The sequence below is a fragment of the Macaca nemestrina genome, chromosome 1 (genome assembly GCF_043159975.1).
Source record: "Macaca nemestrina isolate mMacNem1 chromosome 1, mMacNem.hap1, whole genome shotgun sequence".
NCBI classification, from domain to species: domain Eukaryota; kingdom Metazoa; phylum Chordata; class Mammalia; order Primates; family Cercopithecidae; genus Macaca; species Macaca nemestrina.
The window spans coordinates 23,830,813-23,974,991 of record NC_092125.1 but is presented as its reverse complement, the minus strand read 5'-3'; the positions used below and the strand labels follow the sequence as shown (position 1 = coordinate 23,974,991).

The following is a 144,179-nucleotide window of genomic DNA, read 5'->3' as shown; positions in this document are numbered from 1 at the left end:
CTTCTATTAGCATCCCAATTGAGGCAAGAGAGTTATAATTCAATGCATGACAAGCCCATGATTTCTGCCCCAGGGAAGGCAATAAGTGGTGTCATGACCCCTTCCCACTGTCACCACCACCTCCACCAGTGCTAATTGTGCCCACAAAGCCTGACTGTGAACTGTGAGCAGATCTGCCTGGATTTGCCTTCAAGAGCCCCAGACTGTTCAGACACTTGAGAAAATTCCACCTTTAACGAAAGCCTGGAAGAAGTACAAATAATATCTGACTATTGCTTGATGCTGGGTTGGAAAAGGAATAAAGGAACAGTGTGAACCTTCTAACAATCTCTTGACTTCCTGAAATGCCTATCTTGTTGAAATTCAAAGAATTAAATAAGACTTGGCCCTAGGAAGGAAGTCATCCATATTTTTGACAGATTCTAAAACAGCAACACACAAGAACACAAATATGTTCACACACACACAAGTCCCAGCTCCAGGAAGGTTATGAGCAAGCTAATAGTGAGCAGGCTCGACTAATACATCAGGAATGAAAGAAGACTCTTCACACACATATAGGGTGGAAAGGACTGCATCTCACCCACCACGTTCACTGCATTCGTGTCATTGCCTTTCTCTTCGCTCGAAATGTCCACTCCATCCCCTCCCCTAAAATCTGCTTATCCTTCAAGTCTCACTCCTTCTGTGAAGCCCTCTCCAAATTCTCCAAATCTTCTCTGAACTTCTGCATTACTGAGCCTAGTCATTGAGTACACACAGCCTCTCAGTGCTATTTAAGAGTTCCAGATTTTTTTTTTTTATCTTATCTGCCCAGCAAGAACAGGGTAGCTCTTACATATTGCAATCCCCTAGAGCCACTAGAGTGCTGGGCATGCTGCACATGTTCAGTAAGAATTCAATGTATATTTTTCTACTTGTCATTTGGTCAAATGGGCATATATGTGGACAGTCTCATAATACTAATAACAACAACAATAGCTATTGTATTTAAGCAGTTACTACAGAACAAGTCCTATGTAAGTACTTTCTATGTATTACCTAATTTAAATTTCTCAATAACTCTATGAAATAGGTACTATAGTTATTCCTACTTTATAGATGGGGAAATTTAGCCTTAACTCAAATTTATTGGTTAACTTTTAACCAATAAATGGCTATTTTTAACTCAAATTTATTGGTTAACTTTTAACCAATAAATTGGTTATTTTTTTTTTTGAGATAGAGTCTCACTCTGTCACCCATGCTGGAGTGCAGTGGAGCAATCTCGGCTGTCTGCAGCCTTGACCTCCCAAGTTCAAGCGATCCTCCCACCTCGGCCTCCTGAGTAGCTGGGACTATAGGCGTGCGTCACCATGACTGGCTTGTTTTTGTTTTATATTTTTAGTGGAGACAAAGTTTCACCATGTTGGCCAGGCTGATCTCGAACTCCTGAGCTCAAGTGATCCACCCGCCTTGGCCTCCCAAAGTGATGGGATTACAGGTGTGAGCCACCATGCCTGCCTTTATAAAATTTTAAATAGGGCATTACAGGCCCTACTAATACTTACCAAACAGACTCAGGGAATACCAGTCCCAAAAGGACTTTAGAGCTCATCTAGTCCAACTGTCTGGTCTTACAGATGATGAAAACAAATGTCAGGGATGTGAAATGACTCTCCTGGGACCAGACAGCTAGTAAGAAGCAGAGGTAAGACTAGAGCTGTGAGTCCCTTACTCCTGAGGTATGTGACTTCTACCGCTCACAATTGTACCAAAAAATATATATATTGTCTTTTCTCCTCCCCAGTACAAGTTCTACATCTTTGAGTTTTATATCTAGTAGACCTGATGCAGGAATCTCAGGTACAGAGGTTTTTAACAGCTCCTCTGGAATGAGCTAGGCTCTCTTCAGCCTTACTTTCCCTTACATCCCTTCCCTGCCATCTTCCCCCTCATCCGTCTTCTCCCCTGAGGCTGGACCCCAACCCCAGGTTGCATTGCCCCTGCCCTTGCTCTTAACCAAAGCTTCTCTGTGGCAGGCAGAAATATTATGCTGCTGGTGCTGCCAAAAAAACAGAGAGTAACACAGACTGTGACACAGGCAGCCCAAGCAGGGCCTTTGACTAGACAGAAATCAAATTATCCCCCACACAAGAAGAGGGGATTTATACCCCTGAATGCATCTGGCTCTGCATGGCAGCCTCTGCCCACCATGGAAGGAGGGGAAGCTAGAGAAGCAGCTAATTGCACTGGGGCCCTCTAATCCAGTCACAATCTAATCAAGCTTGGGGCTGTCAGTAACAATTCTGTTTTCAAAAGACACTTTGATCTTATGAGTTGTCACTGCCAAAGCTGACCACATCAATCCTTCTGGAGCCAGAAGCTACCAGACTCATGTACCCATTAGACAAGGGACAGGAAAAAGGCCAGCACTCCAGACACACCAAACTGATTGGAACAATTTCCAAATGTTTCACTCTATGGGGAAATTGGGCACAGGTCCCTTAGAGAAGAGCACGGCAAGAGGCAATTCTCAGGTTTCCAAGAAGTAAGTATTTTGCTTTATTTGTAATTATTAGCACTGATTGCTTTATTTCTAATTATTAACAAAATAAGTATTTTGCTTTATTTCTAATTATTAGCTTTGAGTGACAAAATGTTTCCCAATAAAAAGGCCAAAACAGCTCTGCAGAGAGTATCTTTCTTCAGACTTAACTGGGAGAAATATAATAATTGACTTCTTCAGGCTCCAATCTATCCTCTCTCCAAATCCATCCTTCAAAAAATAAATTCATTTATCTATATCACAAATCTCGCTTAAGCACCCAATCCATGGACCACTGAAGAACAAAGATGAATAAGACCTGATCCCTGGGAGACCAACACGGAGCAAGCCATTTCAGTGCGTTCAGTATGAACGATGATGTACCTATGAAGCAGGAAGCTCGAGGGGTCACATGTCACTGTCAGATACAAAAGCTTAGAAGCCCACCCACACCCTCTCTACTTGTGGCAATCAATGATTTTCCCCGATATCCCAGTCCTCTTTGTTCCAGGCCCATGGTGGGAATGTCTTTCCCATGTGATTTCTGCTCACTGCAACCTCCATCTCCCAGGTTCAAGTAATTCTCACATCTCACCCTCCTGAGTAGCTGACATCATAGGCACATGCCACCATGCCTAGCTAATTTTTGTATTTTTAGTAGCGACGGGGTTTCACCATGTTGGCCAGACTGGTCTCAAACTCTTGACCTCAAGAGGTCCACCCGCCTTAGCCTCCCAAAGTGCTGGGATTACAGACGTGAGCCACCGCACCCGGCTGACACGCTACTTTTAAGTGGAAGCCTTTAAGTACTGATGTGCAAATTTCCATGTCTTCTCCCTCCAACTGTCTCAAAGTACATTTCAGAAGGTGTGAGCTCCATCGGCATGACCCTGGAGTGAAGAGGACAGGAAGCAGGCTTCCTGCTGACCTGGGATGGACTTGTAGCATGAGCAAAAATTGAACTTTGTCGATTTAAGCTTCTGAGGTTTTAGACTTATTTGTTTTTACAGCATAATATAGCCCACCCAAACTCCCTAGGCTGGCACTTGAGACCTTCCTATAAAGCAGAGCACTTATTCCTCTAGGCTTTTCTTTAATAATACTTCCATGAATTCTACACTAAAGCCAAATTGGTCTGTCTACCATGCGCCAGCCATATCCAGATCATCTAACAAGCAGACCTTGTCTCATGCTAGTCCCTTTGCCCAAAATGCCCTCCTCCCGTCTAAATCCTGCTAACCTTATAAAATCTAGCTTAACAAATCCCTCCTCCAAGAGGCCTTCCTGAATGACCTAAGTTAGCAATGAATCCTGTGAATTCTGGTAGCCCTTTAAGCATCCCAGTCATGGGTATTTATCTTATAGAATTTTCTAGAATATTTGGCCATTTATTTGTCTGTGTTTCTGCTAGACATAAACTCCTTGAGAACGGGGCTTTGGGGCTCATTGACCTTTGTAACCCACCCTTCATGTAACCTGCATTTTGAGTGCCTTCCACATGGTAGTCAAAGGTTATCATTTGCACAGGCTGGAACGTTCCTTACAGCGCCTTTGAATCACTTTGTCTCATTTCTATATAGAAAAGGTGGTGAGCTCTCTCAGTTGCATTATGAATCTGAGCCACTGCTAAATCTGACCTTCCAGTTTTTATCTCAAATTTCTATTTTCTGGTCCACCTTCTTGGCCTTCATTATTTTCTTTTCACCTACATCCTCAACACTAGTAACTGGCTTTTTTTCAGAGGCCATTTTCCACCAAAGAACTAAACTATTATTTCAAGAGTCATGAGTTCTGAGGGGTCGAGGTGCAGGCATTGAGCAGTGAGTAAGCCTCCCTCACCAGGCAGGTAATTTCCCTCTGCACCCAGCCTCTCAGCAAATGGAGCAAACTCAACATTGCAGGTTGCTGCACCACACATGGACCTCTGGGGTACTTGAGAATATCTGAAGCTGTAAGTGATAAATACTGTAACTCCCTCCTTGCAGGGTTCCTATGAGGATTAGAGACTAGCCGGAGCAATGCCTGATACACAACAGGTATTCAATGAGTGACAGCCATTGTGTTAGAACAAAGCGTCAGTCAGGCCACACATGGTAACACGTATGTCTGAACATAATGGCCGTAGAAGATCTAAGGGTTGGCTGGCAGGGCTTCACTCTTCTCACCACGCCCCTCCAGCCCTGGCTCGATCTGTCACACATACATAGTCTCCCCCAACGCTCTGTACACTGTTTGAATTTCCAATGTTAGAAAACCTATCTTGTATGTTTGAAAATACTATATCTGTCCGAGAAAGGCCCTTAGGACAATGAAAATAAGTTTATGTGACAACTTCCATCATCTAACACATCATAGAAGATTCAGTAACCAGAGGCCAATCCAGGAAATGGAGCATAGGCTCAGGGACACTGTCCCATTGTTGGCATAATGTAGGAAGAGACCCAGAAATACAGAAAGAGAACATGGACCTTTACAGAAAGAGACCCAGAAATACAGAAAGAGAACTTGGATCTTTACAGAAAAGATCTTGGAACTCATCTAGGTCCAGTCCTTATCACATGTATGAGAATGCAGAGCCCAAGATATGTGAAGTGACTTGCCGCAGCCCCAGATGCATTAACAAAAATGCTGGTTCCCAACTCCAGACCTCTTGATTCCCTGTTTACTGCTGCTCCTTCTACACCATGGATCTCCTGGAGACAAAGGGTATTAGACCCCAAAGATCATTTTGCTGGGTCCCAACCTGCTGCACCCTCACTGTCACCCTCTCCCTCTGCACTTTCCTATATCATCACCATTGACATAAAATTTCAGTAATTAAAGAAAAAAAAAAGTTGGTGAGGAGGGGAGGAAGAAGAAAAGGGGCTTCCTACACACATGTATAAAGCCCTGGCAGGCTCCAGGGAAATGTACAGCTGCTCTAGCTTTCTGATTTGAGCTGTTAGCAGAGATTCCAGAAATTCAGCTGCTAACCACAGCAACGGAAGTCTTGCATGCTCAGCCTCCCACATCTGTTCCTGGGCTCCAGAAGTGGGAGGGGAGGCCCAGCCTGGGAGGCCTTAGAGCAGATGGCAGCTCCACTCCCTGTGGATGACTTCACTTGGGTAATTACGCCCAATGAGGAGGTTGGGAGGCCTCCTTGCTGATGATAATTAACAGGATAAATAAACTGAGCCCTGCTTGGAGGTCTTGGGAGAACATGGAAGATTAATATTAGTGACTATGGGTCACGGGGCACCTACTAAGTGCAGGCACTTTACAAACCATTTTTTGGTTAATCCTCCCTACAAGCCTATAAGATATAGGTTTTATGATCTCCATTTTGCATGAAGAAAAGCCCTAAAGCTTAGAAAATATAAAAGCAACACACCCAAGATCACTCAGGCAGTAGATAACAGCTTCAAGGTTCAAACCTTAGTTCAAATGACTCAGGAGCCTATGATTTCTCCTGGTGTGCCACACACATACCCTTGATGTCACTGGTGATCCAAAACAGGGGTCCTTTAACCAATATGAATCCAGTCCCTGCTCTCTGATAGACAGTGACATTCAAAGACAATAAGCCACCAGCCCTCATCCAGGGGCTCAAAATCAAGAGGAAAAACAAAGCAGAGACATCAGTAAGAATTATGCCACCAAATGGGAAATTCCTTTGCAGAGGTGGGTAGTCACCTAGATCATTTTTATTGTTGTTGTTTACTTCCTTTCTATTGTCCCCAGGACCTCAAAGGCCATGGATACATAGCAAAATGTTTTTGAGAGAAAGAAAGAAAGACTTAATAAATGCAGAAAAGAAAAGGGAAGTTCAGTATATATTTTTAGAACAAGAATTTTTAGAACAAGAATCTCCGAACTAAGCAAAGGGCACACTATAGGGACTTCATTCGGTCTTGGGGAGGTTGGCTACCTCCAGGGCTTCCTTTCACGGCCCAGAGACGTTTATGGTGGACAAGAGATCACTCCAATTAGACATCTCCCTATGGCTCTCTTTATGTCTTCATACCCTTGGTCTCGAAAAGTCATCAGGTCTCCCATTGCAATGATTTTCCCCCAGAAAAGTAAAGAGAAGATCTTAGGGCTAAAACTGGAAGGAGAGCAATTCCATACACATACCAGCTCCTAGAAAAATCTTCAGATGCTGGGTGATCCCAGCACTTTGGGAGGCCGAGACAGGTGGATCACCCGCGGTCAGGAGCTTGAGACCAGCCTGGCCAACATGGTGAAATCCCATCTCTACTAAAAACATACAAAAAATTATGCCAGGCGTGGTGGTGGTAGCCTGTAATCCCAGCTACTCAGGAGGCTGAGGCAGGAGAACTGCTTGAACACAGGAGGTGGAGGTTGCAGTGAGCCAAGATCACACCATTGCACTCCAGCCTGGGCAACAAGAGCAAAACCTCATCTCAAAAAAAACAAGAAAAATCTTCAGAGACTGGAGAGTCATCTGCCAGGATGGGACAGAAGGCTTCCTGCACTGAACAAGTCAGGAAACTAATCCATAAGGTCCCATTTCCACTCTGAGGGTCCTGTGTCATGTAAGCTGATCCCAGGCACAGAAAAGGATAAGAAGGTATCCAATTAAGGCTTTGAAGTTCTTGGAAAACCAGACAAAGGACCAAAAATTAAAAGGGAATATAATAGGTCATTCTTATTGTAAATATATTTATTAAGCACCCATCATTCACTAGGCAGAATTTCTGAGGAGCAATGAGCCCGACAGACCAGAAATCCATGCTCTCAAGGCACATACATCCTAGTGGGAGGAGACAGACAATTAGGGCATAAACAAAGTAATATAAGCTCAGGTATGGGAAAATTCTAAGAAAATAAGATAGGATAATACAATCAAAAGGTATTACAAAGCTGCCTAACTAGAAAGCTCAGGAAGAGCCTCTCTAAGAGGGCAGCGTTTGAGTTGGGTTACAAATAATGAGAAAGCAATAGTCCAGAAAAAGTCTGGGAGAAGAACATTGCTCTGTGACAGAGTAAGGCTGGCATGCTCAAAGCCAGTGCCATTGGATGGAACCAGGGGGAGTGTGGAAAGAGAGTTGGGTGGGAGTCAGAGAATAAAAGATCTTACAGGCTATGATAGGAAGTTCTTTTATTCCCATTACAATGGTAAATCATTGAAGGTGTTTAGGCAAGGGAGTGACTTGATCTGATTTACACTTTAGAAATAAGTCTGGCCGCTGTGTAGAGTTTGGACTAAAAGAGTAGAGACAGAAGAACAAGTTGAAATATTACGAATGGGTTCGGTACATTAAAAAAATAATCTCCTGTGATACAGCAAAGTTTATCCCATAAATATAAGGCTAGTCCAACACTAAGAAATCTGTGAATATACCTTATCACCACTTATCAGTCACATATCACTTAATGACAGGAATACGTTCTGAGAAATATATCGTTAGGGGGCAAGCGTGGTGGCTCATACGTGTAATGCACTTTGGGAGGCTGAGGTGGGCAGATCACTTGAGGTCAGGAGTTCAAGACCAACCTGGCCAACATGGCAAAACCCCGTCTCTACTAAAAATACAAAAATTAGCTAGGTATGGTGATGTGCACCTTTAGTCCCTGCTACTTGGGAGGCTGAGGTGGGAGAATCACTTGAACCCAGGAGGCGGAGATTGCAGTGAGCTCAGATCATGTCTTTAATCTCCAGCCTAGGCAACAGAGTGAGAATCCATCTCAAACAAACAAAAAAGAAATGTATCATTAGGCGATTTTGTCATTATGCAATCATCATAGAATGTGCTTACACAAACTTAGATGGTAAAGCCTACTACACACCTTGGGTATATGGTAGAGCCTGATGTTCCCAGGCTACAAACCTGTACAGCATATTACTATACTGAATACTGTAGGCAACTGTAACACAATGGTAGGTACTTGTATACCTAAACCTATCTAAACACAGAAAAAGGACTGCTAAAATATTATAATCTTATGAGACCACTATAGTATATGTGGTCTGCCCTTGACTGAAACATCATTTTGCAGCATATAACTGTCTATGACAAAAGTATATGACTGGCTGGGCACAGTGGCTCATGCCTGTAATCCCAGCACTTTGGGAGGCTGAGGTGGGCAGATCACTTGAGGTCAGGCATTTGAGACCAGCTTGGCCAACATGGTAAAATCCTGTCTCTAAGAAAAATAGAAAAATTAGCTGGGCATGGTGGTGCATGCCTATAATCCCAGCTACTTGGGAGGCTGAGGCATCAGAATCTCGAACCCAGGGGGCAGAGGTTGCAGTGAGCCAAGATTGCACCACTGCACTCCAGCTGAGTGACAGAACGAGACTCTGTCTAAAAAAAAAAACAAAAACAAAAAAGGCATATGATTATTTCAATAGAGCATTTAATAAGATTCAAATGCATTCTAAATAAACATTTTTAAATGCGAGAATAGATGAGTCATTTCTCAATATGATGAAGAGATTCTCTTTCCAACTGACTTTATTTTTAGCTGTAAAATACAAGAGGCCCCAAACAAAGATCCCCATTATTTCTATCGTGGTTTATTATTTTGTTTATAAAATTCTAGACAATTCAATAAGATGTAAGACATAAATAAGAAGCATCAGTTTGGAGAGAAGAAAATTATCATTACTGATAGAGGGTTTGATTTATTTCTCTGCTGAGAATCTAAACTGGACATGGGGCTACTGTGTCCCTGCTGTTTACAATATGCTACTTCACTGAATCCCATGACACATTAGGGGGTCACACCTTCTTCTTATTTGATAGACAAAGATGAGTAACTTTCCTGCCTATGAAGTAGGGAAGCTGAGATTTGAACATGAAAGCCTGTGTTCTTACACCATGTTGCCAAAACATTAAAAGGTAAAGCCAGAGGTTGCCAGCAATTCTTCTTTCCTGTAGCTCCAGAGCTATGGAAATTTCAGCCTGCCTCTGGGATCAAGGTAGGACCTAGAGCTTGCCAGCATCTCAAAAGTCTTGGTGCCAGAGGAAAGCAGCTGCCTCCTTCCCTGCATCCCCTGTGCCATTCCAACTGGAAGGAGGCCCCAGAGTCTCAGCTTCTCTGCATAAAAAATGCCAAGGAACTCTGCATTTCAGTGTGAGTCTTAGTCCTTCCCAGGAATATTTAAGTATCCAAAAAAATATGTTTTGTAACCCAGCTGAGTCTACTATTAGTTGAACTGTGTTTGTAGTGCTAGAAGATAGTTTCTCTTGCCTCCAAGTTTTTGCCACATCATTGTAGTTCTTCACCTGCACAGCACAGCCACATCATTGTAGTGCTAGAAGATAGCTAGAACATTGGCCTCTGCCTCTAGAAGTGTGCTGACCCTGCCCAGGAGCTACGTGTTGCTGCGTGAGACTTGAAGAAAGAACCCAGGCCCCTGAGTTATGACTGTACAAGCTGACTGTCTCTCTGGACTCAGACAAGACTTAACCCTACACACAGGGATGCCGAGAGGTTTCCTGAACCAAAGAATTCTGCCACCTGAAGCACCGAGTTCCTGCTGAGAACATATAGCTTTCTCTTTTCATCTTGGATGTGAGTATCAGAATAAAACGTATCTCTTCTCATTTTCAAATGAAACCCTCAATTCAAAGAATTGAGGCCTATTGCCTCTCTAATATAAAGTGGACTGACATCTCTCTACATTTTCCTCATTACTCGAAATGCCAATGTCATGGGCAACAGGCAGTTCACCAGCTGCCTGAATTCAAAGTTGGCAAGCCCAAACTGGCCTCTTCCCAACAGCCAGTCACTTTGAAGCTTTTCACTTTCCTGTGGATGCTTTCTTTCCTCCTATCATAAACAACACAATGCCCACCTGCAAGTGGCCTCTGTATCCTGGCCCTTGTCCCATCTCAGCCTTCCACTGTGCAGCGGGTGTGAAGCGAGGGTGTGGTAGAAAGGAAAGGAGAAGGATGGGAAGGACATGAGGAGGGGAGGAAAAGAGAGGAGGAAGGAGAAGGAGGGGCACCTGAAGAAGGGCTAAGAGGGTGTCAACAGAAGACTGAACCCACAGGGTGGTGGCATGTGGCACCATCTCTGCAACACAAAAGCATTGGTACTAGGGGAAATCTTTATCATTGCCTGAAGCATCTTTTACTGCACCATGAGGGCCAGGCTTTCCCCAGTTGTCTCAACTCATATTCTGACCACATACCTGGGCACTGAGGAGTGTGGCATCTCAGTTTGGGAACCTTGGGAAATCTGTCCCCAAGGAGGCTTCCTGTTTCCTGATAACCAATGCTTACCACAAACTCTGGAAGAATGCCCCACAGTGTCCAGAGGCCGCTGTGCCATTCTCTCCCCAGCCACAGAACCCTGGACAGCTCCCTGCAGCCCCTGGGGCCCCTCCCTTTGGAGGTTTCCAACAAAGTTACAGGGTTTGCCTCTCTTGGATTTCAGTCACATCAACAATAAAGATAGATTTTTAAAAATAAATGTGGGGCTCTCTGTCTGATCCACAGGCAGGGTTGGTATTCTGCAGAACACAAGGCTCTTTAAACATGGCTCCCACGTCCCCCTCGAGTTGCCCCGTTTATCATTATGACAAGATGTTTATTAGCAGCAGAGCAGTAAACAGTGAGTGAACATCTGAAAACAGGGCTATAAAATTCTCTAAATCACAACTTCGCACAGGCAGCCACCAGCACTGGGATGAGCCTTCCCTTCATGGCTCTGGAAAGCAAGGCTGGTCTCCATCTGCACCGGGGTCATTTACCCTGCTTAGATACTGTGGAGGGCTTTTTCCTAGGTAGACTCATTTTGTCTCTTGCCCATTTCATTTGCACAGTTTCTAGTGTATGCCAGATGCTGCACTCAGTGCCACGACCTGAAAATGGTGCCAGACTTGTGGGAGCTCACAAAATATATGTAAGTGGCAGAGTACAAACACAATAGCATCCTTTGCTCTCTGAAGGAGCCAGACCCCACTTTGTGTGTGTGTGTGTGTGTGTGTGTGTGTGTGTGTGTGTGTGTGTGTGTCTATTCATTTATTTATTTGCTTTTTTATTCATTCATTCATTCATTTTTAGAGACAGGGTCTGGCTGTGTCACCCAGGCTGGAGAGCAGTGGTGAATCATAGCTCACTGTAGCCTCAAACTCCTGACCTCAACTAATCTTCCCACCTAGGCCTTCCAAAGTGCTGGGATTACAGGCATATGCCACTGTGCACAGGTTCCCCCTTCTTTCTGTCTTCTGCTAACCACCACACTCCCTATGCTCATACTTCTTATAAAGGATCTAGTTTGTATGTGTCCTGAGATGACTTTAGCCACTTATTCCTGGTCGGTGTTACTGGTGATCTTCCAGAAGGCTTGCCTGGCACTACCACATTCTTTTAGGCCACAGAGAGGAGGATTTGGTTGGTTATATAAAGATTCATGGAGCTTCCATATTATCGTCATAGCAGAGGCCATATCATTGTAGTTCTTCACCTGCACAGTCTGCTGGGCTTTCTGCTGGGCTTGCTCCTGCAGCTGCTTCCAGTCTCCCATGTCACTCAAGACACAACGTGGTAGGTCACCTCACACCTCACATGTCAGACTTTGTGCATCCCATTCCCCACACTGCAGGATCCATGGAACACCCCCCGCCCCAATCTCCTAGGCACACACACTGGAGGGCCCCTGAGGCTTCTGCTACAGGCAGGCAGGAAGGGTGTGCCACTAGCTCACCATGGTCTACCTTATGAGTTCTGCCTTCCCCAGCGGCTGCCCAGAGGGTCCACGTAACACAACCTAGAAATACGAAGGGGCTAAGGCCCCATGGGGAAGAACCTTGGCTGATCAGAGTGGGAAGATAGGGAGGAGACAGTGGATCAGTTCTCCCCTCCTCCCAACAGACTGCTCCCAAACACAGTGTTTCTGTTCAGCCTCTCCCGAGACCCACCATTTGATGGAGCAATAGCTGGGCTTCTTGGTTAAACTGTAGCCAGTTTGGTAACACAACTCTTTGTATTTGCTTTTTCTCATTCCCATCTCATTTCCCCTCTTCCCTCACTCTCACTTCCCTGGAATCGTACTCCTGCACCTCTATAGAGCATGAGCTCATGAGCTTTGCTTCAGGTTCTGTTTCCTAAGAAATTCAGGCTAAGACACCTCTCAACCATAAATGACCAAAAATAACTTCCCCGCAACCTTCTATTTACCCTGCTCGGCCAGTCTCCTCAAGCCTACTCAGACATTGCCTGGCAGCCAGCTCCCTGCTACAGGCTGGAAGAGGAAGCCAGGAACTTTTCAAAAGGAATCAGAATGGAAGGTGAACAAAGGTCACTCTTTGATAAATGCAATGAGATCCTTTATCAGCCTGAAGGACCAGGCTCCTCACTGATGAGCAGAAGCATGCCCCAAGCTGGGGCTTACACAGACACATTCCCCAGGGACGATGGTTTATGTGGGGGAGAAGATGGGGAAACCATGAGGTCTCCTTCAGGGTGGAGCACCATGAGCCCAGTTGGCCTTGGATGGGGCAGTGCTGGCCTTGGTGGTGCTTCTGACATGCTTGGCACTTTGCAGAAGGTATAAAAGTGACTAAGCATCAGGCTTCAGAATTAGCTATTTTTAGCATCATGTGGCTTTGCAACTATCTTTGTATTTCTTTTATTTCTTTACCAGATTTAAATAACTAGAGGAATTTTCTCCAATTTTTTTCCCTTCTCTAGCAGGTATCCCCAGCAGTCAATTAATCATGAGCCACTATAACACGACTAAATTAACAAATCTACAGTCTTCCAAGTTTTTTTTTTTTTTTACTGTTTTTAGATAAATGTACGATGAGAAATTCAGCATTAATTAATTTTGGATTTTCTTATCACAAAAAAGAAAGTGAAGGACCTGAAAGCACCAGAACAGTTTCAATTTATTTACCTTCATTGGAATGTCTTCTAGAATATGTAAAAAATTAATAAAATATATCTTTCATGCTACATGTACAATAAGAACTTCTATAATTGTATATATGCCTTTGATGTATTTTCCCCTCAAGATTATCAACTGTGTGCTTGACATTGAAAATTAAATCCGTTATCAGTTGACATTTTTGGTTATAAATGTAATAAGAATCGTTTCACAAAGAGAAAACATGTAAAGCAGTATTAAAATTTGGCCAAACAAGTGTTCTGTATCTATTTTAATAAGTGGTTATTCTTGTAAAAAAAAAAAAATAGCTATTTTTGGCACACACATCCCAAACCTCATCAAAACTAATTCAGACCCATAGTCAGGTCAAGCTCCCCTTGTGGTAAATGACATGCTCTTACAACACAACTCTCCAATAGATAGGGAAAAGTGTTAGTCCACAAAATGGCCGGTGCTCTGAGGTGTAAGGTGAAAGGCCTCATTTGTAACCGAAATCTATTTTCAAAACACATATTCTGTGCTTACTACATATAAGCAGTCTAGAGGCTGAAAATCCACAGATACATAAGCCCCCAGTTCTGACTTCAAAAAGTTTACATCTATTCCAGGGCACCAACACGCTCACAGTTTTAATATGACATGGCATCATAATAGAAATGCAAAGTGGGAACAAAAAGGAGGGTATCTGGTCTAATCAGGAGTCTAGCTGAGATTTCTAAAAGAATGTATAAGAAGCAACCTGATAATATCCGGTGATACAGGACAAGGGACTGGCATGTGCAGAGTCTTGAGGAATCCAACCATTCTGAAAGCTCCTGCCAAACATTCCATGGAGGGTTCCTCGTTCACAAGCCTCTTGCTGCTGCTACTGTTGCCGTTCCCACCACCATCAGCAGCCACACTCTACAATGACATCATCTAGGAACCTCCACATCTGTTAGGGGTACTACTCACCTCTGGCCTTTTCCCCCAAAGCTTTCATGAGTATTTGCTCTACTTGTTACATGGAACAGTGGATTGGCCAGGCAGATGCATAAGAGGCCTCCCATGTTCCCACGAATAACAGTGGCTCCCTAAGGCAGTGATTGACAGTCTCAGGAGGGAGGGCCAATAAGGCAAGCAAGGGATTGGAACATAGGCAGTATGAAAAATAATAAATCCTAGGGGAGTTACTGGAAAGGTCATGAGGAAACTTTCCAAGAAGAAGGAAAAGTTCTATATCCTGGTAGAAATGGGGATTATAGAAGCATACATATTCATTTGTCAAAACTGACTACTTAAAATATATATAAATACATTTTGTATTCATTTATTAAAAGGTATTATTTATCTTCAGTGTATACAAATATTACCTTTAAAGAAACTGTAAAAAGATAACAATAAAATCAAGTGGAGTCACAGGATACATGAAACAAGAATTGGCCAAATGTTGATAATTGTGGGAGCAGGATGATGGATTCATATACCATTGTGTTTATTGTTCAGTGTGTGTGTAAAGACTGTATGCTTTGTCATGCATGGCCACTGAAGTCTCTATTCTGTTAGTTTAGTGGTCAGCTAGTGAGATGACAGAGGTGTCCTTAAACACCTGGAGCCAAAGAAAAAGGAAAAATGAAAAACTATCCTCCCGGTCTTTGTATATTGGTTCTGTGATGGGGCACTTCTTCAAACACAGGCCATTTACGATTGATTATGCCTTAGCCTTCACTTCCTGCTTTCAGGGAACCTACAGGTCAGCCAGAAGTGAAAGCATGGGGTCTCCTCAGGTCTTCCTTGGGCATGTGTCCAGCCCTGAGCACATGGTGGCCTTCTAGATTCCTCAGTATGCACAGGAGCTTTTCAAAGCCCTTACTCCCCCAAGTATCTCCTTCCCTAGCTGCCTCTTCCTTCCCAGGATTTCCCATCTACTGCTCCCCCTGACTTTTATCCCCTGCCACAGGTGGCTGCAGCTTTTAAATGCTTTCAATGAGCCACTTCAGCCCTGAGAAAGATCCAAGTCAAGAGAAACAAAGGGAAGCCCTGAGCCTATCTTTCAGGGAGCCGCCAGGCAGCTTAAAACACATAACCACAATTCTTTGAAAATAAGAAGAGCACTGCTCCTGCTAGTACCAGCAACCTTTTCCAGGAATATAGATCACTGTCTTCACAGCTGCTACAGAACGGAGTAGGGCTTGGTGAGTAAGTTAAAACAACCCAGTGCTCTCTTCCCAAAATTCAGCAGCTTCTTTCTTCATTCATTCAACCAGCATTCGCCTGCTTGTTGTAACTTTTTAAAATTAGATTCCAGAGTTCTGAAAAATTTGATTCTGACAGTTTTTGCCAGTTAAATCACTGCTTTAATGGAAACAGATTTTCTAAGTTCCCTACTTAGTCATTTTCGGTGACATCACTCTTGTTTATTCTGTATGTGTTTCAATTCTTCTGTAGTGAAAAGTTTTATAAATGCCCCACGTAATTCTGGTAACAATCATTTGCCCTTATCAAAGTTTTTAAAATCACCAGTTTAAATGAACTCTGGCTCTCCTTGTGATTTAAGTAGCCTTTTTTAAGAGACTAGTCTTGCTATGTTGCCCAGACTGGTCTTGAATTTCTGGACTTAAGTCTCCTCCTGAGTAGCTAGGACTATAGGCATGTTTCGCTGTGCCTGGCTATTGATTTGAGCAATTTTAACTTACACTCCCTGTCATCTTTAGAGTTACCCAGCTCTAGAATGACATTTCATAAGTGTCTCTGAAGCCTCCAGGCACCTCATATGCCTGTGTCCATCAGGGCAGCTTGTGTCAGCCAGTTCTGGAGCATCCAGAAATGATGAGGCATTTCAGAGAGCCCACCAAGACTCAGTGGATGTGTGCTGGTATTTCTCCTGCCCATTTTTTTTTTTTTTTTTTTTTTCCTGAGACAGAGTCTTGCTCTGTCACCCAGGCTGGAGTGCAGTGGCACCATCTCGGCTCACTGCAAGCTCCGCCTCCCGGGTTCAAGCCATTCTCCTGCCTCAGCCTCCTGAGTAGTTGGGACTGCAGGTGCCTGCCACCACACCCGGATAATATTTTGGTTTTTTTTTTTAGTAGAGATGGGATTTCACCGTGTTAGCCAGGATGGTCTCGATCTCCTGACCTCGTGATCTGCCCGCCTCAGCCTCCCAAAGTGCTGGGATTACAGGTGTGACCGCGCCCAGCTTCTCCTGCCCAATTTTAAGCATACCTCTCTTCAGTCTTTCTGTGTCCTTCCATCATTTTTCTCTTACGACAAGCAATACACAGAGGGAATTGCAGCAAGCACATCCACAATACCAAGGACTACTTATTAGCAAACATGTTTGGTTTTGTGATTGTCTTATTTTTATCTTAATCAATGTGAATGTTACTTACTCCCACTTCCCAGAATCTTCACCAGACCCTCAACAGATAGGGACCTGAAGGATTAGGCTTTTCTCCCCCTGAACACGCTTCCACATGCACAGCTAAGCAGCTCAGTATTTGTGAATGCTTTTTCTGACCTTCTCTCTTTCTTTCATTTAACTACTTTAGGGAATGTTTCTGGCCACCTAGAGGGAACTCTGAGTAACAAACAGATCTCCATGTGGTTGTTTTTCCTAAGCCAGATGCATGTAACACCTGGCAGCTGAGTCGTTTGGGGAAAACAGCTTCTTGTCACACCTCTCTGATTCCACCAGCCCAGGGAATCATTGGAGAATCCAGAACAGTGGCATGGAGCTAGGCGTTGCCAATTCTTACGTTTCACAGAACTACGGGGAGCGTGAAACTCTGCAACCCTTCTTTTTCTTTTGTATAGCTTCTTGGTTTCATCTCAGAAGAACCAGATGGGAATGCATTCCTTTCATTTGTTAATATTTTGTTAATGTGCAACTCTACATACATAATGCACATCATGCTATTCCTGTGCCAAAAAGAAACCCCGAGTGTCTCCTCACTGCCAGTAAATTAAGCCCAACATCTTTTCAAGTTTCAAACAAGCTGAACCTGATATATTTTTCTAATTCTATTTTGTAGTGTGTAGAGTGCTGTGATCTAGGCAAATCGACCGTCATCCGCTTTCTCTTTTGCCCCAGACTGTCCCTCTTTTGTGATTTTGCTCATGCCATCCCATCCAATTCAAGTGTCCTCTCATCCCGTTGTGGTGACCGCACACCCAGCCATCCTTCTGGAGTCAGCACGACCCCAACCAACTCAGAGCTCACCTTCTTCTCAATCCCGTAGCACTTTGGGGGTGCCTCGCTTACTCCGTTTTACATTTCGCTTTGTATTGCAGTTTTGATCGGTCTGTCTCTTCCACTGTGTTGAAACTTTCCTGAGGGGAGGGAAGGTGGCATAGTCACTTTTGCTACTGACAGTATCTCCTATGTCCCGGGGTTCAAAAATGTTCACCCGAATGAATGTTAAATGAGAAGAGAATTAAATGGCATGGCAGTCATTTCTCTTGGGCATCAAGCATCCCCCAAGTGAAACTAAATTTGTCTTCTTGCAAGTGCTTATTTAGTGCCTGTGAAGCTCTTGCATTTAGTTCCCCAAGTCGAAGTCCTAACCAGCTAGTGTAGTGCTCACGGAATTGACTGATCAATGCCTAAGGGACTAGAAGAACTCCATTCAAGACGCACTGACTCTTCTCTTGCTAATTATCTTCAGGGTCTCCTGAACAAATTGCTCTGTAATCAGTAATTTCATCCTCTGCACAGAGCCTGGGCTTAACTTAAGATGTCTGAAAGACAGTTCTGTCCTCTCCCACCTCCAACAGGGATAAGAGGGCGATAAGCAGGCCTGAGAATGAGGCCTTAACACTGAGTTTAACATACAGACAGGAAGGCTCAAGAGCTCAAAGGACCCTTCCTGACTATCCAGCCCAATACTCTCATTTTATTAGGTTGCTGCAAAAGCAATTGCGGTAATACACACAAGAAAAATGCAGACGGAAGAAGGCGGCCACTTCCCCAAGGTTATGTGTTTCCTTAAAGGTAGCACTAGATGGAGGCCTGATTCTCAAGGCTGCTCTACCATTAATTACGCCAGTGTTTTCCCAAATCCGCCTCAGTATGCAAATCACCTGGTGTTTTTGCTAAGAAGAAAGAATCATGAAGACTTTGTTCTGCGGGATTATCAGAGACAAGGAATACAGGCTAAATAAGTGGCAAGTTTCATGCTTAGACGTTCCCGCCCCTCAGCCTGGCCCGGGTTCCCCCTGCGTCCTGGCTGCCACTGCTTGGGTGCCCATCTGCTGCCCTCGCGGAGTTGGGCCATGGGCGCAGATGCGCCCCAGCGCTGCGCGTGGCGTTTCCACCGGTCTGCTCGGTGGCCTGAGCCTCCTGCAGCCACTGACCCGGCTGCCCCTCCCAGTGTTCCTGCTACCTCCCGCTCTACCCCTTCGACTTCGGCCTCGGCGGCGTGGAGAGCTCGTGCTGGCCCTTGCTCGCTCAAATCTCCTCCGAGGACCTCACGGTCCCGAAAATGCTTTCATTGTGCTCCTTGGTCGCATGCGTCTCACCCGCGTTCTCCGGCTGACCGAGAAGCACACGGAGGCAAGTCCCAGGCTGGAACAGTGGCTCTGCATGGTCAACACGTCCCCTTCTGGGCACTGGCCGTCTACTTTGGGCACGTGTATTGCTAGGCTGGGGTGTGCACCGTCTTTGCCAGCCTGGAGTATGCTATCTCCTAACCAACACAGGATCCCACATAGCGGCCTGGTGGGACTTCCGGGGCGAAGAGCAGACCCTCTTGACCTGAGGGAAAGCTATTCTGAACCCTTCAATCCTGCTTGGGAGGAGGCAGCCCACTGCCGGGAAGTCAGAACCAAGATACTACTCTACTTCTTCCCCACCCGGCGTCCTCTCTCGTCCCTACTGAAGACACAGGTGGGGTGAGACAGAAGGGCAGAAGCCAAGGCTGACTCCAGTGCTGCTGGCCTATCCCCGGCCCTCAAGCAACAGCAACCCTACCTGAGAGGCCCCAAGAAGCTGAGCTAGCAGAGACCTCCACCATTTGGTACTGAAAAGAGTCGAGAGGCTCATGACCACCATCCAGTTTTGGGCCTTTACATAGCCGCCTTTTGCTGAGGTCAGGCACCCCTGGGCAGTGGCTGCTCCCTGACAATCACAGCCATTTCTCTTCACAAGATCATTCACATGGCTGATGTATCTCATGATCTACTGTGCATATCCAGGCCTGGGGCCACAGTCCCCTGCCAAAGCTGCTCAGGTGGTCTAGTCCTGACCTCGCCTCTTTGATTTGGGGTGTGCCGTAGGGTGCATACCCTTCCTATCTGAGCCTCAGTGTGTCCATGTGTGTGATGGGGAATGGGTGTGTTATGTGATTTCCAAGGGCTCTGCCAGTCTGTGGTTCTGATGTCACCGATGGAGGTGGTGTTCTGTACCTAAAGGATGACCCATTCCAGAAAAAGCACCAGCACAGCATGTATTTCCCTTCCCTTCTAAAGTTTCTGGCTTATAGACTTCCCCTCTTTTAAAAGGTATGGGGTGGAGGGATCATATCCCCAGGTCCCTCCCCTAAAATGGGCTCCCTTGTATATCCCTATCTTCCCTACTGCTCCAGGCCCTGAGCTTTTTTGGTTGTACATTTTATTTTAAAAGAAAATAATGGGTTTTTTTGCCAACAACAACAACAAAGTTTCATGCTTAGGAGACGGTAAAAGGAGGAGCCTTTAAGCAGAAAAAGAATTTGTAGGTTGATGGTGGAATTGCAAAGGGGAGTGGAGAGGAGTTCAGTTTTTGAAATGGCACTGCAAGTAACATAGTAGTACAACAAAGTGTTTTATGATCTAATTGGGAAAACTAGACTAGGGCACTGCACACCAGTCTTAGAATTAAGCACGATTGGCAATGGAGGAGCAGAAATGACCATGATTACTAAATGACTAGGAAAAACTTCTTGGAGGAGGTAGTGTTTGAGCCAGACCTTGAAGAAGAGCAGGACTTAAATGGGGCCACAGAGGGGTGCGGAGTAAAGACAATTGGGCGGAGGGGCGATTTTCAGGGACATTAGAGACCAGCTATCCTCAATCAAGAGATGAGGGAGTCTGGAGAAAAAATGTTGCAGTCATAACAGCTAAGAAAACAATGCTTTTCAGTGGTCTCTCCCTCTTCCCTCCTCTTGGTGCAACTTACACAACTCTGCACACTTACTTTCCCACCAATATCACCCAGCACCTGTTCAGAGCAACACCCCACTTGTATCTCTCCTGCCCTAGACAACTCCCATATTCTCAACCTGCTCAGTCCCTCTCCCCACTAATTAGTCAACCAGTGCTCAGGGCTTACTGTGTGCCAGAGCCTGTGCCAAACAAATGACATGTAACGTCTATTTTAGTACTCACAGTTTAGCACTTAATAATAGTTATTATTATCTGCATTTAACAGAAGAGCGGGCCGGGCACAGTGGCTCAAGCCTGTAATCCCAGCACTTTGGGAGGCCGAGACGGGCGGATCACGAGGTCAGGAGATCGAGACCATCCTGGCTAACACGGTGAAACCCCATCTCTACTAAAAAATACAAAAAACTAGCCGGGCGAGGCGGCGGGCGCCTGTAGTCCCAGCTACTCGGGAGACTGAGGCAGGAGAATGGCGTGAACCCGGGAGGCGGAGCTTGCAGTGAGCTGAGATCCGGCCACTGCACTCCAGCCTGGGCGACAGAGCGAGACTCCGTCTCAAAAAAAAAAAAAAAAAAAAAAACAGAAGAGCGAATTAGGTATGGTAGGCCAAATAATGCTCCTGCCTCCCCCAAAAAATATCCACATCCTAATGCTTAGAACTTATGAATATGTTATCTTACATGTTGAAATATGTTGCTGGCATGGTGGCTCACACCTGTAATTCCAGCACTTTCAGAGGCCAAGGCAGGCGGATCACGAGGTCAGGAGATGGAGACCATCCTGGCTAACATGGTGAAACCCTGTCTCTACTGAAAAAAATACAAAAAAAAATAGCTGGATGTGGTGGCAGGCACCTGTAGTCCCAGCTACTTGAGAGGCCGAGGCAGAAGAATGGCCTGAACCTGGGAGGCAGAGCTTGCAGTGAGTGGAGATTGCGCCCCTGCACTCCAGTCTGGGCAACAGAGTGAGACTCCGTCTCAAAAAAAAAAAAAAAAAAAAAAAAAAAAAATTACAACGGCATTTTGCAGAGCTGAATAAGTTAAGGATCTTGAGATGGGAGATGATCCCAGATTCACTGTGTGGGTCAATGTAATCACAAGGGTCCTTGTAAGAGAGAAGTAGAAGCGTCAAAGTCAAAGGGAAGTTGTGATGATGGAAGCAGAATCACACAATTAAGAGTCATGCACCTGAAGATGGAGGAAGGTGGAAGCCAAGGAAGGCAGGCAGCCTCCAGAAGCTAGGAAAGGCAAGAAATTCAATTCTTCCCAGAGCTTCCAGAAGGAACACATCCCTGCCAAACATCTTGATTATAGCCTGTAAGACCCATTTCAGACTTTTGACTCTAGACTGTAGGATAATAAATTTGTGTAATTTTAAGTTCCTAAGTTTGTGGTAATTTGTTACAACAGCAGTAGAAAAAGTATACCCTGGGTTTACACAACACTTGCACTTTAGCAGAGACTTTTACTACCTTAACTCAATGCCGTTTCTTCAAACAAAGGAAATTTTGCAAAATCTGGCAGGCCAGTAGGGGAGACATCTGTGTGTGTGTGTGTGTGTGTGTGTGTGTGTGTGTGTGTGTGTGTGTGTCTGTCTTGCAGAGTATGCGTGAGAGGGTGTTGTAAGAAGTAGCTGTTGGAGTGTTTGGAAATTCATAATAATGTCAAACAATCTGTTCTAATGGAGAGAATTCCCCAAGCAGTCAATGCCACACCTGGAATAAGATTCTGACCAAAGTACCTAAAGAAACCTGGTCAAGGCTGGGTGTGGTGGCTCACACCTGTAATTCTAGGCCGAGGCAGGTGGATCATCTGAGGTCAGGAGTTTAAGACCAGCCTGGCCAACATGGGAAAACCCCGTCTCTGCTAAAAATACAAAAATTAGCTGGGCGTTTGGCAGGTGCCTGTAATCCCACTACTCAGCAGATTGAGGCAGGAGAATTGCTTGAACCTGGTAGGCAGAGGTTGCAGTGAGCCGAGATCACGCCATCGCACTCCAGCATGGGTGACAAGAGCAAAACTCCATCTCAAACAAAAAAAGTAACCTGGTCAGAATGCACCACTCAGAGACCTCCCTCCTACTACGGTTTTACATCCCTCTCACTGCCTTTATCCTGGAATCAGTGGCTGCATTTTTGTTCTCCAGGAGCCTGTTGTCAACCTGACTAATTAGGTGGGTGCAATGATCAGGAATGGGAGCCATAAAAGGAAAATTGCTGAGCGGTTGGCTGCCCATTAGAGAAGGGCTATGCCTATCACTCCCCATTAATAAAAGAAAGGTGGGACTTTGCATGAAATCTCAGCTCTAATATTGCCTGGCTGGTTTTTATTGGCCATGAGAGGCTCTAAGCAGGAAATTCTGAGACAGTTCAAAAGCGCTGTATTATATAAGATTTACTTTGCATTCAACAAGGCAAAGTAAAGTTACTGTGCTGGTGGTTGGGTGCTGAGGTACCTGACCATTTTGTTTTCAAGAAAATGTAATCAATTACTTGGGGAAAATACAAAAATTGACCTATGATATGATGAAAACAATACTTTGTCCTCTGGTCTTCCTCCCAAAAACCCATACCCTAGTCTAATCATGAGGAAAAAAATCAGATAAATCCCAATTGAGGGCATCCTACAAAATAACTGACCAGTTCTCCTCAAAACTACTGTAAGGATTGGCAACTACAGCGATTGCTATTTCCATAGTGTGTAAAAGCTCTGGCTCCTGCCTACGCTGGCCCCTACCACAAAGCCCTCTGCAAATCTTAGCCTCAGGATCCATGTGGGTAGCTCTCCTAATTTCACAAATAACCACCGTAAATGAATGCAAAGACTTACATGTGCAGGATTCAGGAGACATGACCTTGAGTAGGTGATCTGCCCTCTGGAAAGCCATCTCCTCACTTGTAAACTGAAGAAGTTGGTTTAGGTCAGCGCTTGTCAATTCTAACTGCATATGAATCACCTGAGGACCTTGTTAAAATGCAGTTTCTGAGTCAGTAGATTTGGAGTGGGCCTCAAGAGTCTTCACTTCTAACAAAGTTCTAGATGAGGCAGACGCTTCCTGGACCACGGACTGTATTTTGAGAAGCACGGGTCTGGATCCTTGGTTCTCAAAACAGGGACGATTTTGACCCACAGGCGGACATTAGGCAATGTCTGTAGACAGTTTTGGTTGTTACAACTGGAAGGCAGATCTACTGGCATCTAGTGGGTAGAGGCCAGGGAAGCTGCTAACATCCTACAATGCACAGGCCAGTCACCACAACAAAGAATTACCTGGTCCAAAATATCAATAGCACTGCTGCTGAGAAACCTTAGTCTAGATCAGTCGTTCTCAAACTTGAGCGTGCATCAGAATCACCTGGAGGATCTGCTAAAGCACTGATTGCAAGGCCCCTCCCCAGAGTTTCTGCATCAGTGAGTCTGGATGGGGCCTGTGCCTTTGCATTGCTAGCATGTTCCCAGGATGCACTTGGAGAACCGCTGGTCTTCATGACTCAGATCCTTGCAGTTCCAGCACACCTTGCCTCTCCCACTGCCCACACACCGGAGGCCATGACTCCTCATTCTAAAACACCCAACACAGCCAGAACTTGTTGGTTCCAAGGTAGGAACTGGCATATTTCCCCTGTGACAGCTTTAGATCTTGAGATGAGGCAAAAATCGATGGGGAAATCAACTCCATCTTAAAGAACATTCCCGGTACACCTGGCCCTGTGTGTAGGTGGATCCACTTTTAAATAAAACTAACAGCCCTTCTTCTCCTGAGGCTAAAAGCAAAGCAATGGAAGGACAGTTTACACCCAGTTTTGTTGCCCCCCCCGGCCCTCCATTTTTGTTCCCCACAAATGACCTATTAAATGTCAGAACCACGTACAAGGAAACAGCTACCAGGCAAAGAAAAACAGCTGCCTTTCTAGGATGACATGTTGGCGGGCCCATGAGATGGCACACAGTGAGACTCCTCACCCAACCCCTCCATTCTTCTCACACGAAACAGCACAGAAAAACTGTCCCTATTAATCCAGGTGACCTAGGGAGTGAATACACGCACCCTCACCTCCCAGCTTGCCCACTTCTCTGAGTGACGCTGGGGAAGTCACTTCACCTCTGGAAGCCTTGGTTTACAATCTGTAAATGAGAATGATACAAGTACTTCACAGGTTGCTGTGAGGCCTGATGCATGAGGCAGCCTATGTTATTGACCCCAACTATGGACCAGCACCATGTTAAGCACCGGGGCTATTGCAGTGAAGAGAACAGACCATAATCCCTGCCCTGCTGGTTCATGGTAGGACCTCAACTTTTTTTTTTTCAAGATGGAGTTTCGCTCTTGTTGTCCAGGCTGGAGGGCAATGGTGCAATCTTGGCTCATTGCAACCTCCACCTCCTGAGTTCAAGTGATTCTCCTGCTTCAGCCTCCCAAGTTGCTGAGATTACAGGCATGCGCCACCACACCTGGCTAATTTTGTATATTTAGTAGAGACAGGGTTTCACCATGTTGGTCAGGCTGGTCTTGAACTCTTGACCTCTGATGATCTATCCGCCTCAGCCTCCCAAAGTGCTGGGATTACAGGTGTGAGCCACCACGCCTGGCCTGACCTCAACATTTCTTGTTGAATTTACCTTAGATAAATTAATAAGTGCTCCCCCTCCCTAAGAGATCAGTCAACTGCAGCCTCCAATCCACTCACAAAGAAAAGCTCCAACAAGCCAGGCAGCCCAAAGCAGAGGAAATGGAGTCAGTGAGGCCTTCTTCAGGATGAATTATTTTTTGCTTAATATGGTGTGGGCCGCAGCTCCCTGAGCTTTAAATATTAAGGGTTTTATTATGACTATTTCATTACTCTGAGCAGTACATTGCAGAAGACAAAGTTACTCAGTGTGACTAAAAAAGGAGGTGAGGCTGGCTGGTGTCAGATGCCCAATCCTGTTGGGTGGGCAGGGAACTGGGAGCTGGTGAACCACAGTCAGCTGAGAACTCCCAGCTGGTAGAGGGGAGGGCAGGATGTATCTCATTCATCAGTGGATATATGGAGCAGGCCCCATTTGTGCCAGGGACTGTGCAGGGCAGAGGGGACACAGCAGCTCTCTGGGCACAGGTGTCGAGTGATTGGCTCTGCAGCAGACTGCCAGACCCAGGCTCAGGACTCCCAAGGGCCAAAGAGGACTTTCTGGTGAAGGCTCCATTTAGACAATGGCTGTGAGCTCTGGCTGGTCAACATGGCAGGTCAGTCTGAGCCTCTACAGGCCCCACATCATGGGTTCTGTCAGGGGGCCAGCAGCCATGAGCCAGCCTGCCCTAGTCTGCCTCCTTTCTTCCAGCACCCCAGTCCCCTGGACTTCCTCTCCCTGTTGCCCCTTCTCCCAAGGGAACCCCCAGCATTCGTGGTCTTTTCAGAGATTACCCTGCCTTTGTCACTTTCTCCCTGGACCCACTCCCGTGTCTGATTAAATGTGACACACTCTTCCCCAGGGCTGGGATCAGACGATACTGATTTGCTGGTGTCATTCCTCTGAAACATTGATTCGGTAAACATATATTCACATTTTTCGTATAGGTCTTCTGGAGGCTATTTTTTAACCCCAGGGAATGATGGATGCAGAAAGTTGCAGCACCAGGGAACAACTGAGGGGACAAAAGGTCAGATACGGGGAGGAAAACATTTGTTTCCTGCCACAATAGGCTGCTAAGGTCACAATAACCATAAGAGGTAGGTATTATTTAGGCAGATTTTTGCAAATGAGGAATCTGTGGACAAGAGAGCTTTAAGGGACTTTCCTAAGTGTCACACAGCTAGCAAAAGACCCAGGATTTTCCTAAAATCACATGCCCCATCATCCATGAGAAGCCAGCTCTTTGCCCCCATGTGATGGCCTCCTGATAAACTTTGGGGTTAGGAAGCCCAGACAAGTGAGGCCTCCTCTAATACCTGTGCTGAACCTACTCCCTCACTTTCCCTCCTTGCCCCTCAAAGCCCCAGCCTGTGAGTATAGCTACAGCAATTGGAGAAAGAGGTCCAGCAGCAAGGCGCAGCCTGTGCCCACACAGGAATGAAAACTGTTCAGGTGTCCCCTGACAGGAATCACAGTCCAGACCCAGGTCAACTCTATCTGCGAGTCCGAAGGCCAGACCCTGATGCAGGACAGCGGGCCCTCATCATCACTTCTCCAAGCCCTGCCTGGGGAAGCGGGGCTCGCTGAAGCTAAGCTGGCCAACTGAAGCCAGTTTCCGGCTAACAGCTGGTATAGCGCCTTCATGTGTCTGCCCTCCCGGGTCACATTTGCATTTTAACAGCCACCTTCATGTTGCCCCACTGGGAAGCAACAGTTGCAGGGCGGGGGTGAGCGGGATGGGGATGATGTGCTTGAGAGAAAAGGGTGGCCTTTCCTAGACCTGGAAACGTTTTTGATTTCCCAAGAGCTATTTTTCTATTTCCTACTCAAGCCTTTTTCCCCCTAGGCTGCTCCTTGCTTCCTTTCTACTGCAGCAGGAAGGGCTCACAGCTTTCAGGGCCCCCTGCCTGTCTTCTCTCTGGCGAGGCAGCTTAGCCTCAGCTGGGGCTCCCAATTAAGCAAGGGCTCGGGCTAATGCGTTCCCTCAGCTCTCCCTCAGGGCAGCTGGGAGGGCTCCCTCCCACCCTTTCTCTGCATCCCTGACACTGTGCCACTCTCCTCCACCCCAACCCCACCACACACCTCCCCAAGCCGGCCTTGGATTCCCGTGTCTCAGATCCAGTGCCTTTGACTACTACACCCCTGCCAGCTCCAGGACTGACTGCTGATCAAGGCCTCCACTGCCCCCTCCCCTGAACTAAGTGATGACCGAATCAAGCCCTCCACACCCTTACACACCCGTAGTAAAATTGGAGAGGCCCTGGGTTTGGTGCTTGGTGATTCAGGTGTGACTCCCAGCTCTGCCACTTGTACGGGTGACCTTATTCAGGACATGTCATCTCTAAGCCTCAGTTGACTCAGCTGAAAAATGGGAAGGCAACCAATACCCACCTACTTCACAGAGTTGTTATGAAGGTCGAATAAGATTATGCATTCAGGAGCCCAGTAAATAATACTCCTGTCTTCTCCTCCCGAGTTCTGAGAGGAGAAACATGATTTTAAAAAATAAAAATAAAAAGACTAAATTGAGACAGAGTACGTTTTTTAAAATCAATCAGTCTTGGCCGGGTGTGGTGGCTCACGCCTGTAATCCCAGCATTTTGGGAGGCTGAGGTGGACAGATCACAAGGTCAGGAGACCGAGAGACCATCCTGGCTAACACAGTGAAATCTACCAAAAATACAAAAAAAAAAAATTAGTCCAGCTACTCGGGAGGCTGAGGCAGGAGAATGGCATGAACCCGGAAGGTGGAGTTTGCAGTGAACAGAGATCACGCCACTGTACTCCAGCCTGGGCGACAGAGCGAGAGTTCGTGAAGAAAGAAAAGAAAGAAAAGGAAAGAAGGAAAGAAGGAAGGAAGGAAGGAAGGAAGGAAGGAAGGAAGGAAGGAAGGAAGGAAGGAAGGAAGGAAGGAAGGAGGGAAGGAGGGAAGGAGGGAAGGAGGGAAGGAGGGAAGGAGGGAAGGAGGGAAGGAGGGAAGGAGGGAAGGAGGGAAGGAGGGAAGGAGGGAAGGAGGGAAGGAGGGAAGGAAGGAAGGAAGGAAGATCAGTCTTATTAATAGAGCCAAACTGAAGAACATGGATTAGATTTGGGGCCAAGGGGGCTTCCTGGTATGTCTCTCCTGAATGCACATGTGAAAGCAGAAGGCATCACAGGCCTTCTGGCCCTGCAAAGCCCTAGCCTGTAGAGTGTAGCTACAGCAATTGGAGAAAGGGTCCAGCAGTAAGGCACCGTCTGTGTCCATGCAGGAATGAAAATAGTTCAGGGGTGCCCTGACAAAAAATCACAGTCCAGATCCAGGTAGCAAGTCTACCTGCAAGTCAGAAGGTCAAACCCTGATGCAGGACAGCTGGGCCTCTGGGCATCACTCCTCCAAGCCCTGCCTGGTATCATGGAGTATACCATTTTTATCTCCAATATACATGTACAAGAGCTGTGGCTATTACTTATTACAGAAGAGGGCACTAAGGCTCAAAGAGATGAAGCAACTTACCTAAGCCCACACACCCAATAAACTGCAGAGCTGGGATCTGAAGCCAATTAGTTGATTCCAGGCTCTCATCACTAGTCTGGGGAATACCAGGGCCTGGCTAAAAGACAAGTGACTTTGCTGCGGTTGGAGGCAGAGGTATGGGACAGCAACTATCTCAACCAAGGGGTCATGCTTATACTCTTCACTTCACTATCTCACTACATTCACTTATCCACTCAGTAAACGTCTATCGAGCACTGCGCTGTGCTAGACCATCTTCTAGATCCTCAGGACGCAGTAGGAAATGACATAAGTCCCTGCTTACATTCTGGCAAAGAGACAGACCCAGAAGAACTATCCATAGAGGAAAGGCAAGTACACAGATAGAGACTAAAACAGATAAATTCAATGAAAAACTAAATCAGGGTTAAGGGATAGACCATTCAAGGATGGCTGCTGTGAGTGTCACATCCAGCAGAGACCCAGTACAGTGAGCAAGTGTGACTATCAGGGGAAGAACATTCCAGGCAGAGGGAACGGCCAATGCAAAGTTCCCAAGAAGGAAGCAATGCAGTCATCAAGTACCAGCCAAGTCCTGTCAAGTAAGGCATTGCGACTAAAAAACAGCAAGAAGGAGAAGGGTAGGAGGTGAGGTCTTAGAGTTAGTAGGGAGTTATGGGGCATGGATAGTGGTGATACATAGTCTAGTTGATCACAAAAAACACTGGGTTTTATTCTTCAGTGTGTCAGAAACTGGGGGATTATCAAACCAGTGAGTAACTTGATCAAATTTACATTTTTTAAATATGGCTATGGCTGTTATGGGTAGAACAGGCTACAAAGGGCAATAATGGAAACAGGGAGCCTAGTCCAGTTATGAAGCTATTACAGAATTTCATCTGGCACATAATGGTGGTTTGCACCAAAGGGTAAGCAGTGGAAATGTTGAGAGGTGGTTGGATTCTGGATGTATTGTGAAGGCAGCAGGATAGTTATTGTCCCCAGAAAAAAAAAAAAAAAAAGGAAGCCCAGAGCCCAGAAGTAGGAAGGGAGGATGAATGCACCAGGTGTAGTGTATCCAGTTAACAAGACCTGAACCCACTCTGGAAGCAGCTCCCTGACCCTCGCCTGGGATCTCTACATTGGATGCACCAAACACCACCAAACGTCCAAGCCAGGACCTAGCCCCAGCCACGGATCCATCCCTGATTCCTCACCCTTCTCCTGTCAAGATGGCAGGCCAGATGCACCATCTAACACTTGCTGTGTATTTTTCAAATGATATTTTCCCAGTAGTGAAAACACAACATGGCACTTTAACGCAAGATGGTGGAACAAAGGAACAACTCTGGGGGGAGGCATCTCAAATCCTCCCATTCAGGGAACCACACCACATATCCCACAGAGAAGCCGGTGATGCTGCATTTCAATCAATATCCCTGAGCAAGAGCTTGCCAGGTGCTTGCTGCAATACCAAGCTATATACTACAGAGGGCTGTGCTCCTAGCCTGGTGGTAGAGAGAGATGGGGATAAATTAAGGGTCCAGTAGATTGTTCACCAGGGGCTGCGGGGACACAGGATAAACAAAGGCTAAAGCAAAGGATAAACCCAGGGTGAGGAAAAGAGTCTTCAGTGTGTGCCCTGAATGCAATTTGGTGATGGGGTTCCAGGGGGAGAAGATCAGGTAGGGCAGTGTGTGAGCAGAGACCTGGAGATGGGAAAGGGCATGGAAGCAGAGTAGACCCATGCAGGGAGCAGTCTAGTGCATCCTGAGCAACAGAAGCTACAGCAGACACAGCTAGTGTTTACTGAGCAATGTGCCAAGCCCTGCACTGAGAGCCTGTAGGCATTCACTCACGTGTTCCTCACCACACTGTGAGGCAGGCATTATCACAGCCCCATCATGTGGGATGAAGAAACTGAGGCTCAGACAGCCTAAGTGACTGGTCCAAGATTATACAATTAGTAAGCAGTGAAACTTGGATTTTTAAAAAATAAATGTCTTTTATTGAAATATTTTACAGAAAAGATCGCAAATCCTAACTGTACAGCTCGAGAGAGTATCACAAAGAGAACACACCCAGTCACTACCACCCAGATCAAGAAACAGAATCTTACCATTCTGAAGCTCCTCTCATGCCCCTCCCCAACCCCTTCCCTTCCCTTCTCCCTGCAGTAAGCACTATCCTGACTTTTAACTCCATAGACTAGTTTTTGGAGTTTAGCTTTGCATCCAGGTCTGTGGCCAGGATCTGTAGTACAGACAGTAATAGGTGGATGGCTGCAGTCTGATACGGTCTGTGCAGGATTGCCAAGCTTGTTTTCCCCAGCTGCATCCCATTCTGTGCTGTTCTCCTTGAATCTCCTTGGGGGGCTTATGGGAGACAGGTGCTAGCTCTAAAGAGGACCTCTGGAAACAAGTGAGGGAGCCACCTGTGTCCAGTGTGGGAGAGGCCCTTCCTGAGCTCAAGGAGCTGGCTATGCACTAGGCTGCAGTCAACGAGGTTTGCTACATCCCATCTTTAGGAAAATATGATTTAATGACAAGAATGTCCTTTTGGAGAGAGCAAATCAATAGCTCTGGGCAGTATCTTTGAGCAGATTTAGCCATATTCTCAAAGTAAAGGGTTTCAATCTGTGAAATGTGAAGAAAACTCTATAGTCATTACAAAAAAAAAAAAAATAGACTTCAGTTTGTCAACTGGATAATAAGACTCAAGACTCACTCCCACCCCTCTATCCCACTCCTGGCTCGTGGTCCGAAACAAAAGCAAAACATAAGCATAAATTGTGCTGAGAAAATGATTAACTTGGGCTCCTTTGAAGCCCTAAGTCACATAAGCCTCAGCCCATCTGCCACTTGCCTTCACCCCATATTTTAGCCAAATCTTCATACAGAATTCCATGGTCCCAGCCTTTGCTGACCACTCTCCTCTCAGGAAGCCTTCTCTTTCCTCTGTCCCATCATTCAGGTCAAGATGGACTTCTAACTTTCTCAAGTGGCCTCCAGCAAGACTCTGCTCTTCTCGCCAGACAGTCCTGACTGGGGTGCTGTAATGCTAATTGGAAATAGCTTAAAGGGTTGTCCCTCTCAGAGGCAGCATCCCTCCTCTCAAAAGTCACTCTGAGTTTAGGGAACAGCCACCTTAAGGGAGACTTAGGACAAGCCACAGAGACAGGTAAAATGAAAAGTGGATGCTTCCATAACATCTAAGTTGGAAAAGTGCCTTTAAAATGCAGATATCAGCTGGGCATGATGGCTCACACCTGTAATCCCAGCACTTTGGGAAGCTGAGGCAGGCAAATCACCTAAGGCCAAGAGTTTGAGACCAACCTGGCCAACAGGGTTTAACCCGTTTCTACTGAAATACAAAAATTAGCTGGGCATGGTGGAGAGTGCCTGTAATCCCAGCTACTCAGGATGCTGAGGCAGGAGAATTGCTTGAACTTGGGAGGTAGAGGTGGCAGTGAGCCAAGATCACACCACTGCACTCTAGCGTGGGCAACACAGTGAAACTCTATCTCAAAAATAATAATGATAAATAAAATGCAGATGTGTTTTTTTTGTTTTGTTTTGTTTTTTGTTTTTTGTTTTTTTTTGAGACGGAGTCTCGCTCTGTCGCCCAGGCTGGAGTGCAGTGGCGCAATCTCGGCTCACTGCAAGCTCCGCCTCCTGGGTTTATGCCATTCTCCTGCCTCAGCCTCCTGAGTAGCTGGGACTACAGGCGCCCGCCACCGCGCCCTGCTAATTTTTTGTATTTTTAGTAGAGACGTGGTTTCACCGTGGTCTCGATCTCCTGACCTTGTGATCCGCCCGCCTCGGCCTCCCAAAGTGCTGGGATTACAGGCGTGAGCCACCGCGCCCGGCCTTGCAGATGTGAATGACAAGGTCTCAAATGGGGATATTATAAGGAAACACAAACCCAGGCTAAGGGCCGAGGTGCTCACCTGCTTGTCAGGTGAACAGGGACTTCCATGGGCTAGCTCAGTGGAGAGCCAAGTACTGTAAAGATATCCAAGAGGGAGAGGGTTGGAGAACAGAACTCAATCTTTGAGATAGCATGACATGGGAGAGGCAGCAGGGTGTAAGGGTATTGGGTTTACATTCTGCAGGCAGAAAAACACGGGTTCAAATTCCGGCTTCTCCATGTATTGCTGACGACGTCATTTACTTAACCTCTCCTAAAGCTCAATTCCCTTTATGGAAAGAGGGGTAATTCAATCTACCTCACAGGATTCAAATGAGGTTTAAAACAAAACAATGCATTTCAGTGACAGGCATACAGTAGAGGCTAACTAGATAAATGGCTGATGAATGAAATGAATGGGAGAAATTACAATTGCGCCCCCTGGTGAAGTTTTGAAGCCTAGCACATTGGAGAATGACAAGCACATGGGAGGTTAGTGTCATTACAGGATGTGTCAATATGTCATGGCCAACACTTACACACACACACACACACACAGAGAGAGAGAGAGAGAGAGTCTACCTCTGCCAGATTCTCCTTGCTGCTACAGCAGCAGAGGTGACCATGTATTAGTCCTTTCTCCTTATTCTCACACACACACGAATGCAACCAAGAGAAAAATCTCCACATCTAAGTGTGTCCAAAAGTCGTATCCAAGTTCTGTATTATCAAATGTCTATTAGCAAACTCAACAAAAATAAATGATGGAGAAAACACTCCCTATTCAATAAATGGTGCTGGGATGATTGGCTATTCATATGTAAAAGAATGGACCCCTACCTATCACAACATACAAAAAATAACTCAAGATGGATCAATGACTTAAATCTAAGACCTCCAGCTATAAGAATCCTAGAAGAAAGCCTAGGTAATACCCTTCTCAATATTGGCCTTGGCAAAGAATTTATGACTAAGTCCTCAAAAGCAACTGCAACAAAAACAAAAATTGACAAGAGGGACCTAATTAAACTAAAGAGCTTCTGCACGGCAAGAGAAACCATCAAGGAAGTAAACAGACAACCTACAGAATGGAACAAAATATTCCCAAACTATGCATCCAACAAAGGTCTAAGACCCAAAATTTATACAAAACTTAAATCAACAAGCAAAAAGCAAATAACCTCATTAAAAGTGGAGAGAGGACATGGACAAACACTTCTAAAAAGAAGACATACAAGCAGCCAACAAACATATGACAAAATGCACACCACCACCAATCATCAGAGCAATGCAAATCAAAACCACAGTGAGATATTATCTCTCGTCTGTCAGAGTGACTTTTGTTAAAAAGTCAAAAAATAACAGATGCTAGTAAGGCTGCGGAGAAAAGGGAACACTTACATGCTGCTGGCATATTAGTCCAGCCACTGTAGAGAGCAGTTTGTAGATTTCTCAAAGAAGTTAGGCTGAGCTACTATTTGACCCAGCAATCCCATTACTGGATATATGCCCAAAGGAAAATAAACCATTCTACCAAAAGGACACATGCACCCATGTGTTCACTGCGGTGCTATTTACAATAGCAAAAACATGGAATCAACCCAGGTGCCCATCAACAGTGGACTGGATAAAGAAAATGTGGTACATATGCACCATGGAATACTACACAGCCATAAAAAAAAAAAAAACAAAATTGGCCAGGTGCAGTGGATCACGCCTTAATCCCAGCACTTTGGGAGGCCAAGGCAGATGGATCATGAGGTCAGGAGATTGAGACCATCCTGGCTAACATGGTGAAACCCTGTCTCTACTAAAAATACAAAAAATTAACCGGGCATGGTGGTGGGTGCCCATAGTCCCAGTTATTCAGGAGGCTGAGGCAGGAGAATGGTGTGAACCTGGGAGAAGGAGCTTGCAGTGAGCCGAGATGGCACCACTGCACTCCAGCCTAGGGGGCAGAGCAAGACTCTGTCTCAGAAAGAAAAAAAAAAAAATCATGTCCTTTGCATCAACATAGATGCAGCTAGAGGCCATTATCCTAAGTGATACAGAAAACCAAATACCACATGTTCTCACTTATAAGTGGGAGCTAAACATTGCACATACATAGACATAAAAATGGCAACAACAGACACTGGGGAATATTAGAGGAGGGATGGAGGGAGGGGCACAGGGGCTGAAAAACTACACATTGGGTACTATGCTCTCTACCTGGGTGATGGATTCAGTCATACCCCAAACCTCAGCATCACACAATATACCTTTGTAACAAACCTGCACATGTACCCCCAATTCCAAAATAAAAGCTGAGAAAGAAAAAAAAAATGTCTATCAGCAAACCAGATGGTACTGTTGGTGCTGTTGTTGACTGCATGATCAAATAAATCTCTAACACAAAATAGCAGAGAACAAGTTAAAACCCTCTCAGAGGGATGCTCTTCTAAAATAGTCTCTCTTTGGTCCCCATTCCCACCCCAGCAGCCCCCTGACACACACACATACACACACACACCAATGTGTGTGCATGGAAAGCTCACCTTAACTGAAGTTTTAAAAACACCAGTTTGATCAAATCAATAAAGACTTTTTAAAAATAGACTCTGAAAGAAAACGGCCGTGAGGATCTCACTGGGGTGCTCTTCGGTGCAGCAGGCGATGAGCACGGTGACTGACATTTCCAGTCTTTCCTCCTCCCCGCTCATCCCACGGATCATGAACAGGCACTTTAAATCTCCCACCAGCTTGAGAAGGGGTCAGTCTCCTTTCCTCAAGCATGAGAGAGGATGGCAAAGTTCTCTCTACCATTCAGTTCCTTTATTGGTCCTGAAAAGTGACCGTGGCTCTTCTTCTTGGGAGCTTATGTCAGGGATTAGGGCAGCATCATGCCCCACCCATTCTTAATCTCCTCTTCCTCAGGGTCCCTGCCTGGGAAAGGAAAGTGCCTCTCTCCACAGGCTGGAGCATAACCCTCCCACAGGGCCACCCTTCTTGGATGCCAGGCTGACACCTCCCCAGAGAGCGTCAGAGCACAGTGTTCAGCTCACACTTTAATGACACTGCTGTTTCCTGGCTCTGACATTTGTCCGAACCTGCCTGGTATATCTCGGCTTACTGTGCGTCTCCTCTTCTGCAAGAGTTTACATTCTGATTAATTCAGTAAATGCCCATGGTGGACCCAAACTTCCTAAGCTCTGAGGGCAGTTTAGGGAAATGTATATTAACAATTATTTTAAAGCTTCATAAATATATGGCACTGATGAATTTTCAAAATTACTTTGATCTTCATTACTTCGCTTAAATCTGACACAATCCTATGAAGTAGAAAGGACTTGGTATTATCATCCCTAAATAAAGAGATTCAAGATTAGAGAGTGGTTAGTCCAGGGTCATGCAAATAGTCTACTGCAAAGCCTGGGTGGTCTCTAGCAGGCAGCAGTAAAGCCATATGCACATGAAACAGGTGTATGAAGAGGTGGGTGAGACTGAGACTGAGAGGGTGGATGGTGCAGGTCCTGTAAGCTTCCTTCTCACAGATTGACCAATCTGAGTTCTACAGGAGAGACACCCACAAGTCCTCCTTCTTGAGACCCCCCTAGATCTAGGAGTTGGGATTGTACCTCTTCGTGCACGTTCCATTCTGCCTTGTACAAGAGTTGTGTCTATATGTGAGGGGCCACTGGCCATTTATGAGGTCCTGGAAGGCAGGGGGGGTTTGGCACAGTACCTGGCACATGATAGGTGCTCTCTAGTGTGTTTGAATTGACTGTCCTCCAGCTGTTCTGAAGGTTAAAACAGGACTTTGCTGTGCTGTGGCTCATTCTCACCCTCTAGTGGCCAGTTTTAAGAATAACAGCCTACAGATGAACCTGAGTTTCCAAAGCCAATCAGGAGGCACTGCCATGCCTAGGCCACAGTCCACGTTCTGGTCAGGAAAAACTCAGTTATCAATGGAACTGTTTAAAAATACATGTGCATCTCGGGCCGGGCGCGGTGGCTCACGCCTGTAATCCCAGGACTTTGGGAGGCCGAGGCGAGTGGATCTCGAGGTCAAGAGATCCAGACCATCCTGGCCTACATGGTGAAACCCCGTTTCTACTAAAAATACAAAAATTAGCTGGGCGTGGTTGCACGTGCCTGTAATCCCAGCTGCTCGGGAGACTGAGGCACGAGAATCGCTTGCACCGGGGAGGCGGAGGTTGCAGTGAGCCGAGATTGCACCACTGCACTCCAGCCTGGCGACAGAGCGAGACTCCATCTCAAAAAACAAAACAAAACAAAAAACATGTGCATCTCAGCTAGCGAGGTGTCTGGCTCTAAAGCAAAAGTTAAATAAGGAAATCAGCCAACTGTTTATCAGGCACTGACTACGTGGCAAGTACCCTGCCAGGACACGTGAGATACAGGAAAAACACATTTCACAGTTCCTGACCTTAAAAGAGCCCACAGTTTAATGTGAAGTAACCACACTCCACCACCCAGGCATCCCAGCATGCTTCACATACACAGAACAATGGAAGTTTTAGAATTCCAAGGAACATTTGATGCTGTGAACAAAGCAGAATTTCTCTGGAGGAGAAAGTTTGAAAAAACCAATGAGACACTTTTTTTTTTCATCATCATGGTTCAGATAACCAGAAAACCTTCCTGCTACAAAATACCTAGAAGTTCTAGATAAAATACAAAAAATAATAATAATGAAGTCCTGCTTAATGCATAGCTGAGCATACAAGAAAATGACATTAGACAAGGGCCAAGAATAGCAATTTAAAACAAAAATCAACAAGCTGATTTGGACTATAATGAAATGGTTTTTCTAAAAGCTAAAAATATGGTCATTGAAATTAAAAAGTTGGTAAGTTTTAAACAGCAAACTAAACATGGCTGAAGAGAGTAACTAAACTGGAAATGATCTAAGGAGCTTAGCTACAATGTAGCTTGAGACATAAAAAGATTAAAAGTAAGGCAGGGCACAGTGGTACATACCAATAATCCCATCACTTTGGGAGGACAAGACAGGTAAATCACTTGAGTCCAGGAGTGCAAGACCAGCCTGGGCAACATAGTGAAACCCTACCTCTACAAAAAAATACAAAAATTAACCGGGCATGGTGGCTCACGCCTGTGGTCCCAGCTACTTAGGAGGCTGAGGTGGGAGGATCACTTGAGCCCAGGAGGTTGAGGCTACAGCAAGCCGTGATCACTCTGCTGCATTTTGGCCTAGGCAATAGAGACAGACCCTGTCTCAAACAAACAAACAAACAAAAAACAGATTAAAAATAAAATAAGAGAGTAAGAGACTTAGAGCAAACAACAAAAGGTCCTATGTACATGGAACCACAGATCAAAAGATAGAAAAAAGAGAGAAAGGTGAGAAGGCAACACTAGAAAAGATAATAGCTATAAAATTTCTAGAATAGATGAAACGCATAGATCTTGCCTTCAGGAAGAACAAGTCCTAAGTAGGATAAATAAAAATAAATCCACATCTCAACACATCATAAGAAATTGCAATACATCAAAGAGAAGTCTTTTTAAAAGACAGAAAACAGAAGACCAATCTATTCAAAATGTTGAGAGAAACAGCTAAGTTATAACTCAAGAATGAGGGTAACATAAAGGTATTTTCCAACAAAGAGTGTCCCACTAATACTTCTGCCAAAGAATTATGGGAAAATGTGTGTTATGAAGAAAACTGAATCCATCACCAAGATTGACAATGCAAAATAACGTAGTGAACAAAGTCATTAGTAATAATCTGGGAAAATCTAAATGAGCACTGACAGGATAAAACCATAATCGTAACTAATGTCAGGAATATAAAAGCAAGGTGGAACTATAATACTTAACACCAATAACATGTAAGATAGACAGAGAGGTCAGAGTTTAAGCTTTCAAAGCTTTCATGTTGTTTAGGAAGAGGAGAGAAATACTGATTAAATTCAGATTTTGTCAACTATACATGTCAATTTTAAAAGATGGCCACTAAAGTAAGAAAAATATATTGTGTAATTTTCACACCTAAAAAGAGGATAAAAGTGAACATAAAAATCTCAACTTTTGGTTAAACATGGTAGGTTGAACCACTGTTTTCTCTCTGCTCTCTTCTAACACCACTCTAAAAACAGTGAATTTAGCAAGATCGCAGAATAAAAGACCAATATATAAAAATCAATTGTATTTTTATATACTTGCAACAAACAATCGTAAGTTGGACTTTTAAAAAAACACTATTTACAACAGCATCATAAAATATAAACTATGTAGGGATACATCTGATAAAAGACATATAAGACTTATACATTGAAAACAATAAAACATTGCTGACACTTTTAAAGACTAAAATAAATGGACAGATATATCTTGTTCATAAATCAAAAGACATAACACTGTTAAAATGTCAGCTGTCCCCAAATTGATCTATGAATTCGACATCATCCCAATTAAAGTCCCAGCATTTTTTGTAGAAATCGACAAGCTGATTCTTTAAAATTTATATAGAATTGCAAAGAACGCAGAACAGCCAAAACGATTTTGACAAAGAATAAAGTTGGAGAGCTGACACTACTAGATTTCAAGATTTATTATAAAGCTACAGTAATTAAGACAGTGTGGTATAGATGTCAAGACAGACAAAACAATGGAACAGAGTCTAGAAACAGACTCACATATATGGACAAATGACTTTTTCACAAAGGTGCAAAGGCAATTCAAAAGAGAAAGGACAGTCTTCAATTATGGTGCTAAAACACATGCATATCACATGTAAAAAATGAACTTCCATCTATTACCTCACACCATCTTAAAAAATTAACTTACCAGTAGCAGTGTTTCAGGCCAGTAATCTCAGCACTTCGGGAAGCTGAGGCAGAAGGATTGCTTTAGCTCAGGAGTTTGAGACCAGCCTAGACAACATAGTAAGACTTTGTATCAAAAAATCAAAAACTTAGCCAGGCATTGTGTTGCACAGCTGCAATCCCAGCTACTCAGGAGGCTGAAGCAGGAGAATCACTTGAACCCAGGAGATCAAGGCTGTAGTGAGCCATAATTGCATCACTGTACTCCAGCCTGGGTGACAGAATGAAAAAAAAAAAAAATTAACTCAAAAAAAAAAAAAAAAAAACACCTAAAACTATAAAACTTTCAGAAGACAACACAAGAGAAAAATTTTTGTGGCTAGGAGTGGTGGCTCACACCTGTAATCCCAGCACTTTGGGAGGCAAAGGCAAACAGATCACTTGACGTCAGGAGTTCAAGACCAGCCTAGCCAACATAGTGAAACCTGTTTCTACTAAAACTACAAAAATTAGTAGTGGTGGTGGGCGCCTGTAATCCCAGCTACTCAGGAGGCTGAGGCAGCAGAATGGCTTGAACCTAGGAGGTGGAGGTTGCAGTAACCTGAGATCATGCTACCGCACTCTAGCCGGGGCAACAGAGCGAGATTCCATCAAAACAAACAAATAAACAAACAAACAAGCAAAAACCACTGGCTGGGCGTGGTGGTTCACGCTTGTAATCCCAGCACTTTGGAAGGCCCAGGTGAGCAGATCACGAGGTCAGAAGTTCGAGACCCACCTGACCAACATGGTGAAACCCTGTCTCTACTAAAAATACAAAATTATTAGCCGGGTGTGGTGGCGTGCACCTGTAGTCCCAGCTACTCAGGAGGCTGAGGCAGAAGAATCGCTTGAACCTGGGAAGTGGAGGCTGCAGTGAGCCAAGATCGCGCCACTGCACTCCAGCCTGGGCAACAGAGCGAGACTCCATCTCAGAAAAAAAAAAGTGACATTAAATTAAGCAAAGATTTATTAGCTATGGCACCAAATCAAAATTGGTAAGTCAGACTTCATCAAAATTTAAAACAAGAGCTTTCTAAAAGACAATGTCATTTAAGAAAAGAAAGACAAGCCACAGAATAAGAGAAAATATTTGCAAAGTATAAATTTGAAAATGACTTGTATCCAGAATACATAAAGAACTCTCAGAACTCAGTAAGGAAGTCCAGGTACGGTGGCTCATATCTGTAATCCCAGCACTTTGGGAGGCTGAGGCAGGAGGATCACTTGAGGCCAGGAGTTCAAAACCAGCCTGGGCAATAGGGCAAAACCACATCTCTCTTAATGGGAAAAAAAAAAAAAAAAAAAAAACTCAATAAGAAAACAAACAACCCTCCTCCAAAACAATGAGAGAAACGTTGATACACACAACATGGATGAATCACAAAATTGTGCTGAGTTAAAAAAAAAGCCAAACAAAAAGAAAATGAGTACACACTATATGATTCCACTTATATAAAATTCTATAGAACACAAAGTAATCTCTAGTGAGAAGAAGGCAGGTCAGTGGTTCCCTGGTGTAGGAGGGAGGATGACGAAGGAGCATGCGGAAACTTTAGGAGGCGATGGATATGTTCATTATCTTGATTATGGTGATGGTTTCACAGGTGGATACATACGTCAAATTTATCAAATTAAACACTTTAAATATGTGTAGTTTATTTTATGCCCTTTATACCTCAATAAAGCTGTTTTTTAAAATAATAAATGTAAAAATAAAATAAAATTATATTAACAGATGTCATTGACTGAGTGCTTGTCATGCTTGACTGTTTCTTTTTGCTTATATTATCTTTGCACATTTCTTCTTTTATTCAGGGTAGGAATGCAGTCAACTAAAAGAATCACATTTCCCAACTTCCCTAGGAGGTAGGTGTAGACCTAGACTAAGTTCCGGCCAAAGAGATGTAAGCAGAAGTGTCATGTGGTGTTTCTGGAAAGTCTTCCTTAACAGGAATAAAGCATGCCCCTCATCTCTTCCTCCTTCTGTATAGAATGAAGAGCTGCTGACTGTGACTCCAGCAGCCTTTTCAGACAAAAAGTGACTTTGAAAACATCAACCAAGCGCTGATGATAGGAACGGGAGCCTGAGTCCCTTACGATATGATGAAACCGCCATATTAGTTCCGGACTTCCAAACCCTAGACTTCTGTGAGTAAAGTCAACTTCTACCTTGCCTAAGCCAGTTGTTTTGGTTCTTTTGTTTTTCTATTATGTGCCATTGAACCTAATCCTCACTGAAAGAGCCTCCCTCAGTGATGCTCAGTATGGTGGGGCTACTTCTCTGACACTGGGGCGCTTAGGTCTTATGACAAGCTGACGCCTTGAGTGAACATTGTCTTCATGCTTCCTGCTAGCTCGCAGACATTGCCCCAAGCCTGGCTGACACAGGCTTTGATTCCCTGAATCCACTTTGCTGTTCTCATCTGCTCTAATCTGCTTTCTGGCTTTGTGTGTGGACATCTTATTTTCCTTACAAATACATTGGTCGAGGCTGAACTCGATCAATTCTTAATACCACTTTGGCCCAGTTGCACTTTGTACTGAAAATAAGTAACACAGTATATGTTTGTGTTATAGTTTTTTTTTGCCTCCAATGCATGTTATACCGACTATTTCACATGGTCTTCAAAACCACTAAATTGAGGAGGGCAGAGGTGAAGCTCTCATTTCTCAGACGAAGAGGACTGACAGAAGCGAGCAATCTACAAATGTCCCCAGGAAACAGTGGGGCATTGAGAGTAGAGCGAGGGCCCGACCCTGTGCCTGTCCCGGCTGCAGAACAGCTCTCCCTCAGTCACTCACTCCTTTGTTCCCATTTGTCTTTCAAATGCTTGCCAAGCACCTCCTCTGCAGCAGGAACCTGCCATCCCACGTGTTGGGGACGCTAAGAGGAGCCAGACATGCTCCGGGCTCTCGAGGAGCCGCCAGTGCAGAGGAGGCCACTCGCCATACACACCCACAGTGACATGGACAAGCGAGCTGTCAGAGTGGAGTCTCGGGGTAGATGATGGAGATGCAAGGAAAAGGACAATTCCCTGGCGTCTTCCCTTATCTGTTTTTAGGTAAGAACTAGAGCATTCTGCCATTTCCTCCTCTTTTCCTTTGATTACCAGTCATTCCCACCTTCCACTCATTCCAATCATCTCCTCTTGGCCTCTGTGGAATAAAGGGACTTTAATGTTAGTGTTCCCATCTATTCAATATCATTGCAAATATTTTGCCAGTTTATCATATTTCTTTTTGACAACTTACTGTTTACTTCTCTCCACCCTGGATTTCTTTGAGAAACATTCACTTTCTCTTCACCCATTCCTTAACCAGCATTTACTCTTCCTGCTATGAGGTGACCCCATCTCCCATTACTATATCCCCTGAAGCCTTTCATGTTCCAGGCTTTCCTCTCCTCAGCTCTGGTTAACTGTCTTTGTGGCATCTTTCATCACTGGGCTTTCAGAGGCGGAACCCCCAAAGCCTGGGCTTCTCCTGAAAGACTCAGGCCTTCCATCAGACTCAGGGCTAGAAAAACATAACCTTTACCAAAAGGCAGCGTGATGGTAGAACATCCACTAGACCAGGGCCTAACCAAAGCCTTGCTCTCTAGCTAACCATGACCTTGGACAAATCACCTTCTTTCTCTGAACCCCAATTTCCCCTTAGGTAAAAAAAACAGGATTCAACTGCAGCCTTGCCCAGCCCTGACATGGTATCATTCTAACTATATTGACCAGTGCTGCCCAATGGCATGGCCACTAGCCATGTGGCCATTGAGCCCCTTGATATGTGGTTAGTCCAGATTGAGATGTGCCGTGAATGCAAAATAGACACGCCAAAGACGCCATACCAAAAAAAGCATGTAAAAATCTCATGAATAATTTTATATTAATTACATATTAAAATAATATTTTGGATAGTTTATATAAATAAAATATAACGCAAAAATAAATTTCACCTGTTTTGGGTTTTTTGTTTTGTTTTTGTGTGTGTGTGACAGGGTCTCACTCTGTCACTCAGGCAGGAGTACAGTGGTGTGATCAAAGCTCCCTCAGTCTCAAACTCTTGGGCTCAAGTGATCGTCCCACATGAGCCACCCGAGTAGGACTATAGGTGCGCACCACGATGCCAGGAGTCTTACTATGTTGCCCAAGCTGGTCTCAAAGTCCTGGCCTCAAACCATCCTCCCACCTTGGCCTCCCAAAGCACCGATTACAGGCATGAGCCACTGCACCCAGTCCTGTTTTTTACTCTTTTAAATGTGATTTCAAGAACATTTTAAATGTGGAATGCTCATTTCATTTCTACAGGCCAGAGCCAGTACAATCATCTCACAAGAAGCCTAGCACCACTGACTGAGGCTTAGCTCATTCCACATGCGGGGTAAAGAGGAAAACCTTCGGTCTGCCTTAGTCTCCAGGTGACCAGGATGATTGGATCTGGACAGGGCTTCATAATCTGAGGATAAAGCACTGAGCAGAATTCAGGTAATCCATGAACTTGAAAAATGACATCTATCTTTTCTCTAGTCTCTAACTGAAATTTATCATGCCCTTCCTTCCATTATGAAGGCAATTTGTAGGCATCATAGAAATATTGACTGTATTTGTTTGTCAACCACAGAAATCACTTACTTTCATAACATATTGTTACAGAATTGCAAAATATCACTCAGGTGCATCACTACCACACAATTTTGGTAGATATTAGAGCTGCTGCTAGATCTTGTTATTTGATATGTTAATAAAGCAACACATATCTTACTACATCCCAGATTTGTCTTTATGTTTTGGTAACCGCATTGCAATTTATTTCCTTTGATATTTGTGGGGTGTTATTTCATGTATGTAAAAACATTTGGAGAAGGGGTCCTTCTGTAGCCTGCTAGAGGGGTTCCTGGCGCTCCCCCACAAAATGTATGTATATAAACCCCAACTGACAAAGATGGGGTATTTTCATCAGCCAGGGTACCAGAACATCCTGAGTAGAAGCGGACACTGGGCCTAAAGGGGTTCCAGGTACGATGCAGACTGTCCTGCTAAAGATGCCAAGTGTCCCTCAGTTTGTCTGACCCCCTAGGTAGCCCCTTTAGCTGAGGAATCAGAGAACACAATATCAGACCCTTTCGTTTTGATGCCAGGACTTTTTGACTTTCACTATTTTGAAGAAATGGTGAAACACACACCATTAAATTGTAGGATCCCTTTAAAATTACTAAATAATATGGGCAACAAATATCCTTCCTTACGCCATCCTCGAACCCAACTTCCATATCACGGCCTCACCCCAAAGTGGGCATCGGGATGGCAAAAGGCCCAGAAATGGGTGCATCTCAGCCTGCGAGGCACAGAGCTCCAGGGGTAGGCTAAGCTCTAAAACCCATTTGATGTCTGATCAAAATATCCTGCTTTGGTTTTACTAAAATGTTCTCTGCAACAGCTGAGTTCAGCCTAGGGGCAGGGCTCTAGCAGTGGCCGCTGAGAAGTCTAGTTTAGGTATTCTTTCCCAAGCCAACTCTGTCCTAATCCAATCCACTGCAGACCTACAGCCCAACGATGGGATCTTGACCCAGTCACTTTGTTTCTGGGTCTATTTCATCATCTGTGAAAAGAGAAGCCTGGGTTTAAATGGTTTCCAAGCTCAAGGGAGAGGCTAAGGGGAGGCTCCAGACCCCTCCTTGCCAGTTTCAACCACACAGCTTTGCTTCCCTCTGATTTCCACATTGAAACTTCAGGTAAGACTTCCTGAAGGGATCCACAGCCAAAACATGTTTGAAGACCACTGGGCTCGCTAACTTCTAAAAGCACCCCAGCTCTAGCAGATGTCCTAAGGAACATTCCCAGGAAAATTCCAGCCCAGAGCCTCCTGGGGTCTGACAACCTTACAGAACGGTGCTGACTTTGAATGGGCTTAGGGGCAGCCTCGAAACCCTCTTTCCAGTCTCCATGCAGGCAGGGGAGGTCCTTAAGCAACACATAGGACATTTCTGGGAGAAATGGGATCCCCAACGCAACGAACACCGCAGATTTTAATGGTCTATATGGTTAAATACACAAGGCCCCTCGTTTCCAACCCTGCCTGTCCATCCGGTTCACCTGTCCAGTTTGTTATAAAAGATTCCCTCCCCAACATGGCGAAACCCCATCTCTACAAAAATCAAAAAATAGTTGGGCATGGTGGTGCACACCTGTAGTCACAGCTACTCAGGAGGTTTAGGTGGGAGGATCACTTGAGACCAGGAATCTGAGGTTGCAATGAGCCATGACCATGCCACTGCACTCCAGCCTGGGCAAGAGTGAGACCCTGTCTAAAAAACACATTCCCTCCCTAGAATTCTCAGGAATGGATCCCACTCAAGTTTTTAAACAAGCTCACCCACTGATTACGATGGCCATCTTGCGGCACCACTGCAACAGATGGTAGCAATAGAGAATTAAGAGGGTCAGCTTCCATCTCCCCTAGAGAAGACTTTAAGATTTTCCAAAAGCCAGGTGCCGTGGTGCATGCCTATAGTCCCAGCTACTTGGGAGGCTGAGGCAGGAGGATCCATCCCTTGAGCCCAGAAGTTCAAGACCCACCTGGGGAACAGCATAGACCTGCAATTTTTTCCAGAAAAAAAAAAAAACACAACAAAGACTTCTAGGGACACTCCAACAACTCTCTTACAAACCATGGTAGCCAAGCATATGCCAAGTTCAGCAACCCAAAACAACCTTCCTGTGGCAATCTGAATCCCACCATTAGATGGCAGGCACACACCAGACAACCTGACTATACAGCGTGTCCTACTTCCCAGCAGTTGCTTTGGGTTTAAATCATTGCCTTCTCAGTAAAACTGGAGCATGACCACATTCCTTATATATTTCACAGGACTGTTTTAAGGATAAAATGAAAGTGTAACGAGAGCTGGATACGTTGAATGTGAACATTACAATGCAAGCTGGAAATTTCAGAAACAGAAGAGAAAGTATATGCCATTATAAAGAGAAATCTTGAGAACATCCACAACTACAATTATCTTGGGTGAAAAACTCCTGGGCTTTTCAGCACAGAATTCCACCATCACATGTGAGCAATTTAGGCAGAGGCCCTGGTGGTTTTCCCTGGACCAGAACAGTCAGAATTCAGTGAACACTGCATTAAACCCTGCACCATTTTCATTCTAGGCACCATGTCATAGGCACCATTGGATCTAGTCCAAACACATCCTCAGTAAGAAAAGGCAATGCTAAGCATGGATATGACTGTATGAAAAGGGAGTATGTATAAGGCACAACTTCATATTCTCCTGCCCCTCACCTCCATTCATTTAATTGAGAATATATATCTTGGGTTTAGTCCTAATTCAAATTTTTTACTTGGTATTTTGTTATTTTAGTTCATAAACAAATTATAAGCATATGTATGTGTGTGTGTATATATATACATGCAAACACACACACCCACACAAAATCCAAAATCTAGCAAGTAGCTTTACTTCATTCTGGGTTTAGAAAGTGATCTGATTATGGTCTGCTTTAAAATAGAAATCTAAACATCCCCCCCAGCACCACATAACAGAACTCCATCTCTGGTTCCATCCTCTCAAAGCACTTTCCCACATCTCAAGTCTCCTTCTCCACCCCTTATTTAAAATCTTTCAGCAGGTCCTAACAGGTTTCTTTTAATCTGCCCCAATTAAGGGTCTGATTAAAGCAGCACTAGTCAAACAGGCATCTCCTCCTAGCTATGGAGCTGAAGGATGGCTCAGAGGATGTTGTGACACAAGGGTAGGGAGACAAAAATAAAAAATCGACTCCGGGGCATTACTGGCCTGCACCACAGTCCCCTCCAACTACAACAAAAGTGCAGAAACACACAGTGAGAACCAAGTGGCATCCCAAGCAAAGCATCAAAGTCCAGAGGTGGTCGGCTTGGGACAGGTGAGATTGCGAGCAGTGCAGAGGGAAACTGAACCACAGCTAAGCACCACCTTGCATGACCACTGCCTGTGTGACATCAGGCAAGCCACTTACTGTGACTCACAACGTCTTCACTTGCCAGAAGCTGACAATGCTTACATTAGCTCTTGCGGGAGCACCTGAGTGTTGCTTAAAATAGCCACCTTCTGAGGACAGATCCTGTTAAAAACCTGCTAAATTCACAGATGGGGTTGTACCTGTCAGAGTGGAACTAGTGGCTAGAAAGAAAATGGCTCTGCCCATCAATGACAGTCATTGGGTGCCTGGCAGGCAGTGGTGGAAGAGATGAATGAGAAGCTACGAAAGGTGGCAAGTTGATAAGGGATAGGGCGCCACAAAGAGCATAAAAGCCATTTTTTTTTTTTTTTTTTTTGACAGTCTTGCTCTGTTGCATTGGTGTGCAGTGGTGTGATCTCGGCTTACTGCAATTTCTGCCTCCTGAGTTCAAGTGATCCTCGTGCTTCAGCCTCCCAAGTAGCTAGGATTACAGGCATGCATCACCACACCTAGCTAATTTTTGTTTAGTAGAGATGGGGTTTCACCCTCTTGCCCAGGCTGGTCTCGAACTCCTGGCCTCAAGCAGTCCTCCTTCCCCAGCCTCTCAAAGTGCTGGGATTACAGGCATGAGCCACCACACCCTGACAAAAGCCAATCATTTTTCTATTTTTGGTGGGCAGCCTAGGTCTTTGAAAAACAGGGATGAACATACATATACATCCATTCACAGCGTGTGGGCAACATGCAACTGTTTTGTGTTGTTATAATGTAAACTTTCCTCATCTTCCACCCACCTCCCTCAAAAAAGTTTACTTTAAATGGGTTTGTTTGAGCAAGGAAGGGGCTGGGTCACCAGCCTAAGGAAGGCAATGGGGCAGAGGCCAGGTAAACTGGATAGCATAGGGGGAACACAGCGCCAGAATGTCCTAAGAACCAAAGGCTTCCAGAAACCCTGGCCCGGGCTTCCCACTTGACAAGAACTGCAAGTCCACTACCTGAACCGGTATCTGAGCCCAGGTGAGGCCTGGGGTCTGCCCCACATACACCCCAGGATCATGAGGGCTTCATGACAGCAGGCCCAGTGACATCTATACCACATATGCACAGCATGGCCCTTCTGGAGCCACTCGGGCTTCACAGCCAGGATTCGGTCGCTGCTCTGGGCCAAGCATCACACAGAAGGCGAGAGCCGGATCCTTTTTGTTTGTCTTTATTTACAGCAAAGTACATAATATGTGGTCACTTTGTAACCACTAACAATAAAGGTTGGATGGTAAAAAGAAAAGGGAGAGGAGCAAGCATCTTAAAGGGGCGGGAGGGGGGGGAAAGCCTAAGTCTGTATTTAGCTACTCACCCTGCTCCTGAGGCAGGACTGGGTAGGCACTCCCTGCCTCTAAGACCACAGCCAAGCTGACCTGGAATGCCAGTCCCCAGTATGAGGAGGGCAGCAGAACGTCCAGAGACAAAAGATGAAAGGGGACTGAGCTCTGGATGCATCCACTTATGCCTTTGCCAGACTGTTCCCTTCCTTGTTTTGTTTGAATGCTTCCCCCACCCCACCCTGAGCAAAGTGTAAAGGGCAACGGTGGTACAGAAGTACAGGCGGTCCCTTCCAGAAGCAGTCCTGAACCCCATAACCCACCTACCTAGCTGCTCCTCAGCCTGCCCAGTTCTTGGCCCTGGAATCTTTAACAGGCACATAGGAGATTCCAGGGCAGAGGAAAGTATTTCCCTGCAAGAGGCTACTTCCCTCCAACAGCCATGGGGGCCAGTGCAGGTCAAGTTTGCTAAATCAAGGGAAGTGCACGAGAGCAGCAAGAGAGATCATATACAAACCAACCAGGCTTCCGGCCCTCCTGCTGCCCGACTGCTCTGAAGTGTACACAAGCCTCCGGCCCGAGCCAGCGGCCTAATGAAATGCTGGCAACCCACCCAGGGTGTGCCCACAAGTATCCAGCTCCAAGTCCAAGTAAGGCGGGGAGTCAACTTCCCCATGATGGCCAAGTGGCCAAGACCAGAAGCAGGGATGATTAGGCTAGTTCTGCGGCAAGGTGAACTGGAGACCCTGTCTCTGCCCTCCTCCCCTGGCCTGTCGCACAGACATCCCGTTGTTTAACCCACTGCCTTTGCAAGGACCTGCTCTGTCCGCTCCAAATCAAAGGACACTTGCATCCTTCTTACATAGACTCCCATCTCTCTGCTCAGTGGTCCCAGGTTGCCCAAGAATAAGAAACTTGGGTCAGTAGACGGCTCATTAGTGTGAAGGAGTGTGAGGCCAGGCCTTCCTGTGACATAATGCTTCTGGGCTTGTTTCCTAAACACTTGGTCCACACACAATACCTGGGCAGGAAGAGAGAACCGAGCACCACTGGATGGCTCTGGAGCCAGGGGACTTGCATGCACATACAACCCACATCACCCCACTCTGCTCATCTGTGCCTCCACCCTGAACAGCAAAGAGTACCTTGATGGCAAATGTCATGGTTTCTGGTCTAATAATTCTACTCCTAACTCTCCATGGAATCAGAGACCCAGAGGCTCTTAAAAAACTAAGACCATTGTTTGTTCCTAGAAAGCTCAAGTTCAGATACAGAGTTGGCTAAATGCTGGGCTGCCACAGAGGGGTAGAGCCTTCTATCCCTTCCTTGTTCCAGACATGGTGTCACAGACCCCAGCAGACACTGTTCTGTGTCCCCAGCCAAGCCACCAAGAATTGGTGATCATTTGACAAGGGGCAGGGCAGCCCTTATAGCTGTTTCCAAGCTGGGAGTGGCCTACTCAGAGATACTGGAGGCTGGGTCCCAACACCACAGGTAAATGAGGAAGCAGCTAGGTAAAGGCTCAGAGATGAGACAAGTCCATCTTCCAAGGCAGTGGGATAAACAGCCAAGGCACTAAATGGTTTGGCACCTGGGAGCTTCAAGTAAAGTTGAGCATGCTGCCCACTGAAAGGCCAAGGCTCTCCCAGACAGGGGTGGGCTTCACCTGAGCACGGCCCAGTGCCGTCAAGGCCAGGGGCCCTGTGTCCTCAGGATGCTAACCCAGGCCTGCATTCCCCGCTTCATCTCAGAACAGATCAAGCCATGACTACAAGGATAATAATGATTGATCCTGAACACACACTCCAGAACTCAGCCATCCTGTTGAGCTCTGGCTTTCAAAGGAGGCATCTTGGGAGCCTTCCTTTGCTCCAAGTAGGCAGCTGCTGTGACTGGGAGCTCCTTTCAGAGCCTGCATGGTCTCCTGAAAGTCTCCGGGTGGCAAGCTCTGTTGGGGACTAGGTTTGACTCTTCTAAAATAGCAAAACAGATTTAGAGTCAAACTGAACCCAGAGAAGGGGAATCAGACTGGATGGTGCTGAATCTGAGGGGGAAATTTGGTGTGACCAGGTAGTAACGGAGACCAATTTACCTGAATGGCTCGCACAGGCTCTGAGAGCAATGTAAAGAGAAGGTTCTCCAAAATGTTTCTGGCAATGGCAGCCACAGTGGGACAGCTAAGGGCACAGTCCACCAAGCACTAGGGTGGTCAACAATGAAATGAAAATCTCTGGCTCTTCTGTGGTCAGAAACTGAGGCTCGGGACTCTATAATCAGACCTCCTTTAGGCTCACTTGGGCTCCCCTCCACCCAGAATGTCAGGAATCTGTACTTCCAGAGAAAACACTGCCACCAAGCAGCGGCTCTCAGGAGAGCTAGAAATCTCCACCCCAAATATTTCAACCTCAGACTCCAACCTAGGTACCTATGATTTAAATACTCTCCTTTTAAATACTTTTTAAAAACTGCTTTTCCGAGCCCCTTTTATGCTCTGCAGCTGCCATATCCACTAGGTGGTATTGCAAGTAAGTAAATCATCCTGGCCGTGATGCTGCTAGCGAGAATCCCTGACCCAAGTTACTCTCCTCACCTCACTGCAAACCTCCAGGAAACAGAAACTACAGAGCTCCCCTGCCAGCTTGTGAGGCGCTGCTGCCGGTGTCAGTTACCGAAGCCCTCACCCACGCCCAGCCTGCAATGGGGCACTCTATATTCCACAATACAGGAAAAAGCCCAAGGAGTCAGATCAGTTACGTCCCTGGGAAGCAGAAAGAACCAGTGATTCTTCAGATATGACAGCAGGCACAGTTCTGCCCTCTCCTTTTCATCTTCTATCAGGAAGCGATCCCATAAAATCTCTTCCAGGGAAGGAAAGAGGCAGCTCTGGCTTCTTGGAGAGACGGAGAAGCAGGAGGGTGAGGAAGGAGTCACCAAGCTATCCAAGCAGCCAGAGGCGAGAGGGTGGGAGCCGGGCAGGAAGCAAGTGCAGAAGACTTGTTCTCCTCAGTGGGCCTCTTCCCTGAGTTTGATTTTTGAGTTGAGGTTTTACCTAATTTCAACTCAAAAAAAAAAAAAAAGAAAAGAAAAAGAAAAGAAAAAAGACAAGAGTATCTCTCATTGACATATCACTAAGTTCCAGCTCCAAGAGTGGTATGTGACAGAGGAGGCAATCAAGGTTTTCCAACCCCACTCCCATCGAGTTCCACGGGGCACTCAAGAGCAATGGGACCTTAGCCACCCTCCCCGTCTCTCACAGATGCCCGAGCCTCCCCGCCCTGGGACACAACAGGCAATTTCCCCTTGGTGAAATTCCAGCTCCAGTCCTAAAAGACCCAAGTACAGACCCTCCTGCAAAATACTTATGGCAAACAGCTTTACAGTATTTGTACATTTACACAAAAATAGATCCTTTTATATATATATGTATTTATAACTGGTTACACGTTGGATTCATAATTAGGCATCACCAGTAGTAGTTGGCACAGTTTTGTTATTTAAGCTCAGGGTCAAGTTCCGTTTCATTTTGTCGTTCCGAAGTACAAAAAGAAAAAAAAAAAAAAAAATCAAAGGCATTTCATCTCCATGGTGTTTTCTTAAATACAGTAATGTCATAGGAAACAGTATGTACAGATGAGCAATGCCTCCTGACCCCTCCTCTGTCTCCTGGAGATAGGGGCTGGGGTCCGATGGAGACGGGTCAATGCGGCCTGCTGCTGGACTCCGATGCCTGCCTCTTGCGTGAAGGGGTGTAGCCGTTGAGACAGCCATTGGTCTGCCGTTTGGAGGGCCCTCCATTCAGGATGTCCTGGATGTGCTGCACGATGAGGTTGATGGCCACTGTGGGGCAGAGACCAGCAGAGCGTTATGGGTGCAGGCACGGATGCAGGGAGTCTGTCTGGGGAAAGGGCACGCAGGAACCACAGCTGAAAGACTTCCAGGGAAGTGGCTCTGCCACTTGCAGGCAAGTCATCCAACTTCCCAGTGGCTCTGCCTGGGCTAATATGATCCCTCTCCTTTGCAGGAGGGCTAAGACAGACAATGCTTAGCACAGAGTAAGCCCTTAAGGAATGGGTATCTTATCAGGAGATGATCAGTCACCACTGGATGAAGCACTTGGGCCAAATTCTGCAGACGTGCTAACCAGCCATGGTTCTGCCACATCAATTAGCTATGAGACCTTTCCACCAGGAAACCTTCCAGTTTTCCATCCTAAGACAGAGCATCCCCATGGAAGGCCCTCTGTCCCTCCAAACCACATAACAGAGAGAGCTATTTTTTCTTAGCATTAGAAATAAATTATATACCTCAACCAAGAGGTCAATCTAACATCACCAAAAATGGAATACACATCAAATGCTCTCTCATGTGATAAACAAAGAGGACCATGCCATCTCTCTCCGGGGATAATTCCTTCAGATTACATAAGCTCATGAATCCAATCATAAGAAAGCAAAAGACACACTCAAATTGAGGACCATTCTACCAAACAATGGGCCTGTATGCTTCGAAAATGTGTTAAAAAAAACAAAAGATAGGGAACATCTCCAGGTTAAAAGAGGTCGTATCAATGGTAAGTGTATTGGATTTAATGACTGCATTGTGGTGATGAAAAAGAATGCCTTTGTTCTTAAAAAATACAGGGTTAAATATTTACTGCTATAACTTACTCCAAACAGCTCAATAAATAATCTTTTCAAAAGAAGGGAAAATTAAATAAATTCTAAAGAGAATGAAGAAACCAGGTCCCATCTTACAGATCAACTCTGCCACACTATGCCTAGTCCAGAGACATTCATACTTCCTAGACAAGCCAAAAAAATAAAACAATGGGGCCAGGTGCTATGGCGCATGCCTATAATCCTAACACTTTGGGAGGCTGAGGTGGGACAGTCGCTTGAGGTAGGAGTTTTAGACCAGCTTAGGCAACATAATAAAACCATCTCTACAAAAATATTTTTTTTAAATTAGCAGAGCATGGTGGTGCACGCCTGTAGTCCCAGCTACCGGGAGGCTGTGGCAGGAGAATCACTTGAGCTCAGGAGCTGGAGGCTGCAAATGAGCTGTGACTGTGCTACTGCACTTCAGTCTGGGTGACAGAGCAAGACCTTGTCTCTAAAGTAAAATACAATAAAATGAAAAATAAGTACAATAACGGTAGCAATGAGCTCCCTTTAGAAAGAGCTACCGTGATGGCAGGTCACTCTAAATTAGATCGAGGGAATCTACTTTTGCTAAAAGGTGGCCTCAGAAGCAAAGTATCCAAGTGTCATCATTGGGAAGTGATAGTAAAAGGTAATCTACAGCCCTCTATTTCTGCCAGAGAAGCACAAGTGCCTGTCTGTCCCCATAACATGAGGGTGCCTACACCCAGGGATCTGTTCCCGAGGCCAGACATGTAGGTGGAAAGGTTCTGCTGGCTCACAATCACAGACAAGCAGGGCAGCCAGGTCTGCAGAGCCCTGTATGGTCACCACGTCCTGCCCCAAATTATGACTGACAAAGGGCAGACGTTATACTCCAGGATGACACTCCGCCGGGACTCACCTAGATTGTCTGCACCTCTAGGGATGATCACATCAGCATACTTCTTTGTCTGTGGAGAAAGACAGTTAAAACGCATTAACACAGTTCAGAGACAACTGGCGCAAGCCCCTCTCCAAGGGAACATGAAGAAAGGGCAGCCTTCATACTAGCGAGCCGAGAGGGGCAGCTTTTAAGGCTTCAAATATAATATTGTTTACAACTTCACAGTGAATGCATCTATTAATAGAAATTTGGGGAAACCTAAGGAAGTGCCTTGTTTAGCTGAATTGTGAATGAAAGAAGATAAGCAGGGAATGAGGAAAATGGGAACAAAGGACTGAAGACTTTTATGTATCAGTGAGGGAAAAATGGTCTAGACTGAGTGGTTAATCCAAAACCAATTCATAATTCAATTTATAATTATCTACAATGGATTTTTATCCACTTTATCTACATTACAAGAATTTAGCTTTTATTCAAGTTCTCTCTCACTCTTTTTCTATTTTTTTAAGACAGTGTCTCACTCTGTCACCCAGGCTGGAGTGCAGTGGCATCATCACAGCTCACTGCAGCCTTGACCTCCTGAGTTGGGTAGATCGTCCCACCTCAGCCTCTGAGTAGCTGGGACTACAGGCACCCGTCACCACACCCAGCTACTTTTTGTTATTTTTTATAGAGAGGGGGTATTACCATGTTGCCCAGGCTGGTCTCAAACTCCTGGGCTCCAGCGATCCACCCACCTGGGCCTCCTAAAGTCTCAGGATTACAGGCGTGAGCCACTGCTCCCAACCAAGTTCTCATTTCTAACGCTTAACACTGTTTCAGCTTACGACCTACGCAGAGAACATGGTCTTTGAAGCCAAACACTTAATTGCCTCTTTTCCACTAGGACAAATATGAACTAGAAAAATCCAAACTTTCCAGGGGACTGGTTCACCTCAGACTTTTACGCATAGTCTAAAACATGACAATGTTCACTCCTAGCACAGGGTAAAACCAGAAAAAGTATTCTTCACTGACGACCAGTTCATAGGTTCTGTTATTACCCAAATTTTTTAAAAAAGAAAGGCCACAAAGAGGCATATTTCTTTTTTGTTGCTCCAAATTTACTGAGATCTTGTAGACCATTCTACAAATAACTGCATCCTGGTATATAAACTCAGTCTAGCATAAGACCACATAAACCACACCTCAAGCGTGTGGGCTTCTTACTCTGCGCAGCTTCCACCCTAGGATTGCTGAAAGGCAACGGTGTCAGCCCCAAACCCAAGTCAAACTGAGCAGACATTGATCAGGTCCAAGTTCCTGGCTTACACGGGAATGAGCTGATCTTCCCTGAGCAAACAGTGGCTGGACAGTGGGAGCAAGCAGAAATAACTCAGAAAATGTCTATGCAGAAATTTTAGCTTTGTTACAACTAAGTTAAACAGCAGAAAACTGACAGTTAACTATAATTGATTTCCAATAATAAATTCATCTTGTATTCTTATTAAGTCAAAAATAACAGGAGGGGTCCTCAGATAGATAAATGGGTGGAAAGAAGTTCATCGCTCCTTAGCCCTCTCTGGTCTCTTCCCAGTAACCTACTCTTGTAACCCAGTAGTCTCCAGGATAATGGATAGGGCATCAACCTTACTCAGTTGGCTCAAAAAGTCCACCTGTCCCGCATCTAAAACCAAAGTCAAGTATGGGTTATTGTAAAAGCTACTAATATCCTTGAAGAAACAAAGAGTTTGAGGATCATATTTTCCCAGAAGAAAAAGAATGAAGTTTATTAGAATAAACAGGGAAATTCCAATACCCAGTCTTACTCTAAATCTATTCTCATTGTCTTCAGAGATTCCAGCCTTCCCAGTGTATCTCAACCAAGACCAGGTTAAGTCCCAACCTCTTCCTACCCTTACTCCTCATCTCAGAGCTCAACTATAAATAATTAAGGAGCCAGACCATGGTTTGGCCAAGCTGGAGAAGACTCAGTGACTCAGTAGGATTCTCCTGAGTTAAATACTTCTCCTTCTGCAGCCCCACCACACCACACCTCTTGTCTCTGGTATCCTTCCCTCAACATGCCCCTTCCTGTCTTTCCTGGGCTGAGGGCCAACTCCCTCCGTTCTTCCTTCTCTGAAAGCCACCTCACTAGAGAATTCCTAGCTGCCACAGGAAGGACTGGTGCGTCTGCAAGGGTGAAGGGAAGGAAGCTTATTCCAGTAAGGCGTGACAGTCCCCAAATGGGAGCTAAAGACAAGCTCAAAGCAGGGCTCACCAGTGATGGCAGGAGAGGCTCAGAGGGGAACACCTCGGGGCATAGGACCCAGTGCATCCATACTTCACCCACTGCAGGCCCTTCAGAGATCCAAATGGCTGAGGACTCTCCTTGGATATGACACACCCTCAGTAAAGAGTCTCATACCATGATCCCACCAAGCAAGAAGTCTAGAACTAGCTGGGAATTAAATGACCTGCCTAAGGACTGGCAGGACCCTACAGGGCTACCCAAAGAAAGAACAGCAGGACAGGGCTCCTGGAGAACACAGAGGACACAAGGGCCAAGGGCTGCCCTCTCTTAGGACTTCGGGACAGAGGATCACTCAGAGAGAGGAGTGAGATTCGGGCAGGGGAGCTCCACCAACTTGCATACCTTCATTTGTATCATCGCATTTTAAATTCTACATGCAACAAAAACAAACCGAGAACACAACTCACTGGCAAGCAGAATTCCTCAAAGGCAGGCTTGACGAATGTAATGTACTGAGATAAAATCTGTTCAAGATCCCTGCCTCTCTCGCTGATGTCCCTTAATACTGTAAGAGAAGGGAAAAGAAGAATCAAAAAACGGTGTAGGAGCCAGCACACACCCGCCCTTCATGGGGTGGACCTAGCTCCCACAGGCTCCACAATTACTCTAGATGATTCTCAAGCTGGAATCCTGAGAGGCCTGACCAAGAGCAGATCAGCAGCGGCTTCGAAAAAGACAAGTTACATTCTGACATCTTACAATGGTCAAACGTGGCAATGATAACAATGCTCTTTGAAACAAAAGGTTGTCCATGGAGGCCAACAGCCTTCTTGTTTTAAGCAACATTTGATCCAAACAAAATTTCAGTGTGAATTTAAAAAAAAAAAAAAAGCAGGGCAGCCCTGGAGAGCTCACTGTTAACAGGAAGCAATCTGGGCCCACGGAGGGCTGGGTTGCACGCTGCCTCCTTGCATGCACTTACCTGTGTTCAGAAGTCCAGCGACCCGCTGCTCAGCTCACTGCTCCCAGCTCCCACCCATGCTCCCTCTGCAGCATGGAGCCCAGGCCAGGCAGAGGACCCAGCCATGGTTAACCATTTCCACCTACCTCAAACACAGAGGTTTGCCACAAAAAAAAAAAAAAAAAAAAAAAAAAAAAAATCACTCAGTGAAAGATAAGAAAACCATGGTCTAGAGAATGGTGGGCTGGCGCTGATGAAGCCCAAACTGACAACAAACTCACCATCTTCTGTCTTCTACCTTCTTCCCCCTGCTCAGTTTTATCCAGGGGCTTTTACCATTCCTTTTTTTTTTCTTTAAAAGTGTTTTTTCTTTTAAGACAAGGTGTCTCGCTCTGTCACACAGGCTGGAGTGCAGTAGCATAGCACAGTCATAGCTCACTACAGCCTCAACCTCCTGGGCTCTAGCAAGTGATCCTCCCACCTCAACCTCCCAAGTAGCTGGCACTACAGGCACACACAACCTCAATGGACTAATGGTTTTTTGTTGTTGTTTGTTTTTGAGACAGAGTCTCATCACTCTGTCGCCCAGGCTGGAGTGCAGTGCCGCAATCTTGGCTCACTGCAACCTCTGCCTCCCAGGTTCAAGCAATTCTTCTGCCTCAGCCTCCTGAGTAGCTGGGACTACAGGCACCTGCCAGCACACCTGGCTGATTTATTTTACATTTTTAGTAGAGACAGGGTTTCACTGTGTTAGCCAGGATGATCTCGATCTCCTGATCTCATGATCTGCCTGCCTCAGCCTCCCAATGTGCTGGGAATTACAGGTGTGAGCCGTTTTTTTTTTTTTTTTCTGTAGACACAGCGTCTTGCTTTGTTGCCCAGGCTAGTCTTGAATTCTTGGGCTCAAGTGATCCTTCTGCCTCGGCCTCCCAAAGTGCTGGAATTACAGGCAGCCCATACACTCTTTATTAAATAGAATCTTCTGTCAATAAATAGAAGACTGATCACCCTGGTTCTGCCGCTGCACATGAGCCTTAGTTTCCCCATGAGTGGGGAGTTTGGAAGGAGATTCTCTTAATTAAAACTGCCTCCCTTTGCAGATGTCATTTGTAAATGTTATCTTAATTTAATCTTATCATCTGAGCTGCTAAATCTTTCACCCCAAAAAGTTACCGCATCCATCTACAATCATTTGTAGTGGCTCTTCAGCTCTTTCCCAACCACTTCTCAGTGAACAGACTCAAGGGTGGGGTGAAACTCACTGTAAACGAACATGGGGTATATATCTGTGACGGAACTTCTGAAAGCCATGTGTCTAAATAGTTCTGTCTTTATACACACATGCACAGATGCACGCACAGAGAGGGCAGGGAACGGGGAGGCTGTCATGGCTATGATCCAGGCTGACAGGAAGTCTAGAAGATGAGAAGGCTAGAAAATTGCCAGGAAATCCACATTTCCAGAAAGCCGGGCACTAATGATGCTGCCATTTGACTTTTGTAACAGCTCCCCGATTTACGAAGTGTTTTCTCCATGGGAGACCTGGTAATAAAACAGTTGGTTGGTCGCTAATGTGTCAGGACTTGCCCACCCAGCCCGGCAGCAGCCTTCTCCAGCCAGGAAATGGTTTTCCCCACCCCTGCAACGCTGGCCCTGGGCTCCTGCTGCCGACCTGCTGCTCTGGCAGATCTGCTGGGAGACTCGCCAAGAAGGAGCCCTGAGGAGCTGCCACGTGGCTCACCCCCCAAAAATCCCCAGAGCTCCGGCACACGTGGCTAACCAGAGTAGCACTGCCAAAACACACAGCCAGCGCGGCCTCCAATTCTTCACACATCTCCAGATAAAGCCCAAAGAAAAAAGGAAATCAGATCAAAAAGGTATCACAGCTAGGAAAAAACAAACACACAAGCACTCTGTGCGTGCTTGGGCAGCTTTTACTTAAAGCTCTGCAAACGCCTGATGCTAGGATTGTTTCGCAACACATGCTTTTCAGACAATTGCCGAAGGCTGTAGCACTGGAGGAAGCTTTGTCCTTCTCCCAGCACACGCGCGCACACACACGTGCACACAAACACACGTGCACACACGCACGCACACACAGTGCACGTCCACACCCTGTCATGTAGTCCTCCTACTGCCCTCAGCCTGGGCCTTCAGCCCCCTTCCTTCTATAGACCTGGTGGCTTCAGTTGTTTTGTCATTGGCGAGAGGAAGCTGGTCATGCAGAAAGTAGGAAGAGGAGGTAAATCACAGTGAAGCTTCTACAGCCCAAAAGCTGCTTTTTGTTCTACCTCTGTGGGCTCGGGGCGGGGGAAACTGCCCTGGACCTGAATCCTGACCCCAATAACTCCTACTTCTGTGACCTTGGACAAGTGACTTTAACCTCTGTGAATCTTAAGTTCCCTAACTATAAAACAGGAACAATAATGGTACCTTCCTCATAAATATTAATTTAATAAACAAATATAAATATTACTATTCAGGAATACAGAGATGTGCATAAAATTCTTCAGCACCCATAGCTGGCGCCTTAGCACATGTTCAATAAGCATGTGTTCTATGATTATTACGACCACAACAGAAACTGAGGGCACGCTGGGAGGGTGGTGCCTCCCTGACAGAGCTGCTCAACGCCATGGGAGGGCGGGAACCTCGAATTCAGGTAAGCAGGTCAGACCCAGCTGAGCAGGGTGAGCAAAGGGAAAAAGGAGTCCTGCAGGGCAGCTGGAAGGGCGGGGTGCCACACAGTAAGGGAGAGCAGGCCACAAGCACATGGGACAACAAATGTGAGGAGGGAGAAGAAGGAAGACAAGGAAGAGTCTCACTACAGCTTCTATGCTAGAAAAGCAAATGGGGAATGGGTCAGAATGTTGCCCAGACACTGGGAACACGCAACATCAAAAGGCCTTGCCCACCTCTGCTCCCCAAGAACCTCCGATAGAACGATCACCTCAGGCAGACTGGGCCTCCCTGAGCCAAGAACAACAGAGGGCCAGCCACCTCCCTGCACTGAAAGGCCCTGCTCCCCAGGCAGAGTCAGGAAACAGGGCTGCGCCAAGGACTGAGTCAAAACAAGGTCTTGGCACAAACTGGAAACCCCAGGGGCTCAAAAACCAGCTCCTCCATCACTGCTCTGACCCCAGCACGTTTGCTGGGCCAGGACAGGCCCTTTCGGAGGACAGGGTACAGGGCAGGAAGCTACAAGTCTGCCCACATTCCCTGCTGGGCTTCCATGTCAGCCCTTCCAAACCCAGATGTGCTCTTTCTGGTTAGCCAAAAACCAAGAACAAAACTTAGAAGGACCCAAAATAAAGACAATTCCTCAATGGTGAAGTCAATCACTTTAAAAATCTGATGAGGAAATGTGCTACTGTATAGTAAATGAACAGGCTGAATCTCCCTAGGCCCAGTACAGCCCTAATTCTATGTGAACCAAAGAATGATGCATGAGGAAGATGAGGGATCAGCCATCCTAAATCTCCCTGCCCCGCTTCTTCCCTGTCCCTGTATTAAGGGCTGAGAGAGAAGATGAAGGCAAACGAGGCTAGAAACCAATCCCTAGAATGTCAAGGGTTTCCATCAGGAAGGAGGTAGTCTCTAGAGCTGCTTTACTCAAATACAGATTTCTCCCACATGAGGGTCAACTCAGAATGTGGAGGTCACATGCCCAGGAGGATGTGACAGACGGGTAAGATCATGGAGCTAACTCAAGTCTCCAGGAATGTTCAAGCTCACTCAACAGCTGCTTCTGACTAACCAGCCTCCCTACCCCAGCACCCCCGCACTCCACAAAGCACATGCCAAGCATATTTTTTGTCCTACGTGGAGAGAGAATGAATTTGTAGAAATAGCATGCAGAAAAGTCCCATGAGTCCATCAGGAAAGTGACTCGGCAGTAGGTGACATGTGAAGTCAGCAGATCTGAAATGAGAAAGCAGAGCCTTGCCCAGGCAGCCTGTTCAGAGAAGGCGGAGAGGCAGAGCTGGCCCTAAGAAACCCCAGGAGAGGGCCAGCACCACCGTAGGAACTGCTCCCATTTCACACAAGAATCCCATGCAAGAAAGGAAGGGAAAATGTTCTGTTGAACCCACACCGTGATGATCTGTTTGAATTAGACACTAGGATGCACTTTATTTCCAGCGTCATTGCTGCTGCTCAAAACTTGGTTCCAATCTCCTGTGCTGGTTCTTGCACTCCCTGCTGTGAGGCCTCCCTCAGCAGCACTGCATCCCTGACACTGAGTACCACTGCTGGACTAGTGATGGCATCAGCCTGGACATCACCAGCTCCTGAGGACATTACCTGAGCAGATCCCCTTGAAGGACCTAACCAGTCTTGTCAGAAAATTCAGAAAATGAACAGTACCAACCCCTTCGGCAGAAGCAGATTTCTGATCTGCCACATAGATATTTATCGACTTATGCATCACCAGGCATTTTTACCTGCATTACCTCTCATCTTCACAACTACGGCAGAAGTACCAACCCTAAGACCACATTCTAATAAGAAAATGAGATACAAAGAAGTTTAAACACAATCTGCCCAAGGTCACACATCTAGTAAGTGGTCAAACCAGGATCTCAGCCCAGCTCACCTGACTCCAAAATTGATCTGTCCCTGTGTATCACGCTACCTCTCTAATTTGACAAGCTGACATGGACACTGAGCAGATCAACCAAAGTAGGGCCTGAGTTTGTGGATTAAGGTGACAAGCCAGGCCCTGGGGTAGAAGCATGAGGGGCCGTCAGGCTCAGGGTTCAATTATCTATGCAAGTCTTACCCAGCCAAAGTCGTGACACTAAAAGCAGGCCTGTCTGCCCTGCATTATCCATAAAGAAACCCAAGCCGGGGTGGCGCAAGAGCCTAGTCACAAAGCTAGCTGGGAGGAGCTCTGCTAGAACTAAAAGGCCCCTCCCATTCCATTCTTTTTTCCATCACACAAAACTAACTGTCCCCACCCCACGTGGGAGCAGGATGTAGCTCCGACTGACTTAACAGCATGCATATCTATTACTACTTAGAAGGGCCAAGCTCAGGACTTGTTTCTATAGGTTATACTGGTCTCATTAATAGTCCTTACAATTACAGTGCTAAATGGGATAAACTACAGATCTGTTTCATGAACCGAAAGGAGAAAAGTACCCAGACTTTGAAGTCAGAGGTCTCTGGGATAGAGCTTATAAAATCTGAAACTGTCAATAATGTGTCCTGTGACTAGGAGCTAACCTCGTCATTTCCTGTGTCTCCCTGCCTCTTTCACACATCGGAGACTCAAACCTTCTCACCGTTCATTCCTCTATTCAGTCACCCCCACCCACTGCCCTTGCTGGGTCCTGGTCATCTAACTCTGCTAATACTCTTCTCATCTCAACTCTGCTCCCCTCTCCCACCCACCTAAGGACCACACCCCTGCCTCCTGTCTAGATCAGCAGAGCCGTCTCCAAAGAGCTGCTCCAGCTACAGGCTTCACTTACACTTCCTCTGTCAGCACCAGTATCCAACACAGAACAGTGGCCACTTCACTTGCCTTGCTCAGAACTTCAGAGTAGCTTTCCCTTGCCCACCGAGACCCAGACTAGAGATCTCAGTCTCTAACACCAGACCCCAACCTGCTTTCTCGTGTCTCTTCGTACAATGCTCTGAACATTCCAGGTTCCTGCCATTCTCAGAACAAGCCACTGTCTGTACATCTGTGCTGTGCACCTTCATGGGTTGCCGATATCGCCACCCTGCTACACCACATCCAAGTCCCAACCCCTCTTCCTCCATGAAGTCTCCCAATCTCTCCTTCCTGGTAGAAGCAGACTCTCTGCTTAATACCCTAGAGAGCTCAGTTCACAGGCTGGGCTCCTCTACCAAGGGGCATCGCTGTACCTTCAGCACGCAGGCATGGCGGACTTAGCACGGGCACAGGCCCACCCTCAGCACGGCCTGCGGAGGGCACAGCTGACTTCCCTCCTGAGCTGACTGGAAAGAGTGGTAATGCCTCCATAAAGCCTGCTGGAAAATAAAGGGCTAGAGAAGCAGGCTAACAGGATGAGCTGCCCAGCGCTTTAGGCACAGGGGATCCTGTCCTCAGGGGTCCTACAGTTAGTTCCCCAAATCAGAGCATCTTCATTTTGAGGTCTTGTGCACAAATTGCAAGGAACTAAGCATTTAATCAAACTTTTCCCAGCAAAACCAGACATCAATGTCTTATTTAGTCTCTGACCTCACAAGTCTTTCGTTATCCCAAACAGTAAGTGACTAATCCCTTCTCAAATGTCACCAAGTGTCTGGGCAGCAGGATATCCTGGGGCTGGATTGACGCAGCCGCTGGACCATGGGACACACAGCTGCTTCAGACTCGGGGGGCGGGGGGTGGGGTCCTGTCATAGGCTCCCAGGTCCTCTGCCCTCGAGGTGGCCAGCAACAGGGCCACCTGGGGCTTTTAGAACGCACCTCTGCGGGAGAGCCGGGTGTCCGCATCTGTATCCACAAAAAGCTTCATCTGGAACAGGTCTCGTACCTCCTGGGAGTAGAAGGCCAGGATCCCTTCAAAGAGCACCACGTCGGCGGGATAGACAGTAACTGTCTCCTCCTTCCTGTAAAGCACAGAGCAGATAATGGGCCAAGCCAGGCAGGGGCTAGCAAGGGTCAGAGAACAAGGGCCAGAACATCTGGCTGGGCTGGGTTCTGAGTTCCTTGCCCCCACAGACTTCAAGCAGGAGCTCAAGACTCGGCTAATACAGCCTTACACCACCACCAAAGAGCCAAGGGTGATCACGGCTGGGACAAAGGTCTCCTGTGACCACTTCTTCTGAGCTTTCACCATGAAACAGAAATACAGGGCAGACATCCTTCTCCTTGGAATCAAAAAAACCTGCTGTTGAATGAAGAATAAAGGCAGACAAAAACAGATGTGATTTCTTTTTTTCTCTGAAGGCGTCTCCAGAATGCTCTCATGCCTGGCATTTATGGAACCTAACACTCTGAACTTTAAAAACAGAAACTTACAGTTTTCTCTCAACAACCCCACCCCCTCCCCGCCAGTCCTGAGGCAGCTGAAAAGGAGGGAGGAAAGGACAGAAGGGGAGGGGAAGGGAAGGAGGGAAAATAAAGAAAAGTTTTGGGAAAGAGGATACAGACGAGAAAGCATTTGTGAGGAAATACAGAATCCCGAGGTCTGTCTGGTCTGGCTCTACCCCAAGCCAATGCAGTGGCCACAGGTCAATCCTGAGCTCCCTAGAGCTGCTCTTCCTTATCAATAAAGCAGAAATATGCATGACTTCATCCACCTAACCCACATGGTTGGGAAGCCTAGGGCAGGCACTAATTGTAAACATGACTTTTCTTTCTCTTTTTTGTTTTTGGAGACAGGGTCTCACTTTGTCATCCAGGAGGCTGGAGTGAGAGTGGCACAATCTTGGACTCACTGCAGCCTCAACTTCCCAGGCTCAGGAGATCCTCCCGCCTCAGCCCCCTAAGTGTCTAGGAGTACAGATGCACACCACCACGTCAGGCTAATTTTTGTATTTTTAGTAGAAACGGGGTTTCACCATGTTGCCCAGGCTGGTCTCTAACTCCCGGACTCATGCAACTCACCCACCTCAGCCTCCCAAAGTGCTAGGATTACAGGCATGAGCTACCAAGCCCAGCCAACACGCCTTTTCAAAAAGCAAGAAGGGTGAAACATTGCTAAACGGTTCGGTGATGGGCTTTCACAGATGGCCCTGCTTGTGCTCAGCTCTGCCTTGCTGCAGCTTTCACTGTATTTTGTCTTTTGACTCTGTCCTATGCCCACCTTACATGTCACCAACTGCCTCTTGCTCAAAATTCACTGAAAATAGAGTAATAATCATCATCTCAAGTTTTTCCATTAGCACACTGGCAAACCAAATAAAGTCTCTTAAAACAGTAGTTCCATCTGGGCGAGCATAAGGAGGTCAGTTATCAACGGCCAGCTCAAGAGGGTGCCATTGGAACTCCTTCCCACAAACACTCCCTGATGCCTTCTTAGCTTGGACACCGGGCTTGTGTATGAGTTTTAAGGCAGGCACTGTTGGGGTACCCAGCTAGCAAGTGGCAGAACAGTGCAGGGAAGACGGGAGAAAAGGACTAGGATTAGGAAATGCCCTAGAATTGTGGTGTATCTGAGATGCATATCAGAACCATCTGGGAAGCTTATAAAAATATCCCTACCTGGATCCTACCCCCCAGGAGCTCTGATTTCACAAGTCTGAAGTGGAGCTAGAACTTCAATGCTATTTAGAAGCTCCCAAGATATTTCTAACATGCGGCCATGGTGAAGAAGCACCAGTCTAGAGGAATGTCAGCCGCCAGAAAATGGTGTGCCCATTGCGGATAAGAAGGCAACCTAGAAGAGTTCAGAAAACAGGACCAATGGGTAGTGAGCCGCTCTCTAGGCAACTGCCCTACACCAAGGAGAGGATGGGAGCACTCTGTCTAAAAATGAAGTGAATGTACATGCAAGATTCCACTTGAACACACTAACAGAGAACACAATGGCTGCACTAAGTTTACATATACAGGTTGAGTATCCCTTATATGAAATGCTTAGGTGTTTAGGATTTTTGAATTTTTTTCAGATTTTGGAATATTTGCATTATATTTACGGCATCCCTAATATGGCAGGGGGAGAAAGGATCTACAATGAGCATCCCTAATATGAAAATCCAAACTCTGAAATGCTCCAACGAGCATTTCCTTTGAACATCACATGGGCACTCAGAAAGTTTCAGATCTTGGAGCATTTCACATTTTGGATTTTTAGATTAGGGATGTTCAATCTGTACTGACACTAGATATTAACAGCATTTTAGGATGCCTAATTGATAAATACTAAAAAGGAAAAGTGGGTTTCCTTCAGAAGGAGAAAATGAACTGCCTCATTTGTTGCTGGTGCCTTAAGAAAGTTAGAATTAATCATTTCCCAAGTCCACATGCAGGTCTAAAAACTGTCATAAGAGCTCAGAGTTTTTAAAAAACAACAACAAATTTATTGAGCAACTACTAGACCAGAATGTGCAAGGAGTCATACCTGGCTTAATATACCACTTAGGAATTTAGGGTCTGCATGGGAAGTCCCAAAAAGAAACTAGCCGATTAGATCATTTGAGATAACCCAGTCTAACCATCTCATTTGGCTTATGGGGAAAAGGATGCTCAGAGAAGTGTAATGGCAACAAGTAAGCATCTTCTTCATTTTAGCCCAGCAAATTTTTATTTGTACCAAACGCCCATGGGTGGGATGGAATCAGTTAACCCTGAATGGCTCGATGTCCAATTAAGTGGCCCTTAAGATTTGCAGGGAGGTGGGAAGGGGGTGGCTATGGGTCTAGCGTGATCAGTGAAAGTTTCTAAGGCATGAGCTTTAAGCCACTAAAGAACAAGGTTTTAAAATATAAGGTATGAGATAAATCAGGAGGAAACGTGAAATATGTCTGCACTGGGAATTCTACCAGCATTTTCTCTCGTTGGCCTATGAATTTGATGGAACTCGTGCTGCACGACGTCTTCAACTTCTCTCCTCCACTCCTAGACTGCACCGGGCAGGCCCTGGCTTCCGTCAACCACGCTCAGTTCCACTGCCTTCTTTCAGGCCCTTATTCGTCTCTCACTGGGGCTGTTCCAAAGGCGTCTTCACAAATGGCATTGCAGATACTCTCTCCTCCTGCCACCACAATGACCTTTCCACTACCACAGTAGAGCCGTCTGTAGCTCCCTACTGACAAAATGTTTGTGCTCCTGGCCCTGCCGCCTATGGCCTTTCATGACCTGAGGCCTGCCTGCCTTCCCACACACCCACTCCCATTCCTCCAAACCTCTCCTCTGCCGGGCCCTGACCAAGCTGATCTGTGCCCAGCTCTGAAATGCCCAGCACCTTGGAAATCCTTCTCCCAAACAACTTCTTATCCTTTCCTATCTAAAGCTTAAATATCACTTCCTCCATACAACCTGCTCTGAATCCCCTGCTCTTCCTCCCTCCTTTACATTCTTCTGCAGGCCCTTGCCTTAGCCATCATGCTGCATTTTAACTCTTCACCTGGGAAGTGGTGGGCTGGAATGTCTCTTGACACCACCAGCACTTCCCCCTAAGGGAGAACTACAATTCTCAGAATCCCTTTCCCCACAGGCTTCCGGGTTACTGCGCCAACAAGAGACTTAGAAGGTGAGAGTGAAGCAAAATCCACGATATTCAGGAGATGGTAATAATGAGACAGGGAAACTTTGCAAACAGTCCACAAGCTCCTAGATTGAGGCTGCAAACCCAGACGTGGGGGTTTCTTGGACTTTTCCATGAACCCCAGCTTCTGCTCCAGTGCCTCAGGCTAGAGTCAGTGGGGACTATTTTGTCTGATTCTCTGGCTACAAACTTCCAGGTCTTCAGTCTCCCAGCCCCAATGTTCATGTAAGCTCCAAATCCTATACTAAATGCCTTCATTCATTCCTCCATGATCTGCAGTGGTTGGGTTAGGAAAACAGACTGACACGGGAAGCATGAGGATGGTATCCTGATCTTTACTCTTCTCTCTCCTACACAGAAGAACCTGGCCCATAGAAGGAAGTGTTTCAGAAGATTCTGGTGAGGCATGGAGGTAAGCACCAAAACAGCCCCCTCTACACCTCAATGCACACACATGCATGCTCATTCTCTCTCTCTTTCTCATCTTCCTCCTGCAACCAAATCTTCACTACGCTCTCTAGTTCAGACTCACGGGAAGATGTGTGTATTCTACATTGAGGTCTGAGACGCTCTGTGCAGCTCTGAAGGAGCTTGGGGTCTGGCCAGCAGGAGTGCAATCCTCTAGAAACCCATTCCCACCACTCAGAGGGAAGGAGGATGAGGTGGAAGTGTGGCCGCTCCTCTATTCCTAATCAGGAGCACTAAAACTGAGGTTTCACTGGAAAGGACTGCTTTGATTCCACTGAGCAGCTTTCTGGAGGGCTTGGTTAATTCTGAGATCACAGTCTGGTGACCTCGTGCCTCTCCACATTGTCCAATCCCAAGTAAACCAGGACAGCAGAAAGAACAGTTTTCTTTGTTCTTCTTCCTGCCCTTCCTCTACCCCTCCCCTTACATCTTGTTCCAGGAACAACAGCACTGGAATGTGGATCAGAACGCACATACAGTCCCTCAAGCTCAAATCACGATCCCATCCTTCGGAGTTAAGGAATCGTGACAACAGGACTGTTCCAGGAAGCGCCCAGATGAACTCCCCAACCTCTGCAATCCCACAGCACACACTGCTGCCACCACTCACTCCATTGACCGGCTGGAATGGCATTAGGCAGGGGTAGGACAGAGGTCTGAAGTGCAGGAGGTAAGGAAGGAGGTCTCAGTGCAGACCAGGGATGCTCTGGGGAGCAGCGGGTGTCATCCCTGGCCCGGAACAGCTTACTTACCGGGAATGGGAGACGAAGTCATACACGGGGATCTGGACTGTTTTCCCTTCAGTGATTTCTCTGAGTGTTTTGAGAATGAGTTCATTGTCAAAGGCATCTGAAAAATATCAAATTGTTAAAATGTTTCTTCATTTTAAAATAGTATCTCCTATAATCATACACAGGACATCCTCATAAACATGTATATGGGCACATCATACTTTAAAGGTAATCATACTGCTCCCTAAAAAGCTGGATTTTTACCCAAAGCAGAATGGAAGCTCCCTGTATCTCAAAATAGGGTGTATACATGAGTTCTGACAAACAGATTTCTTTTTTTTCTCCTTTGACATTCCATCCCTGACTTCAGACAGGTCTTTCCCCTCTCCAAGTTTAGCTGTTATCATCCTAGGATTGGCACATGCTAAACTAACCTGGAAAGCACACCCGTGACTGGGGGAGTGCGCACAATAGGCACCATGCCACGGTTTGCTTCTAACAATTTTAAGAAACCCAAGCCAGCTAAAGGAGCAGTGTGCTGATCTAGGGCTGCAGGGCAAAAACCATTCTGGCAGCCACCCTGCCCCTCCACCTCCCTTTCTGCCACAGAGCGGGTTGAACACACATGTCCACGTGGGGAGGAGGGTCTGACGACGGCTGCCTCAGAACAGAGGCAGCAGAAGGACCAGCTCTGTATGTTCGACCCCACGTCTGGCCCATCTTGAGTCCCAGGCTCATACAAAATCACCTTTGTTCAGATACAGATTCAATCAGTATTTAATGAGCCAAGCACTACATGAAGCATCTGAAAATTCCTTCTTTCACATAAGCCCCACAATAACACTGCAAGGTAGTTTGTCAAGTCCCTACGTTCTAGATAGAAGTAAGATTCTGAGAGGTTAAGCAACTTCCTCATGAGCAAAATAAAAATATTCCCCCCTACACCAATACACATACATACCCCCTTTAACACCCCGACTCACCCGGGTGGTCAAAGTTGAACTGGCCCTTCAGGGCTTTGGCCTTCTGTTCCGAGGTGAGAACACGGTAGAAGCTATCCTGGCTCAGGATGACCACCTGCTTCTGGCGATAGTCCACCTCATTCTGCCCCAGGAGCTGCACGATCTTAGCACACACGGAAGACTGTGAGGAGAGAAGAGAGCACCCAGGAATAAGAGAAAGGGCATGTGTGGTACAGAGGAAGTCCCCGGAGTAACTAAGCTGATGCACACCTTACAAGAAGGGGCTATGGAAGGAAGAATTCAAAGGCAGCTGTCACGCATGATGAGTTAAAGGGCTAAGGGATGCAGCCATAAAAAGAACAAGATCATGTGTTATGCGGGAACGTGGACGGAGCTAGAGAACACTATCCTCAGCAAACTTAACGCAGGAAGAGAAAACCAAATACCACATGTTCTCACTTATAAGTGGGAGCTAAATGATGAGAATACATGGACACAGGGAGGGGAACAATACACACTGGGGCCTGCTGGAGGTGGCGGGTGGGAGGAGGCAGAGGATAAGAAAAAATAACTAATGGGTACTAGGCTTAATACCTGGGTGATGAAATAATCTGTACAACAAACCCCCATGACACAAGTTTACCTATATAACAAACCCCTGAACTTAAAAGTTAAATTTAAAAAAAAAGAAAGAAAAGGCTAATAGAGAAGAGTCCACCTGACATGCCTGTGACAGAGAAGTCTTAGGATCCCCAAAGTCCCTTCCTCCCTTTCCTTAACACAACTTACTACTCTCAGGTACTTGCAGTGATGGTGGGGGAAGGAGGGTAGCACACACTACCTCCTCCTCCTCCAGAAGATCCTTTCCGAAAGCCACTGATAAAGGTAGGGCTAACTGATCCTGCCTGCTTGCACCCTGGTATAGACAGACAAAAAAGGCAGCAGCAGCAGAAAGTAGAATGAGGGCACGGTGAGGATGTGCTGAGGGGCCACAGCGTCTTGGAATCACAAGGTGACCGCACACGCATGGAACGCCACTCAGCCCCTGCACATCTCTTTATATCAATGGAACCAAAAACCACGGCCAGAAAGCTCAGCTAGTTAGCAGGAGGCTATGCTCACAGCGTTAATCCTACTTCTGTTGGTTACTTTTGCTCCAGTCCACAGCCATGGACTTCTCCACACCTACAGTAAACCAGGTGGCCTTTTCACAAATGTGTGCCACCATAGACAGGGTGACAAAGAACACAAACACCACCAACATCTAAAACAATTTAGGGGTATCCCAACCAAGAGTGGAGAAGACAATTCCAAATGAACTCAAACCTACATGCTTTGTGTGTGTTGTTAGTAATACATGTATCCTAAAATTAAAAAAAAAAAAGAAAAAACATAGTAATATATGTATCTGCCCCTTTTTTCCCTTCGATAACATATGCTCTTCATAAAAGGAAAATTATGAAACAAGTGCATTCAACAGAATGAGGCAGTGAAGGATTGTATTTATCAAATAACTGATTTCTTTTTTCATTTCATACAAAGGTTAATTTAAAAATAAACATGTCTATATTACATAAGCTGTAGAAGACATAACCCAAGTCTTCTAATTAAACTAGTTGACCTGCCAGGCACGGTGGCTCATGCCTGTAATCCCAGAACTTTGGGAGACTGAGGGGGGTGGATTGCTTGAGGTTAGGAATTTGAGACCGGCCTGGGCAACACAGTGAGACCCTGTCTCCAAAAAAGGAGGAAAGAAACTGGTTGACCGGATAATAGAGATGAAAAACAGCATATTTAGGCTAGGCACGGTGGCTCATGCCTATAATCCCACAGTTTAAGAGGCCAAGGTGGGTGGATCACCTGAAGTCAGGAGTTTGAGACTAGCCTGGCCAACATGGTCAAACCCTGCCTCTACTAAAAATACAAAAATTAGCCGGGCATGGTGGCACATGGCTGTAGTCCCAGCTACTCGGAAGGCTGAGCCAGGAAAATCGCCTGAACCCAATACACGGAAGTTGCAGTCAGCTGAGATCGTGCCATGTACTCCAGCCTGGGCAACAGAGTGAGACTGTATCCAAAAAAAAAAAAGAACAGAATAGAACAGAAAAAACCCCCAGCATATTTAGAGGTTTAATGACTCAATCTTAGAAGTTTTACTATTGAATTTATTTCACCAACTGATTTTAACAACAACACACACACACACACACAAAAAAAAAACATGAAATCTTTTAAAGTTACAATTCTTATAAAGTTGTGTTTGACTGCCCTGGGCATAAGGAAAACTGGCCATTCCTGTTGCACAAGTCAGTGCAAACTAAACAGGTTTGCAAAATACGTCCTGTTATACAAGTTGTGACACACGACTAAGTAAGGATCTTTGGAGGAACAATAATATTTTGACTCAATTATTTTCAATTTATTTTGCTTTCATGATACTTTTGCATATTGACGCAGAAAAACATTTAAAACTACTCTGGATTTTGGGAACGCAGATCCTCCCATGCCCCGAAATGTAACAGAAAACAGATTCATATGATAAACTAGATTCAAAAGTGAAAATATTACAACAAAACCAAAGGCTCTCTGGGTACCACAGATGGATGGGGACGGGGGGGGGAGGTGGAGAAATCAAAGGCTCTATGCAATTATAAACTGTAAGTTTTTAAACATCTGTAGGCCCTCAATTTCCTTTTCCTCCCAGGCATCTATCTTAGGACGTTTCTTATAGACTAAGGTTGTAGGAGGGTAAAGTCTACAGCCTTTATTAGTAGACAGAATTCCTCCTAGAATTCCAAAGAACAAAAACAACAAAGTGATCCATGAAGCCAAATATATATTCTCTAGTTATTCAAATTGTGGTATTTTTATTTATACTTAAAACCCATAAAATGTTTTTAATGTAAATGGCAATCCCATCACCATCAAAAAAGCATATTAAAAAGTTACACTACCTAATTTTGCAGATAAACAACTGTTTCCCTTAACTCAGCACAATCGAGGATAGAACCTGTACAATGGCCAGTAAAATGGGATAATGAACATACAGTAGGTGCAATTCTAGAAAATCAGCGCTCATCCCAATCCTTGATCAATGATACAGTATAACTGTGTTGACCCCCAGCTGCACATCTCAGTCCCGTGTTTTCAAGGACCTGGCTGGTGACCCTTCCCTTCTACAAACACACCACCATTGCTGACAGTGTAAATGATTACTTACTAGGCAACAGGCCCTGCGCCAAACACTCCATTATGACCACCCTTAGAAGCCACATGTGCTCTCCTGCATGGATGAAGTTAAAGTAACTCGGTTTCATAGAGTCCTGGCTCTTTACCTCAACCTTAGACAGTAAGAAGTCCCAAGGCAGAAGAAGCCCTTTATCAGGAAGGACATAAATAAAATTGCACAAATAAGCAAAGAAACACCTGCCTCTAGGTTAATCTAGATTTTTTAGGCATTTTCTTCCACCTGGGCCATGTTACAAATGGGCCCTAAAAAATCTGGTAACTGTTGAATCTGGCTGACAGGTCCCTAGGGTTTGGTTATATCATCCTCTCTATTATTGTGTAGGTTTGAATTTTTACCTGGTAGGGAAGAAGGCAGAGAGGGAAGAAGGAATCCCACAAAGAGACTCTACTCTGCCCTGAATAAATGCTCTTTTGCTTACTTAATGCTCACCTCTGTATCTCTTTCACTATCATTTCTGTGTTCTCCTTTTGCCTAATCCTGCCCCTCTCTTCAAAAGGATGAAATTGAGCTCTGAAGTGTCATCTTGTTCCTTAAGAATAATTCAGCTGGGCACAGTGGCGTGCACCTATAATCCCAGTGATTTGAGAGGCTAGGGCAGGAGGATCACTTGAGCCCAGGAGTTCAAGCCCAGGGTGGGCAACACTGTGAGACCCCACCTCTACAAAAATTCAAAAATTATCTAGGCATGATGTTTGTGCCTGTGGTCCCAGCTACGTGTGGCAGGCTAAAGCAGGAGGACTGCTTGAGCCCAGGAGATCAAGGCTGCAGTGAGCTATGATCATGCCACTGCACTTCAGCCTGGGCAACAAAGCAAGACTATCTCTAAAAAATAGGAGAGAAAAAAGAAAAGAAAGAGAAATAATCCACCAATAACCAGGGTTTGAGAAGGCAGGCAATCCTGAGCCTACAGAAATCTAAAACATGAAAGGGTACAACTGTTACAGTGGGCTAAGACTTAATCATTATACTAACAGTCACAAAAAGACAAATACCATACGATTCCACTATGTAAAGTAGTCAAATTCACAGAAACAGAAAGTTAAATGGCGGTTGCCAGGGGCTGAGGGGAGGGGAAAATGAAGAGTTGTTGAATGGATATACTTTGTCTTATTCTGTTTTACACAATAAAAGGGTTCTGGAATTTGGCCATCCAATAATGTGAATATACTCAACACCACCGAGATGTACACGTAAAGATGGTTACGATGGTAAATTTTATGTTGTGTGTATTTTACCACAATTAAAAATTAGTATTACTATAATAAAAGCCCCATTTCTTTCTATATGCTGGGTACTAGGCTCAGTACTTCAAAATGATCTCATGTGCATACCACAAGCTTATGTGATGGGAATTATTATCACACTCACACCACAGATGGCAAACATGGAGGCAAAGAGAGGTCGAATGGAGCCAGGATTCCCACTCCAGCAGTCGTCTCCAGTGCCTAGACACTTAGTGGCTGCAGCTGCATGGCGCTGTCTCACAGGCAAACTGACACCGCCCACTGGAGTGTGAGTTCAGCCTCATTTTGTATATATCCCTATATTTAGTGTAATGAATCCAGAATATATTCTGTCCCTGCCACTTCTAACACATTACTGAAATTGGAGTCAGGAGGGTTAAAGGTCTGCTAGGACTGTGGCCTGTTGTCCAAATACAAAGTTAGGCGAAGGTCAATACAAGGTATTTTCAGAAAGGAAAAAAAAAACCTATGGAAGAAATCAGTGCAGGTGATTCACAATTTCTTTACTTATATGGCATTCTGAAGACATTATCTCATTTAATTCTATTACAAAGAAATATTACTTTGTCTTCTTTTTTCCTAATGAGGAAATTGAAGCTTAGAAAACTGATCCCATGAAATGATTTGCTCAGTCCCAAAGCTGAGTCTCAAACCACAGGTCTAACTCCAACTGCACAATTCTTTTCACGATTTTAGAACATAAGCCGCTTTGGCATCCACCCCAATGTTCTCCATAAACGTACTCTAACTCTGGAAAACAATGACAGGGGAAGGGAGACAGGGAGGGAACTGATGAGAAATATAATACTGTTTTGTCCCACTGCATCATTAAAGTCAACATTTATGTTGAACTTCTAGAACTAAAGGCAGGCAAGTGATGTGCCTATTAAAAGGAAGCTAAAAGCCCACCAAGAAAACCTGTTCTAGAAATGTTTATTATGTTCAAAAGAATCCAGCTGTTAGGAGCCAGGGTCCACTAGACATGCTGAACAATGAACTCCTTTAGCAGAGACCTCCCATTTGGGAAGCCACAGTAGCAGTCAACAGCTTATCAACAGGCCCCTTCAGCTGGCAGTTTCCAAAAGGGCAGCTGTTGAGCCAGCACAGGTTCCTGTATTGCTACAGAAAGGATAGTTCTCGAAACTCGTTCTCACTCTGGAGGTGGCTCTGACAGCCTAGACACAATCTTGCTATGCTAGTTCTAGTGTGTGTCTTCCAGGATCTAATCCACAAAATCCTCTTGTCCAGTTCCAAGACCACTGGATGAGTAAAAGAAAACAAGCAGGGCAATCAGCTCTGACGCCTCTTTGTCATATACCCTCCACTACACTTCAGTGCTCAGAACCTGACATAGCCCAAGCCTGGACAGCTCAGAGCAGCGCAGCCCTCGGGAGGGCGTCGGGCTGGGTGTGTCCCTAAAGGAATGGGCTGGCACATCTCACAGTCATCCTTACAGAAGAAGACCAGATAACCATGCTGCCCAACATTTTTGAATCCCATCAAGATGTCTGTTGTAACACTCTGGATGAGCTGCTTCAGAATCACAGGGAGGGCTGCTCAGAGGGAGGAAAACTCAGCAACCACAGCCAATCAGCTCCAGGTGAGGCACACTGATTAATCATTTCCTCCCTGCTTTCCAGGATGGGAAACATCACAGCAGAGAAGAATGCCCGAACGCCAGAAGCTTGGCTTCCTCAGGCAGGAAGACCCCATCTAGCTCCTTGGCTCTGGGACTATGTGTGGGTCACATCAATTACTCTTGGCAGTAGCTTTCCCTGTCACTATCATTAAGTAAGTATCACCACTAGCTTATATGGTATCCATCTCAAAGGAAGAAACCATCGCGGCCCCCAGACATTACATCACTCCTTTGTGGGTAGGGGTTGCTCCCCACAAGGCTCAGAAGCTCTAATTTACAAGCATTAGAAAACCAAAGCACCAGTAATTTGCCCTGGTTTAAAACTAAGAACAAGGTTCAAACCTGCTGGCTCAACTTCCTATTCAACTGGTTAAGTGGCACAATAGAGAGATGTCACTCAAATGCTTCCCCAGAATATCTGCAAGGCCATCTATTCTTCCCCCCTCCCCGCCCCCGCCCCCCACCCTGGCAGAAAGATTTATTGTGAAAAGCAAAAGAACAAAGCTTCCACAGTGTGTAAGGGGACCCAAGTGGGCTGCCCTAGGCCATCGATTCTTGAAGTCACGGATGGCCCTAGACCCCATGCATTGCTGACTAGGAGCTCCTAGCTACAATATAATCACCACCACCCACCCACCCCATCACATACAGGATCTAAATTAGAAACTCACTAAATTACTAATAAGGCTCTCTCTCCAGTACCAAAAAGCAGCCATGGGTCAATCAAATAACCGAAGAGCTTTTGGAGCATAAGGACCAAGAGTGTGATTAAGTTTTTCTTCTCAGGCACCTGGGGTGGGGGGTGGGGGTGTGTCTCCCAAATGTCTGTTAAACAGAAATGTCCAAATTTATCAGAAGTCTTTTTTGAAGTTGTGTGATCTTAGCTCACTGCAACCTCAAACTCCTGGGCTCGAGCCATCGGTCCTTGAATTTTAGCTGGGCACACAAAATGCATTTTCAGCCTCCTTTGCAGTTCCTCATGACTATGCAACTGTTGCCTTTTTTAACATTCTTTCCTGTTGACTCAAATGAAGACTTGATAGCTGAAGCTCAAGCAGCCACCTTGCAGCACTGCTATCATGCTAAGGATTGGAGAGCAGCTAAATAAAAGCCCAAGATTCAAACAATTAGAGCTGAGAGCCATTAAGAGTGAGTGCTTCACACCTCTAATCCCAGCACTTTGAGAGGCCGAGACAGGCGGATCACGAGGTCAAGAGATCGAGACCATCCTGGCCAACATAGTGAAACCCCATCTCTACTAAAAATACAAAAAATTAGCTGGGCGTGGTGGCATGTGCCTGTAGTCCCAACTACTTGGGAGGCCGAGGCAGGAGGATAGCTTGAACCCGGGAGGCAGAGGTTACAGTGAGCTGAGATCGCGCCACTGCACTCCAGCCTGGTGACAGAGCGAGACTCCGTCTCAAAAAGAAAAAAAAAGAGTGAGTGCTAAGGTCTAAATGTGTCCCCCCCAAAATTCACATGCTGAAATGCTGAAACTTAACTGCTGATGTGATTGTACTAGAAGGTGGGCCTTTAGGAGGTGATGAGGCCCCTTATGAAAGGGCTTGAGGGAGTGGATTCATTCTCTTCTGCTCTTCTGCCATGTGAGGACACTGCATTAGTCCCCTCCAGAGGATTCAGCAACCAGGTGCATCCTTGGAAGCAGACAGCAGCCCTCACCAGACACCAACCCTGCCACTACCTTGATGTTGGACTTCCCAGCCTCCGGAATTGTGAGAAATAAATTTCTGTTCTTCATGAATTACACAGTATCAGGTATTTTGTTACAGCAGCACAAACATTCTGAAAGAATGAGGTAGACTATCTTTACACCCTGTTTTAGAAGTTTTCTGTCACTTTCAACAGAAGTGATACTAATACTGATGTCAACACCCACATAACCAGCACTCCTTAGTACATGGCTCTTGGTAGAAATGTTCTCTGGAAAGCTGAGGAAATCCTTTGTCCTGGTCTATCAGGCTGCCTTAATTATCCCAGGAACCACAAGTAACTTATCAGCCAAGCCATTTCCATGTGAGTTTTAAAGGGTAAGGTGATGAACATTCGCCTGAACCAGTGTCCCCAGACCACTGGGCACTCTGTCACCTGCCTACCTCCAGATATTTACCCAGAGGTGTATCTTCCCCCTTTCAGCACCTGTTTGTGCCACAGACCAAGCTCTCCATAGAGAAAAGTAGTACCCAGGAGAGGGAAACCCAAAAGGCTATTAACAGTAGAAGACGAAGATTCCCCACAACAGAAGCTCCCAGTTTTAACTCCTGATCCATCTGCTGGTGCAGCAAAGGTAGTCCAGCCTAGAAAGACGCAGATGTTAGACTGCGTCTGAGAAATCTTCTGGTTGATCAACAGTCACCAACATAAACGGGTTCCTAGGACTTTTCCCTAAAGTGCCAATCTCATTAAGCTCTATTACTAGAAAAGACATTTGAAAAATTCGCTTCTGGGTTTATGTAATTACATGTTTGGCTCTGCTCTTTAGACTCACCAGCACCTGGAAATTAAGTGGTTCAAAATTAACTGAGTGATGATAATAATAGCTAACACACAAAACATGCTATATGCCAGGAACTATTCTAAGGGCTTCATATATACTTGGTTATATTTAATCCTCAAATCAACTCTATGAAGTGGGTATTCTTATTATCCCTATTTTACATAAGAAGAAACTGAGTCAGAGAAGCAGATTAAGTGACTCAGACCAAAGTCAAACGTCTGAAAAACAGTTGAGCCTGTCTTCAAAGTCAGGTGGGCTGGCTTCAGGATGCGTGCTCTTCGCCACCACACAACTGCTTTGGCTTGTCTTGCCACCTCATCAGAAGGGGATGGAAATCTTCTGATGAGAAAAGAGCCACAAGCCAACATGTGTATACTGAATACACTGGAACCACCAGGAGCAAAACATTCTCAGCAAGGCTCTGTAATTTACTCACTGAGGGGCTCTGCAAAGCACATGTTTGTTGGACTTTCTTAGAAGTTGATTTTTCTGATAAATATTTCATCAAGAAAAGAGAAAGGTAGGTCACTTCTGATCCCCTACAGCTCATCCTTTGGTTGAAAATGGTGTCTAAGTCCATGCTTAAGGGGGTTGGGATTAATCCTCTGGGAAACACATGAGCCCACGTGGGTGCTTTCGGGAGCAGAAATGAGGAGACCAACTGTTTAAAACTTTACCACATCAAAACTGGTACACTCATGCCGGCTGTTGTGCTGTGAACTGGTAAACCCATTTTAAAAAGCAGTAGAGTAAGAATCAACATGTCTACCCTCTTGCCCAGTAACAAACTTACGGTGAAATTGATCAAGATAGGGGGAAAATAAAAAAACACCCTGAGTAAATAAATAAATATGAGGACAGGAGATAATGGAGAATATAGTACAAATACTCTGACTATAACCACATAAAAGGTATAGGTAAACATGACGGAGAAAATCTGGAAGGCAAATTGGCCAAAAATGAGAACTATGGTTCTTCTACATCATCTTTTTTTTTTTTTTTTTTTTTTAATTTTATTGAGACGGAGTCTCACTCTGTCACCCAGGCTGGAGTATAGTGGAGTGATCTCAGCTCACTGCAACCTCCGCCTCCCAGGTTCAAACAATTCGTCTGCCTTAACGAGTAGCTGGGACTATAGGTGTGCACCACTACACCCAGCAAATTTTTTACATTTTTAGTAGAGATGGGGTTTCAACATGTTAGCCAGGCTGGTCTCAAACTCCTGACCCAAAGTGATCCACACGCCTCGGCCTCCCATAGTGCTGGGAGCACGCCTAGCCTGCTACATCATCTTAAACAAAAAGGCAAAGAGGTGTCTACACGGCTTATGTGAGACCAAGTTCTACGCTCACCCAGAGCCTGGTTAACAGCTACCACCAAGCAAAGACAAAATAGGGCTATGCTTGAGATTCAAGGGGCAATGTATCCCTCGCAATTGAATTAAAATTATTCCATAAAGAATAGTAATTAATTTCAGTCTTTATGCTAAGGCTGAATATGGAATCTATGGATCCTACTTTGTACTTGTCCCCACAGGACAAACACAAAAGGCATCTCACTCACACACACACACACACACACACACACACACACACACACGCGCGCGCGCGCATGCGCACGCACCAAAAAAACCTGAATAGATCCAGGCTTGTTGCTAACTTTGGTGAACTGCCACTTATGATGCCCTCTCCAAGAGGTAGAAACAAAGAGGAGACCTGCTAGAAGATTAATTATTACTGACTTGTGGGTGCAAGTGAGGCTGGGTCTATTTCTTTCCCCTTTTACTTGAGCGTTAAGAGGCAAATTGGGATAGTGAAAAACAACAAACTGGGCCCCTTATCCTGGGTGACACGCCAAAACCCACCCATTTGCTAGGGACTGGTCTACTGAGCAAAGATAATACGCTTATTACAGAAATTATGGACTGAAAGAACTGAAGTCCTTGGGTATGAGACACAAAACGAAAGCTGACTTTCCTCCGTCTTTAAAAAACTGAATAGATCAAGAGAGCACAATGTGCCAGTTGGATCCTCTGCTGAATCTTTCCAAACTGCAGGCCACACATGAGTAAACATTTAATGTGGATGTAACAGCACAACAGTGCTTTGTTGTACAAAGTATATTTTAGTTAATTCTTCCATGCAGTAATGCTTATCCAAACTGGAAAATCAGAAATCAGACTGTCTAGTTATCAAGATTTTTAAAAATTTCTTCTTAATTTCTCCTCCAGCACCCACATCTAATGCCCAAATACAGAGCAACAGGGGAAGGAAAGAGAAAGCAATGCCAAGCACCCACTTCCCTTCCTTTTTGAGAGTCTCTTTCACATCTTTGAAAACCAATCTTATTATTTATTCCTCATAGCATTTGAAGAAAGGGGTTCAAGTCCTCTATCGGCTGTCTCAATTCCCTCGACTGTTCCTTTCTAAGTTTTGCTGAATTCATCATTCATCACCACCATCTCCGGGGCCCCAAAACTCCAAGAATCAAAAAAGAGAAAAAAAAAAAGAACTCCCAAAGCCACACAGACCATGTTACTGTACAAGGAGGAGTAAGTTCATCACACTGAAAGTCATCATAAATTTTCAGGGCTAATCTACTACTGACAAAATAATAATATTAAATAATAAAAAGCAAACGTCCTATGAATATGATGATTTTCTTTTATTAATTTGTGAAACCGACACAATAATCAGTAGATATGGGCCAATCTCTTATTTCAGACCCACACAAATATAAGTAACTGATATGACAAAGATGCAAATGCAATTCAGTGGAGGAAGGACAGCCTTTTCAAGAAATGGTGCTGAAGCAACTGAATGGATATCCATTGACCAAAAAAATGAACCTCAACCCAGGCATGGTGGTCTGCTCTGCAAAAGACCCTGCCAAGAGAATGACAACAAGCTACAGTCTGAGAGAATAATCTGCAAAAGGAATGCCTGAAAGAGGTTGTTATCCAAAATATACCAAAAAATAAAAACACAAAACTGTTAAAATTCAACAGTAAGAAACAAACCTGACAAAAAATGGTCTAAAGACCTTAAGAGACACTTCACCAAAGACGACATACAGATGACATATAAGCATATGAAGAGATGTTCCACATCTATTGTCATCAGGGAAATGCAAATTAAAACAAGGTATCACTACATACCTATTAAAATGGCCAAAATGTAGAACACTGACAACACCAAGTGCTGACAAGGATGTGGAGCAACAGGAACTCTCACTCATTGCTGGTAGGACTGCAAAATGGTATAGCCACTTTGGAAGACAATTTGGCAGTTTCCCATAAAACTAAACAGTCTTACCATACAATCCAGCATGGCATTTACCCAAAGGAGTTTAAAATGTATGTTCACACAAAAACCTGCACATGGTATTTAAGAAGCTTTATTCATAATTGCCAAAACTTGGAAGCAAGCAACCAAGATGTACTAAAGTAGGTAAATGAGTAAACTGTGGTACAGCTAGACAATGTAATGTGATTCAGTGCCAAAAAGAAATGAGCTGGCAGCGGACGTGGTGGCTCACGCCTGTAATCCTAGTATTTTGGGAGGCCGAGGCATGCGGATCATGAGGTTAGGAAATCGAGACACCCTGGCCAACATGGTGAAACCCTGTCTCAACTAAAAATACAAAAATTAGCTGGGCGTAATGGCACATGCCTGTAGTCCCAGCTACTCGGGAGGCTGAGGCAGGAGAATCAGCTGAACCCAGGAGGTGGAGGCTGCAGTAAGCCGAGATCGCACCATTGCACTCCAGCCCAGGTGACAGAGCGAGACTCTGTCTCAAAAAAAAAAAAAAAAAAGAAAAAAAAAAAGAAATGAGCTGGCAAGCCATGAAAAGGCATTGAGAAACCTTAAATGCATATTGCTAAGTGAAAGAAGCTAATCTGAAAAGGTCACATACTGTATGATTTCAACTACAGTATATGACATTCTAAAAAAGGCAAAACTATAAGGACAACAATGAGATCAGTGGTTGCCAGGGGTTAGGGGAAAGGCAGGGATGAATAGGCAGAGCACAGAGGATATTTTTAGGGCAGTGAAACTATTCTGTATGATGCTATAATGGTGGATAGTATGTTATTATACGTGTGTCAAACCTACTGAATGTACAACACCAAGAGTGAACCCTAATGTCAACTATGAACTTGTTGATAAGGATGTGACAATGTAGGTTCATGACTATGACTAACGTACCTCTCTGATGGGGAGTGTTGATAATGGGGGAGGCTGTGCATGTGTCGGGCCAAGGAGAATCAGAGAAATCTCTATCTTTTACTCAATTTTGCTAGGAACTTAAAACTGCTCTTTAAAAAAGCATATTAAAAAAATAACAAACATGCAACTAAACTACCATATGATCCAGCAATTGTACTCATCCCACAGAGATGAAAACACAGTCACACAAAAATATATACACAAATGTTCACATAAGCTTTGTTAGAGCCGAAAATTAGAAACCACCCAGATGGCCTTCATTAGGCCAATGGTTAAACTATGGTATATCCATACGATGGACTATTACTCAGCAATAAAAAGGAACAACTGCTGATACACAACAACCTGCAGGAATCTCCAGAGAACTGTGCTGAGTAAAAAAAGGCAATTCCAAAAGGTTACACACAGTATGGCTATATTTATATAAAATTGTGGAACAGATTCGTGGTGGACCAGGGTTAGGGACAGGGAGCGGCGGAGGGGCAGGAAATCCAGGGCAGGTAATAAACAGCAAAACAGCAGCAGTGATGGAAATGTTCTGTATCTTCACTGTGTCAATGTCAACATCCTGGTGTCTTTTGTAACATGGGATCTCTCTGTATTATTTCTTACAAGTGTTTGTGAACCTACAACTATCTCAAAACAAAATGTTTATCTAAAAAAAAGATTAGCGACCATCCATCTTCTGCCATTTGTCTTTTTATTTACCCCTGAAATTTAGCCTCTCACTTTTCAAAATTCTTAATTTTTCCTCACAAAGCAGTGTTAATAATTAATTGGGATGAGGTGAACGTATTTGCACACAGTACAAATTTTGGGGGGCCAGTGGACGAGCTATAAGAGGGTTACATTGTTGCCCCCCAAAATATACAATCATGTTCTAACTCCCCCAACCTCAAAATGTGACCTTATTTGGAAAAAAGGTCTTTGCACATGTAATTAAGTTAAAGATCATGCGATGAGATCATCCTGAATCAGAGTGGGCCCTAAACCCAATGACACATGTCCTTCTAAGAAACAGAAAAGGTGAAGACAGAGTGACACGAGGGAAAGCCAAGTAAAGGTGAAAGTAGAGACTGGGGTGATGCAAGGAATAGCAGCAGAAGCTGGGAGACAGGATGGAGGCATGTGTCTCCTTCAGATCTTCCGGAAGAGGTCAATGCTGTCCACACCTAAATTTCAGTCTTACAGCCTCCAGCACTAAAAGAGAATGAATTTCTGTCATTTTAAGTCATCGAGATTGTAGTAACTTATTACTATAGCCATAGAAAACTAATACACCTGTCACTTTTTTAATGGGTATATTCAATTTCTTTTTTTTAAATCACAGAGGATGTGAGTACTTTCTTCAAATTTTATTTATGTACACTCTGTACATACACTGTTTTTATCTCCTTGCAGAGGATGTATGTCATAAAGATGTATCATTCCATTTTACAAACTTGTCCTGCAGAATTTTTCCTGGTGTGTTCTGTTTGCTCTAATGGTAAACCGCTGCTGTCTGGAATATAGGCGTGTCTACCTCATCAAATATCCTGGTTAATAATTTATCATACTTACTAAATACTCAACTTAGAAGTAAAACTATACTGAGCACAGGACTTAATCTACTGTTTCCTTGGTGACTAAGAAGTCACTTCCAGATCCAGTGGTGTGCTTCAGGGTCTTCAAAATGAGTAGCAATTATTAGGCTGCAGATGTGTGAAATTGCCATTTAAGAGAGGTGTTGTGTTTCCACAGAGATGCCCAATAAACTTCTGGGCAAGATGGATTTCAAGAAGCAAGACGGATGAAAACTACCCACCTACTACAATGTTCTAAAAAGCAAAATATAGGTCCTTGTGGTGTTATGATTTATAATGGTTTTCAGCCACGGTTCCTGGTTCATAACTCCCACAGCCCTTGTTACAATCTTTTGTGATACTGTTGGGTGTGTTAGGCCTCAGGAAACAGAATCTCTTTCCTGCCTTCCTTTCACCTGGCACGAGGCAGGAATCTAATCTTTCCGCACCTTTCAGATTGTGGGTCTCAAACCCTCCCCTGAGAGGGCTGAGCATTGTAGGAAGGAACGCTTTCAAAAAATCCAAGAGGGCTGGGTGCACGGAGTTTCCGGAGAGCTGGACACCTGGGGGTTCCTGGAGGGCGGCACACCAGGGAGGGGCTGGAAACTCCACACCTCTTTCCCCAGGCCTTGCCCTATGCGTCTCTTCCTCTGTGTCCTTTGCAAAATATCCTTTATAATAAACCAGTAAACATACGTGTTTCCCTGAGTTCTGTGAGCCACTCCAGCAAATTAATCAAACCCAAAGAGGGGGTAGGTTATGGGAATCCCAACCTGAAGTCAGAAGTTCCAGAAGCTCAGGTTTGCATGTCTACAGGGGGCACGGGCAGTCTTAGAGACTTGAGTGTCCAACCTGTGGGATTTGACACTCTCCAGGTAAATAGTGTAGCAAGTAAATTGGAGGACACTCAACTGGTGTCTGTGCCTAGCTGTGAGAGGAAATCCCCCCTCTCTCACCACAATTGGTCACAGAAGTCTTCTGTGTTAACTGTTGTGGTGTGAGAGTAGAGGAAAAACGTGGTTTCAGAGAGTTTCCCTACATAGTCCTTTACAGTCAGGCTGAGCAGGGCACACAGGACCTGGCTTGATTCTTGACTCTACCACACTAGTGATATCTCGGGCAACTCAACCTCTTAGAACACTGGCATCCTTGTTTTAAACTGTAGGTAACCATATCCACTCCAGAAATGGGCCGTAAGTGTTAATGAGCTACATGCCTAAGATAGTGGCTAGCACAAACTATATGTTCAATAAAAATTATTATCTTCTTTAAGATCCACCAAATTTTCATTTAGACAAGTCTTTCCAGGAAATTCCATTAAGAAGCTTTTTTTTTTTTTTTTTGGTAACTCAGTTGAAAACTTCATCACTGATTCATTCCCATTAGTTTTATTTTCTTCACATCTATAAAACAGCACAAAACTACATTATCATACTATTAAACCACACTACACAATTAAAACAACACACTAGTGATTATACATTATGTTCCAGGAAAGAAAGAAAAAGCACCCATTTCCTTAGAGTTGGTGTTCCTGCCACGGCCACCTAAGAAAACACCAGGGCAAAGGACAGCACCCTCTCCTAGCATGCCCAAGCAACTGCAAGGCCTTTCATGTCCTTGGAAAAAAAAAGGAAAAAAAAAAAATCTTCCATTTTAACAACGTATAGATGGAAGAAAAGGAATTCTTACGTTTAAAAAATATATATATATATATTTCTGTTGTATGGCAGAGGCACCTGATAGCCATAACTGAAGCATATCCTAAGAATGAGAAGAGTGTTGGTTTGGAGTTCCAGGCTGAGAAATCCGAGAGTGGCCAACCTGGAGATTCATTCTTTATCTATTAAAGACATCCAAACCCCTGGCCTATCCCTTTTAATGCAGGGGATGGAGACCCTTTGTTTTGGGAGGCTGCCAGGTGGAGGATGCTAAACGAAAATGCTATATACTCTACATGTTTTTTACAAAAGGTAGCAGCATGCTTCCTGCCAAGCCCATCGTCACTGGACAGCTCTGTATGTGAGTCCCCCAAATAAACCCTATGTCTCTTTCGGTATTTCCAGGTCTTTTCTTCAGTCTCTCAAACATGGTGTCATCCCTACTGGAGTCAACAGGGGTCCAGCATAATATCTATAAACAATCAAAATCACAAAGCATTCCCTCAAGAAGCAGGCTGGGTGGTCCAGGAAATGGCCCAGGTTATTGTGGAGCACAGAGAATCAGTGCTTATAAAGGCAGAATCAAGTTTCCATCTACCGTTGTCTCTTTTGTTTTTAAAATAAAAGTAGTAGAGAAGTAAATTCATAAAATAGAAGGTTGTCCTCAGAGGATGGGATGCATTAAATTAAGGTTATGGAGGACTGCAATTACTGGTAATGATAAGGTCTAAGGTACAGAGAGATAATGGCTAAAGTCGATTACCTATGTTTACACTGAAATTGCCAAGAACTAAAGGAAGGAATGATACTGGAAAGAAGGAGACAGTAAGGTAGGAGATAAAATCACAGAGAAATAGCTCAGGAGTAGTGAGTGGCTCTGGTAATGTGACATCCAAAGCTGGGGTTTTAGGCAGGAGGAAGGGAGGGAGAATGGTCTGAAAGAAATAGGAAGTAAGAAGGAAGCACCACCTCCCACCTCTAGGCACTAAGGCCCAAATATAAGCAGCATGTGGGAAAAGCTTCTCCAAGGCCTGGCAGGGAAAACAGGGAAATCAGGAAAGAGTAAGTTTTTGACAGAAAAGGTAAAGGACACTCAAAAGAAAGGGTTGAGAATACGGAAGTTTTACTGATGATGAACCAAGACAGCCCAATGGGAGAAAGGGTTTTCACACTGCAGGAAGTGAAAAAAGAGAAGGTCAGGAAAATACAAAGAATTACACAGAAATGGAAAGCTTCACTTTTTCTCATTATTAAAAACTGAACGTAATAATTGCTTTCTAAAAAGTACAAGTAAAAGAAAGAAATGATTGGCTAAGTCCTACTGCTAGAAATAAATGTAGCTACCATTCTGGCAAGCAATTTTCCATGTTTATATGCATGCATGGTAGCTTGTCTCCAAGATGGTGGCCATCAGTTTCTTCCCGCCCTGGGTGGGAAAGATATTCCTCTAGTAAGGGGTGAAGTATATTCAGTCAATTGTATACTGACTTCTTTTAAGATAATTACATTTTATTTTTATCTCTCTATTCTCTATCTCAGAATTCTATAATCTGTCCTTTCTTCATTATTAAATCTTGGCAACCTAAAACCAGACATGAAATTCTGGGGTTTTTTTTTTTTTGTTTTCTTTTCTGTGTTTGTTGGTTTGTTTTTTGGTAGTTCCTACCCTGGTCTTTCTACTTACTTTACTTTTTATAATTAACATTGCGCTGAATAAATATCTTACTCTACTTCTCTCGACTGCCCTTTTCAAGGAGGTTGGTTTCTGCATCTCCAACATGATGCAAAATTCACAAGGTACAAAATAGTATAAGGCACAAAGCCTGTCTCCTTCCTACTCTATCTCCCAGCCAGATTGCTGATCACTTCTCTGGCAGCTACTGTTTTCAGTTTCACGTACATCCCTTCAGAGACAGTCCCTACATATAAAACCACGTGTGAATGAATTTTTTCAAACACAGACACTAATACATGCTGTCTGCACCTTCATTCACTTATGTATCTCAAAGATTTTCCTGTCAATACTTTTAAGACTGCTTCCTTTTCAAGGGCTTCAACGTATTCCATTATATGAAGGAACTGTAGCTAGTCCTCCATTGACAGACATAAATTATGTCTCAACTTTTTCTAAAATGAACTTAATGTATGGACATACATACATATTTGTAGAACAGATTTCCAGTAGTGGATTTGCTAGGGCAAAGAATCTGCATTTTTCAAAATTTCCATACATATGCCCAGCTAGCCCCCACCATCGATTTATATATACTGTACTACTTCCCCCTTACTCTTAACAATATCTAACCTTTGGTCTGTTTAATTTGCCTTCCTATTTTAAGTGAGGGTAAACATCTTTTATATGCCTAAAAGATGGCCAGGCACGGTGGCTCACACCTGTAATCCCAGCACTTTGAGAGGCCAAGGCGGGCAGATCACTTGAGGTCAGGAATTCAAGACCAGTCTGGCCAACACGGCAAAACCCCGTCTCTACTAAAACTACAAAAATTAGCTGGGCATAGTGGCACACACCTATGATCCCAGCTATTTTGGAGGCTGAAGCAGGAGAATCGCTTGAACGTAGGAGGTGGAGTTTGCAGTGAGCTGAGATTGCACCACTATACTCCAGCCTTTGTGACAAGAGCAAGACCCTGTCTCAAAGAAATAAAAATAAAAAATAAGTAAACTGGCTAGAGCAGCTGGCAAAAAGAGAGAGAGAGAAAAAAAAAGATTATGTATATGCCTAAAAGGCTTCTGTTCTTCTGGAACTGGTTTGTTGATATCCTATCTGCACTTGTCTGTTGAGTTATTGGTCTTTTATTTCCTATTGATTTATAAAAGCTCTTTATATATTAAGAAAACTGGCCATTTCTCGTTTGTATCACAAATTCTTTCTAGTTAGCTGTCTTTTTATGTAGTGTTTTGCAAAGAAATTTCTTATTGATACAGTTAAACTGATTAACCTAAACTGATTTTATCATGTTATATTCAGAAACAATTTCCTCACCCAAAGACTTTTGTTTTTTAACTTCCCTATGTTATCTCAATGTCATGTCTTCCTTACTCCTCGGTGGCTCACTTATGGTTTCTTTGCCTTCAGCTCCCAAAATCCCAAACACATCAAAGGCAGACCACAAGAGGGCACCAATCCAGCAACTCCTTGAACCCTGAAAAGGCAGGCCAGGCTGACACCCGGAGAGCACAGAGGGCAAATAACCGAAAAGGAAATGAGATCTAACAGAGTGGGTTGTAAGGGACTTCCTGTGCATATACAGAGCGTTACAAAAAGACCTGCAGCTGTGTCCCTGTGGAGTTCACCAGGAAAGAGAAACAGGACCGCTTTCAACCCTCTAGCCCACAGCTGCACACATGCTAAGGGATCAGGCCTGTGGCACAATTGGAAGAGCATGAAGCGGCAGCAAGTCTGGAGTACATCACAGATGAAAGCCATTTGTTAAACTATTTTTCTTTAAAACACAAGGTATATTTTCCCACCTCGTGCAGGGTATCCTGTTAAGAGTATGAAATCCTGTTTTTTTCCATACCATGAGAAATAGCTACAATAAGCAAACGCGCACGCACACACACAAAATTCACTCCCCCTACACAAAAAGAACACCATACTAAAGACTAACGGGCCAGGCGAGGTGGCTCACGCCTGTAATCCCAGCACTTTGGGAGGGCCAAGGCTGGCGGATCACTTGAGGTCAGGAGGTCATGCCCAGCCTGGTCAACATGGTGAAACTCTGACTCTACTAAAAATACAAAAATTAGCCAAGCATGGTGGTGCATGCCTGTAATCTCAGCTACTTGGGAGGCTGAGGCAGGAGAATGGCTTGAACCTGGAAGGCGGAGGTTGCAGTGAGCCAAGATCGCGCCACTGCACCCCAGCTGGGGCAACAGAGTGAAACTCCTTCTAAAAAAAAAAAAAAAAGACTAACAAGGAATTTTTGTCCAATGAAGCCTTCTGTAAAATAATAACACATATATAACTGAAGACTGGATATTAAAAAGCACGATAAATACATGTTTCTAGTCCTACCTTAATAACCTCCTTCCATGTCACTTGAAATGGTTCTTACAGATTTCTAGGAAACAGTACACAGAAAGTTCCCTCAGGGAAGCTCCCTGTAGTGTGCTGTCTGCCGTTGATAGAGCGAGAGGCTTGAATCTCTTCCTCCTACATATTAAAGCAGAACCCTGCAGCCAGATACTTAGGCTCAAAATCTCCTGTGAGCAGAAGCATCTTCATTCACATATTAAAATTATCGTCCAGCAAATGGTACTGGGAAAACTGGACATTCACATGCCAAAAAAAAAAAAAAAAAAAAAAAGAAGTTAGAACTTTCCTTACTTTACACCATACATAAAACAAAAAACAAAAACACCACCTCAAAACAGATCAAATACCTGTTTTAAGGGCTAAAACTATAAGTCTTAAGAGAAAAAATAGAAATAAAGCATCATGACATTGGATTTGGCAATGATTTCTTACATGTAATACTGAAAGCACAGGCAACAAAAGAAAAAAAGAGGTAAGATGGACTTCATCTTTTGCCAGGCACAGTGGCTCAACCTATTAATATAATTCCTGTGCTTTAGGAGGCCAAGGCAGGAGGATTGCTTAAGGCTGAGAGTTCAAGAATAGCCTGGGCAACACTGCAAGACCTCCACAAAAAAGTTTTTAAAAATTAGCTGGTGGTGGCTCACGCCTATAATCCCAGCACTTTGGAAGGCGTGGGCCTGCAGTGAGCTATGATCACGACACCGCACTCCAGCCTGAGTGACAGAGCAAGACCCTATCTCTTAAAAAAAAAAAAAAGGCCCATGATGAGATTCTCTTTCATACCCATTAGGATAGCAATTAATTTTTTTTTTTTTTTAAAGCAAGAAACTGGAAATAACAAGTGTCAGCAAGCATGCAAAGAAAAGGAATTCTTGTGTACTGCTGGCAGGAATGTAAACTGGTACAGCCACTGTAGAAAACAGTATAGGAACTCCTCAAAAAACTATAGAATTACCATATGACCCAGCAATACCAGTTGTGGGGATGTACCCAAAAGAACTGAAAGTAGAAACTCAAGTAGATACAGGCATACTTCATTTCACTGTGCTTCACAGATACTTTTTTTTTTTTTTAAACAAATTGAAGGTTTGTGGCAACCCTGTGTGGAGCACGTCTTGTTAATACTATTTTTCAAACAGCATGTGCTCACTTTGTATCTCCGTGTTACATGTTGGTAATTTTCACAGTATCTCACACATTTTCATTATTATAATATATGTTATGGTGATGTGATCAGTGATCTTTGCTATTACTATTGTAACTGAAGGGGTGGCTTGCCCCTCCACACCTGTGGGCGTTTCTTGCTAGGTGGAACGAGAGACTTGAGAAAAGAAATGAGACACAGAGACAAAGAGAAAGAAAAAGTGGGCCCAGGGGACCGGCGCTCAGCATACAGAGGACGCTGGTCTCTGAGTTCCCTCGGTATTTATTGATTGTTATCTTTACCATCTTGGAAAAGAGGAAGTGGCAGGATAATAGGATCAGAGTAGGGAGAAGGTCAGCAATAAGACATATGAATAAAGATCTCTGTGACATGAATAATTTAAGGAAAAGTGCTGTGCCTTGATATGCATATGCAAACATCTCCATAAACCTTTTTAGTGCATAAACAGCAGCATTGCCGCTAGCATGTCCCACCTTCAGCCCTAACCCTAACGTGGTTTTCTCCTTTCTCAGTAAATAGAACATACAATTGGGTTTTACACCGCGATGTTCCATTGCCCAGGGACGGGCAGGAGACAGATGCTTTTCTCTATCTCAACTACCAAGAGGCCTTCTTTCCTCTTATACTAGTCCTCCTCAGCACAGATCCTTTACAGGTGTCAGGCTGGGGGACGATTAGGTCTTTCCCTTCCCACGAGGCCATATTTCAGACTATCACACGGGGAGAAACCTTGGACAATACCTAGTTTTCCTAGGCAGAGGTCCCTGCGACCTTGCGACCTTCCGACCTTCCGCAGTGTATGTGTCCCTCGGTACTTGAGATAAGAGAATGGTGATGACTTTTAACCAGCAGGCTGCCTTCTGGCACTTGTTTAACAAAGCACACCCTGCACAGCCCAAATCTGTTAAACCTTGAGTCACCACGGCACATGTGTCTTGAAAGGACAAAGTTGGGGGTTGTGTTACAGATTAACAGCATCTCAAATACAGAACAAAATGGAGTCTCTTATGTCTACTTCTTTCTATACAGACACAGTAACAGTCTGATCTTTGTTTTCCCCACAGAAATTGTTTTGGGGTGCCACCAATCACGCCCATGTAAAATGGCAAATTGGATCCATTAATGTATATGTTCTGACTGTTCCACTGACTGAAGCATTCCACTGTCTATCTCCCTCTTCTCGGGCCTCCCTATGATTTCCTGCAACACAACAATATTGAAGTTAGGCCAATTAATACCCTACGATGGCCTCTAAGTGTTCAAGTAAGACTCACATGTCTCTAACTGTAAATCAATGGCTAGAAATAATTAAGCTTAGTGAGAAGTGAGGAAGGCATGATGAAAGCCAAGATAGGTCAAAAGCTAGGCCTCTTATGCCAAGGAGTCAGCCAAGATATGAATGCAAAGAAAAAGTTCATGAAGGCAATTAAAAGTACCACTCCGGTGAACACATGAATGATAAGAAAGCAAAACAGCCTTATTACTGATACGGAGAAAGTTTGGTCTGGATAGAAGATCAAACCAGCCACAACATTCCCTTGAACCAAAGCCTAATCCAGAGCAAGGCCCTAACTCTCTTCAATTCTGTGAAGGCTGAGACAGAGGAGGAAGTCACACAAGAAAAGTTTGAAGCTAACAGAGGCTGGATCATGAGGCTTAAGAAACGGTATCCCTAACATATTGTGCTAGATGAAGCAGCAAGTGCTGATGTAGAAGCTATAGCGAGTTATCCAGAAGATCTAGCTAAAATAACTGATGAAGGCAGCTACGCTAAAGATTTTTTCAATGTAGAAGAAACAGCCTTCTATTAAAATATGATGCCATCTAGGACTTTCACAACTAGAGAAGTCAATGCCTGACTTCAAAGCTTCAAAGAACAGGATGGCTCTCTTGTTAGAGGCTAATACAGCTGGTGACTTTAAATTGAAGGCAATGCTCATTTACCATTCCAAACATCCTAAGGCCCTTGTATGCTCTATCTACTCTGCCTGTGCTCTCTGTAAATGGAACAACAAAGCCAGTATGGCAACACATCTCATTACAGCATGATTTACTGAATATTTGAATCCCACTGTTGAAACCTATCGCTCAGAAAAAAAGACTCCTTTCAAAATATTACTGCTCATCAGCAATGCACCTAGTCACCCAAGAGCTCTGATGGGAATGTACAAGGAGATTAATGTTATTCTCATGCCTGCCTACACAACATCCCTTCTGCAGCCCATGGATCAAAGAGTGATTTTGACTTTCAAGTTGTAAAGAAATACATTTTGTAAGGCTATAGCTGCCAAAGTGATGATTCTGGCGGATCTGGGCAAAGTAAACCGAAAACCTTCTAGAAAGGATACACCATTCTAAATGCCATTAACAACATTTGTGATTCATGGGAGGAGGTGAAAATATCAACATTAACAGGAGTTTGGAAGAAGTAGATTCCAAGCTTCATGGATGATGTTGAGGGGTTCAAGACTTCAATGTAGTAAGTCACTGCAGATGTAGTGGAAATAGCAAAAGAACTAGAATTACAAGTGGAACCTGAAGATGTGACTGAATTGTTGCAATCTCATAATAAAATGCGAACAAATAAGGAGTTTCTTCTTATGATAAACAAGTTTCTTCTTATGAAAGTAGTTTCTTGAGATGGAAGCTAATGCTGAAGATGCTGTAGGCATTGTTGAAATGCTAACAAAAGATTTAGAATATTCCATAAGCTTAGTTGATAAAGTAGTTGCAGGGTTTAAGAGAACTGATGTTTATTTTTTTTATTTTTTATTTTTTGATTGCTTGGTTGAATGGTAAAATTGACTCCCACTTTGAAAGAAGTTTGACCATGGGCAAAATGCCTCAAACAGCATTACACAAAACAGAGAAATATTTCAGGAACGGAAGAGTCAATCAACATGGCAAACTTCTGGCCGGGCGCGGTGGCTCACGCCTGTAATCCCAGCACTTTGGGAGGCCGAGGCGGGCGGATCACAAGGTCAGGAGATCGAGACCACGGTGAAACCCCGTCTCTACTAAAAATACAAAAAATTAGCTGGGCGCGGTTGTGGGCGCCTGTAGTCCCAGCTACTCGGGAGGCTGAGGCAGGAGAATGGCGTGAACCCGGGAGGCGGAGCTTGCAGTGAGCCGAGATCGCGCCACTGCACTCCAGCCTGGGCTGGGCGACAGAGCGAGACTCCGTCTCAAAAAAAAAAAAAAAAAAAAAAAAAAAAAAAACATGGCAAACTTCATTGTTGACTTTAAGAAATTGCAACAGCCACCCTAGCCTTCAGCAACCACCATAATCAGTCAGCAGGCACCAATATCAAGGCAAGACACTCCACCAGCAAAAAGATTACAACTTGCTGAAGGCTCAGATGACCATTAGCAATAAAGCATTTTAAAATTAAGGTCTCTGCAATTTTTTTAGACATAATGCTACTGCATACTCAACTGACTATAGTATAGTGTAAACATAACTTCTATGTGCACTGGAAAAGAAAGAAAACAAAATTGTGTGACACTTTACGATATTCACTATATTGCCGTGGTCTGCAACCGAACCCACAATACCTCCGAGGTATGTATTTGTATACACTCATGTTCGTAAGAGCATTACTCACAATAGTCAAAAGGTGAAAATAATCCAGTGTCCATTGAATAAACTGATATATACATACAATGATATGTAGCCTCAAAAAGACAGTTCTGACATACAATACAGTATGATGAGTCTTGAAGAATTATGTTAAGTAAAATTAGCCAATCACCAAAAGGCAAATGGTGTGTGATTCTGTGTTCCCAACTGTTGGGTTCTTGGTCTCACTGACTTCAAGAATGAAGCCGCCGACCCTCACAGTGAGTGTTACAGTTCTTAAAGATGGTGTGTCCAGAGTTTGTCCCTTCTGATGTTCGGACGTGTTTGGAGTTTCTTCCTTCTGGTGGGTTCGTGGTCTGGCTGGCTTCAGGAGTGAAGCTGCACACCTTCACGGTGAGTATTACAGCTCTGAAGGCAGCACGTCCAGAGTTGTTGCGGAACCGTTCCTCCCTTCCAGAGTTGTTCATTTCTCCCCCTGGGTTGGTAGTCTTGCTGGCCTCAGAAGTGAAGCTGCAGACCTTTGCTGTGAGTGTTACAGCTCACAAAGGCAGGGCAAACCCAAAGAGCAAGCAGCAGCAAGATTCATTGCAAAGACCCAAAGAAACAAAGAGGGCCCTAGAGAGTTGTTGCTAGCTGGCTCTGGCAGGCTGCGTTTATTCCCTTATCTGGCCCCACCCACATCCTGCTGATTGGTCCATTTTACAGAGAGCTGATTGGCCTATTTCACAGAGAGCTGATTGGCCCAATTTGACAGAGTGCTGATTGGTGCATTTACAATCCCTGAGCTAGACACACAGTGCTGATTGGTGTGTTTACAATCCTTCAGCAAGACACGGAGTGCTAGACAGAAAGGTTCTCCAAGTCCCCACTAGGTTAGCTAGATACAGAGTACTGATTGGTATAGTTACAAACCTTGAGCTAGATACAAGGTGCTGATTGGTGTATTTACAATCCCTTAGCTAGACATAAAGGTTCTCCAAGTCCCTACTAGACTCAGGAGCCCAGCTGGCTTCACCTAGTGGATCCCAGTCCAGGGCTGCAGGCGCAACTGCCAGTCAGTCCCCTGCCCTGCGCCTGCACTCCTCAGCCCTTGGGCGGTTGATAGGACCAAGCGCCACAGAGCAGGGGGCAGCACTCTGGGGAGGCTCAGGCAAGGTGGGCTGAGGTCCCAAGCCCTGCCCCACGGGAAGGCAGCTGCGGCCCGGTGAGAATTCGAGTGCAGCGCTGGCGGCAGCACTGCTGGGGGAACCGCTGCACCCTCCGCAGCTGCTGGCCCGGGTGCTAAGCCCCTCAATGCGGCTGCTCCGAGTGCAGGGCCCACCGAGCCCACGCCCACCCGAAACTCACGCTGGCCGGCCCACAAGCACCACGCACAGCCCTGATTCCCACCCACGCCTCTCCCTCCACACCTCCCAGCAAGTAGAGGGAGCTGGCTCTGGCCTCCGCCAGCCCAGAGAGGGGCTCCCACAGTGTCGTGGTGGGTGGAAGGGCTCCTCAAGCTCCGCCAGAGTAGACATCGAGGCTGAGGAGGTGCCGAGAGCAAGTGCTGCTAGCATGTTGTCACCTCTCAATTCCACTTAACTAAAGTATCTAGAATAGTCCAATTCTGAGTCAGAAAGTAGAGTGGTGGTTGTCAGGGCCTGGGGATGAGGAGGAATTATTGTTTAACAGATGCACAGTTTAAGTTAGAGAAGACGAAACAGCTTTGGAAATAAATGGTGGTGACGGTTGCATAACATGAGCTTACCACAGAACTCTAAACTTGAAAATAAATTTTATGTATATTTTGCCAGAACAATAAAATTATCTATTTATATTATTCCTCTCACTGCCACTAAACTGAATATATCAAGGGCGGGGATCTTATGTTAGCAATCTGTGTACACTTATTCCAGCGCCAAGCCCTCAATAAAAGTACAATGAACCTAAGTCACATTTTTCAGGTAGTCTCTAAAACCAAGATGTCCTCCAGGTTCAAAGTGGTGAAAAGTAGCACCTGAAACCACAATTGGGCAGGGGAGACCTTGTCCTACAGCCATTTTCACAGTTATAGAAATCAATTCACTCTTAACAAATACTTTAAAAAAAATCAATAGCTTGCATTACTAATTCACAACTTCAAGCCAGCCTCCTAAGAGGTGTTTACTTCCTGGTATATGCTAAGAGCACAGCCTATACTCCAATCTCCCAGTTAACTTCCTCTTGCAGGAAGACTTAAAATACTGCTCCCTGAAAGTGCCTTTGCTCCCTGCTCTTCCCTTTCTTCCTCTCCCTATTCCCCATACTACCTAGCCCACCACTCAGTTTTAGACGCCCTTCTTCCATTTCCAGCCTCACATCAAATAACTGGTTTGGGAAAGGGGATCAGATCTTTCTGCTTAGCAGGTGGTAAGCATTGGGCTTGATCTCACACTTTTTTAGAATCAAAAGAACTGGCCTGAGTTCTGTCACTGTTGATGAAAGCAAAGTCTCATTGTGCGAGTGTTCTTCCGTAATCTGTCGTTAACGACTGTGGTTATCCCAGTTAGCTTACCCCAGACCCTGGCTTCCAAGCTCTGTCATCAGAGTGCTTGGCTGGTGATCAGGGGCATGCTCATTTCAGACCTCCTTTACTGTATCCTCATGGTACTGGCTTTGTTTGAAGAGCGTCCTACTGAAACGGAATGGACAGTCTGTCGGTAGCTCTCATTTTTGTGCGAGAAAGGCGTTTAAAAAGGCAATATAATATAGGAAGTCTATCTTGGTACATTTTAAAAAAAAAAGAAATAAATATGGCTGAATTGACAAAGAACACCAATTGTCCTCCCAAAAAAATGGGGAAAAAAGCAATGTCAAAAGATGATGGGAATGACTGTCTTCCTGGTGTTTGCCATCGCAGATCTTGCTGTTGCACTTGCCATGCTTTGCAGGGGGTGGGGGGCCTTTCAGTACTGTCACCCCTGCAACACACTGCATCTGGGAAACTACTCACAGTGCTGCCAACAGCAAGCACCAAGAATTCTGCACACCAGTTTGGCAGGAGTATAAAAAACGTCTAGTCTTTTAACCAATGAATTCCACTTCTAGGAATTTATCCTAAGGAGATAATTAAAGAACAAAAAATTAACTTAGGAAGATGCCCGTCATTGCACAAAAGTGGATTAACAAACTACATGGTCACCAATAATGGGGCTGTAAGTTTTAGTACGCTACACATATGATGTGATGTGTACAGCTACCAAAGGACATGTTTGAGAATAATATTTGGTAATACAGGAGATGTTCAGGATACATTATCAAAAGTGTGTCTGTGTGTGTGTGTGTGTGTGTGTATAAAATCTCAATTTTGGCCAGGCACAGTGGCTAACATCTGTAATTCCAATACTCTGGGAGCTAGGATGGGAGGATCAATTGAGGTCAGGAGTTCAAGACCAACCTGGGCAACACAGTGAGACCCTCATCTCTACAAAAAGTAGAAAAAATAAAAATTAGCCAGGCATGGTGGCTCACCTCTGTAGTCCTGGACACTCAGGAGGCTGAGGTGGGAGGATCACTTAAGTCCAGGAGTTCGGGGCTGCAGTGAGCTATGATCATGCCTGAGTGAAAGAGTAAGACTGTGTCTCTAAAAAATAAAAATTAAATAAAACTAAAATCTCAATTTTATCCAAAACCTTTTTACCTAAAACCTTACTTATACATATAGGTTCCATACATATATTTTTTAAAGTTTAGAAAGAATTGTAACAGTGTTAACTGTTAGTTAATGGTTAGGTTTGGGTCATGAAAGTTTTTTCTTCTTTATACTATTCTATTCTAATTACTTTTTATATACCCAATAATCAGGCTGAAGCATAATGAGGTGAAATCCTAAACCCCATACACAATATACTGACACCTATAAAAAATAATGAAACGTTTGTTTCTGAAATGTCATTTTTAAAAAATCTATTCTCACTTGGCACCCTGGGTGTGACCATCACAAAAGCCAAAGAATGCACAAGAGGTGGCAGATCTAGGACCCTGATATGTGGAATCATGTACCTGGATATTGAAAAATAAGGCAGGACCTGGCCGGGCATGTTGGCTCATGCCTGTAATCCTAGCACTTTGGGAGGCCAAGGCAGGTGGAATCACCTGAGGTCAAGAGTTCGAGACCAGCCTGAGCAACATGGCAAAAGCCTGTCTCTACTAAAAATACAAAAATTAGCCAGGTATGGTGGCAGGCGCCTGTAATCCCAGCTACTTGGAAAGCTGAGGCAGGAGAATAGCTTGAACCCAGGAGGTGGACGTTACAGTGAGCCGAGATTGCAGAGCAAAACTCCATCTTAAAAAAAAAAAAAAAAAGGAAAAAAAAAATAAGGCAGGAACTATTAAAAAACTACATGACTTTTTGTAAAACACATAAGGTGATTGCCATATTTAACAAATACATTATATAAGTGATATATAATACATGCTTTCTATATAAATTTCAGAGAATGTAATTTTCATCACAAACCAAATCAGTCCGTAAACTCGCAATCAGGAACCACTAGGTGACCTCCATGAGTCTACTGCTAATATTTTGTATTGCAAGAACACCCTGCTGGAGGTTATTTTGGCTCAACTGTAGTAAGGTAAAATCAAAACTAATTTCAAGCAAGCTTTTTTAGCATCTGGTTCCAATGACAACTCCCTTTATCTCTCAGAAGCCCTTGGTTTGAAAAGAATGTTCTCTTCTTTACAAAATGCCCTACAGGCAGTCCCCAACTTACAAACACACTGCCATCGAAAAGTTCACTCACTGTGCAATACTGGGAACACATTTTCCCAGACAAACGGGTGGTTCCCAGCATAGTTTCTAATGCCAACTTAACCCATACTGCTGATGAAATATTGAAGATCTGCTTAACAAAATCAGGAAACAATACTGCTTCTAATCTAAAACTGAAGTAAAAAAGAACACCAAAAATGCTGGTGCTTGCAGATCCAGCAAAGCCTATATTTCTGAAGCATTTTTCCTCACACCATTCACAACAAATGGCCAACATGGCTTGTTCTCCAACATACAACCTGCTCACTCTGTGCAGACTTCTTTACTCCAAACCTCTGCCTTGCTAATTTTCCGTGTGTCTCCAGAGATGAGCCCTCAAGTGCATAAATCCTTATCAGGGTCAATCTGCAAAGTAGATCTTTAGTACACCTGGTACCTGGCACTGGAGAAGACAGTGTCCTCTGATGGACATCACAATAGCTGTCTCTGGACCCACTGGCTCGCACATAATATGTTTCCGATGTTCCCCATCTGGCTGGGGACAGCTGAGAACCAGACCACCAGAATGATCTCTAAGTAGGCAAATGCCTAACAAAATCCCTAAAAAAATAGTTTTTCTTTTCTACCTAGGGAAGTCCTATTATTTATTCTTTATTTCTATACACAAATCTAACAAGCTTCTTTTCCAAACTCCAAAAACCATAAAAAGGGAAGTGAAAGGGAAGGTATCCAGCATTTGTTGATGGCCTCTCTCTCTGTGTCAGGCACTTTTTAAAATTTTCATTTACAAGAGGAAACTAAGGGTTTAAGTGTCTTGTAAAGGTCCCTCGGCAATGACATAAGACCTGTGGGCTGAAACTAGAACCCACTTGGCTGGCCCTAAAGTCAGTGGGGGCTGGGCTGCAGCCAGCTGCCACCTGATGTGCTACTATACGGAAGTCAAAAACTGACATCAGACTCAGCCTGCAGCGGGCCATTCACTCACTGTTCCTTAAGGACACAAAGCAGTGCTTGAAATACTTCCCAAACATCTCTCTCTGAAGTTTTCCCAAGTGCTGGCACTTCAGACGGGCTGTGAAACACTGCTAACCCTGAGGCTCCAGGCAGATGAGGTTTTTACACCAAAGGACCTCCCGTCATCTCCATTCGTCTCTGCCTTGTGCCTGCATCAAGAGTGGGCCAGACTACACCCTATGGATGTTTTCTGATCTGGAAGCAGCACTGTTCTGACCCTGGCTGCCTTAGCAAGAGCAACTTTGCTCTTCACTTGTTTAGAATGCAGCATGAACAGACACTCCAGGACTGGGGTGAAGAAATTAGCTTTAGAGAAGTTTCTCATCTGAGACTACCGTACTCTCAAGAAAGGGAAAACGGAGATTAAGAGACTGTGCATATGAACAAAGAGATTGATGAGAGCCAAACCAGATGACTAACAGCTTCAATCAAGTATTTAGCAAGGATGATTTAGCACCCTTCTACCAAGGGTGATGAGAGGACTTATGGCTTTCATTTCAGTAAGCAAGGACCTTCAAGTGGAAGTCATGAAAGAATAAAAAATGATGATCAGAACCCCTTCTACCTTCCAAGGACCTTCCAGCTAATTATCAGTGAACTGTAAATGATAACATAATTTGCTGAAATTAAAAGTGGTATCATGAAATCGGCATGTATTTTGCTAGAGGCAGGGTTGGCATGGTGAAGAGAAAAATAAGCCTGAGTCACACAAGCTGGTGTCTAAATCCAGATGTGCTGTCTGAGCTTGGGCAAGGTTGTTACCCTCCTTTAACCTGAGTTCCTTCATCTGTAAAATGGCCAGGTAGGGAATGTCTATCTTAGTAGGCATGTAATAAACACTCAAGAAACCAGAGCTATTGAGTTTTACTGTTTTTAGGATACAAACTATATGACAAGTTGCTGCTAAGGTTGCCATGCCTGTGTCCCCCTAAAATGCCCGTGTTGAAACTTAATCCACAAAACAATAGCGTTAAGAGGTGGGACCTCTGGGGGATGATTAGATCATGAAGGCTGGGCCCTCATGAATGGAATTAGCGCCCTTTTAAAAGAGACTTGGGGGAGCCCTTTTGCCCTTTCCACCATGTGAGGACCATAAAAGGCACTAACTATGAAGCAGAGAATGGGCCCCCACCAGACACTGAATCTACTGGTGCCTTGAACTTGGGCTTCATAGACTCCAGAATTGTGAGCTATAAATTCCTGTTGTTTATAAATTACCCAGTCCAAGCTATTTTATTATAGCAGACTGGACAGATGCTTTCTTTTCTTTTTCTCAACAAAGCAGTTTCAAGTATTATACTTCCTCCCAATAAAGTATCACAAATCATGTAGACTTGGTCCCTACTCTCTTGGAGTTGACCACCACAGCTCTAAAGATTATAACAGAAACAAAGGAGTCAAGAATAGCAAACAGATGTGAGATAAGGTTAAGAATTCACTCTGGGGCGGGGCGCTGTGGCTCACACCTGTAATCCCAGAACTTCAGGAGGCTGAGATGTATGAATCACTTGAGCTCAGGAGTTCCAGACCAGCCTGACCAACATGTTGAAACCCTGTCTCTACTAAAAATACAAAAAATTAGCTAGGTGCAGTGGTGTGCACCTGTAGTCCCAGCTACTTGGGAGGCTGAGGTGGGAGAATCACCTGAGCCTGGGAGGTCAAAGCTGCAGTGAGCTGCGATTGCACCACTGCACTCCTGTCTAAAAAAGTGGGACCCTGTCTCAAAAAAAAAAAAGAATTCACTCCACACAAACATCATGCACAACTGCAGGGAGATGAATTATAACCCTAGGTCATAATCCCCTCTACTTTTGTCAACAGTAGAAAAGCAAATGGAAAAGCAAGGAAGGCTTCAACAGGAAGAGGGCAGCTTCAAAGGTGTGGCATGTGGCCTTCAAGACAAGGCTGTGGAGAGCAGGGACAAAGGTGGATACAAAGAACTAAGAAGGTGATCCTGAAAGGCAGCAGGCAGGTGTGACCAACACAGCCTGAAAACAAGCAGTGGGACACAGGCTGGGCATCCTGAATCAGCCCCGCAGTGCAACTGTGTGCACAGAGTTAAGGCGGGGACTTATCAACGTCCAGCGGTCTGGACTATAGCAAAATAGGATGCTTGCTTGAGCCTCCTTCAAAGCTGTGAGCCCTGACGCAAACAGCAACCCAAAGAAGAGTAAAGACTGGTCCTGCACACGGAGACTAGTGGGGAGGGGTACTGCAGTGGAACGGGAGGCCTGCTGTGATGGGCAAGGCAGGGTGGACAAGGTGAACAGGGGAGGGCCAGAGAAGGCAAGAGCTTCTTACCCAGGGTTGAGTTTGGGAAGAGACTTTCACTTCCAACCCATTGATCTTTTTTGAGACAGGTCTCACTCATGACTTACTTCAGCCTTCAACTCCTGGGCTCAAGTCATTCTCTTCTACCTCAGCTTCTCCCCACTCCTCCCTGCCCAGTAGCTAGGACCACAGGCGTGCACCACCACACCCTGCTAATTTTTTGTGGTTTTTTTGTACAGATAAGAGTTTTACCATGTTGCCTAGGATGTTCTCAAATTCCTGGGCTCAGCTGATCCACCCGCCTTGGCCTCCCAAAGTGCTAGGATTACAGACGTGAGCCACGGTGCCCGGCCCCACTGATCTTTCTGACAGGGTGCTATTTAGGTCTGAAATGCAGGAGAGGGTTCAGGGATCTGGGTCCAGAGGGCAGAATGTCACTTCACTGACAGCTGGAATACATATAACAAGGAAAGTTAAGGGGTTCAGTTAAGGTTAACCAACTCAGACATCAGTGGAGGACCGGCAGCAAGTCTCCAACACAGGAAGGAGACAACAGCTCTGGACTGGGGCGGGGGCAGGGGGTCCTCCTCTAGACATCCAGAAACTTCAGGGGTAACAAACGTTGTTAACCTCCATTCCCAGGTTGCCAGCAGCCTCCTCTGCCGGGAAATATGAGATGATGCACCCACTCAGAACACCTGCCCCAAGAAGTTCAAAGTACACTTGGAAAACATGGCCTTTTTATGTAGATTTAATTACAGTCCTCCATTCCCTGTGTCATAAACGTTGCAACTCAGTGAACTGTCTTATCTTTTTCATTCTTCAAAACACGGTTATTAAACATGTTGTAGCAATCCCAGCAGATTATTTATCCAGCAGATGCCAATCTACAGAATTTGATTCCTGGTTTACGCAGTCCTTTCAACAGTCATGTAGCTAACAAAACAGTCCCTGAAGGCCTCAGAATGATGAATATATAAAACAGAACCCACTCCCACAGTAATTGTCACTGCTTTGAACACAGTTGGAATACCTGGCTTCCCCGTCACCCTTGCCCCATCAGCATTCCATCTTCTTTCTTGCAATGACCCTGGCCAGGTCACTGTGAACATCTTCTCAGAGACTGGGAAGGGGAAGTTCCCAGAGTCCAGGAGTCCAGAAGTCGCTGCAACTCTCCCTCCTCCCACGGGGCCTCTCCTGGGCTAAGGGATAAGTACCAGGCAGGGAGTCAACACAGGGGTCCTACAGAAAGGGCTATGAAGTAGGCACTGCTGGCTCAGCAGACTGTGTGACATGTCCAGACATTTCTGCTTCATGACCCGGCATAACCTTTCTGGACTTGGGCATTCTCTCCAGGGACAAGTTCCCAGGCCTATCAGAGCAGCTGGCTGCTTGTTTGTTCACCTGTCAGCAAATCGTGCTATTGTAGGCGAGGCTCCCAGTGGGGCGGACTGGGAACCACAGCCATTCTGTGGAACACCCAGGGTGGTACTGACAGACCCACCTACACACATAGGAGGCACGGGGTATGGAGGAAGAGGCTGGCCGCCCCACATGCGAATCCTTGGTTCCATACCTTACTGGCTGAGCAACTTCAGGCAGGTTATTTAACCTCTCTGAGCCTCTACTCTCTCCACTATGACAGAGGTCTAGGACCTCGCACCTCGGGATAAAAGTGCATGAACTATCAATCTCTAAGGAGCATCTTGCACAGTGGCTATAAACTCACTACATGCTAAAGGGGTCTTCAAACATCCGCCTTATTCACACATCTGATATATCCTGAACTCATGAGTTTTTGTAATGGTCTGAAAGGAAAAACACCTTTCTCCAATCCTACTACCATGCTTACTCCCTCTTTCCCAGAGTGCTAATTCTAGATGTCATGATCCACAAAACTCCTTCTGTACCAATTCTCTCAATCCCCCCAGCAGACACAGTCTCTCCTAGTAGTCAGATCTGTCCTGCTGGGAGGATCTAACCTTTTATGGGGTGCAGTAAACACTGACAGCCTAAAGCAAACGTTGAGAGAGGTAAAAGGGAGAAAGTAAGGCCAGCAGGAGTAGGGTGGAATGACAGATGTCAGCCAGAGCTGCAGGGGAAGGACATGTGGTATACAGTGGTAATGGGACATCATTCAAATGCTTCGCTTCACACCCAGGGCTGTCAAGCTGGCCTCAAACTGCTGTTCCTGCCTCTCGCTCCTGCTACGTACCGGGTGTGAGCGCACACTGCTGTTCCAAGCCCTCCGATTCTGTCTGCAAATGCCACCCTGCGTGTGCCTGCACACCCCTTTGCAATCTGCCTAACTCCTGCTCATCCCTCCAACTCCAGCTCAGTCATTACCTCCTGTCATCTGCCTCCTCCAACTCCCCACCCTAGGCAATTGTGGCTCCCTCATGGGTATCCCCACAGTACTCTGCACTCCGTATCATGCCACTTACGCAACTGCACTGTCATGGGTTATGTCAGTTATCTGTCTACTGCCTTACTCATCTTTGCAATGCCAAGTACTAGCAATACAACAGACACTCAATGTTGGCTGAATAAATTAATGTATCAGATGGAACTTAGTACCGTAAGTCACCTACTGCTACAGTGGACCCTGATCAGCTTAGTACAAAGCATGATTCAGAGAGAAAAGGGTTCAAGTACTGGATGTGCCACTGACTACCTGCATGTGCTGGGGGAAGGCACTTCCTCTCTGAGTCTTAGTTTTGTCATGTTAATAGGTAACAAAGGAGGGGTGAATAATACCATCTACCCCACAAGACTGTGGTTGACTCAAGATCACTTGAGAAAGCAGATGTGAAGATTCTAGTAACTATGAGTCCTCTCTTGGAGTTGAAATACTTTCCCAAGCCCCTAAAAACATTCTCTCTGCAGAGAATGAAGGCAAGACACATGTATGCCTGTCTTCTGGGCCTCATCTATGTCAACATGTTTGCAAAAAAAAAAAAACCTGTGGCCGCCTATGAGGGCCATATTTAACATATATCCTTAATTCTCAGGCTCTGAATACTTGTCCCAGTTGACATCTGCAGCTGCCAAGAGTGACATTTGACTCTGGAAGTGTGTTCCAATAAACTTACCTATTAAAGCTTTCCAGCTCCCACTGGATAAGCCGAAGACTGAAGACTTAGGAAGGTTAACAATTAAATCACCTTCTGAAAAACTAACCATAAGCAATTTAATATAATCATGTATCACAACTCCTGGTTCACTTACTGAAATCATACGAAATCTCTGTTCCTAATAAATAACCCTCCGACCAACTGCAAGATAAAAACACACAGGAATGTCAACTAAATTTTTAGACTAAGAACCAAGGGTAGTGTAAGAACCAAGGGCAGTGTGGTTAAAAGGAGGGATGAAGATTTTTTTTTTAAAAGCTAAATGCCTCTGAAGCTCATTACAAGTTACTTGTGAGGTGGGGGTGGGGGGAGGAAATTTTAATGACAAACAAAATTCACCTAACACCCAAAATACCAGGAACTGGGGATACATACAACAGGCACTTAATGTTTGCTGAATAAATTAATGTATCAGATAGTACTTAGTACCATAATTTGGCTACTGCTTCAATGGGCCCCAATGAACTTACTAGATATCAGAATTCAAAGAGAATATTCAAGCACTGACTATGCCATTGATTAGTTGTGTGAGCTTGGGAAGATACTTTCATTTCTGGGCCTTAGTTTTATCATCTAAGTGCAGACATATGTATCTTATAATATGTAATAAATGTTTTTTATATATACAGATAAAGAAAAGATAAAACCTACACTGGAAGACACACATCACTTTATCATGGGGGAGTTCTTTATGGTTTATAAATATTTTCATACTTACTTTCACATTTTATTCTCACAACACTCAGATGCTATAGACAGGACAGATTCCCAACCACTGGACAGAGATTATCAAAAACCACAGGTTAGTCAATTTGCACCAGGGTGTAAAAAGGCCAAGCAGAGAACAGATTCAGTGTATTTGGATTTCTCTACTCTGCAACTTTTCCCAAGGGTTCACACTGGCCAGGACACGGAAACGCGGTTCCAAGTCTCCAAAGGGCCAGGCTGGCTCTGTAACGATGCACAAGCTCTCGTCCCCACCCCACATCCACCTGTACTCCTCGAACATTCATGTTCCCCATCACAGTAGCCCCAGCTTCTACACACCAGTCAGACACAGCAACTTCCAGCAGCTCACGCACAGCAAGATTCAAGTAGCACATACTCTTCTGCTCTGCACATGTTCAGACACCAACAGAAACCCGGGAATGTCCAACTCAGCTGGCTGAGATGTATGTGGGTCTCAGCCCGGACAGAAAGAGCTTGCAAGAAAAAAAAAAATGAAAAAACTGGGAAGTGACCGAATATACATGTAAAAACAGTTTGACTTCCTGCCACGATGGATTCTGGGCCCACTGAAATGTGTTAAAAAAACTGAGTGAGCTGTCCTGAAACAAGATGTGAGGAAGTAGAATCTGTTGCTATATATAACCATCTTATTTGGGGACATCTTTGCTGCAAAATAAATGGAGATTCAGACAAGAACTAGGAATAGGTGTTTATGGAATGAATTAAGAAAGCCTAACACATTGTTATTCCCCTTCACATACTAAGAGCTACCTGGACCTGTCAATCACAATCTATGTCATTCTAAAGGTAAAGTCTTTTTCATTTACTTTATAAGCATCCATCTCTCTAGGGTAGGACAGTTTAAAACGAAGGTGGGTGGGAGAAACACAGGCTGGCTAACCATCTGCACTCCTTACAATTTAAGGCTGAAAATGTAGCAATGGTAATTTTCCCCCAGTGAGCTACTTTATAGAATCTATCCCTCTCTTTTCAGTGTCATGTGTACAAAGTATCTAGAAAATTATTTATTATACCTTCATACGGGAATTTATTTAATTATTCAAACCCAGTTAAATTCTTCTCAGTTATGTTCTCCTACAGTAGGGTTCTGTTCGAGTTGGGGATTGGTAGGAAAAACAGGAGAATAAAGGAAAGATTTCGAGGACCAGAACAAGGCATGGAAGGTAGTATTTAAGGACTAGAAAAGATACGGTGAAGTAAGATAGGAGCTAAGTGGGGAGGGTTGGGGAGCTGCTTCGGAGTGAAGGACTGAATGAAATCAGGACAAACATAGGAAAGTCAAATACAGATTTTTTCTAATCTAAAGAGATCCAAAAGACATATTTATTTATTTATTTTTAAAAAAGGAAGCCTAGTGAGCAATGCACAGTCTAACTCTAGAAGACAGGGCTGGGGGCTGCGGAAGTGGGACCCAGTTTCCTACTACACTGGTCAGGCTGGCAATGGCGCCTTATGCTACACGTTGGTTCTCTGCAGTATGTGACTAATCAGGTCCTACAGCAAAACCCGGGAAATCAGTTTACTTCCCCATGGGACACCTGAGAATCATCTGAAGGAGGTTAACTAATATCCAAGGAGCAGACATAATTTGTTCTCCATCCCCCCTCCTACTGTGGCGACACACGTCCAGCAGCAGGAAGCAACACACGGGGAGGAGCGGTTTCCAACTCCCAGACAGTCTTTTTGTGTGGGGTCACACAGACATTCTCAGCCTGCTACTGTGCTCTGAGGTGCCTGGTGAAGCCACTCCAGAGCCCACTGCTCCAGTGCTTCCTATGCTCTCAGAAAGTCTCAACAGGCATTCGGACTCACAATCTGAACCCCAAAATGAGAGGAGGTAGGAATGGCACCTAAACTTTCTCAGACTTCCCAAAGAGCATGGAATTCTGACTACACAGATCTAGTTGAAAGAACTGGTGAACGTTCAGCATCCAAGAATCTAAAACTGTTAAGAAAGAAATTTTGAAAGATGAGGTCTTTACATTCTAGTAACAAAATACAGCTGCTCCCATGAGTGGACATTCCAAAAGCCCTTGAGTGTCTACCCAGATCTTTATACTTAGGGTAAGTTAAGAGTTCTAGGGAAGAAACTCACTTGTCTCCAGTTGTGAAATACTCAAGAAGGGAAGATAGAATTACAGCACAGAGATAAGAATGAAAAAGATGCAGGATAGCAATAGTGCCTAAACCTGGTAATACTAGGGGCCCGAAACAAATACTTTTCATCATTTTCTTTTCTTTTTTTTTTTTTTGAGACAGAGTCTCGCTCTGTCGCCCAGGCTGGAGTGCAGTGGCCAGATCTCAGCTCACTGCAAGCTCCGCCTCCCGGGTTCACGCCATTCTCCTGCCTCAACCTTCCGAGTAACTGGGACTACAGGCGCCCGACACCGCGCCCAGCTAGTTTTTTGTATTTTTTAGTAGAGACGGGGTTTCACCGTGTTAGCCGGGATGGTCTCGATCTCCTGACTTCGTGATCCGCCCGTCTCGGCCTCCCAAAGTGCTGGGATTACAGGCTTGAGCCACCGCGCCCAGCCACTTTTCATCATTTTCATGGGTCAGAAGGCATCAAAGGATGGAAAGTGTAAAGAGGAGGAACACTCTATGAAATACATTCTGGCTAAGGATGACATTCAGTGAGGAAAGCACTGATGTGAAGCAGAACAACTCTGAGGTTTAAAATTCCTTTCTGGGTAAAGATCCTTTCTGGGAAAAGAAAAAAAAAAAAAAAAAAAAAAAGCCTTTCTGCAAACACCTGTTTGGAGAGGGGGTAGGCGAGAGAGAATCCACTAGATTTAGCAGAAAGATATAATACTTGGCCTACTTTTTAAAAAATAAATATTTGGCATATTTGACATGGTTTTTATGGCATTTTTTAAAAATGAAAACAAAAAAATATATCAAATATGCCTGACAAGTGAAGGGCAGGAAATGCAATAGGGAAATATATTTATCCTTTCACTTTGCAAATAAAGGTGGGCATTAAAATCACTGAGGTGATCTGCTCTTCCCAGCACCCAAATTTTCCCCCATCTCTGATTAGATTTGGGAAGGGCCTCATCAGTAGGTTGGGCTCTTTCTGGGGCCTCTCGGCACTAGCCCTAAAGCCTAACAGCAGCCCAATATTAAAACCTGTTCTCTATGACACATATGATTCTGCAAAACTCCACGGGAAGGCGGCCCCTTGGAACTCACACAGAAGAAGGATCAGGCCTTGATATTCACATGACAAGTAATCAAAGGGGCAACTTAGAAGAAAAGAAACCAGAGCCAGGGCACCAAGAGAGGGATAACCTTGGGAACAATAACCTTTAAGGGAAGACCACTCTTTAATAGTTGAGAGATGTTTGACTATCCATTAATCATAATACCCAAGTAGTTTCCAGAGCGCTGTGGCAACACTTCCCATGCCATCTATTTCCCCACGCCGTTTGTCCACATACCCACCCATTCTTTCTCCTTTCTACCCAAATAACAAGCCACCTCCTGTCCCAACTCCAGGAGAAATAACTTATATAAGGAAGGATAGATGAAATGCTAAGAGGTAGGTTAAGAGATGTGTTCTATGGGACTAAATATATGGGTCCCCTGCTCTGGAAGCCTTTTAAAAACCATAAGCACTAATTTACATTCCTACCAACAGTGTAAAAGCATTCCCACTTCTCCGCAGTCTCGCCAGCATCCACTGTCTGCTGACTTTTTAATAATCGCCATTCTGACTGGTGTGAGGTGGTATCTCACTGTGGTTTTGATTTGCATTTCTCTGATGATCAGTGATGTTGAGCTTTTTCTCATGTTTGTTGGCCACATAAATGTCTTCTTTCAAGAAGTGTCTGTTCATATCCTTTCTCCACTTTTTGATGGGGTTGCTTTCTTCTTGTAAATTTGTTTAAGTTCCTTATAAATTCTATGTTAGACCTTTGTCAGATGGGTGGATTGCAAAAATTTTCTCCCATTCTGTAGGCTGCCTGTTCATTCTGATGATAGTTTCTTTTGCTGTGCAGAAGCTCTTTAGTTTAATTAGATCCCACTTATCAATTTTGGCTTTTGTTGTAATTAGTTCAACCATTGTGGAAGACAGTATGGTGATTCTTCAAGGATCTTGAACCAGAAATACCATTTGACCCAGCAATCCCATTACAGTGCATATACCCAAAGGAATATAAATCATTCTACTATAGACACATGTACACATATGTGTAGTGCAGCACTATTTACAATAGCAAAGACCTGGAACCAACCCAGATGCCCATCAATGATAGACTGGATAAAGAAAACGTGTTACATATACACCATGAAATACTATGCAGCCATAAAAAGGAATGAGATAATGTCCTTTGCAGGGACATGGGTGAAGCTGGAAGCCATCATCCTCAGTAAACTAACACAGGAACAGAAATCCATCATCCTCAGTAAACTAACACAGGAACAGAAATCCAAATACCGCGTGTTCTCACTCGTAGGTGCCAAGTTAAACAATGAGAACCCATGGACACAGGGAGGGGAACACACACCAGAGCCTGTTGGGGGTGGGAGGGGAGGGAACTTAGAGGACGAGTCAATAGGTGCAGCAAACCACCATGGCACACGTATACCTATATAACAAACCTGCACATTCTGCACATATATCCTGGTTTTTTTTCTTTTTTTTTTTTAGAAGAAAAAAAATCCATAAGCAGCTTCAAGCCTTGGGCTCTGAGAGGGTAATATTTTAATAAATATTGCAGGGGCGAGGGAGCAGCACGCACAGAGTAGCAACAGTAGCTTTACCAGCTTGACTTTGATTCTTATTAGGCTATAAGGAGGTCTTTCAGAATGTTAAATTAGCCAGACTATCGACACAAGGTACTCATGTTGGGCTGAGGTCACTCCTATGAACCACATCCAGATCCAGGAAAAAAAAACATGGGCACAAAATGAGGGCTTCCAAATAAATTTTCAAAAGAAAATAAGACAAAGGCAAGAAAGAGGCTGAGAATCTGTGTTTGTGGGCGAAGCCAGGAAATAAGGATAAACCACAGAAAGAAAAACTATCATGACAATGCGCCTTTCACAACCGTCTTTCTCACTACTGCTGCCCCTGGGGGCGCATGATCTCAGAGACACCCAGGTGCACTGGACCAGCTCTAAAGATGAGACAGAGATAACAGAAGGAGCAGAATCTCCAGTCTGCCTTCCCGAGATTCACCCTGTGTGACCTGGAAGGGACTTCACAGGCTGATTAGGCTGGGTGCAATGGCTCACGCCTGTAATCCCAGCACTGGGAGAGCAAAGTGGGAGGATTGCTTAAGCCCAGGAGTCCAAGCAACATAGCGAGACCCAATCTCTACAAAAAAAAAATTGAAGGACGGTCGCGGTGGCTTACGCTTGTAATCCCAGCACTTTGGGAGGCCAAGGCGGGCGGATCACGAGGTCAGGAGATCGAGACCATCCTGGCTAAGACAGTGAAACCCCATCTCTACTAAAAATACAAAAAAAAAAAAAAATCAGCCGGGCATGGTGGTGGGCACCTGTAGTCCCAGCGACTTGGGAGGCTGAGGCAGGAGAATGGCGTGAACCCAGGAGGTGGGGCTTGCAGGGAGCCGAGATTGCACCACTGCACTCCAGCCTGAGTGACAGAGCCAGACTCTGTCTCAAAAAAAAAAAAAAAAATTTTTTTTAAATTAGTCACATGTGGTGGCATGTGCAACTGCAGGCCCAGCTACTTGGGAGGTTGAGGCAGGAGGATGGTTTCAGCCCAGGAGTTCAAGGCTGCAGAGAGCTGTGATCACGCCACTGCACTCCACCCTGAGCAACAGAGCGAGACCTTGTCTCTAAGAAAAATTTAAAAATTAAAAAATAAGGCTAGGTGCGGTGGCTCACGCCTAAAATCCCAGGACTTTGAGAGGCTGAGGCAGATGGATCACCTGAGATCGGGAGTTTGAGACCAGCCTGACCAACATGGAGAAACCCCATCTCTACTTAAAATACAAAATTAGCCAGGTGTGGTGGCGCATGCCTGTAATCCCAGCTTCTCAGGAGGCTGAGGCAGGAGAATCGCTTGAACCCAGGAGGTGGAGGTTGTGGTGAGCCAAGATCGCAACACGCACTCCAGCCTGGGCAACAAGAGCAAAATTCTGTCTCAAAATAAATAAAAATTAAAAAAAAATTTTTTAAATGAACAAAGGCTGTTTAGTTCAGTCTCCTCAACTGAGATCTAAGGAAGGTGTCTTCTCTGGGACATCTAGTGATCTCAGGTTCTTCTCACTATTTCATACCATTTCTGGGTCACTCCAGTCCAAACTCTTACCTGTTAATCCAGTCACTCTCTGAGTAACAGGTGTTATTAACTACATCTAATTTACAGAGAAGATGACTTGCCTGCAGCTACTCAGCAAAACCTGTTTAAGAGCTGGGTGAAAAATGCGGAGTCAGGCACCACACCAAGAACAGAAAGGAAAACTACCTTGAGCAAGAAAACCCTCTGCTACTCATTCCAAGAGACAGATTTTTCCTGTCTAAAACGAGCTTTTCCATTTTCACAGGTTTTCCAGATTCCCTCACTACAATCGCTCTCCAAAATTGGTTCCTAACTCCCAACACAAAAAGTTTAGAGCCAAAAATGGAAAAAGGAACTCCGTTTTAAGCAGAAATTTCATGTTTCTCTATGCAGGCTGGAAGCTGGCATTGTGTAAAACTATAATTGGTGCCCTAGCACTGGCTTCCTCAGGAGAAAAGGGCTTGGCCTTCCTCATCTCACTTCACCTCTGGCCCACTGCCCTGCCCACCATCCCTCTCAATCTTAAGAGGCCAGAATACCCTAGACCAGGCTGGCTTCAGGACAGTTTCATTAACTACAGCCCCACAGAGAAATCTGCTTTGGTCCCGAGTCCACTCTTTCCCAGATCAGAGCCCACGGCTGTGCCAAGCACTACGCAGAGACAATGTTTTGCTTCTCGGTCAGGTTCTCAGAGCAGAAGCTCTCCACCACCTGACCACCTCCATCTGGTTTGGTGGTAAACACCTGACATCCACAAAACCACAACTCCCCCCTCTATCCTTATGCTCTGCCCCTTCCCCCACTCTGGGTAGACTGTACCAAGGAAAACTGTATCAATACTGACATGCCAACTATCAGATCAGCCTAATCCTTTTGTTGAGTGCACTTTCAAGAAACCTCTGCTCTTCCCTACTATCTTTTTTTAAAAATGGGGTTTCACTTTGTTGCCCAAGCTGGTCTCAAACTCCAGGCCTCAAGCAACCCTCTCACCTCAGCCTCCCAAACTGGGATTACAGGCCTGAGCCACCGCACCCAGCTCCACCATTCTTACTTTTCATAATCATGTTAATTTGCCTTTTCCCACATCTGGCTCATTTTGTACCAAATCCAACTAGGTTGTCCCATCTGAGTGCTTTCCTATGACCCACCACGTTTTCTGAAATATGGTGGGCTTATTTCTATGGGTAGAAAGCCTTAGCTAAGATGACAACCTAAGAAGAATAAACACATGAAAGGCAGATAGTATCAAAAGCTGACACAGATAAGAGGTCATCTATTTCTACTCCAAACTCCTCATCTATGGATGTAAAGCTCAGGTGTTTTTTTTTGGTGTGTGTGTTTTGGTTTTTTGGTTTTTTTTTTGGAGACAAGAGTCTCGCTCTGTCATCCAGGCCGGAGTGCAGTGGCACGATCTCAGCTCACTACAACCTCCGCCTCAGCGGATTCAAGCGATTCTCCTGCCTCAGCCTCCCAAGTAGCTGGGACTACAGATACACGTCAACATACCCGGCTCATTTTTGTATTTTTAGTAGAGATGGGTTTTCACCATGTTGGCCAGGCTGGTCTCAAACTCCTGGCCTCAAGCAGTCCTCCTGCACTGGCCTCCCAAAGTGCTAGGATTACAGGCGTGAGCCACCACGCCCAGCAAAAGCTCAATGTTTCTTCAAGAAGTTCAACCTCCACCAATACTTTCTGAGTCCAGACTGCTTGTACAAACCAATAAGGTAAAATTGAGTATCTGAGGAGAAAAATGAGCAAGTCATAAAATAAACCTAAATAAGCTACAACCACATGACAACCTTTAACTTCACTCATAATTAAAATCAACAAACAATATTTCCCCCAACTTTTTCAACTCAGATTAGCAGTTAAATGTTCATATGATCATTATGTTAACACTAAATGTCTATTTAACCAAAACTTGATATAATTGCGTCAGAAGATGAAGAAAAGTGTAGGGAAGCAGGAGGTGTCACTTAAAACCTTATCTTCGGCCGGGTGCAGTGGCTCAAGGCTGTAAATCCTAGCACTTTGGGAGGCCAAAGTAGGCGGATCACTTGAGGTTAGGAGTTCGAGAGCAGCCTGGTCAACATGGTGAAACTCTGAACCCAGGAGGCAGAGATAGTGGGCCAAGAGTACGCCACTGCACTCCAGCCTGGGTGACAGAGCAAGACTCAGTCTCAAAAAACAAACAAACAAAAAAACCCTAATCTTCAAGCTGGGAATGGTGGCATATGCCTGTAGCCCTATCTACTCTGAAGGATGAGGCAGGAGGAGTGCTTGAGGCCAGGAGTTCAAGGATGCACTATGATGATGTCTGTGAATAGCCACTGCACTCCAGCCTGGGCAACACAGTGAGATTCTGTCTCTAGAAAAAACTAAAAACCTGATCTGATCTTCTAAAAGAGAAAGTCAATAAAGAGGCTTAACATAGTCGAGGTTGAGGGGGTGATGCAAATTAAGAAAATGTAATTTTTTCAAATTTGGAGATAAAAGAAATAGCTAGAGGATTTAAAAGTGGTTGTTTCTAAAACATGGGATGGGGTAAAGAAGGAAGGACTACTGATTTTTGGTTACAGGCCTTTCTAGGTATCATTATTGTTATCAATACCATCACCATCAAAAGAGATAATTATTGCCTGTTTTCCATATACCAGAAAACATTTCAATTGCCTTTTCCATATTATTTATTATTGTATGTAATCTTTACAATCCTCACAATATGGGCAGGTACTACTTTGGTACCCATTTTATTGATGAGGAAAACTGACACACAGCAAGTAACTTTGCCCAAGATCATTTCACTAGGAAGTGGCAGCACTTAGACGGTGTGATTTGTCTTTTTATACCATATACTTTTTTTTTTTAACTCTTACCAAAGTAATAATTTATATGTTAAATTTTTAACAATATACAAGTACACATACACTTCACAGCAGCAGCATCTGAAAATAAAAATGGCCAGTTAAATAAGGGTGTGAGCTATCTCCACTCTACATGATACAAAGCTCACAAGGGGACAAAGGCAGTCATGACATTGCTGTCATACGACAACATGAGATTTAATCTGAACAGGTGCCCCCATATACAGGCTGAGCCCATACATCCACCTGATGAGTACGAACCCCTGTTCTTCACTGAGGAACAGTCCAAACTGCCCTCTCTCATTTTATTCCCACTGGTATAATTTTCTGGGAATAGGAATAAAAAGGAAAAACACGTTCTAATTCCTAAATCAAGTCAGCTTCCAGGATCCTTGTTGCCAACTTGACAAAGAATACACCTATATCAAAAAGGATCCGTGCTTATCCTCAACCTGGGATCTGGCATGAAACACTCTCCCCAGTGAAATGTGAAATGCACACTTAACAAAACTCTATGTGTAGTTTCATAAGATAGATAGCCCTTCTGAAGCCTATCCATGGATCCCAGGCTAATCTAAAAACTCTTGCCCCACAGGTAAACTGTCTGCTACCATCAGAGGGAAACAGAAGGAAAGATAAGACTTGACCAGCTTTCAGATATTTTGTTTTGTTTTGTTTTTTTAAAAAGGGCAGTCTCTTTTTCCTTATCAGCACAGTTATAGAAACTAGGAAAAGACCACAGTCAAAATCCCATACCCATAGGAATTCAATACCTGTAGGAATCTAGGGACATTAAATAAATTTTAAATTGTTGTGTGTCTTTAGAGACAAAGTCTCACCCTACTGCCAATGTTGGAGCACAGTGGCACAATCATAGCTCACTCTAACCTCAAACTACTGGGCTCAAGTGATCCTCCCACCTCAGTCTCTAGAGTGGCTAGCTAGGCTACAGGTGCCACACTCAGCTAATTTTTTTACTTTCTTTCTTAATTTTCTGTAGAGACAAGGTCTCACTGTGTTGCTCAAGCTGGTCTGGAACTCCTGGGCTCAAGTGATCATCCCACCTCGGCCTCCCAAAGCACTGGAATTACAAGCATAAGCCACTGCACCTGGTCAACTTTCTTTGCAGGGCATGACATCCAGTGAGAAAGCACAGAATGCTGGGTGCAGTGGCTCACACTTGTAACCCCAACACTTTCGGAGGCCAAGGCGGGAGGATCACTGGAGTGTAGAGTTCAAGATCAGCCAGGGCAAAAAAGTGACACTCCATCTCTAAAAAGAATTTTAAAATTAGCTGGGCATGGTGGCACACTCCTATAGTACCAGCTACTCAGGAGGCAGCGGCAGGAGGATTGTTTGGGTCCAGCAAGTTGAAGCTGCAGTGAGCAGTGATCATGCCACTGTACTCCATCCTGGGCAACAGAGCGAGACCCTGTCCCAACCAATCAATCAATGAACAAACAAACAGAAAACAGCAGCTGCCATCTGCAGGAGCACCCCTTTCCCCAAAATACTGCTGATGAGACTTAAATATTTCCCAGATCGCAAGGAGACTGATATTCAGCTGATGTAAAACAACTCAGATCCAGTTAATTGTTACAAAGCTAAAATAATGTCACATCTCAAGGGACATGCTCTCCAAAGAATTGTGAAGAAAAAAAGTCTGTTTCCCAAGAGAGGTAACATTCATTTTATAAGTACTTCATCTGTGCATAAATATATATTTGTAATTGAAAAGGAAAAGCTGGCCGGGCGCGGTGGCTCAAGCCTGTAATCCCAGCACTTTGGGAGGCCGAGACGGGCGGATCACGAGGTCACGAGATCGAGACCATCCTGGCTAACACGGTGAAACCCCGTCTCTACTAAAAAATACAAAAAACTAGCCGGGCGAGGTGGCGGGCGCCTGTAGTCCCAGCTACTCGGGAGGCTGAGGCAGGAGAATGGTCTAAACCCGGGAGGCGGAGCTTGCAGTGAGCTGAGATCCGGCCACTGCACCCCAGCCTGGGCGACAGAGCAAGACTCTGTCTCAAAAAAAAAAAAAAAAAAAAAAAAAGAAAAGGAAAAGCTTTATGAGGAAAACAAATTATAGCAACTAACCTCTGAGGAAGAGTGGGCCAAGAAGATACAGAAAAAACACCAAAGTGCCTTTCCTACCCTCTACTGTGCAGAGAATATTCCACCTCTGGTCACCAAAATGTGTGGGGATTTCTCCCCACCAGCAACCAACCAGTTCACCAGCAGACACCAGCTGGGTGTCCTGTAATTCAATTCTGACACGATCTACCTAGACAGAGCGCCAGATCCCACAGGCTGAGGGCTCAGTCCCCAAGACTGCCCCGTACTTCAGATGCCAATGGCAGGTCCCAGGTTGTGACTTGTGCTTCTGACAGAGGCTTTTAAATCAGGGTTCTCATGACCCCTCCTTAGGCTCGATTAATTTGCTAGCGTGGCTCACTGAGCTCAAAGAAATACTTATGTTTACCCATTTATTATAAAGGGAACAATTTATAATTTATTATAAAGATTACAAAGGAAACAGAGGAACAGCCAGATTAAAAAGACGCAAAGGGCGAGGCATGTGGGAAGGGCACAAAGCTTCCACACCCTCTCGAGGCAGTCACCCTCCAGGAACTCCCACCTGTTCTGCTATCTGGATGCTCATTCAAAAACTGTCCTTTTGGGGTTTTCTGAAAACTTCATTATATACGCATCATTGATCACAATGCTGCCATTAGTCATCAGCTCGACCTTTAGCCCCCCTCTCCCTCTCACCTCCCCAGAGGTCAGGGGCATGGAACTGAAAGTTCTAACACCGTAATCACATAGCTGGTTCCCCTGGCAACCAGCCACCATCCTGGCTATCTAGGAGCCCACCACAGTTATCTTGTTAGAACAAAAGATGCTCCTATCACCTGGGAAATTCTAAGGGATTTAGGAGCTGTTATCACCCAGGAAATTACAAAGGTTTTGGGGGCTGTCAGGAACACATTAGAACAAGAGGTTCTCCTAATGCCCCTATCCACAAGGGTTTTAGGAGCTTTGTGCCAGGAATGAGACCAAATACGTATTTCTTATTATATCACAGTACCACAGGTGCTGAAGGATTTTATTTTTACTTCTTACTTGGAATACCTCGTGTTCATCCACACTGAATGTCAACTATGAGGAGGGAGCCATTCTAGGTGCAGGCACTGCAGGAGAAGGCATATGTGCCCTTTCAGGCTTGCATTGAGATTCAATGGAGCAGAGTAGGTTTTTTGGACTCCGAAGCCAGGAGTTTAAATGCCAGCCCCACCTGGCACTCTGCTATGGCACAGTGGGTACTTAACGCCTTGGGGCTGCAGTCTTCCTGTGTTGAAATTGGGGATAATTAGAGTACCTTACCTGAAGGGGCTGTGAGAGGAAATAAAGGCATTAATACAAATAAAACACTTACAATAGCACTTAGTATATAGTTAGTGCTCAGGAAGTATTAGCTGTTACCAAAAGAAATACACTGAAAAGAGATAAACAATAAACACATGCAAAATTATTTCAAATGATATCAGTGATATAAGAAAAAAATAAGGCAGTGGAATCAAGAGTTGCAGTAGGCACTCCACTAGTATTAAATCAACATTTTACAAGAACATATGTTACTTCTGATTAAGAATAAAAAGTGGCAAAACATGATAAAGGTTGTTCTCCTCTTTTTTAGATAGGGTCTCTCCATCTGTCACCCTCAAACTCCTGGGCTCCACAGATCCTCCTATCTCAGCCTCCTCAGTAGCTCGTATTATAGGTGCATGCCACCACACCTGGCTAATCAGTTATTTTTTGTAGAGATGGGGGTTCTACTCTGCTGCCAGGCTGGTCTCCAACTCCCAACCTCAAGTAATCCTCCCACCTTGACCTCCCAAAGTGCTGGGATTACAGGCGTTGAGTCACCAAGCCCAACCAAAAGTTGTCCTTTCTAGTAAGTTAAAAGCCTGTACCATCCCTCAAAAAATCTGTGGCTAACGACTTCTTGAAACTCAGTCATGTCCCTAATTTTTGCTATAAATGTAGCATTCATTTAAAGATGACTTTTTTCCCAAAACTATACATGTGAAATTAAGTTTTCAAATCTTAAATTCTGATATGAGAATGAGAAACAAAAAAGACCCAGATGAACTCCCAGGTAAACCAATCTCACAATCGTGGTTTCAAAAAGACTTGAATACATTCACTCAAGTATGTGTGAGCAGCTACAATATTCTAGGCACAACGGACAGAGATAAAGACAGTGACCCTAAACTCAGTCTACTGAGAAGAGAAAAGCATGGGGTGTTAGAGAAAGAAAAACACAGGATGCAAACCTCAATTCAGACTGCAGTGAACTGACAGAACACTTCCTAGGGGAAGTGACAGGTGAAGAGGTGTTTGAAGGATGAGTAAAAGTGACCACACAAAAGAGGCACATCAGAAGCAGCAGCATCAACACGTGCAGTAGTCTGGAGGTGAGCTCTCAAGAGCTGGGAACTGGAAGTGCTGACAACTCAGGGTGGGGGAGGACCGATATGGCAAGAAGGGAGTGACAGGAAGCATGGCTAGAAGGACTAAGCCTCCTGTGGCTTAGCAGGAAGAAAAGGATGACGGCAAGACTGAAGGCAAAGAAGAGCTACTGAAGAATGTACAGGAAGGACAGGCAGCATCGGAGATGCATTTTTAAAAGATCACTCCAGCAGCAATGTAGAGAACGTTTTGGAGGTGGTCCAGATTGGCAGCTGGGAAATCAGTCAGTGGAGAGTCATTCAGGCAGGAAATATGGATGCGGATTGGGAGGAGAAATTATTTCAAGAGAAATTAAGAAAGGAAGACTGACTGCACCAGGAGACGGGATGGATGTGGGAGAATGTGGAAGTGCAGGAGTGACAGAGATGACTGTAAGGTTTCTGTCTTGTGCATCTGTGTGGAGAGAAAATACAGGTAGAGCAGCAGGTCTGTGGCTGGGAACAGGAGGAGGCAGGGTATTGTCAGGAGTCTCATTCTGGATAAACGCTGGTTAAGAACATGATGTGGAAATGCCCAGTGACAGCTGAATAAATGAGAAAGAAACCCAGGAAAGGACTCAAGGCAGGAAACAGCCAATCTTCAAATCACTGACAAATGGAGAATACAGAATAGGGAGGGGGAAAAACCAGTGAACCAAGAAGGGGATTCTGAGGCATGACACAGCCATAAGCAGAAAAGGGCCCAGGGATGACTGAGAAAAATGGTGAGAGTGAAGAAAGCCAACCAGCCAAGAGCAGTGAAACCAAGAAAAGTTTCCCAGAGGACAAGGGCACTGTCAAGTGTTACAGAAAGTCAAGGCAAAGAATCTACAGCTTGAACGGGATTTACAGACTAGGTGATTACTGGTGACTTTAGCAAGAAAAGCTGTAGCACAGTCATTAACACTTTCTGACTCCTCTCGACCTGTGACAGCACTTAATCGCTGGAGCATTTACTTGGCATTTAGCACACTTTCAACAATCACACTGAAGCCCTCCTGTGCACCAGACTGGGGACACAAGAGGAATAACTGACACTCCAGGATCCTGGAATCTGGAAGTCAGGTGTAAACAGCCAACCATGACACAAGAGAATGACTGCTACAGGAAACCAGTAAAGGGAGTATTACTTAATGCAGTTTGGCAGACGCTTAAACACCTACCATGACACTGGGCACTGGATTAACACAGATGAGTCAGACCTAAACATACAAGCTCCCTGAGGTCAGGGCCTTTCTCTAATGCACTGCTGTGTTCCCAGCACCTCACAAGTGTCTGACACACTGTAAGTAATCAACACATATTTACTGAATGAATGGCTGAATGAACAAAGACATGGACCTTTTCTTTCAGGAGCAGGAAGGGGTGGATGCTTCAAAAACTGCAATTTGTGATCTGGATTAAAGAAGCAATAAGGGCCAGGCGCGGCGGCTCACGCCTGCAATCCCAGCACTTTGGGAGGCTGAGGTGGGTAGATCACCTGAGGTCTGGAGTTCGAGAGCAGCCTGGCCAACATGGTGAAACCCCATCTCTACCAAAAATACAAAAATTAGCTGGGTGTGGTGGCAGGCACCTGTAATCCCAGCTATTTGGGAGGCTGAGGCAGGAGAACTGCTTGAACCCGGCAGAGGCTGCAGTGGGCCAAGATCGCACCACACTCCAGGCTGGACAACACAGCAGGACTCCGTCTGGGGCAGGGGTAGGGAGGGAAGGTTGGCCAATGAGCCTGTTCTGACAGCACGTCTGCACAGAACATGAATCACGGTACTGGCAAGTGACCGGCCCGCTGCAGAAGCATATACCTCTACATACATTTTATCGTTTAACCCCAACACCTCTCCAAACCAGACATCATCTCCTTTTCACAGATGGAGGAATAGGTTCAGAAGAAACAGATTAGAAGTGGCCAAGCAGGGGCCAGGCGCGGTGGCTCAAGCCTGTAATCCCAGCACTTTGGGAGGCCGAGGCGGGTGGATCACGAGCTCAGGAGATCGAGACCATCCTGGCTAACATGATGAAACCCCGTCTCTACTAAAAATATAAAAAAAAAAAACCTAGCCGGGCGAGGTGGCGGGCACCTGTAGTCCCAGCTACTCGGAGGCTGAGGCAGAAGAATGGCATGAACCCGGGAGGCGGAGCTTGCAGTGAGCTGAGATTGCGCCACTGCACTCCAGCCTGGGCGACACAGCGAGACTTCGTCTCAAAAAGAGAGAAAAAAAAAAGAAGTGGCCAAGCAGGAATGTTAACACAAGCCTGGCTGACTCCAAAACCCACGCATGTTCTCCACTCCATCAAGCTTCCTGGGCTTACCTCAAGGAAGCATTTTCTGAACAAACCAGGGATTCTCAATCCTAACCCGAAGTGGAGACATTATAAAGCTTCAATTCTATCACACCAAAAAAACACTTATACTCCACCAAGACTTAGCAAGCAGAGCCTCATGGCAGGCTAGGACTGAGTTCTTCCCAGAATACACATCCAAAACACAAGTTTTTCCACATTAACAACGGATGTCTCCTGACCCCTTCCTCCAGAAACCAAATGGCCAATCTCATGCCCACTTCGGCTTGTGTCCTCCCTCTGTAGTCAGACAAGGAGGGCTCCCTCAGCTTGCATTTCCTTCCTGAAGAGTATTCACTACCTCTCTTTCAAACACTGTGTATCACTCAATATTCTATTCCTTCTGCTCTCAAACGTTTCCTTTCTCTACAAAAGGAGGTAGAGAAAAATGTAGCCACCGACTAACAAAAAAAGCGTATCTTACCTCAATTAAAAGTATTAAGTTAAACAAAATAGGTGACAGTTCTTTAAGAGCATGACAATAAGAATTTAAGGTTAAAAGTTTAAGTTAAAGTCACTCTCTGATTTTTTTTCTTTTTTATTTATTTATTTATTTATTTATTTATTTTTTGAGACGAAGTCTCGCTCTGTCACCCAGGCTGGAGTGCAGTGGCATGATCTCACTGCAACTTCTGCCTCCCTGGTTCAAGTGATTCTCCTGCCTCAGCCTCCCAAGTAGCTGAGATTACAGGCACCCGCCACCATGCCCAGCTAATTTTTGTATTTTTAGTAGAGATGGGATTTTACCACATTGGTCAGGCTGGTCTGGAACTCCTGACCTCAGATGATCTACCCATCCCGGCCTCCCAAAGTGCTGCGATTACATGCATGAGCCACTGCACCCAGCCTGATTTTTTTTTAATGCACCATTAAACAGGCATCTAAGCCATCTAGCATGCACACTTACAAGACCAAGCTCAGTGACTGACAACGTGCCAGCAATCTTATCCAGGTGATGGTACCCCAGAAGGAAATACAAATGTGAACAGCAAAGGGACAACTATCCACATCCCCCAGCAACAGGTTTAATGTTAAAACTAGTATTAGAAGCGGTAACTGAGCAAAGTAATTCATTCTTCAACCATTCAACAGATATTTGAGTGTGTAATGTTTACAATTTTAAATAGTGATCATGAGAAGGAGACACGTGAGCAACACTTGAAGGAGGGAAGGTGGTTAATGACACTGGTATCAAGAGATGCCCTGGCAGAATGAACAGCCCGTGCAAAGGACCCATTTGTAGAGCCCTCCCCATCTTGTTGTAGACTTAATTTACTAGGAGTAAAATGGGAAGCCACTGCAGGGTTGTATCAGAGCAGGGAATTATCCAACTTTCATTTTAACAGGATCACTCTGGCTGTTATGAGAATACAACATGTATACAAAGAAGGAAGAGGGAGATGGGTCAGGAGACAACTGCAATGATGCAACCGACAGATGATGAATGATGACCTGGACCAGGGTAGAAGCAAAGGAGTAGAAAAGTGCTCAGACTGCAGATACGTTGTGAAGGCAGGGCCAACAGGATTTCTTAATGGACTGGATCCAAGTGACTTAGCAATTATGAATGCAAACATGTTTGAAGACTACAGTCCAAAGTCAGCACTCTTACCAGCCATTCGTTGTAAGTTCTCTCTAGACAGTCTGAGACTACAGAAGAAAGAAAGAGTAGTCAAGGATAACCCTGAGGTTTTAGGCCTGAGCAACTAGAAAGATGAAGCTGTCATCAACTGAGATGGTGAAGGTTAAAGATTGAGCATGTTTAAGGGGTGAGATGAGGAGTTCAATACTGGACATGTTGAAATTCCTATGATACACGGAGTTTGGAAAAAAAATACTTAATATTTGGTTATTCAACAAACATTTGAGAACCTCCTCATCCTTCCTGTTTTTGGACATGTGTTACCTTCAGGCAATAGTGAGGTAAAACAAAGTCCCTGATCCTGAGAGCTCAGCCTAAAGATAGACTAAACAAGCAAGGACCACACAGGGCAGGGAAAAAAATTTCTGTAACTGAGGTCTGTTTAGGATGCTTTAGCAACATAGAAGAGGAGGACCCAAAAACAGCAAACAGCAACACCTGCAAAGGTTTGCAAGTGACAGTAAGCATACAGGGTACCAGGACCTTCAGGAAATCTAACCAGTATCCAGTTGAGATGAACATTAGCAAATGGCAGAGGATGTCAGTCTTTCAGAATCCCACCAAAGAAAGCTTATAAATGTCTACCACTTACACAGGTTCAGATTCAAGAAGTACTTTATGTGGCCAGTGGTAACAATCATAGGATACTCAAGGCTAGTTACAGAACTGTGAAAATGCAAGGGCTGTAAGGACCCTCTTCTGTAGATGAATATACAGATACTTAATAAGTAAGTGGCAACAGTGGGCTGGAACACAAGTGCTGTGGTTTGAAAGTGTCGTCTAAAGTTCATGTGTTGAAAACTTGATGCTCAATGTGGCAGTGTTAGGAAGTGGGGCCTGATGGAAGGTGTTTGGATCTTGGAGGCACCACCCTCATGAACTGGATTAATGCCCTTATCATGTGAGCAGATTCGTTATGACAGGGGCGGGTTCCTTACAAAAGGAACCTTGTTTGAACCTCTTGTGCGTGAGGACACGCACTTTCTCTCCTCCCCACCCCCACCCCTTGCCCTTCTGCCTTCCAGGATGGGATGACCATGACACAGCAAAAAGGCCAGGTGTCAGACCCTCAATCTTGGACTCCTTAGCCTCCAGAACTGTGAGAAATACATTTCTGTTCATTATCAGGTATTCTGCTACAGCAGCACAAAACAGACTAAGACACCAAGCTACCTAAATCAGTTGTCTTCAAACTAGGGTACGTGAAAACTCCCCGAGCCAAGTGAAAGCAGGGACACCCTTTCACAATCCGGCTTCTCTCGTTTTACAAAATAAAGGCCCATCACCCCTCCATTCTGAATCCATGCAAAAGGGTGATCTAAAATACTCAAGCTGATACTGGAAGATGAATGACTTAATGATGGAATAACAATTCCTTTTACAGGTCTGGAGGTTTCCAGTTTTCCTGCTTTCTATAAAATTAGAGGAGATGAATGGCAAGCTAGTTGATTCATAAAAATCCACTGTATTTTGACATATAATTTCAAAGGTAAAAACTGAGTCTGATTGACCTTGATAGAACAATATTCTTTCCATTTCCATCTACTTATTTATGTCAACAGGGTTCCTTAAAGCTTAGAGCTATACAAATGAAAAATCTTATTCTAGTATTAAATAGTAATTATCCACAGAATCATCAAATAATTCGGGGTGGAAGGCTCTATCTCATCAAGATGCTTCCTTCAAAAAAAAAAATGTGTAAGATATCCATTTGGTTGTTTTTTTTGTTTGTTTTTTTTGTTTTTTTTTAAGACAGAGTCTTGCTCTTGTCACCCGGGCTGGAGTGCAGTGGCGCAATCTCGGCTCACTGCAACCTCTGCCTCCTAGGTTCAAGCTAGTCTGTTGCCTCAGCCTCCCAAGTAGCTGGGATTACAGGCACCCGACACCACGCCCAGCTAATTTTTGTATTTTTAGTAGAGATGGGGTTTCCCCATGTTGGCCAGGCTGGTCTTAAATTCCTGACCTTAGGTAATCCACCTGCCTCGGCCTCTCAAAAGTGCTGGGATTACAGGCGTGAGCCACCACGCCCGGCGGTATCCATTTGTTTTGGTGAATTTTGTACTAATAAGTACAGTAGTAATGCAATCCAAAAGAAATAAATACTTAGATTCTGAGAACAGGAAATAAAATTTTAATGAATACTTTTGTCACATATGATAGAGTGACAAAATATTTTCAAGCATAAAAAAATGAAATTAAATTAATATTTTGCAGGGGAAGCAGAACTGAAATGATTGAGGAAAAAAGAAAAGTGAACATTTCTGACTCAAATAAGAGCTTGTTCATCTACAGGTTTTAAAATGTATGACAATAGGTCAAATTATTACAGTAGTTAGAACTCATCGGATAATTTAAAAAAATGAAACAATTGTTGTTTTTAAGTGTATATTTACAATATATCAGAAATTACTTCCTTTTCAACTCCTTACTTACAATGAAAAAAACTGATGTCAAAAATATGTGATGGGGCCCAGTACAGTGGCTCATGCCTGTAGTCCCAGCACTTTGGGAGGCCAAGACAGGAGGACTGCTTGAGGCCAGGAGTTCATGCCAACCTGGGCAACATAGTGAGACACAGTCTCTAAAACAATAATAATAATAACTAATTTTAAATATATATATTTTATAACATAAAAACATTTTATAACATACAAAATATATTATATTTTATAACATATAAAAATATATGTATTATATGTGCAAAATGGGATGAAGAATTCTCCAAAATTCTCTTAGTGGTTATGAATGCAAAAATGTCTTTTAGACCATAGTCCAAAATCAGCACTGTTGTCAGCCCATTCTACCACAAGCTTTATCTAGACAGCCTAGGAGACTAGAAGCCTGCGAAAGGCAAAGACAGTACTCATCTCCACTCCCAAGGAAAAGCAATCCCAGAGACACGGAACTTTGGACTTCTACAAGACAGGCAAGGGAAAGCACAGCATGCTAGCTGAGATGACAAAACAGCCCTTGCTCCCTGCTAGTCAGCCAAAAAAAAAGGTAAAAATGTCAGACCAAATAGCATACTTATGGGCTGAATAAGGAAATAAAGAAGCACAACTCTACAACCCACACAAAATTTTTATGTTTCTGCCATGTATGTGTCAGGCAAAATTCTTGCCAAACACTACATATCACAGGAATAAAAAGTACTGCTTGCTGGTCCCCTGTCCCATAGGGTACTGAAGGTCAAGTGTGGGCTTTCACAGAAATACTGACACCTTTCCTATAGTTTCACAGGGAGAAACCAAGTAAAAACAACTGCTTTAAAAAAAAAAAAACAAAAAAAGAAAGAAAAAACTCATCTTATGGAAAGAGTATTGCTCATAGCAAGTTGGCAAAGCAAATTGTTTTCAGAGTTGTTACCTTCTCTCATTGTTCAAAATTCTCAAGCATACATTTAGAACCATTGCCCCCTCATCTAATCAAATTACCGCTTATAAGGCCTGAAAGTCTAATGCTGGAGGGCTTTATATGGTTCTTTATATTTTTCAGGTTATTATATTAAATCGTGTACTAATGGAACTTTTTTTGTTTTTTCTGAGATAGGGTCTCGCTCTGTCGCCCAGGTTGGATTGCAATGGTGGGATTAAGACTCACTCCAGTCTCAACCTCCTAGGGCTCAGGCAATCCTCCCACTTGAGCCTCCCAAGTAGCTAGGACTACAAGATGAACATATTCTAGCTCGTTTTAAAGAAAAGTCATAGCATAATTGGAGGATGGGAACATCATGATTTAGTAAGTACTATAAAATGATAACTTTCCTCTACTTGGATGTTTTTAGGGGTAACTTTTTCAAATATGACAATCATTAAATAAAAATTCAGAAGACTAAACTTAGAACAAAACCTTCAGTCTTGAATGATCACCAAAACTACCACCACCAAGGCCATCCAAGAATCACCAAGTATTAAACAAGATTTTTAAAAACAAAACATCTTTCAATCTTCAGTCACAAATAATATTTTAGTAATAATCGAAAGATTTTATACTATTAAAGAAATTATGTTTCTAAATGTTTCCTTTTTCTTTTTTTATTCCTACTTTGTATGTCATAATTATATATGGGTTATGCTTATATATTTTATATATATGATGAAAAGATCAAATGCTTTCATGACAAATCAGCTTAATGACTGAAATGGTTTAATGGACATGAAAGCATACAGACATATGCATACACACTCGCATATAAAAGCATACCCTCAACCCTTTTTTATTGATTTTAAAATACTGAAATACAAGTCTAAGATTTAGAGACCGTAAGTAGTTCCAACAGCACCACTACCAAGCAAAAAAGGTCAGGTCTTCAGCAGTGAAATTCCCAAAGACAATCTGTCCCCACCGCAGAACCTCATAAAAGTAAGATTTGACAAAGAAATGACATGAAAGCAAATGCTATGTAGTGAACTGGTAGGTGACCACAGACAGAGTGAGCATCAGAAACCATACTTCAAAGACACTCAAGGAACAAAGAAGAAATACAGCCTGAGGAAAGGCAGCAGGAGAGGAACTACTGGAGGCAGCAGGACCCAGGGTTTCTTCATTCTACCAGATATCCTGCTAGGCACGGCTCGGTGAAAAAGCAGGAGTTTCAGGCAGAGCAGACAGCAAGTGCGGACATCCTTGGCTGGGGGAAAGCCTGCCATGCAGAGTGGGTGCCATGCAGAGTGGGTGCCATGCAGAGTGGGTGTGGCTGTACTAGCTAGAGGGGGAAAGGGAAGGAGGTCCCAAGGGCCAGATCACACCAGGCCTTCCCCGCCATGGCAGCAGTTTGAGGTGATGGAAAATACACAATGCCAGCTCTGAGAAAAACAGCAGAAGGAACAAACCAGGCCCACAGTCCCGGGAACACCTGATAGGAGGGTGTGGAATAACGTGATCTGGCTGGATGGGGATGGCGACCGAGGTTCCAGAACAGGGCAGTGGGAGCCGACACGGGTCCAGAGCACATTCTGAAGCACTCCAAAAGCAGATGCTGACTCATGGCCAAGCTGCACTGAGGTGGCAGTCCACACCTCAGAGGGGACGGCATCTCCTCTCGTGTCCTATATTGGTCACACGCAGGCCAACCTCCCTAAAAATACTCACACGAAGAGGCCACTGCTTGTGGAGAAAGTTCAAAACAGATACAGATTTTAAGAAGGAAAAAAAAAAATTGGCCGGGTGCAGAGGCTCACACCTGTAATCTCAGCACTTTGGGAGGCCGAGGCGGATCATGAGGTCAGGAGACCAAGACCAGCCTGGCCAACACGGTGAAACCCCGTCTCTACTAAAAGTACAAAAATTAATCAGACATTGTGGTGGGCACCTGTAATCCCAGCTACTCGGGAGGCTGAGGCAGGAGAATCGCTGGGGTTGCAGTGAGCCAAGATCGCGCCCCTGCACTCCAGCCTGGGTGACAGAGCAAGGCTCTGTCCCAAAAACAAATAAAAAATAAAAAATAAAACCCTAGATCCCAATCCCAGTCCTATCACTAAGTCAAAAGTTCCCCTAACCTCATCTTCCATTGTCATCTACCAGTAGGGAAGACTGGTGCCTGACTTCAAAAGGAATAGATAATCAAATGCTTTAATGATAAAGTGACGTGGTGATAAAAACAGTGGAAGAAATTTAGAAACAGTAAACTGCTAAGGACAGAGACCTTCTCTCATGGTTCCTTAAAATCCTTATTTCCCCTCAATCCCAAGCACTTAAACAGGTTAAGAAAAAGTATTCTCTCACAGAACACATACTCTAATGGAAGAAGCAGTCAACAAATAAGCATAAGCCAAGAAAGATATGGTAAGTCTATGGAAGCAGAAGAAAAAAAAATAATTCTCATTAAGGAAATAGGTAACAGAGCTCCCTCGAGGAAGTATTAACAGAGTTGAGCCTTAAAAAGCCTAAAGGCCATTCCAAAAAGAAGACGACTGAGCAAAATGTTAAGTGAAGGCAGTTCAATAAGATGGTCTGTGTGCATTTGGCTGTATAGAAAAATAAGGTCGGGCATGGTGGCTCATGCATGTAATCCCAACACTTTGGGAGGCCGAGGCAGGCAGATCACCTGAGGTCAGGAGTTCGAGACCAGCCTGGCCAACATGGTGAAACCCCCCACCTCTACTAAAAATACAAAAAAACTAGCCAGGCGTGGTGGCACATGCCTATAATCCCAGCTACTCGGGAGGCTGAGGCAGGAGAATTGCTTGAACCCGGGAGGTGGAGGATGCAGTAAGCCAAGATGGCACCACTGCACTCCAGCCTGAGTGACAGAGTGAGACTCCATCTCAATAAAAAATAAAATAAAAATAAAAACAATAAATAGCCTGGGACCACGTTCAGGGGCCAAGGGGATTTGTACTGTACTGATGTATTTGACCTGTACTGAGCAATGGGGACTTACCCAAGGTTTCCGAAAAGGAAAATGGCACAACCAGAGCTATTCCTAAGGAAGACCATTCTGATGACAGTGTAATGGAACAGATTCAGAGGCTATTTCAGTTGTCCAATGAAGAGGTCACAGGAACAAGGAACAGGCAATAAAAAGGAAACAGAACGATACCTAAAAGTCACAGGTATGTATGCAGGCAAAGAAGTTTAGCCTGGGTATTTTCCCCCCTTTTAGTGTTGTCACTACACCTGTCCTTTAGGGGGAAAAATGAGAATCTGGTTTCATTTGGTTTTGAGATGGGGTCTTGCTACATTGCCCAGTCTGGAGTACAGTGGCACTAAAGCTCACTGCAGCTTCCAAGTCCTAGGCTCAAGCCATCCTCCTGCCTCAGCCTCCTGAGTAGCTGGTGGAACAAACCACCATACATGGCTAATTTTTATTTTTTTTTTTAGAGACAAGGTCTCTCTCTGTTGCCCAGGCTGGTTCTGAAGTCATCCTCCTGTCTTGGCCTCCCAAAGTGCTGGGACTAGAGGTGTGAGCCACTGTACCCAGCCATAATCTTTTTTGGTTTTTGTTTGAGACAGGTCTTGCTCTGTCACCCAGGCTGGCGTGCAGTGGCACAATCACAGCTCACTGCAGCCTCGACCTCCCATGCTCAACCAATCCTCCCACCTCAGCCTCTAAACATGCAACACCGCACCTGGATAATTTTTTTATTTTTGTAGAGAACAAGTCTCACTATGTTGTCCAAGCTGAGAATCTGGTTTTTAACATAGGTCAAAATAACTTTCTCAATCCACCACAATTTTCATTTTATACAGACGGGATCTCACTGTGTTGCCCAGGCTGGTCTCAAACTCCTGGGCTCAAGCAATCCTCCTGCCTCCACCTCCCAAAATGCTGGGATTACAGGCGTGAGCCACCAGGCCCAGTCTTGGATTTTTTTAATAACAAAAATATCAACAATCTTAAAGGATGACAAACTATCAATCAATTGTATGTCAAAAATGTACAAACAAGCTTGGGCAACATGGTGACCTAGTCGCTACAAAAAATAAAGATTAAAAAGCCAGCCCGGGTAGTGGCTCATACCCGTAACCCCAGCACTTTAGGAGGCAGAGAATTAGCTACTCCCATATTGGCTCACCACTATTCCCATTCCACACTTTACCCAAGTAACACCAAAAGCTTGTACTGATTATCAAGTTAGAACAGGTGACGACTGAGAAATACACAACAAGAAGAACAGAGTTATTCACCTTCTAGGGTGGCAGTTTTCACCCTGATGGTAACTAAATTATTTAGACGATTACCAAGGTCATTTTGTTTCTAAAAGCTCATATGCAAGTTTACGTCTCCTCCCCACCTTAGGAGGACTGGACCTCAGCTTAAAATCTGGACCCCACTACATGCCAGGCAGGCACTGTGCTAGGAGGGCTGGGAAAACAGCCACGAACACACACACACACACACAAAAGCTCTCAATCCAACAGGCGAATGCCAGAAGGGCAAGAATAATTCTAAAAGAACAGGTAAAGCTTTCTGAAAGGGCTAGCATTCTGGTTTTGCTTTGAATTACCAGTATAAGTCATAGTAAAGAATACATTCAAAAATTACAAATTTTTTTTAAAAGCCTTCAACCAGGGAGCACACAGAACAGAAACTTCAGGACCTAAAGCAGGCCGATTCCTAACCCTGGGAGCTAGGGACGAGATTAACTTCATCAATAAAGAAGTTCCCCAGGGCCAGCCGCCGTGTCTAGCTGGGCTCCTTGCGCTAAAGTCGTCCAGACCTGGAGGGAAAAACGTAAAACCAAAATGGAGGAGGGGCTACGGACGCGTCGGTTCGGGAGCGAAAACCTCGTGGCTCTTTCCTCATGGCGCCAACCAGCCTTCCTGCTCTGCTCTCCCCAGCCCGGGGAAGCATCATCCCGCCTCTCCAAACCCGCACACCAGCACCCAGCTCTCAGGGTCCCCTGAGGAACCCGTGCTCCAAATGAAGTTGGAGGGTGTTAAACGGTGGGAAAAACAAGTAGCCACATCTTAAAGGCTGTTAGGGGAGCAAAGAAAAGAAGCATCTGGGAGGACTCCACCCTTCTCCACCTGCAGAAAAAGCCCCGGGTAAAGCTAGGAAGTCATTTCCCTCGTCTCTTCTTGCCTTGCTGATAAAACAAAGGAAACAGGCTCCTAAGAGTGTCAGACGCCCATACGATGACCCCCTTCCGTGGATCCAAGACGCGTACGTCCCGGACACCGAAGAGCATGGAGCCAGTACAACTTTCTCATTGAAGTCGACCACGTTTCCTCTCATAACCTTAAAAAACAGAAGCCCCTACTATTACCGTTTCATTAATGTCACGGCACACCTATTTGGCTCTCAGGCTTTTAGCCGGAAACCCCTGTAATCCCCAGCCCTTGAGTGCAGCCCCAAACCGGGCTCCCCTTCCCCGGGATGCCGCCTCGCGCGTTCCCGCCACCCTCGCCCTCCCGGCCGCGCTTCCCGGCTCGCTCCGCCCTCAGCACCGGGCTGCGCCGCTGGGCAAACACGTCTGTGCCAGACCGGGGCTGGGGTGGGGGGGTGGGGGGGCCATCGGGGGTTCGTAGGGGGTCCTGCGGAAAGCCCTCTCCCCCAACACTGGACTTGCAAAACAATAAGCATCCGCTTCCCTGCCCTTCCCCCATAGGACCCCGGCCACGAGTTATTAACGCAGGGGGAGAAAAGCGAGGGGAGCACTCCAGCCCTGCGATCGTAGCCGCGTACCCCCAGAACCTCCATGGCCCGAGTCTTCGCCCGCCCCCGCCGCAGCGCCCCCAGGCCGCGCGGGGCGCACTCGGCGCTGGAGCGCGGCCGGGAGCGGAGGCGCGCGAGCCACGCGGTGGCTGCAGCAACTGACATGGCCCGCGGCCGCCGGCCACATGCGCCGCCGGGACCGGAGCCGGGAGGGGAGCGCGGCTTGGGGCCCCGCCGTACCTTGCCGCTGGCCGTTCCCCCGCTGACGCCGATAAGGAAGGGCTCGCCGCCGTTGGGCTGCTGGTGGTTCTGCAGGGTCTGCTCGCTGTCCCCGGCCATGGTTCGCGCCGCCCCTCCTCCCGCTGCCTGTGCGAACGGACGCACGCTCCCCGCCCGCGCCCGCGTCGGCCTCCCTCCGCTTCCCGCAGCCGCCGCTGGGCGCTGCCGGGGCCGAGGCTGCTGCCGCTCGCCTGCGAGCCGCTCAGAGCCGGGTGATGGGGCTGGGTTTCCTGGAGGAGCCAAGAGCCTTCCTTTGCCCGCAGCGGCCGGGCCGGTTTACATCCCAGGCAGAGGTCAGCGTGATGCTGCTGCTCCAATCCGGGCGGGCAGCGCGCTGCTATTCGCCGAGGCGGAGGCGGCGAGGCGTCTGGCCCCAGCCTCCGCCCCTCCCGGGCCCCGCCGCCGCCCGAGGTCTCTGCGAAAGGTGTGAGCCGGACCCTCCCTCCTACCCGCCCGGTTAACCCTTTCTCCGACGCGCCCTAGCGGACCCTGCGGGAAAGAAACAGGCTGTTCTGTGTTTCAATTTGGTATGCTACCACCTATTTCAGAAGGGATAAAAAGCTTGAAGGAATTAATAGGCAAATTGAATAAGAAGGAATGGCCCAGGTTTGAGAAGCAAAATTTGAGCAAGCTTGGAAGATTAGGGTGGAACAAAGAGTTAATGTCATTTACCCATTATCCAGACTAAAAACTTGTGTTTCCAAAAAATGAGGGTTCTTTTTCCCTTCTCCCGTTCGCCAAGATAATATGTCAGCCTCTGGCTTTAGATATTTCCTGTCTTGGAAACCCCCCAGCGCCATCCTTTTTAGCAGGCCTGTCCTCGTGCGACTCTACAGAAGGGCAGTTTGAGGGGCTTATCTGAAGGGTGCCCTCCCTTGGAAAAGCAATTCCCTTCTAAACTACAGTATCTCAGATCCCATACACTGAGCTTCCTATAGAGTTAGGGTATCTGAAAACATACTGACATTTTGATCCATTAATACCTTCAATTGAACTGATTTTCCAGAGATTGGCAATCAGTCACTTAGAAAGGCAGTTTCAGACTCCACCTCTGGAGCCAGATTTCTGCATTCACATCCAGGTCCCTGAGCAAGTTACTTAACCTCTCTGTGCTTCAGTGCTCTCATCTGTTAAATGGGAATAATAATGGCAAATACCTCCCAGGATTTTTGTGAGAATTAAATGAATTCGTATATGTAAAGTTCTCAGAACAGTGCTGGTACAGTCTAAGCCCTATATTAGTGTTTGAAGAAAAAAGGTCTCTAAAGGCCTGAAACTGGAAAGAGAAGTTTTGCTGGGACATACGTGAGAGAGGCAGGACTAGCCTAGTAACTTCCAGTCTCTTCTTATCTGAACTTGGGACTGGTATCAATGAGCTGATAGGGCCTACAATCTAAAACAGAATTTACGTCGATAGCATTATCTTTTGAAACTTAGTAAATTACCTTAAATTGAAAATTATTTTGAAAAAAATAATTTTCTCTCAAGCCAGGGAAATCGAGGCTGCAGTGAGCCATGATTGCCCCACTGCCCTCCAGCCTGGTCAGCAGAGCCAGAGCCTGTGTCAAAAAACAAACAAGCAAACAAACAAAAAAGGATACCAGAAAACACAAACCTTTTTTCACTTTTAAATTACAGTTGACGAACAACACAGGTTCAAACTGGGAGGTTCACTTTTATGCAGCTTTTTTTTTTTAACCAAAGGCATATGGAAAATACAGTATTTGTGCAGGTTCCCCAGGGCTGACTGTGGGACTTTATGTGTGGATTTGGTTACATGTAGACTGTCCTGGGACCAGTCCCTCCGCATATATCTAGGGATAACTGTATTTTATGTCACCATCTAACATCAAACTCTGTAGCAGCTCAGACAGGAAACAAAGATGGGGAGAGTGGCCACTACCTGGTACCCAGAAGCAGGCATTTAGGTGAAGTTTCCTAAAGGTGTGCCTTACCAAATAGCTATGGAGTGGGTGAGTTTTAGGTGGTCCTAGAGTTAGCCTCTTCTCCAAAAGGTCTTTTCTCTACTAGATAGATTTATTAGTCGTCATGGACTTTTGTAGAACTCTTTATAACCCATTGGAATTTGGAAGTTGAACCTACAACTGAGGGTTAGCTTGGGGATATTAGGTAGTTAAGGAGAAGAAGAGGAGGATAAAGGAATGCCAAAGCCCAGTGGGGTGGCTCATGCCTGTAATCCCAACATCTTGGGAGGCAGAAGAGTGAGGATCATTTGAGACTAGGAGTTCGAGACCAGCCTGGGCAACATAACGAGACCCCCATCTCCACAAAAAGTATAAAAATTAGCTGGGCATGGACCTTTTTTCTTCAAACACAGGTGCACACCTGTAGCCCCAGCTACACCAGATATTGAGGCAGGAGGATCACTTGAGCCCAGGAGTTCGAGGTTGCAGTTGTGATCATGCCATTGCACTCCTCTATCGATTGTCTCTTAAAAAAAGGAAAGAATGTCATGTCTTTCATAAACTTTTCTCAAATCTGCACCTTCCTTGTCATTCCTATAGTGTTTCTTCCATAATATTTTATCATAAAAATTTTCAAGCACAGTTGAAAGATTTTACAGCAAACACCAATATACCCACCACCTAGACTCTATCATTATAAACATCGTACCATATGTATACTTGCTTTAAAACATAACTGGTCATCTACCCATCCCTCTATCCATCAAGGCATTTTTATTATAGGATTTATTTCCTTTTGCTTTGTTAATTTTAATTGACTTAACTCCACACTGGCTTATACATTTTTATATATGTGTGTGTGTGTGTGTGTGTGTGTATACATATATATATATATATATATATATATATATATATATAAATAAAACTATAGCCCTAACACCTAGAACAGTTTCTGGCACCTTATAGGGCCTCAATAAATGGAAAAAGATAATGTCTCATTTCTTCATCTCCCAGGCTCACTGAGCAGAATGACAAGCAAGTGGGAAGCATTTAGTACATGGTAAATGAATGAACAAATGAATGAATATGAAGTAAGAAGACACCAACAAGTAAACTTCATTTCTGTCACTTTGGAAGGAAAGGCTTGTTCCCTTGATAGCATTAATGTGGATACTACACTTATTTCTGAATGTTTCATTTTCCTGGAATTCCAGAGTGACTGTCCCCGTCTAATCCTAGTATTAGATACACCTATTACCTAGTTGAGCTAATTCATTAACTGAGTTAATTCTCCATACTTCTCTGCACTTTGTTTAATAATTATAATATTTGACCTCTGTGCATGAGTTAATATACATGAAAGTGTCTGAAAAAATCAAAAGCATTCTATATAAAGGTAAGGCCTAATTAGCAGAGGGCAGCCATCTGTACTCTGTACTCCCTGTTTTTCTTTCTCTTTCCTATCCCTAGGGCTGGCTTGCCTACATATAAGGAAATTACCCGTGTCCATTTAAATTATGAAGAGTACTCTCAGCTCCAGTGACCTCAACAAGGACTTTCACGTCTCTGCCCCCTACAAAGCAAGGCAGGCTGCCTGTGCTATTCCCTGTGCTGTGTCATCCTCTCTTGGGAGCTTGGTCACCAAATCCCATAGCTAGGAATGTTCAAATCGCATTTGAGCCTACCATAACAATTACACTGCAGATTCTGAATTAAGTGATTTTGAACTGTCCTCCTTCCCCTCCTACTTAAAAAAAATCGAAATTTTTGACAAAATTCAGAGTTAGAACAGATCCAAGGAAATACATTTTCTTGGTATCTGTGATGATTTTTTTTTTCTTTTACAGATTTCAGTCTGATCAAGTTCTGGCCTAGTTAACATTTGGGGATGAAGTCAGCATGAGTATGCAAGTGCAGCTGTAGCCAAAGAACAATAAGAGACATTGCTGTTGACAGTCCTTTGTCTGCCTGCCTTCTCCCCTTAAGTAGCCATGGGTTCTGAACTAGACAAGGAACGTTACATTTTGCACCCAACTGAAGTGTTCTAACTCTAGGTGCTTCACGCACCATGATCAATTCTCTGTTTTTTTATCTCATTCCCCAGCCAGAAAAATAGATGTTATCACACCTCATCATGTATCCGAAGCATTTTCGTTCTCTGTATTACCTTTCTAATTACTTTCCACCTTTTATCAATCAGCAATTGCTTTGTCAGATCATAAGCACTGTTACGAAAAGACGGCTGGATGATGTTAAAGCTCTCTGACCTTAATCAGTCACATCCAGCTCTGTGACCTTAATCAATTCATTCTCAGGTACTGTTAGGCAGCACAACAGAGTGCAGTGTCAGACCAGCAGCAGCAGCATCTGGGAATGCAAACACTTAAGCACCACGCCAGAATTAGTAAATCAGAAACTCTGTGTGTGGAGCTCCACATTCTGTGTTTTATAAGCCTTCCAGGTAATTCTCATGCCCACCAAAGTGCGAGAACCCCTGTTCTGGTGCAAAGAAGATGAATAAGTTTTAGTCAGAAAACAAAGATTTATAATCTTGCTTTGTTACTAACTTTATAACCTTTGACAGGTTACATAATTATTTTTTCTTGCTATAGTGCAGTGGTGCTATTTTGGCTCACTGCAACCTCCGCCTCCTGGGCTCAAGCAGTCCTCCCGCCTCAGCCCCCAAAGTAGCTGGGACGACAGGCACCAGCCGCCACGACTGGCTGATTTTTGTACTTTTGGTAGAGATAGGGTTTCACCATGGTGCCCTGGCTGGTCTTGAACTCCTGAGCTCAAGCTATCTGCCCACCTCAGCTTCCCAAAGTGCTGGGATTATAGGCACGAGCCACCACACCAGGCCAGGTTAGATAATTTCTATAAACCTCAGCTTCTTCAACTGCTAAATGATACCTCTTTCATAGGATGGCTGTGAAAGTAATGATATACATTAGTACATAGTAGTTGTTAAATAAATACTATTTCCCCTTCCTCAGCTATTTCTGTCACAGCTCTCTGATTTATCACACATGTCCACCATTTAGGGGTCAGGACTTCCAAAAATAAGACTTCCTAATCCCCAAGGGCACTTTTTTTTTTTTTCCTTTTTGAAACAGGGTCTCACTCTGTTACCCAGACTGGAATGCAATGGCATGATCATAGCTCACTTGCAGCCTTGACCTCCCCAGGCCCAAGTGATCCTCCCACCTCAGCCTCCCAAGGAGCTGGGACTACAGATGCGCACCACCACGCCTGGCTAATTTTTGTATTTTTTGTAGAGACGGAGTTTTGCCATGTTGCCCACGCTGGTCCCGAACTCCTGGTCTCAAGTGATCCTCCCGCCTTGGCCTCCCAAAGTGCTGAGATTACAGGGGCACTTTCGAATAACAATTAAAAATTAATGTCCAGAATGGGCCCCCTCCAATGTAGATTTGTGGCTGCCTATGGCTAGGGAGATTAGTGGGGGAAATGGAGAGAGACTGCTAATGGGTCCAAGATTTCTTTCGGGGTGAAGGAAATGTTTTAAAATTGTCGTGATGGTTGTACAACTTTGAATAGAGTAAAAACCATTGAATTGTACAATTTAAATTGGTGAATTGCATGGTATGTGAATTATATCTTAATAAAGCTGTTTTTAAAAAAATAATCAGTGTCAACCAGGCTAGAAGAAAGAGTTTTAGGAAATGGGAACAGAAATGGGCAAAAAGCAAAGAGAAATGACTGAGATTTAAAAAGACAGCGTCAGAGAACGTAGTAACCTGTAAGACATTACGCAAATATAGGTTATTAATTTGGTGGAATTTAACATACACCCTCTCTCAGCAAAGATAACAGTCATTCAAGGGCCCTTAAATTTTAGTTGGCCCAGCTTCAGAAATCTCATAAGAAAAAGCCTTCACAGAATTGAAAAAATTAACATACAGATTTTAGTTCTATAGAGATTTTCTGATTTTTCTCTCCCTTCCCCATACCAGGACACTTTATAACGTGATTCTTTGAAAACAGGCTGAGATAAAGTCGAGAGTTCTGTTGTCTTGCCCAGCCAGTTACCAGCACCTGATAAGAGCAGGCCCCAGAATCCATGTTTTATTCACCATGTTCTAAGCTGTTTGGCTTCATCCTGTTCACCTAGACCCATATCTGATCCTTTACTTCTTTTCCTGTCACCAGACTAAATCGTTGCTATCCCACTTTTCTGCAATGACTTCCTTCATTTTCCCTAATTAGTTCTTAGGTTACTGTCTCTGCAGATAATCTACTAGTACCTCTTCCCTCCTCCTGTGGCTGATGCTCTTTTCATCAGAACATAATGGATGCATTATAGTTGGTGACACAGAGCTGGGATTAGGGTGAGACAAGGGATGTGCCTAGAGTGCAAAAAGTGAGGAAGCACCGACTCTTGGGTTGAGCAAGTACAAGTGCAGGGTGGGAAAGGAGCAGCTCCTTCATACCTACATTGCCTCACCCTAGTCTCAGAGCTCCGGTGATTGTGAAGAGGAGAAGCAGAGGATGGTACTGCTGATGGCGTCAATGTCAGACAAGTAGTTACATTTAGTCTAGTGGCTTATATTTGAACTGGTGGCCAAGAATGGCAGGTTTGACTTTCCTCAAGATGATGCGCTGAGGTGCCAAGTGATGTTGGAAGCCAAAGGAGATTAGCTGGATTAGTTTTTGCTCAGTGTTCATGGTATGTTACTAAAAGTTACTTTGGTGTCTTGAAGCGAACTCTCCCCAGGTCATTAGGAGAGAAGATTAGTTCGCTTTTCCTTCAGAATGAAATTATAGTTGTTCCTGGTGGCCAGGAGGCCTAAGGCTTCAAGTGATGAATGCTAGTGTTTCAGAAATATTTTTAGTCAGAGACACTGAGAAGCAAACAAAAGCAACAGATTCCCCAGGAAAACACTGTGTATGCACCCACAGATAGAATGTTGAGGATAACTCGAAAGGGTTCAGAGATCTCAAGAAACCCATTCATGAAGAACTCCAAAGAACCTTGATTAAGAAACCGTGGCGTAACTGGAAAGGCCTTGAACTGAAGAGAGAGAGTCAGTTAAGCAAGTTCTCCTTTCAGGGTCGTGGAAGAGACTGGTTTGATCCCTGGATACCTCTCCTGAGAGAGTTTGCAAGATCTTCAGCTGGTTAAGTCATCAGAACTAGAGAAATAAGATTTAAAAATTATGTGTATATCTGTATCTGCATCTATGTATATATCTACATTACATATATTTATATTATATATATCTACATTTTATATATATACATCTGCATTATATATATGTGCGTGTGTGTATATATATATATATATATACACACACACATTTTTTTTTTTTTTTTTTGAGACAGGGTCTTGCTATGTCACCCAGGCAGGGGTGCAGCAGTACAATCTCAGCTCACTGCAACCTCTGCCTCCTGGGCTCAAGCGATCCTCCCACCTCAGTGTCGCAAGTGGCTGGGAATACATTTGCGTGCCACCACACGGGGCTGATTTTTGTATTTTTTATAGAGACAGGGTTTTGCCGTGTTGCCCAGGCCGACCTCAAACCCCTAGACTCTAGCAATCTGTCCACCTCAGCCTGCCAGAGTGCTGAGATTACAGATGTTAGCCACTGTACCCAGCCTATATCTTTTCTTTTTTTGTCTGTTTCAAGTTTTAATCAAAACTTGTATATAAGATTACTTCATTCCTGCATCTTATCAGTTGTTTCTTCCTGGTATTTGCCCTTTTCCTTTCCTACTTGGGGAGATTTGGCTTTCCGTTCAAGGATCTTTTCGCGGTCTTTGCCGAGTTTTAGCCTAGTGATAACCTTTCTGGGGTGAATGCCTATGTGGACAGTTGTGCCATTAGCCTTTTCCCACTGCACCCATTCAGTGTAGATGACGTATTTCTTCCTGTAAACCTGGACTACTTTACCAATTTGCTAACCCTTTAGTGTCCTCATACAACCTGAACTTCATCATCCTTTTGGATGGGCATGAATCACATGTTGTACTTCAGTCTCAGCTCTTTGGAAAGAGGGGAAGACATAATCTTCCTGTGAATGTGGGAAGGTGCATTGAAATGCCTTTTGCGATTTTTGCTTCGGTCAGAAGTCACAAAGGGATTGAACTTCATTTTGGCCGCTCTGTCACCCAGACTGAAGTGCAGTGGTGTGATCATAGCTCACTGTAACCTCAAACTCCTGGCCCCAAGCAATCCTCCTGCCTCAGACTCCCAAGTAGCTAGGACTACAGGCATGCACCACCATGCTCAGTAATTTTTTTATTTTTTGTACAGACAGGGTTTCACTATGTTGCCCAGGCTGGTTTTGAACTCCTGGCCTCACGTGATCCTCCCAAAGCTCTGGGATCACAGGTGTGAGCCACCATGCCTGGCCTATGTACTGTGTGTGTGTGCGTGTGTGTGTGTGTGTGTGTATAGATATATATATAAATATATATATAGTTCCTCCCAAAGTGCTATATATATACACACACACATATGCATACATACATATTTTGTATACATGTAAATGTGTATATAGGCGTGTATCTATATCTGTAAATATACACATATATATTTTGTATCTTAAGATATAAAAGAGGTTAAAGGGATAAAAAATTTTTAAAGGGATATAGCATTTTTTTTTTTTGAGACGGAGTCTCGCTCTGTCGCCCGGGCTGCAGTGCAGTGGCCGGATCTCAGCTCACTGCAAGCTCCACCTCCTAGGTTTACGCCATTCTCCTGCCTCAGCCTCCGAAGTAGCTGGGACTACAGGCGCCCGCCACCTCGCCCGGCTAGCTTTTTGTATTATTTAGTAGAGACGGGGTTTCACCGTGTTAGCCAGGATGGTCTCGATCTCCTGACCTCGTGATCCGCCCGTCTCGGCCTCCCAAAGTGCTGGGATTACAGGCTTGAGCCACCGCGCCCGGCCTGGGATATAGCATTTTAAATGTTAAGCTATTAACCAATGTTAGCCAAGAGAACATAGTCATCTTGATTAACATCTAAATAAAAGCTCTAGGACATCATTCAGCAGCATTTTTCCTAGCCCCAAACTGGAAGTTTATAAAGTAGAATACAAGAAAATATAAAATCAATATGACATTAAATTATAATAAGAATACAATAGAATAAAATAACCCTTATTTTAAAATAATAATAAATGACTTAATCAGCTCTAGTCAAAAGTTGAACTCCTCTAAAGATTATTCCTATTTTTCTCTCCAGATTTCATTTTTAATTCAACTTTCAGAATGTGTAACAAATTACCTGATTTAATGAAATTATCATCATCATCAACAACAAAAAACCTTATTTTGCCATTCCATTGCTTAAGACACATACTTCTACTACTTTGAGACCCATCATTTCAATGGATGTTAATAAACCCAACACTGACCTCTTCTCTTAGATCAGCCCTGGCCTGCAGAGGAGAGCCACCACCAAATTTCTTAGGATCAGTGGTACCTCTCTTCCAACCTGTTCCTGATGGCTTGAGCAGTGTGTCCTTCAGGCCTTCCAATGGAACATAATTATCTGGCTGGTCTTGTTGCCTTACATATCAGTTTCGGCACGCCCACCTTCTTCTGTGGTTTGGCAGGGCAAGGCAGATATTTCCATTTCCCTGAGATTTGGCCATTGTTTTTTCCAGGCTTCTTAAATCCTTGCAGCAACTTTGCCCCATCTCCCGGAGCTCCTGGTAGACTATTAAATCTTTTGTCCTGAGAAAGTACCCCCACATCAGTGAATTCTTGCTTATCCAGTCTTCCATTCTGACATCCTTGATTAAACATCCTCAAATGCTAATCCCAGGAATAATCCCCTGACTCCTGCTAAGTCTTGTCTTTTTTTTTTTTTTTTTTTAAGATGGAATCTCCATCTGTCTCCCAGGCTGGAGTGCAGTGGTGCAATCTTGGCTCGCTGCAACCTCTGTCTCCCGGGTTCAAGTGATTCTCCTGCCTTAGCCTCCTGAATAGCTGGGACTACAGACGCATGCCACCACGCCTGGCTAATTTTTTGTATTTTTAGTAGAGACGGGATTTCATTGTGTTAGCCAGGATGGTCTCGATCTCCTGACCTTGTGGTCTGCCCGCCTCGGCCTCCTCAAGTGCTGGGATTACAGGCTTGAGTCACCGTGCCCAGCCCTTGCTATTTTTTTAAGTACATAGTCTCTTTTCTCCCTTATCAGGCCCAGCACAGCCCCAGTTGTCAGCCTGGTAGGCAGGAGAGGAGGTGGGGGTAAGGGCAGCATCAGAGGAGGGCACCGATTTCCAGCACAGCCAAAGTGCTAGCTCTTTTTAAGAAAGATAAGGTACCTCTGTAAACCCAGAGGGTCCAGGGGCACAGTGGTTGCAGAGACCAGACTCTTCAAAGCCTTCTCACCCACATCTTAGGATCTCAGGTTTTTATCACCAAGCCCTGATCATCACTACTGCTTTGACTGAGCAATGCAAAAACTATGGAGCTCTAAGACTCTACATATTAAGTCTTCAGCCTGCTGCTCAAATGTGCCTGCCCTTCTACTGGAAGAGATAAGGGCCTCTTTGTAAGCTACCACACCGGTTCTGAATCTCACACTTAATCATTAACTGATTGGTTGTTTGTTTGAGATGGAGTCTCCCTGTGTCTCCCAGGCTGGAGTGCAATGGCATGATCTTGGCTTACTGCATTCTCCACCTCCTGGGTTCAAGCGATTCTCCTGCCTCAGCCTCCTGAGTAGCTGGGATTACAGGCACGTGCTATGATGCCTGGCTAATTTTTTTGTGTGTGTTTTCAGTAGAGACAGAGTTTCACCATGTTGGCCAGGCTGGTCTCAAACTCCTGATCTCA

At 44.7% G+C, this 144,179-nt stretch overlaps 1 protein-coding gene, 1 long non-coding RNA gene and 1 pseudogene across 6 annotated transcripts; 1 reads left to right on the top strand and 2 right to left on the bottom strand.

Annotated features, from left to right (window-relative positions):
• Positions 1 to 48,449: 48,449 nt before the first annotated feature.
• LOC105492967 (uridine-cytidine kinase 2) lies at positions 48,450 to 133,840 on the bottom strand. Of its 5 annotated transcripts, XM_071074917.1 has the most exons (8): positions 118,215 to 118,731; positions 114,219 to 114,450; positions 69,669 to 69,828; positions 68,707 to 68,803; positions 63,742 to 63,884; positions 56,807 to 56,904; positions 54,125 to 54,173; positions 48,450 to 52,417 (listed from the first exon to the last, which is right to left on the bottom strand). In XM_071074917.1, exons 2-8 carry the CDS (start codon positions 114,225 to 114,227, stop codon positions 52,278 to 52,280), a joined length of 696 nt encoding a protein of 231 aa, XP_070931018.1. In that variant the 5' UTR covers positions 114,228 to 114,450; positions 118,215 to 118,731; the 3' UTR covers positions 48,450 to 52,277. The 5 variants fall into 5 exon arrangements, with proteins under 5 accessions (XP_070931018.1, XP_011758661.2, XP_070931004.1 ...); XM_011760359.3 differs by lacking the exons at positions 114,219 to 114,450; positions 118,215 to 118,731 and adding an exon at positions 133,410 to 133,840; XM_071074903.1 differs by lacking the exons at positions 114,219 to 114,450; positions 118,215 to 118,731 and adding an exon at positions 128,925 to 130,186.
• On the top strand, positions 67,592 to 68,528 carry LOC139357483 (uncharacterized). Its single transcript, XR_011610716.1, has 3 exons — positions 67,592 to 67,711; positions 67,845 to 67,898; positions 68,394 to 68,528. It is a non-coding gene; the product is annotated as an uncharacterized lncRNA (long non-coding RNA).
• A 6,922-nt stretch (positions 133,841 to 140,762) lies between the features above and the next one.
• LOC112428681 (large ribosomal subunit protein uL24-like) lies at positions 140,763 to 141,747 on the bottom strand (annotated as a pseudogene).
• Between the last annotated feature and the right edge of the window lie 2,432 nt (positions 141,748 to 144,179).

Excerpts from the sequence above, each read along its gene's own strand:
- LOC105492967 (XM_071074903.1), bottom strand. The coding sequence starts at position 129,104 with ATGCCGTCCCCTCTGAGGTGTGGACTGCCACCTCAGTGCAGCTTGGCC. Across the intron at positions 69,829-128,924 it reads ATTCCACACCCTCCTATCAG|TCTTCCGTGTGTGCTAAGAT; the intron begins GTGTTCCCGGGA and ends CTCTCCTCACAG. Across the intron at positions 63,885-68,706 it reads GACTTCGTCTCCCATTCCCG|GAAGGAGGAGACAGTTACTG; the intron begins GTAAGTAAGCTG and ends TGTGCTTTACAG.